Consider the following 144,179-nt stretch of genomic DNA (forward strand, 5'->3'; position numbering starts at 1 on the left):
AACTAGTGCAAGTGCTACTCATCAAGGAGAGTAACTGGTTCACAATCTGTCTCTCAAAGATAAGACACAAAAAGGACACAGACCTCAGGAATGACTCCCAGTCTGTCACCCTAACCACAAGACCATTCTGATGAGGATATCTGTTTTTTCTTCATGTTGTTTGTCTAGAGAAGACTCTTTGCATGAGGAAATTAACTATTTAAAAAACTCTGTAAGCAGTACCCTGCACAGAATTAACTTCAAGTAGGTAATTTTGTACCACTATAATTAATAGTTTCCAGCTGATGGTGGGTTCTGACTCTGCAAGGGCACCGTCAAATTGCTGCAGTCACACTGAGCTCTGAGCCTGTTAGTGTTTAGCAGGATGGGAGCTTCTTCCCTTGAGTTTCTGCATTTCACTGTGGAAGGTGTAAGATTTTGTGTCTCTGCTAAAGGTTGCTCAACCTCTTCCTTTTCCCCAGAGCATTTGCTCTCTGGTTTGCAGTTTGACAGCTTTGACTGAGGTTAGAAGAGTTCATCTTGTTTACAGCTTCTCTGGATGGGAGTAATGCATGTGTATATTCATGTACCAGAGATGTAAAAGGTTTGTGTTTTGGGGATGGTTTGCTCACCCTCTCATTGAGACAAGTCTATCTGTTCACTGGCACAAGGCACTGGGAAAAGGAGTAATGGTATTTTTTATTTTTTAATCCATCATTACCACGAGACTGAGAGAAATCTCTTGACTTCTGTAACTCCAAAGGAGGGCAGGTGGGGAGTAGACAAGCACTCAGGCTCATTGCTGAACGGTCTCAGCTCAGTGAACATGCAATCACAGGCCTAATTGCAATCAAATAAGTAATCCAGGCCCCAATCCATAAACCACATAAGGGTATAATTAACATTAAACAAGTACCGAGTCCTGTTAGGTTTAATAGAAGATAAACGTGGACTAATGTTAAGCATACACTTACCTACCCAATCTCCACGTACTTCAGAGTAGCAGCCTTAAATCTCTCATGTGAAAAATGGGTTGCCTGGGTGTGGATTCTAGCAGATAGCAACCCCTGGGGTGTATAAGAAGTGTAGGTGTTTAACGTGCACAGTTGTAGGCAGAAATATGAAAAATTAAGAAAAGCAGCGTGCTTAAACCAGCCTAAATTCCCCTGGGGATGATGTGTCTGTGCATAAGGCACCCCATGGTTTATTCTGTCCTACATGAAGTGTGAAAGGGGCTTAGTGCCTTGTTTCTGCTTGTTGAAACAAGAACAGTCCTTGTGTGAAGATTGCTCTGTGGGGCAGGAGGTATTCACAGCACTAAGGGCTGGTGTGGCTGAAGCCCTGGGTGACCAAGGGGTAGCCCAAGGCCAGACTGGATGGGGTTTGGAGCAGCCTGGTCTAGGGCAAGGTGTCCCTGCCCATGTCAGGGGGTTGGAACTGGTTTTAAGGTCCCTCCTAGCCCCAACCATCCCATGACTCACAGAAGCAAGTAGGCAAGTCATGCCCACAGGTGCCCAGACCATCTGACCCAAAAACATCTTGAGAAGTCATTCAAAGAGGGGCAGGAGATCCTGTGTCCTTCAGCATTTCAATTGCTGGCTTTCAAAATTACCTATTAATGAAAAATCAAGGCAGAAATTAAGGGGGAAAAGCCAGGAAAAGTAGAATGTAAAAGAACAGCAACTTGCTATCAGTACAGTGGAGAAAACAGCAATATATGTTAACTACTGATTGCAGAAGACAGAAACTATCAAACTGCTCTGCACTGCCAGGGTAAGGACTGCAAAATTAAACATTAATGCTAAGCTGCTTAAGATGAATGCTGTGACTCCAGATTGTGTACATTAGAGAGGTTGACAGAAGACTAATTTCTAAAGGAGAAGATGTTTTAAAAATTAAGCACAGCCATCAATAAATCAGCCAAGCTTAAAATAAAAATAAGGGTTTGGATATATTCTGACATTTGAATATAATATAGCTGTAAGAATAAAGGTTCTAGAGAACCATGTTCTAAAGTAGTCGACTATTTCTTTCACTTAATATCTTTGTGCCAGAGATAGTGTTTAAAGAATTGTAACCAATGGTATAGTTCATGGATTTATATCAAAATTCATATGGTACTAATGCTACAGTAATAATTTCTCATGGAATATATATACCAGTGCTGATATTCAGAGTGCTTTACCAGCATTATTTAATGACAGGCACAATGGCTCTTTGAGGTACGTATTGTAGCAATGGAAAAGCTGAGGCATGGCAAGATATTCCTTAAAGCTATTTTGTGAATAAGCAGAAGGGTAAGAATTAGAATTTAAGAGGACTTAGTTCCTCAAAATGACTGGGGATCGTCTCTGCACAATGCTTTTCAAAAGTGATTAAATTCTTAAAATGCTTTCATTCCAAATGCAAATAACACACGTGGGCTCTAGCCCACTCTGATGTCTCTGGCCTCAACTGTTTCTTTTCACTGCTCAGGGCTAGATCCTCAAAGAAGCTTTGTAATCTGGCCCCTTTTACCCAAGTGCTTACATCAATAAGACTACACACGTACAAACTTTAAGTACCTGCACTAATGCCTCTGGGGATTAAAGCCACACAGTTCAGCACCTTAAAAGAGTGAGCTGCAAATTTTAGTTTTAGTGTCATATACTGCTTGAGACAATTAATTTTTAATAGAAAAGGCATTGGTTTGACACACTTCCTCCAGCACAAAAAAAAATTAAGTTCTCACTGGTCCTATACTTTTGCTTATGGTCTCACTCAGTGTCACCGAGCTCCTTTGTGTTGTTTGGGTAATCGCAGGTATTTTGGGACATCACCCAAACAAAAGATGTGTGAGCATCTTTCTCCAGCTGTGCTCAGCCAGGTCCTTGGGGACTGAGGAAATTCCTGAGGGCTCCTGTTGTTGGGCAGTTAGAACCAGGCTGATGAAACTGTTCACTCAAAGCCTTCAGGTGAATATTTGGGCTCTTAGAGTGACAAAAGAGGAAGGCTGGAGTGACAAGTTTTCAGGTACAGCACAGCTTCTCTCTCATCTTATTTATGGGCCTCAACCCCAGGCCACTCTTCACTGTAATAATGAAAAGCATGTCTATATATATATTAACAAAAAATGTCATTAACTTATCTGCTTCCACAAGTAAAATGGTTTTGTTTTTTTACACTTAGGCCACTAATGCATCAACTGAATATGTCTGTCAGCATTTCTTAAGCAGCTCTCAACCTGGTACCTAAGCAAACATATGGGTTCTAGCAGGCAGAGAGAGCTGCCTTGAAGGCACTCACTCCTGTGCCTTGAGTTTTAATTACAGCAAGCAGACATTATTTCTGATGTTTTGATTTAATTGTGGTTTTAATGATGAAATGTTGCATTTGGTTGTGATTTTCTTCTGTTTTCCTTCTGTCTGAAACTTTAACAGCACAGAAGTGTGCCTTTCTCTCTGACTTGCAACTTGAGCAATTAATTTCTTATTTCCTCTTTTGGGAAGATTTTTTTTCACAGCTTGTATCTTGCATTTGAGAAGACTTTACTTAAAAATTGAATAGTTTTAGGCTCCCACTGCAAGATGTCCCAAGAGTGACAGACCTGGCATACAAGATGACAGTAGCTGTCTTAAACTCTCCATGGAGATAAAAACTAAGAAAACACAGAGTCATTCTGTTCTTCAATCAGAGATGAAAAATGCTGTTCAACAGTACATGAATTTCAGCACTTCAGGGATGATTTTATTCACTGGCTCGTCTAGAGCATGATCAGCTGTGTTGAAATTTACAAGTTCCTTGTTTAATATTCAGCAATCTTGATATTCAGTAAATTCTAGTCTAATTTAGGGTTATTAGCATGGCTGCTTAGATCATGAGTTCAGTGCTCCAGCATTGATGGAGCTGGTGTTTGCAGTGATCCTTACAGTAATCACTAATATTTGATTTTTTAAAAAAATGAAATTTCTCTTTTGATCAGGGATTCACGCTGTTGTGAGGAGCTCTGTTTCCATGTTAAATGCAAAATGTTTGCCTTTGACCGGTGAGTAACTTTTTTTTCCTGTTTTGTTGTAAATTCTTTGTACTTGAAATGAATTCCAAATCAAAGCAAGAAAAGAAAATTCAGACGTTGAAGTGAAACAAAACAAGAATATTCAATTGGAAACCATCAAACTGCATTACTGCTGCATTTCAAGATACATTGATAATATTATTCCAATGTATTCTATTTTATTCATATTTCAATATTGCACTGAATTTCCTCCAAGCAGAACATGTTAGTTCTTTTACAGACCTCTCTGTGAGTCTGGTGGGGTGCTCTGTGTCTCGCCTGTTGCAATCTGGAGGACACTGATTAGCAATAATATTCTGAAGGTGGAAATTCCTCTGCTGGGGGCTTTGCCTGGCACTCATGACCTGCCATATGGCCACGTGTCCAGATGATCACCGTGCTGCTCGTGGATTTCAGGATATCAGTTCCTCAGTACAAAGAGCTTTTCCAGTGCAGGAATGTCAGCAGAAAAAGTGACCAGCAAGGCTGCCACTTTTCCTGTCCATTACAGTGAGCTGTGGCCCACATCTGCTTGTGGAGCGTGAGCTCTGTTGAGGGATTCTCTGGGATGTTCCCAGATGCAGGCACTAATTCAGTTAGGTATAGCTGAGCATACCTCTAGTTAACCTTCAAATTAATGGAAATATTTCCAGGCTGCCATGCCCTACTTGTGCCCTGAAAATGACAGGACAGGGTTTAGACACTCAGCTGCTCTCTGCCCATTTCCCTCATGAAAGGAAACCTGCCCACACACCTGGGAATGCAGTAAAAGAGAATCCCATTCTGTGGTTTGGATGATGAGGAAAGACAGGTCCTGGGCACAGCAGCACTTTCAGCTTCTTAAGGACCTTTTGCTGCTTCTGGGTTTCCAGGAGGCAATCCCAAAGCTCTCTGTGCTCCATAAAGGGATGATCTGCTGGGACCATCCTGAGAAAGCAGCATTTTATTTATCATCCAAGGGCAGGTCCAAAATACAGGCTCATGCTACACTCGAGTGCTAAGGACACCAGGAAACCTAGAGGTTGTCCCTTGTTTTCTTGGCTGTATCTGGTCAATCCTGCTATCTCAATCTGCTCAGGAGTGAGTGATGGTGCAGTGCCAGACATGAATCCAGCAAGTGAGATGTTGTCCCAGTGTGTCGCATTCTCTGTACAAGCCTCAGCCATCACCAAGCAGAAGCAGTTTCACAACATATGCAGAAGCAGAAGGACTTAGGAGGAGGGCACATAAGAATATTTCAAAGAACTTTTCATAATTTTCTTGTGTTTTTCTTTTCAGATCTAAATCTTTCTGTAGGATCCACAGCTGGCAGTGTTATTAGCCAAAGTCTGCAGCAGTAGCCACTTAAGCTACGAGGGTTTCTGAGGGCTGAATTTTTCTCAGCCTCCTCAATCCATCCTTGCAAATGTGCAAAAATGGGATTACTGGGAGGTTTTGTATGGATTGCTTTAGCTGGAATTCCAGAAGAGTTTTAGAGCTGCTAATCTAAGTTTGTCTCCGAAGGCTGATGACTCTTAAATCTATGTTGCAGATTTAAATACCTCACCCTTAATAGCCAGTGTTGGGGTTAGAAGTGCCACTTACCCTTTCCATCCCTTCTCTGCTCTCTGAGAAGGAAGATAAAATTACCAGGAGAGACAGATAAAGACGAGCAGAAGGGTTAGGAGGAAGGAGACAGACATTTTTCCTTGCTCAGCTCAGCTTGCACTCTAACAGGTATTTACAGTCTCTGGCTCGTGGTGCTTGTACTCAACTGTGTCAATCTGCTTCTATCCACAGGCTGACTGTAGCTAGGAGCAAGATAATTTATCTTTCTTGCTCTTACCCTTGTCTGTGTCCCCACACATTAAGGATGTTTCTCAGGCAGCACAAATATGTGTGAAATCTCTTGATTGCCTTTGCCCCTTGTGAAAAGACATTGTGTGCTCTGTCCTTGACCAGCTATTGTTATGCCTTCAGAGCTGGCTGATGGATTTGCAGAGCACAAGCACAAATTCTGATGGACTGGAAAAAATAAAAAGTATATAAATATATAAAATAATATATATGTTCTATAGTGGGAGGCACAGCTCCTGGTGACATTGCCTGCCAGAGAGCTGCCAGGGCTCCGTGAGCTGGCTTTTCATAGTTATGGGTTACATTCTAAACAACTGGTTCCAGCTGCTTATGGACTCTGTGCACCCCTCCTCTGTCTTTCTAAATTAGTGTTTGTGGGTGCTGCTGCTCCTTGCAAAGGTCACAGCTCTCAAAAGGATCAGCAGCATCATTGACACCATTACCCTTCCACAAGGTATTCCCAAATCTGCAAAACATACTGGCTCACAGTAATTTCTTCCTTGTCAGCTGCAAGGATAAAAATCTGTAAATCTGTGAATTTTTTTTTTCTTTTTTTTCTTCCTTTCAGTGTGCAGAACTTCTGTGAGCATTTTTCACAATAGCTAATTACTTCTTAGGAAAAGACTAAGACTCAGTAGAAGCTGGGGGAGAGACACAAATTATTATCAAGTGGTCATGTTCCTCATTCTCTATTTAATTCCTGATACAAATGGAGCCTTCCACAGATATTTTTCAGGCTAAAGAGAAATTTTTGGTGCTGGTAGACCTCACACAAAGCTGAATAATGCAGGTTCCAATTTTATATTCAACATCCCTCAAGTGATAAATATAACATCTTCCATTTTCAGTACCAGAAAAATATTTAGCTATTACAAAGGAACAATCTGTAAACAAAACTATGACTATAAACCACCTTTGGGAGACCAGGATATCATTCTGGAATTGCCTCAAAATATTTGTGTTTAAGATTACTGGGGTGCCCTTCTTTTCTCCCCTTCTTCTGGCCCACATACATAACCTGTGGGATTGGCAAAAAAAAGTCAGGTTTCTGATGCATCAGAAAAATTAACTGAAAATCAGAGTGAATCTATGATTATTTTAGCTCTCAAAAGCAGTTATTTAAAACAAAATGAGTCAAGTGCAACCAAAGCTAGGAGATAAAAAGGCTTTTGTTTTTCCTATACAATGTCAGTAGAATAACATCATTTTATATTAGGGGAACATTCATCTATCAGTGACTGGAGATTCAAAATCCAAGGTTTGATTAAATCAATCATTTTTATTTTGGGAATACATTACAATTACATTACAATACAGACATTAGTATGCTTTATGTCTGAAATCCTCATTTCTATCTTTTTCAAATGTATTGGGAAGAGTCTTATAGATTAAGTCCTAACATTGTCTTCAAGAAAATTGAGAGCTAATCTGTATTTTACAACTGTAATCAACAGATTTATAGAAATACAGGAGAAGTATTGGGAAGAAGCAAAGAAATACCTTTGCAGACGGATAAAATGTACAGGAAAATAATATTGAGGCTGAATAAATTCACCTCCTATTTCAAATGCTCGATACAAATATTAAACTTTAAATTAGGAGGAAGTCTTGTAAATTCTGTGCAGCCCCTTTGAACTTTGCAGACTTTTTGTCTGGCTCAGGATCTTCCTCAGGAGGCAATTTTGGAGGACAGCTGCTGACAAATGATGCTGTGAGCATTCCCAGCAAATAATCTTTGCAAATGTACAGCCAGAATCCAAATTAAAGATGAAAACAGGGCATAATTAATGCCAGAGCAAAAGCAACAGGAATATTTGGAATGCCTTTTTCAGTTAAGCAGGGAGATAATCAAATATAAGGTAGCTGAAGCCTAAGAAAAAGATCTAGGATGAGAAGATGTGTACTTGGCAATGTAAAAGAGGTAACAGGTATGTTGTAAGGTCAAAGAGAAAGAGCCAAATAGCTCAGGTCAGCTCTGGGACCTCCTTATCAGGGAAGTCAAGGCTCACAGCATGAAGGAAGTCTGTGAAATCTTCTTTTTGACTTTATTACCCATAGCTATGACCCTACAAGCACGTCCCCACCAGGTTGACTGCTTTCCTATAAGTCAATGAGAAGCTCATCTAAGTCCTGTGGTGCCTGTGATGCATCACTGTGCTGCTTCATCAGGGCTTGGTGGATAATTACTGCCTTCAGATGCCATGGAGACTGGGTCTGAGGTTGCTCTCAGGCCAGGAGATGATGTCAAGGCGGCAGAAGAGGGTCTGTAGCACTTGCTGGATTTGCAAACAGCTGGAACATGATCCTGCTGTGTCTGCCAGAGGTGTGTGCTCCAAAACACCCCTTTATTTAGGCTGTCATGAGAATTCTGTCATTTCCCTGTGGGAGATTACAAAATTGTATCAAACCCCTGACAGACCTCATTTATTGGTCTGGAGGATGTCAAAGCCCTTGAACAAACAGGACTATCTTGATGTAGGAGCAGTTTTCTTGTTCTTTACATGGGAGTGACATTCCATAACGCAGGGAACTGAATGTGAATCCAAATTCTCTATGAGTGAGTATATATAAATATACATACAACTTTTCCTCATCATAAATGGTAGAAGGTGAAGGACTACAGCTGGTGAGACATTCCAGTACTTTGTTTTCCCCAGACCAGACCTGAAGGAAGGGAGATTCTATTTACAAAGCAGCACCAAAGACAGTGAATCACAGATTTCCGCCCAAGCTTTTCGTGGTTTTGGAAAAAGTTTGGCAATGCTAAAAATATTTTAGCTTCAGTTTGTGGTTTGTTTGTTTATTTGTTTGTTTGTGTTTTCCCAATTTTTCTTGTAACCTAAAGGTTTTTTTTTTTTCCCTTGTTCAGAAATGTTCTGCTTCCCCATGACCTTATCAGGTGTCTGTCAAAAGCCTGTGTTGGTTTCAGATGTATGTGCAGCTCCTATTGAACTCAATGGCACTTCTTAACCACAGGTATTCAATTATCTGCTGCTAATGGCCCATCCATTCTGAAAACACCTATTGCTTTCTCTAAGTATTCTCTTAACTCATCCTAATATTGACCAGATTCCTCTGGAACAGGTATCTGCTGAGCAGTGTGTCAGGACATCACTTACCAGTGTAGCCTTTTCTTCACGGGATGCTCTCTAAGCCTTATTTCAACAACATTTTTCTCTATTCTACAGTGGTGATTCTGTCTGTGCATGAATTGTAGAAAAATGTGCAAAAATTGCACTTCAATGACAACCTTTAGAGAACAGTGTTAAAATTTAAAGTTTATCTGTGGGAAAAGCCAGGAAGGTTGTGGTGAACTCCAGCTTGTAAACAAAGTGCCACCAGCTCTTAAACAGAACAGACAGGATTTTAATATTTCACCCCAAAGGGTGCCAACACCTTGTAGGTAAAGGATTTTCTGCTACAGAAAAATTAAAAACAGAGCAAATGCGCCTGAGTCTGCAAACTTTTCTGTTCAGAAAGTCTAATCCTGCAGTGGTGGTGTGGGTCCAGCTAAAGAAAACCTGCTGGGTGTGGGACAATCCTGGCTCTACAAGGCAAGCCATGGTGTTTGCCCCAAGTCTTGCCTTTCCAGCAGCCCCTCCACGCGGGTACCTGCGGGCAGCATCCTCACACAGCACCAAAAGTTGAGTAAATTGGGTGTTCAGACCCCGCTGAGCGTTGCTGAAAGCTTCCTGACTCCCTGGAGGCAGCAGCTCAGCACGGACAGCACAGACTTCTCCTCCTCCTCCCAGCCCATGGAAAACTGAAGTCTCTCACATGTTCACCTTGACAGATCTGGGTTAGCAGCATCCCTGACAGCCCAGCTGTCTCGTGTCCCGACGTCTCCATTTGGACGCAGACAGCATATTTTAGGAGGGGCAGGAGGAAGAACAAGAACAGCTAATTTGCCCTTCTGAAGGAGCTGTGGTTTGATGAAATCCTGCCAGCCGAGCCGTGCCACGCTTTCCGCTGTGCCTTGTCACTGTCAGGCAGGTTCTCACTCCTGATCCGTGGCTGACAGTCTGAGGCGCAGAACAGGAGATGTCCCTTCTTCTCTGTTTACCAGCTTCATGTACTTGCTAATTACTTCACAAGATAGTTAAATTTTATTTTGCAAACCATGTTATGCCAGGTATTGTTTTTGCCTTTGCTCCTGGTAAATGTAGTGTGTTGTTTTCTCTAGCACATCACGATGAGAGTAGTCTTGGTTCTGGCTGTTATTTATTTATCAGTTCAATGACTGCACTGTGCTAAGGCAAATACAAGGTATTGTCTTTGGCTATAGGGGACAACATTGCATTTAGATGCTTTTATTTACTGATTGATCCTTATTAATATAAATTTCTAAGTTTTAGTCAGGTCATTTTCACATTCATTAAAGATGCATGGTTAAAAAAACCAAATTGCACGTGGTACTTCAAACCAGAGCTTTTCTAATTTACGTTTCTTTTCTGAGATACAAGGCAGACAAAAGTTTTTATGGAATATTTGTTCATCCTGGGGACATTAAGCAGGCTTAGACTTTAGGTCACTGTACCTCTGTGGCACACGAAGGTCTCCTGAGCAAGTACAACTTCTACTGCGAGCAATGAGCTGTGTTAATGTAAATTAAATCTAATTTTGGCCCGCACAAGGTTTCCATAGTCAGATTAACCAGGGCTGTGAAAATCTCCATCTTTGGCACTGCTGGCACAATTCCAGGGCATTACACTCACACAGATATAGAAGTCCTTTCTCACACAGTAGCACTTCCCACACAGGAATAAGCTCTTCCAGAACATGTATGTGGCAGCTTCTGTTTGTTTGCTCTTTCCCCACACTTGTTTTACTTCCCTTTGAGAAGGTGTGACAGAGACACGTGAAACCTGCTGGGGAGAGGGGAGACTGGCTTGTGTCTGCAGGGGTGGGCACTGGGAAGATTTAGGAAGTGATGAGGGTGAATTTTGGGTTGAAACCATGGGCACTGAGGATTGATATAGATGTATCTTTAGCTTAACCTCCATGGAAATATTGCATACCCTTTTTCTTTTTTTTTTTTCCCTCTCTAATTGCTGTAATATATGGAAGTGAGTAAGTCTCCTTTGTTATTCTAGCATGAAGTATATTTCACATAAATCATTGTGTCCCCGTGGCCCACTGAAGTCCCTATGCTAATTTGAATTAATCACTCTGTTCTGGGCAGGTATCTCATGGCAGAGTCTTTCATTATCCCTATAATTTATTTTGTTTTGTTGTTGTTTGGGTTTTTTTTTTCTTTTTTCTTTTTTCTTTTTAAATAGATTGGAGATGCCAACCAGAAGCTGGGGGTAAACAGGCAGCCATAGAGCACACAGGCATTAGTCTCACAGCTCTGCTTATAAATTGCTAAATAACCATCTCATCCAAGTGAGATGGTGCACAGGTGTTTGGGCTCAAACAAGGGGATGAATTTCTATCTGCTATTCCAGCAGGATGCTCCAGCTTTGCACCCATTGGAGGAATGGCAATGGGTTGAAATAAAGAAGTTATTTATATTTTTGACAGCACTGGAGTAACTTATGGGGGAGACAAAATGGCTGAGCTCACAGGCGTTGTCTGGTGAGAAAGAATGATGGCACAAACTCTCCACTGGTGGCTGAAAATAGGTCTACAAAGGTCTGTTTGCTTAAAAGACAAACAGACCTTGAGCTGAGCTCACCTGTGCTTTGTAGCAGTGAAACGCTGACCTAAGGCTTTGCCTCACATAAAGCAAGGAGTTGCTCTCTCCCTCTGAAAATGGGATCCTGGCTGTGTTAACAGGAAACTCTGGTGTTTAAAGGTCCCAGATGGGTGTAACCAGGTGAGAAACTCATCAGCCTTCACTGATCTATGGGTTGCAAGGTAGAAAAGCCTGGTGGGAACATCAACTCAGCTCTTCAAGGAGCTGCCATAGGTCTTGTGGTTGCTCCCACTCTCTGGGGTGACTCCAGGTGGAAATAGAGACTGGCTCTGTTGCAAGTCAAACCACTCTGTGCCCAGGTGGGCCAGGAGGAAGGACAGCTTCTGCCTGTCCTCCAGAACTCTGCCAAGCATCTTCGAAGCTCCAGTGGCAATCACACTGAACACCTTGATGTTCCAGAAGTATTCAATGTGTTGGGAAACCAACAGACCTTTCCAGTCATACTGCAAAGCACTCCTTGATGTCTGCTCTGAAAAGCTTTCCTAGCACAACTGGGGCTATTTTGCTTTGTAAATTAACTGGCATAATGCTGAGTGAGACTGAAGCAGCTCCCAGTGCATCTTTTGTACCTCTTCATTCCCTTAACCAAAGGAAAGGGGTCTCTCCCGTGAGGTGTTTTATTTGTAGAATGATGCAGCTGACAACTTGCAGGAAGGTTTAGGCCACTGTGCTGAGTGTGGGACCTGGAGAGGGGAAATGAGCAGGAGCAGCTGGGAAAACAGGAGGTAGCCCCTTATCTGTGAGGGAACAAGGCAAACACATGGCAAATGAGGGGATTTCATGGGTATATTTAAATTCATGCTCTGGAAAAGGAGGAAATCAGATGTCACATATCTGGAAATGAGTGTCCACATGGATATTTTTGTACAGCATTTAAATTTGGTGAATCACACAGCTAATGACTGCGTGGGATATTTCTGAAGGCCTGTGCTTTTCCAAAATTTTACAGGAACAAATAGTTATGGTGAATTAACGCCTGCTAATTATTGCATGGGAGGAAGCAGCCTGTCAGGGAAGCAAGGGGATTCTCATGCATTTCCTCATCTCTCCTTGCAGAGATGGAACTTAACTGGGACTAAGGACACTTGGTGTGCATCGCTGAGGCAGAATGTGAGCTGCAGAAATCAGGGCTGAATAAAGTTGGTTTTGAGGATTTGGCCCTCAACTTGTCATGCTCTTCACCCTTTGCACCACCACTCTTAAACCACATTATATAAAACTGTAAAGAGGGTCTTTGGAGAACTGGATGAACTTTGTGTTATCTAAACCTTGCTCAGAAAGGTCTGGCAGTTGTGATGAGGCAGGCAACTTTTTAAAGACTTTCAGGTGCCAAACTTCACGCTTTCCACCATGATCTCTTCACAAAGGTTTGTTAAATAAGGCACTGCACTTTCACTGCCTTTGTTGTTCTGACACTTCTGAGTAATTCAGATTGAGTTTCAGTCTACTGGACTTACCGATTTGCATTTCAAAGCCCCAGAAAGTGAGCTGCAGAGCCAGTCATTTCTTGAGTTTGGGGCTTAAAAAAAATACCTAAAAACTTTTGCAATTGTTATCTGAAATGCTGACTCATCAGTTGTGTCACATTTTTATTTTTTTTAACCTGCCTCAGTGGCTAATTAAGGATTTCCAAAATGAAACACAGACGGTGAGAAATGGAGAAGAGCAAGGAGAATTTGGCTGACAGGAGATTAGCAAAGAACAGAGTTGGATCTAAAAGAAACATTATCCTCTGTGCATCCCTGAAATGAGCTGCAGGGGTGTACCTGCTGGCTGGGACCACTGATGAGTGCACAGGATTTATAATAAACTGCAAGGTCTAGTGTATCTTTCATGAGCTGACTGAATGCTTTCTTGGTCTCAAGTGAAGATGACACACAGCTAATACCCTGCTAACCTGTATCCTTCCTTGGAGCTGCAGATAAGCTGCCAGGACATGATGAAGGGCTACAAAAAAAAGCCCAGTTAAGCCTGTGTTCCAGTAGCAACAAAGAAAAATGAGGGCAAAAAAACTAAAAGAACTGTTAATTTATTTCTTTTTATTTATTTATTTTTATTTTTTAAAAAATTTGCAGAACTGAACACTGAACATGGGTTCATTTGGGTCTCTGCTCCCACATCTGCCTCTTGGAATGTACTGGCTTTATGGGAATTCCCATAATTGTAGGGATTCTAATTGCCTCTGAATTTCTTAATGACTAAATAGTAAAGACACTCTGATTTTTGCATTTTATGATTTCAAATACCTTCACTGACAAAAAAAAATCAACCATATTTGAATTTGTCAGTGTAGAAATCTAAATGTGCCTGGCTGTTGGATCTCAGTGCGGTGTTAAACCCCCATTAATTTATTCACATTATCATTGCTACAGAGGGATGAGGATTTTATTAGTTCACCACAATTTTGGTGTCATTAGAGAAAAAGATTGAGCCTGGAATAAAAGGCTAAGGAACAGAATTACACAGATGTTCTTGTTCACTCTGTTAAAACATTGACAAGGGTGTTTCTCAGCTATCTTCTGATCATTTGGAACATCCCCAGATTATTCCAATACTAACTTAAAAATTAATATTTACAAATAAAAGATATATAAATGGTTATCACAGCTGCTTGTCCAGACATTTAGAAATTCCAGTGTGGAACTAATACACACCTCCCCCCCATTTTTTTCTAATTATCTTGTGTACTACAGGAATTAAAAAATTTGCAAATAATTTTCAGAAAATCAAAGGCTGTCTAATCTTAGCAATGGAACACAAAATTATAGCACTCAGAACAAAAGCTCTTTTCATGATCTTCAGAATATGAGGTTATTTACTTTTGAAAAATAATGTTTACTAAAATTCACATTATACAACTTGCCTATCAGTGGAAGTTGTTCTTTCTAGTTGAACTATACTTTTTTCTAATCTCTTTTTGGCATGCAAATTCAAAATAACAAATGTCCCAAGAACATTCACTTTATATTAAGCTGAATATTTTACTTTCATGTTTTTAATACATTTGCTTGGAGGCTTTTAGTTTTGTTTTTTTCTTTTTATTTACTTTTAAGTTTTTAAAATCCTTTGTTACAGTACAATGCTTAAAAAGATATTGCAAACTAGAGAGATGAAAATAGTTAAAATACTCGCTTTTCCTTATTTCAAGCTTAAAACAAATGTTAAGTTATTGATAATAAAAATACTCATTTGAATATATGTTTGCATTTTTGATATTAGAAGACAATATAAAGTATGTTAAAGTACCAATGATCTGGGAAAAAAACCTGGACACATATTTATGTATGAATTTTCCTAAACCATAATCAACATCTTCCTTTTCTTTTTTTTTTTTTGTTTGTTTTGGGGTTTTGATGTTTCTTTTGCCACCTCTCTGGCATCTGATAATGAGTGTGCAGACCCAGCACTCTGAGCCTGACAACTGGGAATGGATTGAGATATTCCAAGGGAGGAGACAGGCACAAAACTGCTGGGGCACTGTTTAAAGTTTAATTAAAGAAGGAAATCTGAACCAGTGATACAACTTTAAAGTGGTTTTTAGAGTTCACTAACTCAGGAAGTTTAACTAAATCCCTGCAGAAGGCAAGATAATCCAGCAATCAGGAACAAGACTTCTCTTCTTGAACATTAAAGAAACTGAGATGGTGACTTAGGTTAAAAACATCACTATTTGAGTAAAAAAAGGCTGTATATGAGAAAAAAATATTCCTCTATGGCTCTGAACATCATACATTTATTTACAATATGTCATTTTTATTTCACAGTCTTATGTCCTTTATGATCTCACAGTCTTATGTACTAAGCAGGAGCAGGAGCAATCTGAAGAGGAATCAAAGACAGGTGGTGGTAAAATCATTAATATTTAAGGTTTGAGAGGTCTGGCTGGGAAGTTTATTGTAACTAAAAGAACATTGGTGCTACTAAAATCTGATTATTTCTGGCTCCCAGTTCTGAGCTCAACCACACAGGCTCTGCCACTCCACCAGGAGCCACCTCTCTGTGTCATCACAGTTCTGTCTGGTTCCTTCTCAGATTACAAAATATTTAAGGACTCTGGTTTTATTAACATTGAAATTATTGTTTTTCTTCTCCTCTTTCTGGCTTGTTTCCTGAAACAACAATAGAGTGTATTTCAAGTTCCATTGATGTCTTCCACTTCCCATGAATTACCTGGAAAAAAGCAGTTTAATTATTTGTCTGCACATTTCTTGTCTAAAGGATGCAAATTTTTACCCAGAGTCTCACCAGTTCAGGAAATCCTTTCCAGGGCACACCAAGCACAAGTCACAGAACACAACTGATTTTCCACAGCAACTTTTATTTGGTTATTTAACTTCTGGAATACTTAAAAAAAAAACCCCACCCTTTTTCAGTTCCAATTTTTTTTTTATTTTTAAGGGAAAAAAACCTTCCCATTATGTTGATGTAGGAAAGATGAGTATTATGAAGAAAGTATTCATGAATTTGTTTAATGGTCTTGCTGCTCCAGCTTCTGGATTAGGTTGTTCTCATGGTGGGATTAAGAGACATCCACAGAAATAAAGGGCAGGAGCACCTGATGAATATTAACAGAACACAGCTGCAGGTATAAGCAATGATTAACCTGCCTGCTTTACCTATGCCAGAGCCCCAGAAAGCTCAGCTTACTGCTCCTGCCATCCAGGTGTCAAGGTTTATGCAGTATAAATTACCAATGAAATCGTAGTCAGACTGCATAAAATACAGCATCAAATGCAACACAGTCAGAGTGCTTGCAGTGCCATGTGAGGGATGGCAGGGATTATTTATTTATGAGTATCAATCATTAACCATTTTTTTTTTTAACTAGAGGTTAAATAAAAATTTGGAGGATGGAAATTTTGGTTTATCTGTAGCTCGAGTTCTTTTAAAGGAACTTTTTCCTTGGTCAAATCTATCTTTTCTATTTTTTTCTTTCATCAATTTAATTTTGTAATTTATTTGAGACAAAATAACTAATTTTTTGCTAACACAATTAATTTTTTAGTGATCCATAGACACAATTTTTTTTCTGCATGGGACGAGTGGCCTCTCTGTTTTATACACTGCATTAATAACTTTAGCAAAAATTTTTATTTACACTTACAATGGTTCTCTGAGCTAAATTAGAATTTTACACATTTTCTCAAAGAAACAAGGAGCTGAAAAAAGACTATTTTGTGAAATTATCTGAAAATATCCCCAGTGCCACTGAGAATTTGGCTTTGAGTTTTTGAAACCCTGATTTGCCAAGGGAGTTTTGATATGGAATTCAATCCTACTGCACATACTGCCCTGCAAAGGGATAAGAGAGCTGGGGTTGCTCAGCCTTCAGAAGGCTCCAGGAAGATCTCAGAGCCCCTTCCAGGGCCTAAAGGGGTTCCAAGAGAGCTGGAGAGGGATTCTGGACAAGGGTCTGGAGGACAGGACAATGGGAATGGCTTCCCACTGCCCTAGGGCAGGGCTGGATGGGATATTGGGAAGGAATTGTTCCTTGTGAGGTGCTGAGGACCTGGCATGGGGTGCCCAGAGAAGCTGTGGCTGCCCCATCATTGGAAGTGTCCAAGGCCAGGTTGGACAGGGTTCTGAGCACCCTGGGATGGTGGAAGATGTCCCTGGGGATGGGATGGGATTGGGATGGGATGGGATTGGGATGGGATGCGATGGGATGGGATGCGATGGGATGGGATGCGATGGGATGGGATGCGATGGGATTGGGATGGGATTGGGATGGGATGCTCTTTAAGATCCCCTCTGAGCCACCCCACTGTGTGATATACACCAGGACACAGAGTGATAACCCACAGGGCCGATCTGCGTGGGGATGCTGTAAGGGAATGAGCAGAGAGGTGAACACAAAGAGCCTTTTCCCTCACAGGGTGCTGAACTGCCCCAGCCCACCCTGCAGAGCAGAGCTGGGGGTGCCTTGCTGCAGTTTTGGGTCCTGCACTCCTGCCCCCAGCCCCTCGTCCACGGTAACCATGGAAAAGCAGCCGCCTCTCCTGTGTGGGGAGCCAGGAAAAGTTGCAGCTGCACTTAAAATTCATAACAGAGCTTGTTCTGTGCTGACCTCCCCGTGTAGACAAGCCCTTTATGAGATCATCTGCAGTTTTGATGATAATGGAGGCTTTATTTTCTTCTATTAGGCCTTGGGGTGCAAGAGCTATTGTAAATCCTCTTGTACTTGTGCATGCTATTGCTCCTTATTTCCCTCCTAATTCACAATTCCTATCCCCTGGACCAAAATACTGATGTAAATAAGCTTTTTATTTTCATTTTTCAAAGTTATAGCTCTTCAGAGTATGAGGCAAAAAAATCTACACATTTTCTTTTTTTTTGGGAAAAGCGTTTTTTTGCGAGGAGAGGAGCTTTACATAAGAAAGGTCAAATGCTCCCTCTCACATTTGATTCATTTAATAGCAGGATGCTCTTTCTGGCCATCTGCTTATTGTTGAATTAATTGTCAATTAATTGTCTCTTAATTGAAGCATTTGTTTCCAATTTTCAATGATTAGCAGGGTATTAAACAAGAGAGGTCAACACAATTTAGGAGAATGTTTTAAATTTTGCATATAGAAGCTGGGAATTGTAGCTTTCATTAAACATCACTCTGGTATAATTTGTGTCATTAAAAGTGGCAATTTCAGCCAATTACCACAGCTGTTTTGAGTTTACTTGCTTGAACGATTCCTGATTCCAGGAGTCAAGAAACGCTGAACTCTCACTATTCTTGCTGCTGCTACGTCTGTTTAAAAATATAATTAGTCATCTAAAGAATCATTCAGAAAGTTGTTCTTTTTTTTTACTGGAAAATATAACTCTTTATTAATAAAAACCACACAGGTACCTGTTTATAAAGGCACAGACTAAACCCTAATTAAGTGGGTTTTAAGCTAAACCAGGCTAAAAGTGAAAGGCTGATGGTGGTGGAAGCAAGAGCCAAGCCCTGATTGCATCGAGGGTGGTGAAAAGGTTCCTTATGTCTTAAGGTGATCTGTGGGGTCCAAAAGTCAGCCCAGAGAGACAGGAGGGGTGATATGGGGTGTAATTACAGATTATGGGGTGTAATTACAGATGATGGGGTGCAATTACAGATGATGGGAACACAGAGCAGCTGAGCCCCGAAGTGTGTGTGGGACCACCAGGGCTGGGCTCTGCACCAGGCTCAGACTCCCCTGCAGCCTCTCAGGGCTGGGGCCTGGCTGTGACTGATGAATATTGCCCAAAATGAGGTCAATTAAACCCATGGCAGCTCAGGGCTGCCCATAGCCATCACTTTAAAGTTTTGCTTCTGTTTTACATTCCATTAAGTAATTTAAATGCTTAGATTGAATAAGGCCTTGGTCCCCTAATGCATCTGCTTTAATAAATGGTAATACAAGCTTAGGAAGATATGTTTTTTTCTGAAATAAAACAAACTATTGTGTTTTATTCCCTCAGATACTAAAGAAAAAAAGTCATGCTTTAGTTTAATTAAATCTATAACTTTATTAATCAGAGATTCAGCAGGTTCTGGGGAGAATCTTTTCTTTCACAAGTGGGATTTGATATTCATGGGTTTTTGTACTGAGAAATTTTAGATAAGAATTTGGCAAATTTAGATCTAGGAAAGCAGGGTCTGTTCCCTCTAATTCAATGTTGCTTTATTAACACTGCCTTCACCCCAGATTTCAGGATGCCTACCAGGAGGGATCTGTTTTCCCAGTATCAATGCTTAGACAGAGGCAGCTGTTTACGTGCACTGATACAACCATTCTTTTCTTTTGACCACATTATCCCCACTCTCTAATCACAGAGAAAGATCTTCCAAGGGCTGAGCTAACAGGGTTTAGGAGATCAGAAATATCAGTGCCTGAGTAGATAACACTGATTACTTGAAGAATACAGCATGCTCTGTCTTATTTGATAGAGGAGAAATGAAATTTGATTTTGATGTTTGCATGCACTCGAGCTGTACGAGGTTTGATGCACATCCATCTGTCACTGTGTGAGGAGAATTTACAAACTCTGCCCTTGCCTGGCCCAGCCTTGCTAGTCTCTTCTCAAAGTATAAAATGTTATATTCAGGATAAACAATATAAATGTATGGGATAAATAAGGCAGAAAGAAATGTAAAGTGGTTTTTGATGCTGCCTCTTCTCTGAACTCTGCCAGTTCCTGGGACAAGCTGGAAAAGGCAGCTCTGGGGCAGGTGGTAGGATAACTACAGTGGAAAAAAGGTCCACGTACTTAGGTCTGGGAACTTCGGGTTGAATCCTGAGGAAATGAGTCCAAAACAATGGTAATAACATGGGGATGGACTATTTCTCTCAGTTTGTCAGTGAAATGCCACTACTGTGTGTGGTAAGGGTAGAGAGAAGGATGCTCAGGGAGAGTGGAGGTCTGAGTCAGAGCCTGAACGGGATCACAACTCCTACTCACAGCAATTAGCTCACTGTATGCATCCAGGGAAGAGCAAAGTGATTAAGCCTGTTACAAAACCCCAAATTCCAGGCATGTCCTGTAAACCAGGAGCAGAGATAAATCTGCTCTTTACCCACGTTTAGCATGAACCACGGAATCCAACAACTCTTTCCTGACTAAGCCCATGCTTAACAGCTGGGAACCTGTTCTCACTGGGTCACGCCTGCTGGCTGCTAATGATTTATTTGTGATTTACATAAGCATGAGAGGAAAATATGGCCTGATTGCTCTCACTGAGTACTGCTGAGGAGGTGAGTGCAGTAAAGATAATTTAGTGGTTCTACACCAAGGTCTTAAAAAAAAAAAAAGTTGTATTTAATGGAAATTTCACAAATTCAGCAGGACTAAAGCACTGAAGTAGAGGACATTTATTTTTAAGCAAAATGCTTTCTGGAGGTCCTCACCAAATCCTGTGAGAGAATAATCCTGCAGAGAAAGAGGAACACTTAAAACAAAATTTAAAAGGAATAGGAACATGCAGCTGAAAAATAAGCATTATTTTAACTGGAAAAGAATACATTTTCTATTTGGTTGAACATCTATGTGTTCATCTATATATATATTTATTTAACAGAAAAATAATTTTATATAATATGTGCCAAAGTTCAGGAAAAGCTTTCCACTACAGAAAGTTTGGTTAATTGAATTGCTTAATATCCTAATTATCAATCTTATATATTTGTCTCTGGAATAATTTCTCCCTGAATCCTTTAACAGCTTAGAACAACATTTTTTCCTAATGGTTTCCAAGTGTCATTTTGTTACATTTCAGAATTAGACTGGGGTCAATCTTTAACCCCAAAATCTGACATTCTCCCCAAAACATTTGCTTCACTCTCAATATTAGTTCAGATGAGATAGGTGTGACTCCAAGCATTTCATTGACTACAAAAATTTATAGATTCACCATGAAAAAAATCCAGAGAACTGTTTTGCACCCCATGTACTAAAACCCAAACTGTTGTTTACATCAAGTCACTGAAGGATGAAAATGAGATGAACTTCAGCAATTTTATTTTTTTTTTTTTTTTAATTTTTGCATCATAATGTGGTCTAGTAGCCTGAGATGCTCTTGTGTCAGTAGAAAAGGAAAGCTGTGTCACCAGGAAAGCTCCAAAGGACTACTGTCAGACAATTTCATTAACTCTCCATTATTGCAAACTCATCTCTGCCCAAATTACTCTTATATTTTCCTCAAAATGATATCAATAATTTTCATCTTATTACTGGAGCTTCACCCTGAAGACAGTTTCTAACCAAGACAATTCCTGCAGGTACCCTAAATATTCTAAATGCTTTAAAATATCATTGTTTTCCTTTAAAACTTTTCAGGCAAGGTTATTAATAAAGTCCTTATAGACTTTGATTAATGAATCTCCACCACTCATTCCCTTATGTCAAGCAAATTTCTGAAGCCTAGCATTTTCTCCTCTCAATTTTGCAATACCTAATCTTTCAGAAAATCAATGCACACGGCTGTTAGTTTAATGTTGCCTCTTCCCGACATCCCTTTGAATTGGCAAACTGTTCAGCAAGACACAGAGACACAGAAGTGGGGTAATTCACTTTAAATGTTTAGGACCTCATTGCATTTCTTGGTAAATTGAACACAAAAAAAATGTGAGTTTTACCCTGGATGATATTAAATGGGTGTTTTGTTCCTGCTGTGAGTAAAACTCTTGCAGAAGAGAAATATGTGGGTCGCTCTGCCACAGTGTAAAAATTGTCTGGCTTGTGTAACAAAAGGCTTTATTTGTTTCAAAGCCATTGAGGATAAAAATAGTTTTAAATTATTGTTCAGTAAAGTTCTGGTTTATAAAATCAGAAAAGTGTCAGCTGCAGACCACTGGATGTAACAGGTGAGTTGCTCTTCAGACATGTCAGTGATATTGGGGCTGTGTTGTCATAAAGTTTGAGTGACAAAATAGTGGTGGCTCCCTGCTGACAACTTTGAAATGTCCTTGAAATTTATAAACCTTATCAATGGCAAATTCCTATTAAAAAAATGTCAAACTGGGAGGCATTCTGTAAGAAATCTCATTTTGAGAAAGAAATTGATATTCATCACAATTAAAAGTTAATTCTGGGATTGCTGAAAACAATCCTGGCTTCACTGCCTTGGGTATGTGCAAAAAAGTCCAATTATAGTTAATATCTTCAAACTCAGAGTCAGTACTGACACTTTTCAAGGAGGGTCTTCCTGGTTTGGAATCAGTTGTGAGCCTGATCAAAGCAGAGCAAGAAATAAAAAATAACCAAGAGGGATCATAAAAGTGAGATGAATAGCTATACACATAGAGATTAAAAGATCCACTGGCTTCATTTAATAACAGAAACAAATTAAAGTATTTTTGAGATGTTTACATTGATTTTAGTGCCACAGCTCCATATGTATTCATAGAGCATTTATTAGATACAAAACAACTTTATTGGCTAAGCAGTATTTTAATTGGGCAGGTAAACACTTCAGAATTTAGAAATGCTAAGTGTGTAATTGTCTGTAATTTTATTTTTGTCCTTTACATATCTGTTCTATAATAGCTCACTCAGGTGTTGCTGTGGGGCAGCAGCAGTGGTCAGAGTGCTTAAATTTCAAATTTGAGGCTTTTTCTTAATTCTGCCATCTCAAGTGGTGGTGATAAGACTTTTTTAGAAGTGCTCTCATGTTGATTTTTCAGCTTTCAGCTTTTGGGTTCCTCCTGTTGAGGACATGCTCAGTCTTGGGAAGGAGGTAGAAGCATCATGCAGCTCCTCTGTGGATGCTCAGGTTCTGCTCTGGGAAGAAAACCAAATTAGGTGAAGTTGTCATGGTTTTCATCCTTTTTAACATGTTTTCTTGAAGAGTTGTAAGCCCAGTAAAGCTGCTGTGAGCCAGCTGCTCTTCTCACAGCTTGAGTGAGATCCAGAGAATCACAGATTCTTGTAGGTTGGAAAAGTCCCTTAAGATTATTGAGTCCAACCATTTCCCAGCAGTGCCAAGGCCAGCACTGCCCCATGTCCCCAAGTGCCACATGCACATGGCTTTTAAACCCCTCCAGGGGTGGGGACTCACCCACTGTCCTGGGCAGCTGGGCCAGGGATTGGCAACTCCTTTGGTGAAGAAATTGTTCCTAAAATCCAACCTAAACTTTCCTTGGCACAACTTGAGGTTTAGATGGATAATCTTAGATGGATCTGGGGATAACACTGGAGTTGTAGCATGATTCCCCACAACAGCTCACCTTGGAAAGGGAGCAGAGGTGTGTGGGACTTCACCCCACAGCTCTTTAAATGTTCTGACTCTCTGGTGGAGCAGTGCTGTCACTGTGACTTGTGGTTCAGCTGCAGGCTGTGTTATATGTGCTGGCTAGCTACAAAGATTACATGATCTGCCTAATATGTACAGAAATTCTAATCTTTTCAGAGAAGAAATTCAGTTGCAAGCCTCTAATTCCCAAGTACTCGCTTACATCATGATTGGGGATTAACAAAAATTATAAATATACGTATTTCTGGTATTTTATTTAGCTAGTAAGAAATTTTATTGTAGTTACCAGTGCCACAGCAATAAAAGCACTGCATTATAAAATAACTCACCATGAGGAAAAACCACCTATGAAATAAAGGCCCCATAACAGCACAGCTCCTTCTGTCTGTCCTGAGTTGGATTTCACTTAGATAACACAGAAGGCTCTGATTTAAATGCATGATTATTGTGTTTCTTTAATCTTATTATAAAGTTTAAGGAAAAAATACTGGGAAATACATTTGGATAGAGCCAAAGAAGACCAAACCTGAGAAATAGATTCTTTTGTAGCTCTTGAGATTGATTTGAAATTGTGCTAAAGGCAGCACCTCCATTCCCTTCATTCAGAACTGAAGGCCCCTGTTTCCATCACAGACTTACCTCAGCAGTGACTGAATTTTTCAATTCAAAGCCAGAGAAGGTAACAGGGAGGAGGAGGAGGCTGAGATTTTTAGTGAAATCTTTTTTATCTCTACTGAGCACCAGGCAAAGACATTTGCTGGAAGGATTCAGAGACTCTGAAAGGAGCATGGTTATTAGAGCTGTTCAGTATCTGCTTTTGAAACTCCACAGAAAGTTTCCTGTGAGAAGAGTGTGAGTCTCTCACCATCCAGTCCAAGGAGAAGTGGAGAATCCAATGACAAACAGGTTCTTTTAAGGTCATGTTAATGCTCATTCTGTGGGATGGTCGTAATAGGCATCTATGGATATACCAAATTTGGAAACTTGCAGCAAAATATTCTCCTGTCAGCAGAGTTGTTTTTTTTTTGTTTTTTGTTTTTTTTTTAAGTTGGAACAGGAAATATTTAAAACCTTGCAGCTTTACTTAACAAATTTTAAAGAATGAATCTTAAAATGCTTGAAAATATTTAAGGGTAAAATAAAGAATTTCTCGCTGCAGTAAATAATAGGGAATTTCCTCTGGGGCTGCCTGGCAGCTGGGGCAGCTGTTTTCTGGTTTTTTGGTTAATGCCAAGCCAGTGAGTTCCCTTGTGTCAGTAAGATGAGGTCAGGGAAATGTGGCTGGGGGCTCCATCCAGCAATCTGTGTTATCCCTTGCCCAGCTGGCTGGAGCTTGGGAATGTTTTCTGCCTCTTTTGAGTGTGATTAAACCCAGATTTCTCAGTGCCAGTCAATGTGCCCTTAATTTCACACACAGAGAGCAATGTAAAACACAGAAAACCCTTCATGTACCAGCAGAAGACCCAGATGCAGAAGTAGCATTAAATATTTTGGATTTTTTCACTTTGTCTCCTGCAAGTTTCACAGCTCCCAGAACGTGGTTGCTGAGGTTCAGCCCGTTGCATTGGTGCTGTGAATAAAGAAATCTGAGTTATTTGCTCTGAGTGTGGCTGTATGAATCCCAGAGATGAGCTGGAGCTGTGGGTTGCCCTCTGCATCATGGTTTTGCCTGATTTTTATGGATCAGTGGTTTAGTGATGATATTATATAAAGAAGGACTGACCTAGCCCTGCAATTTTGTAAAGAAATGTAAATACAAGTGGCTATGGACAAAAAGTGATATAAAAAGAGATTTATCTCACCAGCTAGTAAAGAAAAGACATAGTTACTGTGATCTTTGATTTCAGTGCTATTTGCAAGACTCACTTTTGGAAACACATGTTGGAGGAATGAGAGAATAAGTGAGCTTAAAAGGCACATCAGATGGTAGTAAATGCCATGCAGTATTTTGTCAAATAATTTGTGGTTTATTTTTCCTGTATTGCTTTCTCTCACTACACACTAAAAAGTCTCTGATATTTTTTGGGTCAGGGAAAGCACAACAGCATTTCTGGGACTCTCAGAAGTTCTGTGCACTCTGGGATTGTTTTATAAAACAAAGTGTGATATAAGTGACCCATAAACACCCAGTTAAAATCAGTGAGAGCATCGTATCTCACCTTTCTCCCACCTGTTGGATGTTTTCTTTTGTGCCCTGATACCACCAGGCAAGCCCATATAGCCCCTATTTTATACCTTTGCAATTAATGCCTTTTGGTCACTGAAATCACCTCAGCAGAGTATGCAACTTCTGAGGAAAAATAAATAGCATTTTTGCTTCATCTTAAAAAAACCTCTCAGCACGAGTCTCTGGTAGATCTAGTTCTTCTTCCTCTTCAATAACAAACCCCAAAGTACCACGTGAATAAAGTGCCTTGCAGATCTATTGCTGTTATTCCTGCAGGGTAGGTGATTGTAATCTTTTAGAGTAAATTCCAAAAAAAAATGAACTGCTCCAATAAATTTGGTGTTTTACAATGAACACACTCAACATGTTCATCTTTTATATGGTCATTGTCTAGAAGAATCCATGGTGGGTAGTTAAGACACCCCTGTAAGGCACTAGAGCAACATGCTTTCTATTTCAAATTAGGACAGCCAAGCAGTTTTATTCTTTAAGGCTGCTGTAAACCTTTAAAAAAATTTTAAAAAAATAATCTAAATTAAAAATATTAAATGGTCAAGTTACATAAAGGTGGGTTTCATTAAAATCTTACTGGAAGGTGATTCTGTTTTTTAACTCTTAGTGTATTTCTGAAGGTGTGGCATAAATCTGGGGAATTTCTGCTGGCACTGAGCAAGCCTTGCACATTTATTGCTTAATTGAAGATAATTGGCCTGGCTGTAGAAGTGTACACCTGGCCATTCCAAGATCATGACATCTAAAGGTTAAGTATCACTTCCAGTAAAATCCTCTCAGGGAATTCAGAAGTTGCAAAGCAAAGTTTGGTAAGATATCCAATTTTCTTGCTGACTGTGATTTTTCTGTTTTTTAATTTAAGGTTAATACAGCATTTGAATTTATTTATAACATATCTGCCCTGACCAAAAATTATTATTAAAGCACTTAATGTCGCTTTAATAACTACACTCATTTTGAGCTATTTTTTTTTTTCTGAATGGCTTGTGAATTGTTAAAGTTATCTCAGTGTAACATAATTATTTGAAATAGAATAGGACAATAAAGATATTCTTCCATTAAAACAGAAATGATAGGAAAAAATTATAATATTTCCATCAGCAAATTAATCTGATTATTGGACAAAGCAAATTGTGAAATAGATACTATTCAAAACCACTGTACTAAGAAATTCATATATATTTATTATTGCCACCTCAAAACTATGTACCATAATTTTATGGCAATACAGATATGATATAATTTATTTTGTGTGCTGCTGTAATAAACACTGTGACCGAGTTAACTCTCAGCTGGCACTAGATTGAGCTTGATTCCTAAACTGTATCAAAAAAATAAACATTGCATCTTCCAGCTGTAGGTTTGCCATGGGGACACATCAGATTTTCTACTTCTCCCTGTACCTCCTAGAGATGAAATATATTAACTTGTATCACAGTTCCATTAGAAAGCAAGATTTTTGGGTGTTTATGGCTAAGCTGTAAAGCTTGTTTCTGAGTGAAATGCAGAGATTTCCATCTTCTCTAACAAGTTTGTCTCTCCCATTTTCAGACAGAACCAATTTGTTTTATGATATTGTGTGGTTTTGCGCTGCAGTTAATGGGTGCAAACACACCATGAAAGATTGCAGGGGTCCTTGTGTAATATGGGCATCTCTGTTACCTCAGGTGAGGGTAAATCAGGCAATTTCTGGTTTGCAATTAGATTGAAAAGTCCAAGTTAGCACTGAATCTGTCATCCCTTCAGCCCTCTTCTATCTGTGCAAACATCCCACAGAAACCAGCAGTCTGACTTTTGAGTGACCTTCTGGACAGCTGGATAATGAGCTGGATAAAAGTTAAGGTAGATTAAATAAAAAAATAAAAGAAAAAGTAGAAAATTAATTTTTAAACAACGTGATTATCGGGGTTGGCAGGAGAGAGGTGCTGGAAGTATGTGGCCAACACAAGAGGAGGCTTTAACCTTCATAAAAATGTGTGTTCAGTTTTATTTCTTTGCCATAGTAAGGCCAAAAGTTTCATTTCAAGGGAAATAGGAAAGGATTTTCATTCTTTTCCCAGTGGCATGTACTGTTCATCTTCAGTTTTCATCATTTTACAAAATGCCAGGGATCATTTATAGGCACATGAATAATTATAAAATGTTCATATGTAGGTATGTGTGTTCTCTGCTAATCACATTTGTCCTTCTTCACTCAGGGGAGAGGATTAGAGAATGTCATTTTCACAACACACTGCTAATTGCTCCAGCACCTCATAGCAGACTTTTAAAACCAAACCCTTCCTCATTACTGAGTTGGTATCAAAATATTGATATTTAAATAAAAAATTCCATGTGTGTGTGCATATATGTGACTGTTTCCATCAGAGATATTTTCCCAGAATTTAATTTCCTTACTTATTAGTGGGATTTTAACTCAGAATTTATTATCCTATGGACCCCATGACTCAATTTCTGTGTGCATGGGGGTGACTTGTGTTTCCTGATGGGAACCTGCCCCTTTTCAGGGTAATATCTCCTGCATGAGCAGGGAAAGCTGGGTTTGTAGCTGTGCTGAGTGCTGAGCAGCCACTCCACCCTCAGCACAATCAGCAACAGTCTCACTGCAGCTCTCAGTGGTTTCTGACTGATTTCATGAGTAGTGCTTGCTGTGGCACTGAGGTTTTTCAGCTCAACATACATATATCTATATATTTTTTTATTATTATTATTTTTTCCCCATAAAAATAACCTTCTGGAAGAGGTAGGGTATTACTCCAGCAGTGAAATCCCTAAGACTTACACTGGGAAGACACAAAATAGGTTTTATTGGTGGTATTTATAGATTTTTTGCACTAGAGGAAGTGTAGAAAAAGCCTGTGGTGAGGTTGAGTTTGGCTGGCAGGACTGGCTCTTACCTGGCAGATGCTGCATCTTAGCTCTGCTCTGAGAGGCTTGAAAATAGCAATACTTATGTGTGATACAGAACAAGATGAGGTATTGATTAATAACAGGGATAACCTGCAGGGATGTGTTTTTCCAATCACCCCTGAGACATCAAAATTATGGTGCTGTCTTTAGTAAAGCTGCAATAAACTCTGTTTTCAGGCTTTTCTAAGGGGGTGCAGAGGAGCATCTGAAGGCATTTTTGGGTTAAGCCTGATATACTGTAGACATTCCTCAACATGTATGCAGCCAGTTTTCAAATAGCTCAACTGCTGTTTTTGGTATTTTTGTTAGTTTGGTTTTGTTTTCTTATTTTTTTCCTCTTTTTTTTTTTTTTTTTCTTTTATTTTTCCTTAAATGGGAAATGCATTGAGAATTGCACCAGCCAGGTATTTTATTTTAAAAGGTAGGTTAATACATATATCAGAGTGGAAAAACTTGAAGTCCTGACCAGAGCTTCAGTGCCTTTTATGAAAGCAATCTTTATCTTTTATTTTTGGTTGAAGCCTATAGAGGTTTATTGGAGATAAATATGGGATTATATGGGAGTTGTTGGGATCCTTTAGGATCTGAACTTCCAAAATAAAAAGATGCACCCTGCTGCAAAAATTTTATCTTAAACTTAGTTCTACAACTGAATGTGAAGTCATTGCCTCATTTTTTCAACACTTAATGGGAGAAGGATGGTGGAGAGCTCACAGACAGGTAAAGCTGGTGGAAACACACACATGGATGATCCCTCTGTGCTAAGCTGTTGGAAACTCTTTCCTCCAAGGTCAAGTGAAACTTTCTTCCTGCCAGAGATGTGCAGCCTGTGTGCATATGTCAGTAAACCATTTTTATGGGCTCTGTCTCTCAACATCTCTGGCTGGTATAAACTTCTGCAGCTTATGCCAGAATGAAGCACATTTTGCCTTTACTTCATTAAAGTAAGATTGCAGAATAACCTTTCTGAGGCAAAAAATAGAAGGGCGATGAAAAGGGCTTTTGTTTTTTCATGTTTTAGCAAAGATTTTCTTCTTGTGCAAAAAGATGTGACTGCACAGAGAGCAGCATCTTCATTGGAGCTGGATTGGAGGGACCTGGCTGAGGGAACTGGGGAAGGGGCTCAGCCTGGAGAAAAGGAGACTCAGGGGGAATTTCTGGCTCTGCACAACTCCCTGACAGGAGGGGACAGCTTAGGGAGGCTCTGCTCCCAGGGAACAGGGACGGGAGGAGAGGAAATGGCCTCGAGTTGCACCAGGGAAGATTTATATTGGATTTTAGGGAACATTTCTTCCCTGACAGGTCTATCAAATACTGGGACAGGCTGCTGAGGGCAGTGCTAAAGTCACCCTCCCTGGAGGTGTTTAAGATGTGTGGTTGTGGCACTTGGGGACATGGGTTAATGGCACTGCTGGGGCAACTGTTGGACTCAATGATCTTGAGGTGTTTCAACCTAAATGATTCAGCAATTCTAAAAACCTAGTTTGAATGACTATGAACATGCCTGGGGTCATCTGGTCAACAAAGCCTTGCAAGGAAAGAAGGTCATCCTGGAGAAGAAAGTCTGTGTCCAAGTTCAGGATACACCTTACTAAGGAATAATGACAAAAATAGTTTTATTGTGGCTGGAGTATGGGGTTGGCCAAGAGGAAAAAGTGTTTGTGTGTAAAAAATTATCTCATAAAGGGAACAGCTTGGGGCTCCAGCCTGCATCTACATCTGTGTCTGGCTGTCACTAAAGAATAACTGCTGGGGCATCGTGCTGGGACACTCTTCCTGAGAAGATCCATGAGCAGGAACCAGGTGGGCACAGCTCCTGGGCCAGCTGGTGCTGTGCTCACCAAGCATTTATCTCCCTCTCAGGAGACGAATGGTGAGCGTGGCAAGCACAGGCTGACCAGTGTGTTCCCCAGCAGATGGAATTCCCTCTGAGCCCTGGAGAGTGCTCCTGGGGATAGGAGCTTTTAGGGATGTTTTAGCAGGGACCTGCTCTGCTCCAGCTCTTCTATGGAGGAGAAGCAGTTATTGTCCCTCCTGAGCCACACTGAACACCTCCCTGAACTGCAGAGTGGTCTCAGCAAAGTTCTCTTTGAGTCCTGTTAGCCCCAAATCCCTGTGTGCAGAAGGCCTTTCCTGCTCCCCAGGTCTATCTCCTCCCAGCTCTCAGCTGTCAGGTTATACAAATGCCTGTGCTGGTCTGGTCAGTGGTGACCACCAGCCTGGGGAAGGTAAATCTGAACCAAAATCCAGCAGTTTCACAGCTCCTTTTTGGAAGGTTGCCTCTGTCAGGGAGCACACCCAGCATTTCTGCCCACCAGCTGCTGTAGCCACCCTTGCTGGGCCTGCTCCTGATGCTGCCTCCCACTCCAGCTCTTGGATGTGCTCAGTTCTTTGAGGATCTAAAACTCAGCCATCTACAAATTCAATCTAAATCTAACATCAAACCCTTGGATCCTGCCCCAGGTCTCTACAATGCATAGGATACTCCCATCTTTTCCTTTATTACTATTTGTAGTAAAATTATTTTTCCAGGTATGTGGACATCCAAATAGTTAACCCAAAAGATTTAGCATACAAAAATCATCAGTTGTGCATCTTCAATGTAATCTCCTGAGTTAAGCAATTTCACTGTTACCTATTTTTTTAAAATATTTGGTATTTTAGGTTTAAAACCGTGTTAAAATTGAATGTTCAAAACCTAGCAGCCTTCAAAAAGCCCCTGTCTTTTCTTTCTTTTTTCTTTTTTTTTTCTTTTTTTATGCAGAAGAAAATACAAGGAACTCTGGCAAATAATTAAACATTCTAATTTGAGATAATCTTTGATTAATGAAGAAGCTGCTTTCAAATGCTCTTCTCCAGCTCTAATAATTGATCTCTAATTGTCCCATCTAAAGGTTATATATTGCCTTTCCTCCTGCTTGTGTCCTCCTAATGCCTTATAACTCTGATCAAGCTATTAGCAATGTTCATTAATTCCTCTGGAAAATGTTGTGAACTTTCCAAAATGAAAAAATAAAAAAATAAAAAATGGTTCTTTCTAAAACCAAGTTTAGTTTTGTACCAGTTTTGAGACTCTTGAGAAAACCACAGCAAATGATGTCACAAAGATGACGTGTAATTTTTCAGTTTTAAATCATTTAAGAATTTCCATCTGAACTATTTGAGGATGTTGGACAGAGGAGGTGTAGGAGGAGAATCTAATTAAGAATAACAGAAATAATAATTTTTGTTCTCTTTCTGCACGCAGACAGGTGGTGGATTTGCAATAAACACCTTTATGCAAAAATCAGAAAACTGTGGAATTTAGGATCTGGTGAAGTGTTTGTGATGGTAGGAAAACTCTGGGTTGTTACAAAGGAATTTTACTTGGATCTCTAACAAGCTGGGACATTTATTCCATTGTTTACCTGAGAGATGAGGTTTTCATAAATTGTTAATTGATTTCTGGAATAAACTGCACTTTAATCTTATTCTAGTTTAGTTAGACAAACTCTTTTAACCTGTTTCTTAACAGAGTTCCTTTTGGAAAGACAAATAAATATGGCTAAACTTCTTTGTTATTTCTACTAGATATTGGGTTAGGTTCCCTAAATGTTTGTGTGTGTCTGGTGCTTGACCACAGCAGGACAGCACCAAAGGTTTGTGATTATCAAGCACATTTTCTTCATAGTGTGATATCAAATGCACATAAGGTACTTGCATGAGCACAGGTTTTCACAAATATGTCTAATTAATGCAATTTGAAAATGTTGTTGCTTTCTTTGCTCCTGAAATTTTCAGTCTAATTTCATTGAAAAGTGAAATACTTATTCATGTGCTGCTTTCCCCAATTTTGGCTTAATTGTTTCCAGTCTGTACAGCCTGGCTGTCTGGAGATGTTTATTACCAAGGAAATGTATTCTGCAAGGAGAGAGCCTGGCTAAATTGCTGGAAAGAAAAATTCTACAGTCTGACCTTATCAAGGCAGGATCCAGAAGGTTCTTATTTTTCATTTTGACTGCAGGCCGTTAGTGAGGCAAGAAACAATCCAAAGAAGTTAACTAAAGCCTCTCACAACAGTCAGTGGTTCTGGGGAAAGGGAGAAAAAAAGAAGGGAAAAAAACCCCCAAAAACACTGTCAAACACTTATAATCCATTCTGCAGGATAGCTGAAAAAGCATTACATATCCTGGAATGATACAAAGATATTTTCTTCTGGCTTTGGAAAACACAAATCTCTTCCAAGCAAATGCAAAGGTATTTAGGGAATCTTTTAATACACTTTAAGTATATGATAACACAAAATGAGAGTGCAGCATCGAAGTGTTCAATAATCTATTTTGAGTGATCTTTAGCGACTCTCCTAAGCATTTATAGCTTGCTAGAGGGAAATGCATTTTTCAAAGATCATGAGCAGTCCCTATGGAGACCTGTAACCTTCCTGAGAGCAATTCACCACATCCTGATGGGTCTGATCACAGCAGAGGGAGACAGTCAGGGAAAGAAAACGCTCTGGGAATGCTGATGGAGCCCTGGGCCTGCTGAGTCACAGCCTGGAACCAGGGAGAGAGCAAACAAAGGGTTATTTGGGGATTATAAATATCGATATGGAGTTAAGCATTGGCTAAAGCTTCGTTTAGACCTTGGCCGGTTTGTGGTCTGATTTGCTGTCTAATCAGTTTATTAGTGAATCAATAAAAAGTCAGAGCTCAGGGAGGGCTGGGAGGTTCGACTGGGGCTGGGGAAAGGAGTGGAGAGTGTGTGGACAGCAAAAACCTCCTCAGAGCAGCCCCAGAACCGGTGTTTGCTCTTCTGGACAGAGTTTGGTACCGCTGGTTCCCTGCTGGCTTTGTGAGCCAAACACGAGGTTTGTCCTCCCCTACAGCCCCTTGTAGGAGCCGTGCTGTGCTACAGCTTGTTGCTTTTCTCGTGTGGAAAGCACTAGAATGTTTGCCAGGATTCTCAGCTTTGCCCAGGAGATTGCTGCTGTTAAACCCACGCGGAGAGGAAGGTGCAGGATGAGTTCCTTGGCACAGGATGTGTGGGACTGTATCCCCTTCCTGAGCAGTGCTGGCCTCCCTCGGGTGGCACAGGTCACTTTGTCACCATCCTTTATGTGCTGTCTGTTTCTCTGCCCATTCCAGGCCATCCAGAACAGTAACATGCTATTTAAATCAGAGCCCAGCCTTGTAATTCCAGCTTTTGGAGGGTCCAGATCCACATGATGCTTCATTAACCTGTACTGTGCTATGTGTGGCCTTTGGGTTTTATTTTATTTTACTTTATTTAATTTTATTTTATTTAATTTTATTTTATTTTATTTTATTTTATTTTATTTCTTTATTTTAATTTTAATTTTTAATTTTTAATTTTAATCTCTATTTAAATGTTATTTATTAATTTTAATTTTAATTTTATTCTAATTTTTATTTTAATTTTATTTTCTTTTTCTTTTTCTTTATTTATTAAATTTTATTTATATATTTATTTATTTATATTTTATTCATTTCATTCCATTTCACTTTTCATACAGCCCACATGTAGTAGAAGCTCAGCTTGTTATTTTCTGTCCTGCCTTTTCTTCATTCTGCCTTCCCTGAGCCTTGTTCCAGGTGATAACTGCTGCAAAGATCTTAAAAACAAGAGTGAGAAGTGCGAAGTGCATTCACTTTTATGGAGCTGCAAACAAGGGGAAGGAGGGAAAAGGCACCAGGGTCGTTTGTCTGCCTCAGTTCATGTCCTCAGCTATTTGTCAGCCTGCAGTGGTGTGAAGAGCACCATAAAAGACGTGCCGCACAACATTTAGGAAAAAGGAAAGTTCTGGTGTTGTGGGAAGCCTCTGAGTGTTGTTATCCGCTCGGAGCTGGGGTCTGATTTCCCCTTTTGGAGAAGCTCTGTGGCCACGGGCAGGACATGTGCCAGCAGCAGATGGAGAAGTGGCTGCTGCCCTGTGAGGTCTGGACACTGCTGCTCACCTGGGGCAGGGTAGAAAGAGCCTACACCTGATACAGAAACACCTCGGAAAACGCCTTGCAGAAAGAGCAGTTCGGAGGTTTGCTGGAAATCCACCCCAAGGTGCTCAGGTTGATTTGTAGGGTTTTACAACTAATAGCAAATAGCTACCATGAGAAAAGGGAGTACCATGAGAAAAGGGGGTGCCATGAGAAAAGGGGGTGCCATGAGAAAAGGGGGTGCCATGAGAAATGGGGCTCCCCATTTGTCTTTCAGTCTCCCAAATGCACCCTTGGCCATCACACCACTGCTCCCCCAGGAAGGAACAGGCCTGTGCCCCCTCCTGTCCCTGCCTTTGGTAAAAACCTCTCAAAATGTCCTTGCTTGTCCTTGTACAGAGCAAACATTGAGAACAAATATTTGACCAGAGGTGGGGGGAAATCTCTTATTCTTCGCAAAACATTAAGATCAACAACAGTGATAACCCATTCTTTATAGCAAGAGGCTTTTAAAAAAACAATGTGTGTTTGCATCCAGCCTGGAAATGCAGGTGAGGGCACCCGAGGTACAGTCAGCTTTTATTAGTAGCAGCTAACTTGGAGAGACACAAGGAAATTTCATCTATTCAAAATGTGTTCTCCCGCTGTTGCAGCTACCATGGAGTTATCAGAGCCATGGGGAGTTACTGCTCTTGTTCCCTTTACGTGGAAATCACTTGACTCTCATTCCCTTATTGTCCCTCTCTGGGTATTACTATTATCAGTGCAGCAGTGCAATAGTTCTCCATAAATGTTACTGCAGAAAAGTAAATAATTTCATATTCCTGTGATTATTTTTGATTTTTTTTTTCATAGAGGCACTACTTCGAGAAGAGTTTTTAAAGGACAAATATTATGTTTAATGACTCAGAAAGAAATGAAAATGATTACTGATACAGAGCCTGAAGAAAAACAATATTAGGAGCAGGTCACATAACAGGAAAAACCCATATCTATGTAGATAAGATGTGCCTAGCAGTCTGACTGAGAAGAAAATAGGGAAAATCCATTCAGACGAGAAGGAAGGTTTTAGCAGCTCATTTGGGTACTCAAAGGGCAATTAATTATTTAACAGGAGCTACTAATGGCTGCTTCATAAATAAAAAAAATAAACACTGGATCATCATTATAGGGAGTTAAGTCTGTATAAAGTAAAGTTTAGCGGGCTGAGTGAGGGTTTTTCAGTCTTAATCAGAAGACCAAAAGTTAAATTCAGACAGCCAGAGCAATCCACTCCTGCAGAAAGGCCAAATAGACATGTTCCCTTCAAATAACTTCAGAAGGAAAAAGCTGGGGTCAGGGGGGAGGGAGGAGGACCAGCTGAGTGAGGGCAGGTGTAGGGCATCCTCAGCACACAGGCTTTAAATGTGACCTGAGGTAACAGAGGAGTTTTCGGGCAGAGCAGGGGGTGTTGACGGAGTGGAGGGAAAACAAAAGTGATAAGAAAGTTGTAATAGCAAGCTCAGCAGGGAGGAGACCAAAGGTTTTATGCTGTTGTTTACTGAGCGATTGCTGCGAAGCCTGAGGTGAAATGCACCGTGCCATCACAAGGTGCAGATGGCATGCTTTAAAAAATAGCTGTGGGGCTTGCCTTGTAAATACAGGAATCCTGTTTTTTCTAAGGATCTGTGCCTGAGCAGAGCTCTGAGCTGCAGGTGCAGTGTGTGCTGCTTGGACACATCACTGCTTTGCTGCTCCTTTCCTGACTGTATGAACCAGAGTTTTCCTGCCTGGGGGTCTTCCAGGCCTGACTGGGGGTAAGACCTGCCTATTGCTGTTAAAGAGAATCCTCCTTTGTTTGCTGGATCATTTTATCCTCCTGACAGCAAGAAGGCTCAGGGCTAGCAGTGCCAAGGCAAGCTTTCATGACCTGATGGACCCAGCGTCCTGCATCCCATCTGGCATGGGCTGAGTTTGCTTCAGGGTGCCCTTGGTTATTTGTTGTTGTCACACGCCTTCAGAAGAAGGCATATGTTTTGTCAAATTAATTTGTTACATCTTTTACCAGCGTTCCTGTGGAAAAGCTCACACGGTTCCTTCCAGCCAAGGGACGAGGCTCCCGTGGCTGGGGCTGGAGCGGTCTCTGGGCAGTGATGGATGGCAGATGGGCACAGCAGAGAGCTGGGGCAGGCTGAGATGGAGCAGTATCAGCACACCTGAGGATGTGGTTCCATGTGCTTCCAAGGCAAGGAAGGTGCTGCTGTGACAAATGTGTTCTCCTGCCCACCCCTCAGTCCCTTCTCTGCCCCACAGCCCTTAGTTACAGACACACAGAGCTCCTTTTACTCCTCTTTTGCCCACTCTAAACTGTCTGTCAGAGCTCCCTGCCTTCCCATCACGCTCCTAGCAGCTCCTTTGAGGGGGTGAGGGCTGAGCTGCCCTCGGTTTCATTCTCTGCCACACAGACCTGTGCCCTCTGGGACTTTGGCCATCTCCTGTGGCCTCACTCCCTTGTACATTACAGCAGCTCCTTCTCCTCTTCCTGTCCTCTGGCTGCTTCACAGCAACACAGAAAGAAAAAAAAATAAATAAAAAAATAGGCAAACAAATGAAAAAACCCCAAAAAAACCCCAAAAAACAAACCCAGACCATTTTACCTGTTCTGCAGCTAAAAATAATGTATCCAGGCTATATGTTTTTTGATATCTGAGCCTTGAATTTAGGGATAAATGATTTTGTCTCTGTTTTCCTTTCATTCCAGCAGAAGGGTTGAGAAGAATAGCTGGGAAGAAGGGGTCAATATTCCAATTCTCATAAAAGTCTGCAAACATATGGCCTTTGCCAGCACAGCTGCTTTCCTGCCACCATCGACAATCAAGGTTAAAATGCACGATGCTCATTCAAAGGGAAATGCAGTGGGAAAATTTTCACTCCACTGTTTGTGTAGTTTTATTTCCAAAGGCAAATTGAAAAGTTGCAGTGTATTTAAGCTTGGTTTGACCTAAATGACCAACCAAACAAGAAATAAATACCCTTTTGGGCTGAGTTTGACTTTGGGTCCCTTTTGCTTCAACAGCTGAAGTACCCCAATCTCCTGCTTCTTTTTCAGACCAGATTCCTGGTAGGATAAAGTTTCTTGAGCAGCAGTCCCATTGTCTTGCTGGTGGAATAAACAAACTGAGTTAGTGGGAAGCCCCAGAAAAAGTCATTTGACAGTGCAAAAGAGGGCAATGATGCTGCAGGAACTGATGGATAGAGGTCATCTCTATTTTGGGTCAATATTAAGTGCTCTGTGTGGTTGTTTTGTTGAGCTTTTTTCTAGCAAAGAAGATGAAATGTTACAGTTCAAGAGTGTCACATCTATTGGTGCTTACTGAAAATGGAAATCCAGACAATAAACAAGCATTACTGCAGGGGTCTGGGCACAGAGAACTCCAGGATGGAGATGCATCTCTGAATTACATTGTTAGTCCACAACTCTGACCCTCCTGCCCCTATATCTCTCCTCACTGTTCCATTATATATTTTTGTGGTTTTTCTTTTTTTTAAATTATTTTTATTTTGGATCCTCTTCTGAAGCTTCACAGAGGCTGGATGGAAACATTTTATCTTGTTCCATATTGTGTGTTCTAGCTGTGTGTAGGAATGGGTGTCACTCAAGCTTGAATGGAGGGGATTGAGCAAACACGTGGCTGGTTTGAGATGATATTTATAGAGAGCAAAGGGAGAGATCAACTCTGTTCGTTCCTAATTTCACCTTTAATTCTTATGTTTTCTACCCTGGCAAGTCTGCATTGTCTGTAAATTCCCACCACTCCCTCTGCCATGTGCAAACACTACTGGCTTCTTGCTGCCCTGCTATCGATTGTCTCCTTCATGAAACTGAAAGAGTTTGGTCTAAAACCACTTTCATTACAACCCTGTCTATTTTCCCATGCCCATCTGGAAGAGGAGTGCTTTCTTAATTTAATCAGAGCTTTCAATTTTGCCATGGTGGCAAAGGAAAAGATAATAATAGGAGAAATAATTATGTATACACCTGGTTTTTGGTTAACTCGGAGATTATGTGGCTGGTGGGGTCAGAGTCTGGGGAAGCAGGCACGTGACTGTGGCTGTTTCTTCATGCAACAACGAGTATTTGCTCAGGAGTTTCATCACCCCCTCCCAGGAATGGCTGCCGACCACAGGGTAACGTGGTTTCACCATAGAGGAGAAAAGATGAGTTTTCTATGTAAAATTACTTTTAGCACCATAGCGCTTCTTGACATGAAGGTCAATAAGTGCCTAAATTACTCAAAGTAACTGAGTTTATTATAATTCCTCTCTGTCACATTCCCTTGCTGCAGCTGTGACACTGTGCTGTATAACTTATTTAATTATACAGTGGTGGTTGCTGCTGCGTGTCTGTTGTTGGGGATGTTATGAATATTTAGATTTTTCTTTCTCTCCGGTTCCGTAATTTAAACAAATTCACTGAAGTGTATTTAACCTGAAGTAATCTAGGCTGCATGCTGCTTTGGGCTGTGCTGTTTTAAAAACTTCCTTCTGCAAAATCCTACTCGAGCAAAGCAATTTATTTGGTGTAAAGATGGGAAGAGAATCAGTCCTTAGACGCCGAGCAGTTCTGGAGTTCCTCTTTTGTTTGTTTTCTAAACCAACCCCAATTACGGTGCTATTGGTGCTTTCAGTGGGTGTATTTTGACAGCCTGGACCTGCGCTGAGAACTTCCCCACTCCCACATGGGCACACCCCCAGTTTCACTTCCCAAAGGGTGCATTTGGACAGCAGCCTCCACATCTCAAAGGTCTGTGGGCTGAGCTGTGTTTATCATCCTGGGCATCAGCTATTGGAGGGCAGAAAGTGCAGGACAGGCTGATCCCACAAAGCCTTTCCCCCTGAGAGTATTGATACAGCCTAAAGTAGGGATTCACTGGGTGCCTGTCAGCACTGTGCTGGGTAGGAGGACTGTGAGTAACACCTTGGAATATTTAAAGAAAATATTTAGGGGGAGGGTTAAGGGAACTTTCCTTTTTTTTTTTAAATTTTTTTATTTTTTTTTATTATTTTTACAAAGATATCAAGACAGAGGGGAGATCCATAAAGATATAAGAGTATCTAAACCAGGACAAATTATCATTCTTATAATTAAGCCTAATGGACCTTCTTGAGGAGGTTTGATATGATGACTTGCTAATATTCACCTTTTTTTTTTTTTTTTTTTTTTATTTAGTCAGTAAATTATGCATAAAGGACAAAACTGAAATAATCACCCAGACATTCGCATCACTTGTGCCTGACAAATTCTCATCCATTGTCTTTCATAGTTTTAAAATGGGAAACAAGTAGTAGAGGCCAATGTTTGATAGGGGCTGATAAATTATGGAAAAATGACTGTTTTTCTTAATTTAAGTTGCATGTCATCTTTTTTAATATGAAGGATTGCCTACAGTGATAGTTGAGCTTTTTACACTGAATCAGGGTGTAGTACAAGCAAGTTCTGTGGAAGGACAAAAGAGCAGAGAAAGAAGAAAAAAGTAAAAATATACTGACTTCATGTCATCTGTTAAGTCAAAAACTGTAATAAAGTTTCAAGGAAAGAAAGAAGAAAACCTGGTCTAGTGGAAAGCGTCTCTGCCCATGGCAGTGATCGGAACAAAGTGGTCTTTAAAATGCTTTCCAACCCAAACCATTCTGGGATTATATGAATACACCTGAATGCATTTTTTTTAGAGTAGGTGGTAAAGACAGATTGTTTCTCTTAAAATATTCTTTTTTTTTCCTAAGTTGTATGAAGAAAAAAAAAAAAATTCTGGTAAAGAGCTATGTTTATCAAAATGGGAAATGCGTTTTCCACTGATGGGTCTGAATGTTAGTTTGAAGAGGTTACTGAGTATCGTTTTCAGTTCTAAGGAGATAAAGTGCACTTATACAAATGTGTTTGCTCTATATGTAGAAAACAACAAAAGAGTCATGAATTATTGTAAAATAGTTGCACAGGACTCTATTCTGAAAAGAAATTAAAAAAAAAAATACAATAATGCCAGTCAGAATTAAGAGGGATGGGAAAAGCCAACTCCTCTCTATGAAGCCTAATTCCCACTCAAAGGACAAAAGTACTTTCTTATGCTGGTCTCAGAATTGGATCTCTGGGATTTCATTCCACAACAGGATTTTGATTGATTTTTAGTAGTTTTATCTTATTTCATAATGTTTGTATTAAATCAGATAGCCCATAGCACTTAATCTTTTTTAACTTCTAGATCTTTGTATTTAATGTTTTCTTTGCTGTCAAAATCTGGTATCAATAAGAATCACAATAAATGTAAGTCATTGATCAGATGCAGCAATGACAGGGACCCAGAAACCTGATCCAGGAATTGCTGTCTGTAATAGAGACACCTATTGACTCCAGTGAGCTTTGGGTCAGTTCTCAAATGGAAACAAAACCCATCTGTGCTTGCCAGCTGGGTCAGTGCATGACCTGGGATATGATGGCCATTAATCCACTGTAATAACTGGGTGTCCTTGCTAAAAAATGGTGCCTGGTGAGATAAATAATGGGAAGCTGTGCTGTGTTTGTGTGGTGCAGAGCAGGGAATCCACAGGCTGGATGAGAAGGATGTGGTTAAAATACCAGCTAGTCCTTCGAGCACCCTTATCATCCACCTCCTGACCACAAGTTTCAGGGCAGTTACCTCAGAGGTCCCAGGAGATGAACGCTGGAGGCTCCTGAACCCCCTTCAGGCTGTTTTCAGAAGAGGATAGAGGTGATGGAAACACTAAAGCTCCATGATCCCCTTCCTAGGGATCACGGGGGCTGAGCATTACTGAATGAATATTCTTAACTCAAGATTCGTCAGTTTAGAGAGCTGAAGAGGCTCCTTACCTCCAGGAGATATGTCACCAGGGAGTAAAATAAAATAAAATAAAATAAATCCAGGCATTAACCTGAGTGGGAAGGAGATTTTACAGAAAATTCTGCACTGGCAATTCTTTTACCTAGAAGCAGAAAGTCAGGAAGACATGGTTTTTAACCCCTCATCTAAGGTTTTTTTTTTTTACATAATTTTCATTAAGTACTCATTATTAAAAATAGAGGGTTCTATCTTTATTATGTGTGTGCTGGATGTGCTTTGGTAATGGGATCAGGACATCCATGCTGGGGCTGTACATCAAATAAACAAACTTTGGAAACAAAACCTAGTTCTGCTTTCCAAGTGCTGATCCAAATATTGCTTGGAAATAAGCTCTCGTTTACTGGTTAATGCTGTAATTTGGAGAAGTGAAATTTAAGTTACTTTACAGTATCTGTAGATTACAATGAGGTGACTGTATTAGTGATGGCCATGGTGTCTGTGACCGTAACTTGCTGTTCTTGGTGTTCACAACACCTGGAGGTAATGAAGACCCCTAAGCCATCCTCTCTGCTGTCTCCAAAGCAGGTGCAGAAGGTTTTTTCTGAGCTGCAGAAAGGCACATCTGTGACTGACACCCCAGCAGGGAACAGAGGCCTTGGATCTGCTGCTCAGCTGTGGAGGAACAGAGGATCAGTTCCTTGGGGCACAGGGAGCCTGGCCACACCTTCCTCAGGGCTTTCGGTGGGCTGGCAGCCCTTTGGCAGTCGGGGAATGTTGACCCCAATCAATTTTGTCACTTGAACATCACACCCGGCTCCCAGTCTGGGTGGAACCCTCTGCCTCCTCGAAACCTTGAAGAGCACTTTGAAAACCAACATGCCAATAGCTTTTTTTTTTTTTCCCAAATATTTTTGCCCTTTTATTTTCCTTTTTACCACCTAAAGGATGATTGGGGTGAATGAGTGGGAATGATAAATTTGGCGACAATGAGGAGGTGTGAACAACCTGTGTGGAGACAGCATAAAAATAGGACGTCTCCAATAACTCCCAGGGGAGGGTGAACATTAGCTAAATGAAAACTGTTTTTTTAAAGAACACTGCTGGTATTTTATTTATTTATTTTTTTTTTAACTCTGCATGCTGGTGGGAAAGGAAATATTTTAACTGTGTAGGTTATCAGGTCTGGGGGGGCAAAAAAGATTATGTTCTCATCATAAACCAAATGACAGGAGATTAAAGCAGGTAAGTAGCATCGTGCTGGCCATTTGGCCAGAGTATAAAGAGGTTTGGGTTAATTGGCACTAAGGAGGCTCTGCTGTTTGGGGGTTTATATTTAAATACAAACTGTTGTCCTTCCCATATGTGTTGACAAAGCTCTTCTCAATAGTCATCTGTTGTTCTATCCACAGCTTGTTTCTGATAGCTATATGTAGGATGTTTTGGCCTTAAGAAATGAGAGCTTGTGGAAGATATGTGCTTAAAGAGTTTTCTTTCTCAAACAGAGAGAAAAAGCGATATTCTCTAGTGGCTCTGTGTTCCTTGTTATGTGCTAATCCATCCTATTTCAGCCTATCCCCTCGAGTGTTCCTTTGCATCAAGACTCTTGGGGATGTTAAAAAGGCAGAGAATGCCGTGTGGTGTAACTCCACATTTCCCTAAACTGGGGCAGCCACCGAGCATCTCACTGAGCCTCCTGTGTGCCACAACACCCAGCAGGCAAGCCTTGCCCTAAAGAGCAGAGTATGTGCTGCAAACCTTCTCTGCCAACTGCACAAGTGTCTGGAACAAGTGTGTCTGGATCACAGTGGTGTCTCTGAGAATCACACTAACAGGACTGTTTTCATATCGAGATCAACGAGCTTGTAAATGTTGCAGTTAGTTTTGGGCGTTCTCTTAGAATTAATGGTCTGTCATATTTCTGATTTCACTTGGGCTTTTCTCCTTTCCCAGGGGAAACAGATCTAAACCAGCAGGATGTTTGGTATAGCTGAAAGGAAATATTAATTCAAGTCCCTGGTGTTGAAAGCTTTGTTTGCCTGCCACCTGCATCCTGCCTGCTCTGCCCTTGCACATGAGCATGGCCATATACAAACACCCCCTCCAATTTCTAAGGCAAAAAATTGCACAGCCTGGAAACAACTTCAGTGTATCTGTGCACCTGCTATTCTTAGGAGCTCAGACTGCAGAAACAATGATGCTGCCTCTGGCTTTGACGTCTCCAGACTGTGAGTGACACTCCAGCATTTGGAGCTTCTGTCAGTCTGGTGGGAGAACTTAGAAGAGGCTGATAAAGCTTAAAAAAAGAAGAGCTTTGTATCTATGGAAGGGAAAGAAAAAAGCCTTTTGGGGGTTACAGCAATATGTTGCCTTGGAAATATTTGATCATTCTATTCAGACACTTCACTTTTTAAAAGCTTTAAGTCAAGTAAGTTTGGGTCTTGAATGATGCAGCTTTAGTGGCTGCTTATCTGCCACTCGAGACTATGCAAACTGCAGAAGCTAAACTGGCATTTCTGATTTTCAGGTGAAATTGAATGACCTGAAAATGGATCCATCTTCTCCTGTGCTCCCAGCAAGCATTTTGGAACAAACTGCCTTGCAGCTCGGATGCAGTCCCACGGACAAAAAACTTGCTTTCCACTTAGATGAAAAAGATGAGTTAAAGCATCTTCGGGAATGTTTCTGTATCCCCAAAGTCAAGGATCTGCCTCCAAGTGAGAGTTATAATTGCTGTGAGGGAGAGGGAGGGGAAAAGGGCTGGGCTTCTGTATGTGTTTATCACAAGTCTTTGGAAATCATGGTCATTTATGAGATAATTGAGCAATTGTAGTCATATCTGAGCACAGAATGTCCCTGATGTTGTTAAATCAATCCATCAGTTTATTCTAGCACCAAAAGCTCTATGTTCTCCTTGCCATCCTGAATCAGATGTGAGGATACAGTACTTATGTGGTGCTTATGCTGTCAGTCAGCAGCTTTGAACAATGTAGTGACTGATTGAAAATTACAGGCAGGAGCTTTTCTCTGTAATGGCTCGAAACAGCAGCGTGGCTTGGGTAGTTCAGAGCAGTTGCTTCCTTGGTGTGATCCAGTTTGGTATTATCTCTTTGGTTACAATTATTTTAGTTAATGAAAGAGACAGGATATATATATTATGTGAACATTTATGTCTTTTTGCTGGTGGTGGAGCTATTTTCTCACCGAGGCCAAATGGAAGACTGTGCCTCAGAACAAACAATTGATCTGAGCAAATAATTCATAATGAAGCCTTTTATTTGAAGATGTTTTCCACTTTCCTCATGAATTGCCTAAAAACAGAGAGCACCTGGCTTCAGTGAAGTTATGTAAAATTGTTCTGGACATTTTTCTCCTTCTTTCCTGTTCCTCAGGTTGTTCTGAGGAGCCATGTCTGGGCATAAGGAAGGCTTGGTGTGGGGGCAAGAGGGGTGGAAAGTGGGGTGGCAGGCTGAGAGTGAAACATTTGCTTTGGCTTCACACTCCCAGACCACCAAAACTAAAACCCAACTCCAACTTTTTTTTTTGTACCTGCAATAGGCACCGTGTTTAGCCAAATTCATGCAGGGAAACCTGGTGGGAGCAGCCACCCATGGAGGCAGCAAGGTCCTGATCTCTTCTCCTGCTTCCCAAGTCCTGTCTGGGTTTATTTCTGTCTCAGTTAGGTGGAGAGCAAAAGCTGTGCTCTTTCATGCCCTGGTCACTGCATGCTGAACACTGGAGAAATGACGTATTATTTCCTTAGATGGTGAACACATACTGCATAGTCACTCTCCTTTCGTGCCCTGGAAAAGGGTACCTATTGAAAATGAAAGGAAAAAATATGATAGGACTTCCTTGCTTTTTTTAAAAATTATTTTTATTTTTTTTTATTTATTTATTTATTTATTTTTATTTTCTAATAAATGCAGACAGAATTTTCCGCAGATTTCCTTTTTTTCCCGAAAGGAACAATACTGATGGTAAATGAGAAATTACAGGTGCATTCACCAAAGTGCGTCCAGTAAGGGACTATGATAGAAAATGGTGTCAATAATCTGAATTCCTGGAGAGTTTTGAAACTCTCTCAGTCTTCAGTATCTTCCTGCTGAGCAATGATGAGTGTTGGGAATGTACTGCTCCTGCCCTTGGAACACAGGGATGATAAATCTGAGTTCTCTATGTTCTGATGGCATTGGTTTATCTTTCCCTACATTTAAATCCTTGAGTTCTGTTGTTTCTGTTATTCAGAGCAGGATGGACACAACCGGACACTTTGCAAATATTTAAACTTTGTTCTTCCTCCATGTCTCTAATTTTCCTTTTTCATTTTTTTTACCCTGGCTGCTTCAGAGAGTTTCCTGAACCCCCTCTGTTTGTTTGGATATTTGACTATTCTGTACTCAAAGCTCCTCCAGCTGCCACCACGGTGCTGCCAGATGTGCCACCAGAGCTGGAAAGACGCTGGAACACAATTCCCATGGCAGTGGTGCTGCTGGAATTCAGCACAAGTAAGAGTAGCTGGATGTTTGACTGCAGAATGTCAAATGTCTCTCCAGGATATCAAAGGTCACTTCCCAGTGTAGTGCTGCAGCAGCTTCAGACTAAGGAGTCTTTGGAGAAGTAGAAGAGGTTTAGATACCCATGTGACTGTTTTGGTTTCTTCCAACATCCGTTGTTGTTTGGTTTTAAATTCCCACAATATTTAGGCCCAAAGACTAATGAGGTTTTCCCCTGTAGTTACAATAATATTCGGTTCCAAGACTGTAGATAGATATATTTTAGTAAAGATAAACAATGTACAAAGTTGAAAAGCACAGAGAACCCATCATTCTGCTGTTCCTAAACTGAGGAGGTTTTTCCTCTCCCTTTTTTTTCTCCTGTCCTTCTTTTCTGTGCTTCAGCTGTCATCAGGAACAGCTTCCCTGCTGAAGAACAGCAGGGGTGTAAATATATATATATATTTACATTGTGTGACTATACCATAGAGACAGCTCTGCCATGACATTTATCTGCGCCCAGGAGCGGATGCCAGATAACACATTCCTGAAGATAAATGTCATTACAGATATTAGCCATCAAATATTCTTTATATATTTACATAAAGCATTACAATGAGGCTTTGAAATGAAACCTTACAAGAAGCAGATGAGAACATCCATAGGAGACAACAGTAAGATGACGTACAGGAAAATATTTAGGAAGTCATTATAATAGTTTAATTTAGTTATCAAGTTATAAACTGTCAGGGCTGTTTATTTGCTGTATCAATCAAGAGGAAACCAGTAGCAGCCTAAATCTCTGCAAATATCTGAGGTTTTGTGTGCAAGCATGAGGAACGAGGCTCAGGTGAGCAAATGAGAAGATGACAGGGGAAGATTTAGGGAAATGTTTGGATCCTGTTGCTCTTCTCCGAGCTGACAACGAAGTCTCTTTAGGGCTCTCTCTCTTTGTGCAGAGCAGGGAGGAGGCAGGAATGCCTGGATTGCAGCTGGGCACCAAATCACCCATCTGATTAAAGCTATGGCTTGTGCTTTGTCACCTTGTAAAGGAGTAGAGCATCATTTGGGTTTCTTGGGAATAAAAAGATGCCCTGGAGTGAAAGCACTGAGCTGTGTTTCCCAGAAGGAATGGCTGAAGGTAGTGGTTAATCATAAAAACCTGGCTTTTTTGGGCTGGTGAGGGGGCACAGGCAGGTGTGAGAGAGGAGATCTTTTATCCTTTAACTAAAGACAGAGCTCAGATAAGTATAAACAGATTTAGTCCTTCCTTTCTGATTAATAAACCCATTACATTTTCCCCTTTTGTTCAGACTGAATATTTCTGATAATACACTTGCTTTTCCTTTTAGGTTTAAAAGGTATAGAAGTGCATTTTTAATGTAGATAAATGGGCATAATTAGTATGCAAAATATTATATGTGATTGGATTTGACCAGTTTTCAGAAATCTGAGTAGGTGTGTGAATATATAATATATTTAATTAATCTTAATATAAATGTGGTTTTTTGATCCAGGCTACTCTAAGAACACGTTTCAATAATTATTTATTTTTTTCTTTACCTTTATTTTCTCATTTGTGTTTATTTCCTGCTAGAATATTTCAATATATTTTTCAAATCAACCACAGCTCCTCTATAAATTAAAAGGGCCAATACCACGATAAATAAATGAAATTTGGGGAAACACAAGTGGTAGGCATAGGAAAAAAAATGTATTACTCTTAAGAATATCACATTGAATGTGGAGTTGTTGGAACACACAGGGGTGCTGATCAGGAAAAATTACAAAGATGGTGAAAAAAACCAAGCAGCATTGGTCCAAAATGAATCTTTTTGTGGTGTCAGAGAGGGGGAAATAAAGAGATTTATGTCAAAAGGAAAAAAGTTCATCCAGATATCCAGTTGATAACACATCAAGAAAAGAATATCTGAAGGAACAGGTATAAACATATTAAAACACACTTTATCAAAAAGGCATTTCCCCATCCCTCCAATAGTGAACATGAGGTGTTTTACTTTAGAAGGGACTGCAGTGTAAGAAAAGCTGATTTGCTCATAATTCCTCACCTGTTTTACTGCTTGGTGAGAATTAGTGAGATGGAGCTCCAAATCCTTGAGCAAGGACCCTTCTCTGATCCCAGTGGGACAGTGTTATTGTGTTTCTTGGTCAGAAAAGAAACACAATAATGTTAATAGAATCAGTTTGGGGGCATGGATGATATTTATGCCTCTCTGTTTCCATTCATATTACAATGGAGATGAAAAACAGACGTAGTATCTGCAGAACAGATTAGGCTGAGATTACTCCCTGATTTATGCTTTTTAAAAGCCTCTAGAACTTTAATTAAGAAATTACCCAAGTTGTCTATACTCCTGAAAAATGTGTTTCTGGGGAAGTTCAATGAAATTGGTAACTGCTAGTGCAAAAGGTAGTAAGAAACTTTTTCCAGAACTTTCACAGGCTGAATTGTAATCTTATGGTTCATTTTTATTGTGTATCTTAACATGCTCATTCAGATCTTTATTCTGAGGGATAGCAATTATATTTACCAAGATTATATGTGATATTAGCTTTTAGGGGTATGGTAAGTATAGGTATAGACGAATGCAAATTACCACTTCTAGAAGGTCACCATCACTTGTCCCTGCAAGAATCTCTAACATGAGAAATAACAGAAGAAGGCTGTGTTTGGATTGATGGATGATGACACAGGGTAATTAAATTGTTCAGAACCTCACTAGGGCTATTATTTATAAACTTCTACCGCCTTGCTTTTCTCCTAATCATTGAAAGGATTTGTCAACATAGATTTCCTCCTCCTCAGATGATGATGACATGAAGTGCAGCCCACAGTATTTGCTGACAAGAACTTTTGAGACTGCTTTAAAATATTCTCCTCAACAGTTACATTTTTCTAAATAGAGATTAAATCATTCAGGGAGAAATTATGTGGAGGACACAGATTTACCTAGTCCTAACTTTTATTAGACTTCATGACTCAGAGTAGGCATGTATTGGTGATGGAAGAAAAGCCTGATTGGGAAAATGCTCCCTGTTTACTCACTGCTGGTTACAGACCTGATAAAATCAGCTGCTTCTCACACATCCCCTGAGAGCTGGGGATTTAGTGGTGCCTGAACTCGCATCAGCTCCAAAAGCTGTAGGAGGAAAAGGTGAATAATTGCTTGCAAATTGCCTGCTGTCCTCCTTAGATCCTTTCCAGGGTTACCTGAAGTTGTGGGACAGAGGTCAGGGTGTGACACCTCTGTTCACACATGGGGACCAGATGTCCCAGGGGATGGGGGATGTCCAGAGCTCTGGGAGTGTTTGGGTGGGCATGCACACGTGCTGAGCCTCCTGTGCTCAGCCCCACATGCATTTTGTTCCTCTGGTTATCCTCCACAGCTGACCTGACCCTGGTGAATGGAGAGGAGAGCTGCCTGTACTTCGCTGGGAATTCTCTTGGGCTCCAGCCAAGAAAAGTTAAAACCTACTTGGATGAGGAGCTGGACAAGTGGGCTCGAACGTGAGTACCCTGCAGGGAGTGCCTGGTGCTGAGCTGTGCTTCAGAGGAGCGCTTGATTTTGGGATCTTCCTTGCAACTGCTTGAACAGCAGAATATTGCGTTAAAAGCACTGCAGCCCAGGAGTAAAACATGTTCAGTGTCTCCCCAGTGCTCCTTTTATCTCTTTTAGAGGCAGGAGCAGTAGGACAGGTAAATAACCCTTTCAGCTGTGGTGTTAAGTAAGCACACAAACCTACTCGGTTACTGCTGCTTGCTGGTGAATGTGGTGGGGTTCCAGGCCCTGTGTTTTTCTAATTAATGATTTTAATTGCAGGGTGTGATTCACCCTGCAGGCCTTGCAACAAGCAGCTCCCCTTGAAACAGCACCAAATGCAGGTGATGCTGCTGCCCATGCTGGCAGGTTTTTGGCTCCTCTTAAACCAGGTCTCTGCTTGACAAGTTTATTTTATTTGGAAAGAAACATTCCTGTCTTCTCAGTATCACCTCAGCAAGGAGCTGAGAGTGAATTGCAACAAGCTTTGCTGAATCAAGCTGATGTAAAAGAGACAGGATAAAAGAAGGACACATTGCAGGAAAGGGACACTGTCGTCACAATAAATGGGGAACTTTTTAATATACATGGGGAAAAGAAAAAGCTTTTTTTGCTCTTTATTTTGGTTTTTTTAATATTATGTTCTGTTTCCATTAAGAGTTTGTGCTTTGAGATCTCCAGCACCTGCCTGAGCAGCTGGAGCAGGGATGAGTAAGGAAAATGATGAATAAAAAACAGGGAACTGAAGGTAGGAAAGGAAAATAACATCCAGATGAGTGAGTGAGCTGGGCGAGAGATGAACTCTTTTATAGGGTGCGGGATATGAGTGGAACAGATGTGATTTCATGGTGAGAGAGCAGAGGAAATATGGAGAGGCAGAAGAGGAAAAATGAATTCTGCTAAGTGGGCAGCCTTGTTTCAGCAGGAACGGTCGAGATGGAAGCTTCTCAATGCAAATGTGAGAAATCTGTAGCTGCTCTTCCACTTGTAAATGTATGAATGCTGGGAGCCCATCAATTTGGTTATTGATTCCTATTTTTCCACCTGTATCCTTATAGGTGAGAAGGCTGAGAATGAGTGGGAATGAGTGGAACTTTGGGAAGAGCTCGTTCCTCCTGGTTATTCAGTCAGCACAGCAATGCAGTTTCTCCAGTTGTTTGAAAAAATTGCAGCCCCGTCCATTTCTGTGCTGTTATCCCACTTTGTCAGACAAGCAGCTGAGCCCCTTCAAAAAGCAGACAACATTCTTAGAGTGATGCACTGGGACTGCAAAAGTATTTCAGCTCCTCCACTGTATCTTTTCACTGCCTCACTTCTATTCTTGTGTTTGTCTTTGCTGCAGTGAAGGATGAGTTTTTCCTCAGTTACTGTAAAAACCTGGAAGAAAAAGGTAGGCAGTGTGTTCCCTCAGATCAAAAGTGCCTTCAGGAACTGTATCTAGGGGGAAATATGGCTGAGCATTGATTTCAAGCCACTGCAAAAGAGGGAGCAGAACTAGAAAGGCTGTTTGCCAAAAACACAGCTTGGCCTCAAAAGCCTTATCCAGAATAAATCAGAAAGTTTAAAAACAAATTAAACCCAAAACAAAACCAAAGAACCAGCTAAGCCAAATCCCTCAGATTAAGAAAAACAAAGAAACAGAATAAAATCCTGAACCTAAAGCAGCTGAGACAGCCAGGGTAGGATCAAGCTAATTTTGAGGAGAACAGTGTATGATTAGAGATGGTGGTGAATGGAATTCAGAGGAAGAGGTGGCTGAAGATACAGAAATGAATACTGTCATTCCAGTCACCAAGGACAGCTTAGCAAAACCCAGTCTAAGGTGGTAGCTGTTCCCAGCTGAAGGCTGTTCAATGGCATCCCAGGCAGTGTGGGGTGTAGTGGCTCTGGCTTAGATAAATAAATAGCAAGAATCTAAGAAATGGCATGCAAATTAGGTACATCCATCAAGTCAGCAGTGGTATAGATTCTGGCTTTCTTATAAATTGGTTTATTGCATTTTCTGCTTGTTGTGTCTTGGGACCCATCTCAAAGAGCTGTGAGTCTATTTAAATGGCTTTCACTGCTTGTAGTTAAGAATGAAAAGGAAGATTACCCAGTGCTGGTCAAAGGCAGGGAAGCTGTAGCTTTATCTCCAAGTAGTGGTGGCAACTCATCAGGCAAACAGCTGGGAGAAAAGCCTGGAAAAGCCTCTTGTGTTTCCTCTTAATGCTTAGTTCCTTTCCCCCACCTCCACTTTAACTGGTGGGTTACAGCTCTCGTCCTACATCTGCCTCCTACATACCTTCTCTGGTTTTGTGTTCCTCCTCTCCACATCCCTCTGCCTCTGTTCCTTATGCTAATGTAGCAAGATTACAAATCCAAGCCACTGGCATTCTTAGGATGGATTTAAAAACAGCCTTTGAGACTTTGTCTTTCAGTTATGATTTCAGCTAAAACCAAGATTTATTGAATGAGGGGAAAAAAGGCATGAAGAGTTGTTCCCTCATGTTTAAGCTAGAGTAGCCAATAACCCAATGTTTTAAAAGTGCAAACTTCAGGGGACTTTTTTGGTTGGAGGAAGGCCAAGAGGTGCTTTGCAATGCCTTGTTTTCCCCTTTGTCCTGCCAGAACCGGTTAAGTAATTAAAACATTTTATAGAATCATTACTGTGTGTGAGCATATGTCTCTCTCGTCTGAGTAACTCATTAAAGTGGAACAATTAAAACAGAAGGGAGCCTGCTGTAGCCAGTTGTGCTCATGTGAAGGGCTGGCAGGGCGACTGGGGAGCGGGGAACCTGCTGCACTCAAGTCTTGAGGACTGGAGCTGTTGGGCAAAATTAAGACTGAAAGGAAAAATGATTGTTCTCTGTGGATGTATCAGTGTAGGGGAGGGAAGGAACCACTTATGTGAAAAGTATGTTGGCACAGTAAATATAAACAAGGAGTTAATAAACTGAGGCTAGAAATAAAACATACATACATACATACATACATATATATATATATATACACACACACTTCTAAGCATTGAAGCAGCCTGGTGACATGGACATAGATGAACAACCTCCTAGCTTGAGGAAGGTTTTAGAATGTAAAGCCTGCAGTAGCAAATGCCATTTTCAGCCAGTCAGAAGGTATCTTTGGTTCTGTGTGCTGAGCTAGTCCTGCAAGATCTGAGAACCCTGCAAAGAGCTTGGCCAAGCCATGCCTGACAGCCCCACCTCTCCTGCCCTGCTCTCAGCACTCTGCCTTTCAGCAAGATGTGGGGTACAGCTACAAACCCCTGTTCTAATGCCATGGGTTTTTTACTTGTGTCTCTAATCTGCTGGTCCATACAGTTCTTTTTCTTTTGATATGTCTTCATTATTTTTGGCTGTTTCTTTGCTTGAAACCATGGTCCAACTTAAGAGTCTGTACTGGCTCATTACATACCTTGCATCACTTTTGGCAAAGGAGCAAGAAGGAAATTTGCACTTGAACAAGATTTGGATGAATGCAGAAGATTCCTGAAGATGGCAATTAATTTAAATTCCTTTTCTCACCGCCTTTGAAACCCTGGGATCATCTCAGAAAATGTGTTTCTAGCTCCCCTAGCAAGCTTTAAATCAACCAGACCTCAGCGAATAAAACATGGCATTGTGATTCCCTGCCAAATTGAAAATAAAATGGTAACCGACTGAAAATTAATTTGCACAATGAGAAACTCTCATAGAAGTTGAAGAAATATCTGTTTGTCTGATGCTCTGTGATTTGATGGGTGAAGTTTTTTTATTCATTAATTTGGATACCTCAGTTTAAATCTCTTCTGCTACCTAGGGTGCAGTGGGGGGAGAAAGGGATGCAGGCTCTGCATGGATGAGGGGAATGCCAGGAGCACTGCACTTGTGTCCTTAAAGATTATTACCCCCAGTGCCTCCCAGAGCTGAGAGAAGGGTGGCATAATATACAGAGATATAAATTCTCTGAGGCAGAGCATAGAATTTTACAACCTAAGTGTAATAGGATGTATTGTGCCATCAGCAAAGTCTACAGAGTTTCATGTGATTAAAATAAAAAAAAAAAAGGATCCAAGAATATGCTTTTAACTACCATTTTAGAGGCAATAATTTTTTGTCTCTTGGCATTTATATTGGCCATCAAGAGGGAGGTAAGCTGTGCCATAATAATAATAATAAGAATAATAATAAATGCTGCCTCTCACTTCTTTCAATATGGTTAAATGCCCATGTTTTTCTCTGAAAATAAAACATTCTCATGACCAAAATCTCAGAACTGTTTTCATGATAACTTGGAAATTTATTCTGAAATTTTGATAGTCCTGTGTGCTGCTAGAGAGAACTTTCATTAGTAAATTCCCATCAGGATGACACTAATGGCTATAAAATCAGGGAAAGCTAATGAAAGAGAATCCCATAAGTAGTTAGGACTTATTTTTCCCATCTTACTATGTTTGCCATCCTCTTTCAGAAATACAGATTCCCTCAGGCTGGGAGCCACTGAAAATCTTTGGGGGTTTTATTTTAGCAGTCTGTATTATCCTAAAGTCCCTTGATCACTGTATTACAGTTAAGAATAAAACAGGAAATTACCAATAAATGTCTTGCTGTTTGTGAAACACATCCCCCTGTCCTCAGGGAATGCAGCTGCATTGTGGGCTGATAGAAGGGAGGCAATTTTAGCACTAATCCTGCCCCTCACAGCATTTTCTCCCGTCCCCACCCACTGCCTTTATTCCTCATCTATGAAATGCTCTTGTAAATGAGGGTTATTTCACACTGCCTGCTCTCTGCTGTGAGGGCTCATCAGAGAGCAATTCTAAAATGGAGGAAAGCAGTCAGCTGCTGTACCAGGACCTTATCCAAACTGAGGAGCAGGGGATTGCCTGTGTGGGATTGGACCTGTTGAGCGTGGGGATGTTATTTTTTTTCTGTAAGAGATGTTCAGTTGTACCTGTGCACTCCTCCAGCTGTTAACCTAATCTAGCCCAAAATTAAATGGTGTTTTGCAAGGATAAGAGGCTTGAAATGGTTAATACTGTGCTTTTCAAAGTGGTTTTACATTTACTGTGGTTAATCTGTGTTTTTTAAATGCAGCAGCTCTCCTATTCTTTAGGATTGTAGTTCTTTTTTGGAGATATCCCTAAGAGCTGTGAATTAGACCCAGGCCAATCCAAAAGGGTCTGACAGTAAAATGCCCAGGTAATTTTTGTGGGAGACAGAATGAAACTCTACCTGAGAAGGGAAAGTATGAGGTAGATAAGGACAAACAATCTTTTAAATCACCTTGAGGATGGGGCAATGTCTCGTGCACCTTCCATTCTCAAGTCTTAGTCTGTGATCTTGACTGAATGTTGTGGGCCAGTTCTTCTTTAAAAGATTTATTACATTTTTTTCCCTTTTTTTTCTCACATCAAAACTTTTAGGGTATCTTTTGCTCTCCCCAGATTCTCACTAGCTCTGTCCTAATTTTGAAACAGCTTTATACTCAGCCCCATGCAGCCTGGTGTTTCCAACTCCACAAGTACCCCGTGGTGCTCAGCAAATATGAAAATCATCCAGTGTGAGATGGGAGCCCAGAGCAATGTTTCCCTGGATTAGCACCATTATTACTTTTCTCAGTCTGCCTCCATTTGCATTTAAATCTGTGCTCTACACCCTGCATGTTTAAGAAACTAGGCAACTTTTTATTTATATATGCACGGTAGCTACCTTAGAAGTTTTCTTCTCTGTCATAATTGAAGGAAAATTTAGTTCAGAGCCCTCAATCCAGGACTGAATTTATATATCTGTCACTCCAGAGTAGCAGCACACTGGAGTTTAAGGTGACCATATGATCCCCTGCAGTCAGGAGCAGTTTGCAATATAAAGTTTTAAAACACCCTTTGTCAGCCCAAAAAAGCTTTATGCACACTGAGATCTAGAACAATTTTTCAGGGAGAAGAGAAGCAATAAAAATTAGCAAGCAGCTCTGTTGATACAGAGAAGCACCTGCCCCTGCACGAAGTACCCTCTGCTTTATGCAGAAGGGTGAGCTCAGACAGGAGATGCAGGAGGATGAAAATTGTTACTGACAAGAAATATTCCTGTCTGGGAGCAAGGCAGTATCTCAGTCTGTCATCCAGTGCACCATCAGAGGTTCTGCTCAGCCAGAAGTGCAGGCTGGGGAGGTCTGTGGGGCGATCTCTGCTGTCAGTGCAGGGATGTGAGCCAGGGCTAGCAGGTGCCATCCACACTGGGATGCTCCATCCCAGCTTTTCTGTCCCCAGAGCCTTCCAGAACCCATGCAGTCACTTCCAGGGGGTTGTGAAAAAGCTATCATCTTTAATTCTCAGGATTTTCTATAGGAGTTTTGTGGGCCAAAATAAATAATTCTCAAGCACCTAACATCTTGTCAGAAACCAATAAATTGCCTTTGCTCTGAGGTTTAATGCTATGAGAAGAGTGTTGTGCTCAGCTTAGGCAAGTCTCATCTTCCTCATCTGTCCTCCAAATGTGGTGTCTCCAAATCAGGTATGAGTCTTAGGACTGATCCAAATAGGATACCACACATTTTCATCATTTTCCCATTCCTTTTCAGGGGTGTCCATGGCCATTTCAATGGCCAGCGCCCGTGGGCTTTGGCAGACGAGTGCATCCTGGACCTGATGGCTGAGCTGGTTGGTAGGTGTGACATGCAGGGGAAAACCTTTCTCCAGAAATAAAAACAAATTTAGTTTCTTTTAAGACTCAAAACCCTGAAACTCTGCAGGCAGAATTTAGTTCCTTTTATTTTTATGTTTGAAAGTAGGTTTTCTTGTGCAGGGACTAACATTTTATTTTAAGGCTGCAGGGATTTAGGGGATGAATGTGTGTGATAATGTATGACCATATGCATATCATGAAACTAATTGCAGCAGAGGGTTTCTTGGAGCATCATAAACCATTTGGACTAACACATGAAGCCCTTTTAAAGGGCACTTGGTATTACAGAATCTCAGTAACTTTTCCAGAAGTAAAATGATGAACTTTCCCTTTTGATAAATTATTTCTATCTAGACATTTTCTGCTTTTCCTCTTTTTCCTGCCACTAAATCCAGACTCATACTTGAGAGCTGCTTGTGCCAATGGAGCAGATAATTGGGGCAGGACCTGCTATTGATGAGTTCCCATTACCCTGGGTCTCCCTTGAGGAGCCTGCAGTGCTGCAGGACCTTGGCAAGAAGTGCTTCTGGTTATTCCAGAGATTGAGGAGCCCTGGAGACTCCTCCTGGTGAATTTGCCATGGAAGCAGCCGGCTGAGTGGGAATGCAAATTTCCTCTATCACTTCTCACTCTGTGTAGTTGAAATAATCTTTCACTGGGATTTCCTTCAGAGTTGCCTCTGAAGGGGGAAGAGAAATTATCTTGGCAGGGTCTTTTTCTTCCCAACCCTCCCAGCTGTTGTCAAGGCTAGGTGAGTTGATTTCGGGGAGATCTGGCCCCTATTTCAGTGTAGGTGTTGAAGGCTACTCTCAACATGACTGTCAGAACTGAATTATCAGGCATTAATTTGTGAAATCACTGAGGAAAAATATTACCCTTAAGTTGACCTACTGTATTCTAGATATTGTATTGTAATTTCTCCTCCAACTGCAGACAAGTGTTCAATGAGAAAATTATGGTTTTCCTCCTTCAAGACAATCAAATGGGGTTGGAACAATTGGGAGCAGATACATTAAGGAATGTTTCATGACAAGTTTATTTATAAACTTATAAATAAAATCCCTCTCTGAATTCTTTATGAAGTTTCCAAATAGCTAAAATAATGGGTGTTATTATTGGAGCAGAACAAATGCAATAAATTATTGTTGTAGTTGGTCTATCCATGATGTAAACACTGAGATAATATAAATATGAATGTGGCTACATTGGGCATCCCTGGGCTATGTAGAAAAATCCCATCTGCAGAATGATATAAAAATCCCAAAATGCAGATTGGGGGTTCTGATTTCGTAAGTTGCTGTTGTTGTACCTGGTGCTGCTCAGGAGGCTGAGAAGTTACTTGTCTTGTTTTCATTACATTCAAGGGCAAGCTCAGCACCCTCATCTGTTAAGCATCATAGGGCATAAAAATGTGGAAATATAAAGGGGTGGAGGATGCTGAAATACTGAAAACAGCTGATTTAGGGACGTGTCCAGTATGACCCATCTCCCCTGGCCAGTGGATAGTCTTGTTCTGGTTGGGTACAGCTAGGAACCTGTGGACAGGTGGGGAAAGCTGACTTGGAATTTTCATTTGGAAATCTTGAATTTAATTAACTAAGTGGGCAGTCAAGAATTTCTCTTATGCCATATTCCCAGGCACCCAAATTAGTAATCAAGGTAAGACAGCCGATGTTCTTCACACAACCAGGAGAGAGACAGCCAAGACTCCCCAAAGAACAGCTGGAAGTGTCTGAGTTATCACTTTTCCCTGCATCACCTCCCGTGGCTGTTTGCCTCTGCTTTGTTTGCAGCACGTGGAGCCCCGTGGCAGCTGAGCCCTGACCTCCTGTCGCTGCCAGGGTCCCTCTGGCCTCAGCTGGGTTAAGAGTCACTGCAGAGAGCACAGAATGAGCCGGGGACCCTTCTACCCTTAACCATCTGTCTTGTGCAGGCTGCCAGCTAAGCTCCTATATTAATATTAATTTAACTACAAGATGCGTTGTAGGTGCAAGGAGATGGAAATGAGAGCTTCACTTAAATTTTATCTTATTGCTCACCCAGCTCCTTGCTTTCCTTTTATTTGCCAAGCTCCATGTGACACCACTGCTTTTACATCACCATGGCTTATCCACAATGAACTTATTATAATTTTCTTCATGGTAAGCAAATATTCTAAAATTTTCAATAAAAATTATGACTGAAGTCACCCTAATGTTAACCTAATTTTTTGTTTGTAAAATTATTTCCTGGGAAGTGTTTCCTGTTGTTTTCCTCAAGGATAAAAGGCATAGTTTGGATTCTCTTCTCCAGAATTTTTTGGGCTTTGTTTGATTAAATTGTAAAATGTGGTATAGGCTCACGTCTGGCCCTCATATTTATGTGCAGGGTTTGGTTTAGAAAATACCCTCATGGGTTTTTTTTCAGGACACAGGTGAGTGATTCTTAGAATGCAGATGAATTAATATTTCCCAAATAATGGCAGTATCATAGTAAATTCCAATTCTTAAAACTGTAAGAAATAACGAAGAGGCTAAAAGGATAAATGTAGGGAAAAAAAAGCTATTTTAAAATGCTTTTTTCAATGTGGTATTCCACAGATTCATGAAATGGTTTAAGTTTGAAGGGATCTTAACATTCCAACCCTCACAATTTATGTTTAAATACCGTTTTCCAACAAAAAATAATATTATGCATGAGTACGTTACTGAATGAATTCTGCATTTACTTTCTGATTTACTTTAATGTAAGAACAATAACAGAATTTTTCTGTATTTTTTATTCAGTATTGAACATTTTATGGAGGAGGAGGTGGAGCAGGAATTGTCATTTCTCACCCTACGTGGTGGTAGCAAGTAAAACTCTTTGGTGAGATTTATTCAGGAATGGACCAAAGACTGTAAAACACCTTTGTCTGCTTAATGTTTTATAGTGCACGAACACCTTGCTTATTAAACGCAGTCACATTTTCTTGTTCATTGAAAGTTACAGTAGTAAATACGTTGTGAAATGAAGAGTCAAGGTCAGTGGAGGCCAAAGCTTTTTTTCTGCTCACACCAAGTGGCAGAAGGCAGTGAAGGCAATCTCTGCTTCTCCTACCAGACTTTATTAAAACATTACAACCTTGGCAGGATCACCTTCTGATGGAACAAGATTAACTGTGTGGCTGCTGCCGTACGATGGGCTCGGGCAGGTCTCTGTTGAGGGAAGACTGAACGCTGAGCAGATTTGGAGTGACTTTGAGTGATAAGGATTATTTGAAATAACCAAAATGTTTTTGAAATTGGGGCCCTTAGCCTTTTACCAATCATTTTACAAAATGCTTTTTACTTACTCCACCGAGGATCAGACTTCCCCAGCAGTCAGAGAGGAGAAGGATGGCAGTGTCTGCCTAACACAATCATAATTGTCTCTGAAGTTGTACTTTGCAAACGCTGCTTCCTTTTATTAAAGAGGAGATTTATCACGCAGAACATACAGGTTTTAGCCTGTCCTGGAGATATGGTACAAAGTTAGGAAATAAGGAAGGCAAACATAATTTTGTCTCCCGTGTGCCGGGTCTTTGAATATTGTAATAGGTTAATTGGATCACAGAAAGGTTGTTTTCTGAAATGCAGTGCAGGTTATAAAGGATAACAGTTTTCCAATGACATGGATGAGGTTTGTTTTGTGGGCATGAAATTCAATAATGGAAGGCTTTTAATAAATATATAATTTACGGAGGACCAAGACTTACATGACAAATGTAGTGTCATATTTAATTTGGGATGCTAGCATGCAGCTAAAAGTGATCTACAGATTAACCATTTGTTTTATACAGAATTGTACATCAGGCAGAGGATTTCTCATATAGACTTTGCTGTGAAAGCCACAGATATCGTGGAAAGAGCAGAGGGACAAATAAGAGCAATACCATTTCTTGATCCTGTCCCTTTTTTTAGCCTCAAGAGTTCCATAGAAATATTAAGACTGCAAATAATACTGTTTTGAGCTGCAATCACTCTCTCTAGCTGTCTCCTGGATCTGCAATAGAACAACTCCAAGGTGACCTCTTCCAGCAGCATGGAGCCTGCAGATGCAATGCTATCAGAGGGAAGAAAAGAAAGAAAAGGAGAGAAGTTTAAGTGAAGAAAAAAATCTTATTTTTCCTTATGAAGAACTAGTCCTTCATATATTTCTTTCCACAGACTTGATGATGTTCCTGGTGTCTGAAGGAGGAGGGAGCTTATTCATGACATTTCATTTTTGTTGTAGCTCATCCCTTGGACTGATCATTCCCAGTCACTGGCACCGGTTTTCCAAATCCTTCTGTCCAAAACCTGGAGATTTCAGCAACACATGGAAATGTCCTTGAACACCTCAATGAGAATGGTGCTCAGCTTTTCCTGTGCTGGCAGAAGCTGAGGCCTGCAGGGGAGGAATGCATGAATTAATTATAATTATAGATTTCCATGTTCTTTGGCTATATTTGCCTGTATTGGGTTGAACCCATAGTTATAATTTTTGGGTTTTTTTCCTACTCTGACAAAGCACTCACTCTATGAATTTAAACTCTTTAGGATACAGGGGCAGTGTCTCAGGTGTCCCCCAAGGCAGGGACAGGAGAAATTCAGCTTTCCTTTTCTTGTGGCTCCCCTTAACCTTTTATATCCCCAAACCATCATTTCCTTCCTCTTTATCGATTCCAAAAGTGGCTGTTGCCGTCCCTGCCTGCTTACACCTCTCTTCATCCCTCCCTCTCTGCACTCTCTCTCCACATTTGGTGAATCTGTGGCTGAGTGAGGATCAGGACAAGGTGCATGAGCACATCTCCCATCTGAAGACTCTCAAGATATTGATTTGTCTCATGGATGAATTTCTGCTTTTCAACAACAGACACCAAGCATACCAGAAGGAAACAGGAATTGATTTTCTCCATATCCTGGTGCCACCCTGCCCAATACACAATTCCCTGTCCTGCCTAAAACCTTTCACCAGGGCTTGACAAATGCCGGAGAATTTGTTACTAAATACTTGATAACAACAATTAGTTGTTACTAATTAGCTCTGCCTGTGATTAGCTGTAGTCCAAAGGCATCTGTTATTATCCTCATTGGAGCAATGTGGGCATGGCTTCTTGTGGAGCTGCTGCATTAATAATGGTCTAATATATCCAATAGGTCAATTTTGCTTATTTCATTTTTTAATTAGGGATGAGATTTATCTTGACATTACAGTAACCATTTGCAGCAGATGATTATCTCAATGTGTTTTCTCACTTGTGTTACATATGAACTTCAGACAAAAATAAGTCTTCAAGTCTTGCTTTACATACAGTCTTAGTGACCTCACTTGTCAGAGGTATTCAAGATAATAAATCCACTGGTAGTTTGCTGGGAAATGGAAATATTTCACTGTTGTTTTTTTTTTGTTTTCTGTGTCTGACCTGAAAAAATAAATATTTTCCTGCCAGTGCAGTGTACAAGAAACATGAAATCTTTTTATTTCACTCTGATGACACCTCAAATGTTTGTTCCCTTTCCGGCCTTTGGAGAGACATTGGATTCATGCTTTTGCTTTATCACCACCTTTCTGTATTTCTCTGAAATTTTAAAGAAAAACTCCAACCATTTTTCAAATGTTTTATCTTTCTATTATTTCAGGGGCCAAAAGACAAGAAATAGCTTTAATGAATGGGCTGACTGTTAACTTGCACCTTCAGATGGTATGTCTTTATGATGTATATTTGATCTTGTGTTGACAAGTATTTTTCCCCTTTCTTTGTGTGTGTGTAAGCAAAGTATTTTCTGAGGACCTCACAGAGACAGCACTGGGTGACAGATTAAGTTTTTAAGCCTTGGGAATTGTATCTTGAATAATGTATGTGCAAGACCTGGCCTGACTCAATAGTAAGGAGGAAAGCTGGACAGAGAAATATTTTCAAGGACTCTGTAGGGGAAGTTTGAGCTGTTCTCACATGTGTTGCATGTCAGCTGCCAGAGGAAATCTTGTTATTTAAGAAACATTTACAAGTAACTTCTCAAATTTCAATTCCACACCAAATTTCCAAGTTAAGGAAACAGGAGGGCTTGTAAGTCTTCCTAATCCTCCTGGCACGGTGGGCAGGAACTGAGAAGAAAGGACCACCCACCTGTAGGTGCTGAGATCAGGTCTTTGGTCAGGGTTGTTTTGGAGTAAGGGATGTCCCAGTAACTAAAATTTTAGGGCAGGGATGCAAATCTAATTCTTCTTCACTGCCTGTCACTCTTCAGCTGCTGCTTCTGATTGCTGGATGGGGCTGGGTGAAATCCCAGCTTCCCTGGCTGCAGTCAGAGCTTTGCCATTGATTCCTGTAAGTGCAAGTTTTCACTGCTGGGTTTTGGTGGCCTTTGTTATGGATATGTGAAATACAGTATTGTAACACTTTCCTACTTTGATAAATGTCATATGGACAAAGAAATATTTGTAGTTTCTGGGGGATTCTCTGTAGTCTACATGAAAGTAAAGCAGTCTTTATTAAGTTATGTGCTGGCAGCATCTTTCTCATCTCTGCTTAGATAAATTTCAATATTTCTATATTATTTTTCTCTTAACAGCTATCTTTCTTTAAGCCTACTCCAAGACGCTATAAAATTCTTCTAGAAGCAAGAGCCTTTCCTTCTGACCATGTAAGAAATTAATATTTCACCATATTTGTATTATTAATCATATTTTTCCAAAGAATATAAGTAGTATGATTTGAATATTTATTAGCTCATCTTGTCCAAGTAACATTACAATAAAAGAATCTGTCAGAAGCTTTTGAGCTCAGCATATTTTACAGATCGTAGCTTTATTCCTTTTGTTCAAATAAGAAGTGTTGCAGGAGGAAAAGAATGAATGGGTGCATTGATTTATTAGTCTTTTTAAAGACATTGAGCAAACTACTGGCCTAAATCAACTAAAGTTGTAAATGTTTTATTAATTCTTGTTTCTGTTTTACTTTATGAAACCAAATCAATACAAACTCACAACATTAACACTTATATATCCCCAGACAGAGATGGAAATGTTTGTTCTTAGCACTTTAGATTACTAGTTCAAACATCATTTGTCTGCTATAAAATAAGAGACAATAGCCCGTGCATCAGAGCTTTGAGCAAATTAATCTTTGGGTTTGTGGGCCACCGCTACTTTATCATCAGCACTTTAAACTCCTGGAAATTGATAACAAATTTGATCTCTAAGGTGCAATAAAAGTGACTCGAGCTACTAACAGGTTTATTTGTAATGAAGATGCTGGCACAGATGTATACACCTCAAATTGCTTTTATTCTAAGTAATGTTCAGATTAATCCCACATTTGTTCCACGTGCACTTGTACATTTACACTCCATCCTCTTAAATTTCTGTAGCACTTCAGTAATAATCTCTGCAACTGCCATCGCTTCAGTTCCTGTCGTGAAATTTTAAACTCTTTTATACTGTTATTTGATGATTTTTATTTCATCTCCAGGACCATTATTTATCGGTAAAATCGGCAGATAAGATTTTTAAAATAGCTTGAGAGTTTAAAGCTCTTATTTCCCTCCAGCTGTGCCGCAAATAGGAGATGTGAGAATGCCACAGGGCAGGACGCCTGTGCTGGCCAAACCTCATTTGTATTGGCAGCAGGGCATGAGGGTACCCAGGGCTCCTGGAGAAGGGATGCTCAGTCCTCCTTGGCTGCTCTCCCTGCAGGCTTGGCTTTCTGGCCTCTGGTGAAGTGCCTGCATCACATCTCAGCACAGAACCATGGAATGGTTTAGGTTGGAGAGGACATCAAGGTCACCATGCCATGGGCAGGGATGCCACCCCCTGGATTGCTCAGGGCCCCATCTCCACCCTCACTCTGCTCCGTGGATTTATCCTGTGGGATTCAGGCTTTGACTTTGTCCTTGCAGTCTCTCCTGATAATTAAATTCAGATCTTTTTCAGTCCAAAAGAAATCTGTAAGTTTCTCAGTGGAGTTGGATTATGCTTTCAAGCATTACTTTTAGTGAAAGGCAAGGCATCTGAACACCTTTCTCAAGCTCTGATGGGTTTGTCCTTCTTTTCCTTGTAGTTGTTCATCATGTATTTATGTTAATGTTGTCTGCATGGAATTCTCTTCCAGTATGCTGTGGAGTCCCAGCTCCGGCTGCATGGGCTGGATGTGGAGAAAAGCATGGTCCTGCTGCAGCCACGGCAGGTCAGTGAGGAATCTGGCACTTCTCCTGGCTGCCACCAAGGGCAGAAACACATTTCATGTATATATTCTCAAATGTTCCAGTGTAGGAGTTGTAATCTGTGTTTATTAAAACACAGATAAAATTTGTGACTCATAAACAGACGTGTTCAGCATATACTTTTGACATTAAACCCCATTTTATAATTGCTGATTCAATAGTCAGTTTTCCCAGAAGAACAACAACAACAAAAAAGCTATTTCCTCTACTTTTCCTGTTTCCAAAAAAAAAAAACCCAGCAGCCTCCTGAGTCACCTGCAAAATTCTCACTGAGAATGCCCAGTGCTCTCTGAATGTCCTGAGGTAAGAGATTGCCATAACATGAGCACCACTGTGTCTGCAGCTGAGGGAAAGGTCTGCTCTCAGTAATATGCAATTCAGATTAATTTGAAAGGCTGCCTCGCTTCACTTCTGCAGCATTAAGAACTTTGTCACCTAACTATAAACCGAGGGTGACCTTTTGCTTCTGAAATCTGAGTCATCTTGTGAGTAAAGAGCCCACTCCTGAACGCTTGATAGATTTGCAGAGATTGTTGAGATAATAACAGTGCCTTGCAATTCAACCATCTTGCCCGAGCTTTTTTCAGTAACAAGTCTAATTCAATTCTAGGTTTTCACTGCCTAATTGATCCCTAGGTGGTGGTATGTTTTACAAGATCCCTTGCTAGGAAGACAGGAGGAGGATGGGGCAGTAATTTTCCTGTAAAGAATCAAAAATTAGGTTGATTTTTTTTTTTTTTTTTGCCTTGTCGTTGAAATTCTTCTATATTTAATGACCACAGGTTTGGGGATTTTTGTGCTTTTGATGATGTGAGACATTGTTTTTGAAATATGAATATGGCAGGTTTATAATAGCTTCCTGTGGGATACCAAGTTTATCAGAAAAGTACAGAGTGAAACTGATAGACAACTTTCAAATCTTGTGGGTGTCACAAATTTCAGATGCCACTTAAAAATCTTTAGATATTCTGTCTGCACCAGGAATTTTTGACTGTAAATTATAACTGTCAGAAATATTTAAGAGTATGAAGCATGTTAGAGCATGAAGTGAAGAGACTTTTTATAGCAGGCACCTCCAAGATTCACTTGCTAATGATTATTTTTTTGAGCTTACTTGCTCACAGGCTACTTCATAGCACAACCTTTGTGTATCATACCAAGATCAGGGTTTGCTTTTGATCTCCTTATGCAAGCAGCCTGGCTCATGGTAAAATATAGAGTACAAAATAAAGAATGGCAATGTCATTACTGCCCGAGTTGATGTAAAATGTGTGCTTTGATTTAGGGGGAGGAAACCTTGAGGACTGAAGATATCCTGGCTGTAATTGAGAAGGAAGGGGACTCTATTGCTGTCATTCTGTTCTGTGGGGTGCAGTACTACACAGGACAGTTGTTTGACATCCCTAGAATAACAAAGGCTGGCCAAAAAAAGGTAAGACTGCTCCAGATGTGTCCTTTTCATACCAATTTTAGATCAGTTTTCTCTGTGAAATATTTTAACATTATTGTTCTGGGTTTTTTTTTGTGGAACAAAACACAGAAATTTGTAGGTCTCTGTAAAATGTAAAAGCACTCTGTGCCCAGACCCTTTGGGGACTGTGTGCTGCATGAAGAAATAGCCCTGTGGGAGCAGTCTTTCAGGCAGATGAATGTTAAACTATTTGGAAAAGGTAATTCATGACTATTAGCTTTGACATGGCTTTTCTTGAAGGGTAGAATACCAAGAGCCTCAGTGAAGGAGGAGGAGGAGGCAATCACAGCTCTAATCTGTCTTTGAAAGTTAGTTTGTGTAAGATTTCTGAGCTTTTTCGACAGACTCTCATGATTCCCCTCCTTTTCTGTAGCCCTGCTATGGCAGATTTTGCCCCCCTTGGGCAGGGAGGTGAGCTCCCCACGGAGCCAGCGCTGCTCAGGCTCCACTGATGAGTTTTCCAGAGACAGGCACAATGTGGATCACATCAACATCACAAGATGAGTGTATTTTAGTGATGACTCAGCCTTCAGAGCTTGCAGACAGCGTGTTCTGTGGACATAGCTGTAAAACTCTTTAACCATCTCAATTGCCTTAGGAATCCAGGGGAAAATAGTTTTTAATTAAGTTGTCTTATCAACAGGAGGTCACCAGACTTTCCATGGTGGCAGCCTTTTACTGGATGCACCTTATCTCATACAAGATTAAACCACTGAAGGGTAAACTTATTTAGTATCACTGGATTTTTGGCAAACCAGCTAACTGTTTATATTTAATGATTTAACTCCCTGGAGAGGTTCCTACCTCACAGCACACTATACATCTTCTGTAGCTGTAGGTTTGGCAGTGGAATTTTTCTGGACGTCAGGGTGTAAATTATGCTGATGGCAAGCGCTGGTAAAGTCCCCCCTGGGAGAGCAGAGCAGGTGTGAGAGCTGGTGCAGGGCCCGTGGGATATAAAACGGGAATGTTCTCACAGAGCAGCACCTGGTGTTAAAACCCAGTGTTAAAAACAGTACAAAACAAAACCAACTCTTGACATGGATGTAGAAAAGCAGGGTGAAAAGAAGTGTGGGGAGTCATCTGCAGGGGAAGCGAGTTTGTGTCGGAGCTCCAAAAGCAACACCGTCATGGTGCTTTCCTGGAGTGTCTGCCAGTACCTTGCTGACCACAAAAAATCACAATTCCACTGTGCTGGAATGTTAGAAAGGGAAGACAGGTTATTAACAGGATGATGCCACCCACTGCTCTACTCTCTCCCTCTCCTGGTGGCAGCAGAGCTTTCGTTCAGCTGCCAACACCTACATGTCCTCAGTGCTGCTTCCCAGAAAGCTGCTCCGTGATGTGCCTGAAAGGTGTCGGAGAAAGAGAGAGAAATCTTTCTTCCTTTCCATAAAGATGAACAACCTGGGAATAAACTATTGCTTTACCACCTCTCCAAAGATGCTCTCTGGACTGTGGGCTGCAGACTTGGAGATGTGGAAGAAATGCAGTTTCACTGATAGCTCTAAACTGCCCCAAAGCGGTATTCTGGGAGAGAATTGTCACTCACAGCTTAATACATAGAGGGAAAATGGATTTGATATTTATAAAATTTGAGGAGATAACCAGAACTTGGTGGAGAAAGAGTAAAATTCCTTCAAGGCACTGCAAGTAATAATAATATTAACTCAGGGGTATGGGCTTCCACAGGGATGCACACAAAACCACCACACACTTTACCCAGAGACTGTATCATGTTCCTGAAGAGCAGAGCAATTTGTGACAGCAATTCAGCACTCCAGCAGGAACAGGGAGATGTCAAAGGCCTGTTTCCATCTGAATGCCTGTTAGAAATGACATAATGTAGACATGAATCTCTTCTTCCACAGGTCTTTCAACAGAGAGAAAAAAACAAACATAAAACAAACAAACAAACCACCAAATTGAATTTCTAGTATCTTTGTGGTTCGACTGTGCAGGATTGAGATCCAGGTAGATTCATGAACTAAAATATCATTAGTATACTGAAAAAGCAAAATTAATTCAACCTGAAGAACTGTTTGAGTACCCTTAAGGCTTGAAAAGCATGAGCCAGCCGTGTTTTTATTTCCCTCCTGTCAGATACAGTCAGCTCAATGTCCTTACAGATTCTGCCCCTGGGTTAAGTGATGTTTATATGTTTATACAAACCCTCTATGTAACAAACTGTTACACCACACTTCAACATCTGTGGATGACAAATATTTACTTGAACAGCCACAAAATCGTTGATTCATGAAGAGTTTCAGTTGGTAAGAAGCATTTCTGTTCCCTGCTGCTTATCTTGGGCTTGGGGCTTCTGGTTATCAAAATGCCTGAAATGTGGGGTTTTCAAAAAAATTGGCTCCTCTTTTCCCAGTCCAGAGATGGGGTTAAGAGCTGCTGCTGGATTAGACAAAAACAAAAATAACTGCTGAAGCAGTCATTAACATCTATGAGTTTACTTGGACTTACAGACCATTTTTCCTTCAAGAGCTTCTGGACCTGATGAATCTAACATTGTCTTCTAGTCAACATATTTTCATAGGCTGAAAGTCCTTTTAAAAGCAGATAAGACTGAAAAGTCATGTTTGTAGCAAAAATGCAAGGTTCTCCTTCCCAGGGCTGAAGGGTGGTGAGTGACCCTGCACTCCTGAACAGAAATCAGGCTGGGGAGAGCTGACAAGCAAATGAGTCAGAAGGGGAAAATACAAGGTGAAAATGCCATTTGAGAAGAAGAGAGGGAAAAAAAAAATCACTTGTCAGGCAGTATGTCAGAGAGAAAGGTCCTACACAGATGGTCTTAATAATTCTTTTAATGTACAATTGAAATAAAGTCCCACAGCGTTGTGCCCTATCAGGGCTTGGCTAGGGATTTGAGCTGTGAGCTCTGGAGGCCTGGAAAATGTCCTAGGATTCTTGAGGTCAATCATTTATGAATTAAGTTACTGATTTCCTTTTACATTTTTTAAGCCAATTTCCTAAGTTCTCTGCGTACATTAAGATTCCTCCCAGAGTGAAAGCTCTGCACATAGACAGCTTCATTAAGTCATTAAATATTAAATGAACTAAATTAAGCTTGAAAAATTACCTCAGGCTATTTTTCCATCTAAGGTCTCTCAGATAAATCGAAATTACTACGTATTGTGCAAGAGACTCATCAGCAGGCTGAGCAGGATGTAAGAGTTTTCCTTCTTTCATACTTTCAAGCTTGCTCTAGAGGATGGAGGAGGCTGAGTTGTTTAATTCTTCTACAGGTGAAGAAACGGCTGACTTTTAGGAGATTCTACCTTTCAAATACAATTTTCATTTCATAAGTTATATTGTACTTTCCACTGACTCTGTGCCGTTATGTAAAATATTTTAATCTCTTGAGTCCCAGTAGGAAGAGCTTTAAGATCCTTCATCTTCATTTCTTTTCCTGTCTCTCCTTCTAAATGTCCCGGCTTTGCTGGCGTGAAGCTGTCATTTCTCTCCCTCTCTCCAAATGTCATTGTCCATGCTGAGTTGTTACCTGCTGGTTATCAGCAGCTACTCAGACACTTTGCAGAAATGACTTTTAGATGTTAGAATAAAACAGAAGAGGCAGGGGAGAGCACATGTCCTCTCCTTTGCCCAGAGCAGATGGAGAGCTCTGTTTTCCCCCCAGCCTGGGGAAGCGCCGTTCCCACGCAGTCCTGGTTCTGCGTGGCTTCTGCAGGGAGAGCTGCTTCAGTTTGTTTTACTTTTTCCATGCAATCTGTGTGGCTAAACATTTGCTGTTTGTGTGACTCAAGTGCCAGACACCTCCCTGGGAAAGCAAACCAGCAGAACCCATCCTGCAGATGACGACTCGAACAAACCGGTGCGAGTGGGCGTTTCTGAGACGATGCAGGAACCCTGCCAGCACCGAACCCGAATTTCCAGGCTGTGCCTCAATATTCTTAAACAGTGCCCAGTGGGATCTGCCAGCCAATCTCAAAGTGGTGGGGAGCAGCTAAAGGAGTTCAGGAGGATGACCTATGGGTTTTGTGTCAATGACCTTCTTTTTTGTGGGCTCTGAGCCTACTGTGGGTTTGAGCTGATCTACTGCAGCCACTGTCAGTGCCCAGGAGAGTTTGTCCATGTCAAGGTGACACGTGTGGATGTGGTTGTGGAGCCTCGTTACTGTGAGGGCATCCAACCTGCCACTGTCCAAGGTGTCTCCTCCTACCTCCCATCTACTGTATTTTCATAATTTGATATTGTGTGGTTGAACACAATTTTTTATAGAGTATAAGATGTACTGACAGGGAAAGGACAACTGGTTTTGACGCATGATTTATAGAATTAAATTTCTTGCATCTTTTTTCTTTATGAGCAACTTCCTTTTTTTAAATTTTTTTATTTGTTTCAATTTTGTTAATGCACAGCCAGACACATTCTGCAAGACTCTTGTTGTGTTATTCCTGGTTTCCACTGAAACCAGTGAATCTGTCATAGAATTGCTTCCAAAAGTTTGTGTGGGATGTATGTACCTGTTAAGGTTTAAATCCAGTCAACTGAGGTTTTGAAGCTAATGCCTTAAAACCCTACAAGAAACTTCTCATTCACTGGTGATTTGCTTTAGTTTGCTGTAGCTTATTTCTCTGATCCAAAGCCATTTTATCCCTGAATGAGAGAATTCCCATCGGAATTCAGTGTGCTCCAGCCTCTCTGCATTAGCTTCACCATTTCAGCTGATTTGTCTTAACTCAGTTCTGTGTGTCCCTGTGAAATCAAGCCACCATGGCTATTTATTGGGACTCCAGTTCCAACATTTAGATCATGCAAATGCTGTGGCAGTGAGTTTTCTTCCCATCGTTTTGGAGCAACTTTTCAAGCTGATAACTTCACAAACGTCTCCATTAGAATTAACGTGTCACGTCTTCCTAAAATGCTGCTCCATACAAATTGTTATCTAGTTTATACAGAAGATTTAATATACCAAAGTACTGCTTAAATAATTTAGCTAAGACTCCCTCCATGCAAGAAACAGCAGGCAATTCTTAAAAAAACCCCTTTGTTTTATTATTGGACGTTGATTTTTCTGAAGCCTGTGCTCTCACTCTTATTCCTACCCTGCTGCTTGCAAGCAAGCTGTTTGTGTTTTAAAAGAAGAATGCAAAGTAACGTTTCATTTGTAGTCCAGGCAGAAAAAGCAGTTTTATTTATCTGCTGTTAAAAAAATAGCAAAGCTTAGAATAACTTTTTAGTTTAAAGATGCTGCCATCCAGTGGTTATTTCATGTGTAAAACTCTTAGATCGAGAAATGTCTCAGTCCTTAGATGTTAGGTTCCCCCCCTGCCCTGAATTTTTTCCAGTGTCCTGTGCAAATTGTGATTATGGCAAATACAAGACTTTTCACAGAGAAATGACAGAGTCCTTCCTTTTAAGGACAAGTATAAAAATTAAATATCAAGGCATTGCATAAGCTGCTATCTCATCCATTTGGACTCCCAAAGAGCAAGGACCTCCTCTTTTAAATACCAGGGACACCTTGAGCATGAATATATGTTGGAATGTAATTGTTCATGGCATCATTATGACCATTAGTGCTTTGTCACTGCCTGGGGTTTGTTGTGCCCTGCAAGTGTTTGTATTTATACATTTGTTCTCAATACTCGTTTCAAGTGATTCCACTTCACTGCACTATCAAAACCTCAGCAATCTAAACCCCATCCAAGCATCCTTGAAGACAAATCACAGAACAGTTGGTGATCTCTATGTGTATCTGTGGCGTAGGAAACTTGTTTCTAGTAATGACTCAGAAGATATGAAACTTGATAGATTAATCATAAAGGGGTTTGGGTTGAAAGGGACCTTAAGGATCAGCTTTTTCCAGCCCCCTGCCATGAACAGGGACACCTTCCACTATCCCAGGTTGCTCCAAGCCTCATCCAACCTGGCCTTGGACACTTCCAGGGATCCAGGGGCAGCCACAGCTTCTATGGATAACTTGTTACAGTGTCTCACCACCCTCACAGAAAAATATTTCTTCCTAATATGTAACTTAAATCTCTCCTCTTTGAGTTTAAATCCATTCCCACTTATCCCATCACCCTCTGCTTCTGTAAAACGTCTCCAGGTAGCCTGCAAATACCGAGAGCAAGTTAAGCTCTGAAGTAGTTCTTTTAGAAATCATTTCACAGTGATGATTGTCTTAATAAGTAACTTAATAACAATCTCTTTCCTGCAGGGATGCTTTGTCGGATTTGACCTGGCTCATGCTGTTGGGAATGTAGAGCTTCATTTGCATGACTGGGGAGTAGATTTTGCCTGCTGGTGCTCCTACAAGGTAAAACAGATTCGTTGTTGGGGGCTGTTTTCCATAATGTCACTTATCTCATGGGTCAGCAAGCAGGTCAGGTGAATAACAGCTGCACCTGAACTGTTGAGCAAGACTTGGCTGAATCCTTGAATTTGCCACAACAAAGAGATGGACACTGATGGCGCCTTTGTTATGAGTTGTTCCAAAAAATTCTATTGGCAATGCTCCTTTGCAAGGTCTTGTGGATGTGAGATGGATACTGCTGGTGGTTAAACATCTGCCCTGTGGATATGGGATCAGGGGCTCTTCTCACACCAAGAAGGTCTCACAGCCATAATATTTTATGAAGTGGTCCCTAAATAAGAGAATATTCTTGACTAAACTTTAATAATTTCAGATCACAGAGCAAGGTATCTTTAGTTCCTTTGGCTCCTAGTGAGATTAAGACTCGACAGACACAGTCAGATGAATTGTTTGATGACTTTGCTATATGTATTATATTTCAGATGTACTTCAATTTTCTGGCCTGTTAGACTTCAAATACCGTATGTAAGCCAAGAGAGATACTTTTAAAACTAACCTGAAAAAATATATCTGCTTTTACCTTCATCAGCAGTTTATGACAAGTGCTAAGATCTCCCATCTAGAAACCACTAGAAATGTTAAAATTGGTTTGTTTTATAGATCAGGGTGAGGGAAGGAAAGTGATACTTTACAGATAATGAGCATAACATGTACATATTGATTTATTCTTTGCAGTATTTAAACTCTGGAGCAGGAGGCCTTGCTGGTGCCTTTATTCATGAAAAGCATTCCAAGAGTATTAAACCAGCGTAAGTATTTCTCTAATAATAAATTCCCAAATAAAAAGTGCTGTGGAATTTAAATAGGAAAGAACCTTCCTTTTGAATAGAGATCTGAAAGTGAAATTGTGTCAATTCCCAGACATAGAATGTGGGCATGTGCATCTATGGATATATCTATAGAAACAGAAAAAAATTCCTGTTTCAGGAAAAACTCATTGGGCTGATATTTGTTACTGATTTATTGCTTCAATGAAAAGGGGAGTAAACATTTAGACAATTTGGTTATCTGACTTTGTTACTTCAGATGGGTTGTTTTATGCTAACTTTAGTAAATTTTGAAATTGCTAAAGCACATGCTCACATCTAAAATCCATTTCCTCCTTTAAGTCTCCTATCAGTTCTTAAATAAATAGAACCATAAAAGAGAGTGTCGATAATACTAAGAATAAGCATCCTAAATCATGTCTATGACGGAGACTGCTTAATATAAAGAGAATATTTAACATCTTCCTTTAAAAATGAATTTTAAATAATCATTGAAGTCTTTAGTTGGTGACCAAAATCAAAGCCAGTTTCAACTCTGTTCCTAATAGCTCTTTAGTAGTGGCATGTTTTCATTAAAATTATATCCACTGGTAAAGCTAGGAATTATTACATGGAGATCTGTTCTGAAAGACTGTATAATCCATGGAAAGCTGAGCTATCAGCTGAGGTTAGCTGCATTAACCAAAATACCTGTTATTTAAGCTATTTTATGGCTATATTCTATGTATATTAAGAACAGTGGGATAAATACTTTTAATGCACTGACAAATGTAAACATTTCTGGCTGTAATGTTTTGAGAAATTGCTGGCAGTTCCTTTTATTTTAGCTTGAAGAACGCAAAATAAATCATGTTTCAGAGACAAATAATATTATAATAAGCAGCTTTGGTGCTCTATGTGCTGGTTTCAGACTGTCTAGACTCCCAGGAGATAACAAAATAACGCTGATAAGTTCTTCTCAGTCACCCATAACAGAAAACTCATTAGGATGACATATGGCCTGTTGTGAGCTGATTCCAACCTTATATGTGAACACAGGCAAAACACACTGGATATCTGGATATTACTTCTGGAAAGGCTTTTTTCTGCTCCCCTGTTGCCAGGTGCAGGCATTGCCCCATGGACACTCCTGGTTGTGCAGCTCCCATGGATCCTGGTTGTGGGAAACTGGGAAGGTGCTAAACAGTGGGAAAAAATGTGAAAGATTACAGAATAGCTATAGGTGGAATGAATAAAATGTCAAGGACTTTCAGTCTTTTTTCCCCTTTTTTCCATTTTGGAACTTTTCTGAGGGTACTAGCTTGCTGTTGTAGCTAAGAGTTTATATTAAGTTTTCCTGAACCAGTTCCTTCATACATAGTCATTAATTTGCGTGCTGAATCTGGATACTGAATATCTTAAATGAAATTACCTATATGGAATAAGCTTTTCCAGCCTGGGGACCAATTAAGGATATAATTCCAAACTTCCTGCATCGACCCTCTGCATTATTTAATCATAGTTATTTAATATTTCCCAAGATTTGATAATCACCCATCAAATTGTTTGTGGTTCCTATGGCCCGGTTACACTACTTTTCCTTCTTTCCCTCATCACCCAGCCATTTCAGGTCTCCAAATAAGGCACTGAGACAAAGGAGAATTTGTCTATGTCAAAGTGTTCAATTGTATAGCTGATTTAAATGCAGAGCAATTTGCTGTATGTTGTACAATCAAATAGAGTGGAATTTAACTGCTGGGAAGTTGCATGCTTTGCGCTGGAGCTGCAGAGGCTCTGGCTGTCATCTGAATCAAGGATGACACCCAGTGGCCACACAACTTCAGTCAAGAACAGAGCTACCAACCACTTGTTTCTCAGTCCACACATAAGCAGGGAATTAAATTCCAGCCCAGCTGACACCCTTTTGTCGTTTGAGCTATCTGAAATACTGTTTTAACTCATGGCCAGGTTTAGGTGAGTCATTTTTACCCACCTTTATAAATTTCTCTGATTTGTCTCATCCTTCAGATTTCCTGCAAGTTATTGACTAGGTAGTTATTTTTATATGGAAATAATCTACTGTGTCTTAATGGGAAAATTTATATTCTGCCTGTAATTAGAGAGGTGGAACATTTGCCTTTTGCTGTCTGAGGCTGGGGCAAAAAGGACATATTGAAAATAAAACAGCTTGGTCCAAAATTTCCCTTTTAAACTCCCCAAACCCATCTACTGCACATCACCAAAGGAATTTAGGTATTTTGGTTTAACTTTCCTTAACTTTGTGAATATGCTTTGTCTTATGGTCATTTTAAGAAACTGGCATCCCCTCCAGCAACGAAACATTTATTTGCTGCTTTCTTTTAAAATGCAACTTGGGATAGAATTGTCAAAGTATTTAAAGTATTTAATAGTATTTAATTTAATTGCCATCACTACATGAGGCCATGCCAGAACTCAAACCTCCACAGCCCAGACCTGATTTAATCAGTAATAGCTTGGCATGTCCCAGCAGACAAAAGGCAAACCAGTCCCACTCTTCTTCATGGAAGTGCAAGCTTCCCACAGGAGTCATAAAGTTGGTGATTCAGTATCGTGGGAAGGATTTATGCCTGAGGGCAGGGCTTTAGATCATCTTCAGATCAGATGGATCAGATGGAAGCTGGGGGTGCTACAGTCTCCTGTGTCCTGCTGCTGTTTTGTGCCATTGCAAACACCACCCTGCAGTCCTGCAAACACCTTGGCTTAGCTTGGGATGATTCTTTAATTCACTGCAGGGGCCATGGGTCTAAAAGTGACACGTTGTAACCAGCCCAATTAACATCTCTACCCAAGCATGTGGGGTAGTCCTTTGCTAGGCCCCATTTTTCTCCTTAGAGCAGTAAAACTGAATCAGTCTGACATATATGGGTCTGATCTACCCCCCTTCTCCCATGATCTCACCTCCTCTGAAGTCTCTCTTAATACTCAAATAGCTTTTTTAACACCTGCTCTATATATCACAATGCAATATATTCCTGGCTAATTGTGTGAGAGTGATTTCTTTATGGGAAGGTTTCAAATAAATAAAAAGGAGCTGGAGAGAGCAGAGCTGTGAAATACTACTGAAACCATCGGGTCAATGCAGCCTGAGCCTGTGCCACCAGGTTTCCATGTAAGTGTTGCAGAGGGGAGGTTTCCAACACACAGAGAGCACTGAAGTGACCTACTGATACTGAAATTTTGCTTGTCTGGCTCTTTGGGCTCCAGAAAAATTCACATTTTAACTTTTGATTTTTTTATTATTTTTTTTTCTTCCTCCCTAATTCGCCATTTATAAAAAGGATTACTTGAATTACCAAGCAATTTAGCTGTAATGAAATGTGAATATTTGTGAGCACCTGGGGGAGGAGATGCCTGAGTCAGGTGTTCCCAGCAGGGTGTTTGCAGCTGTGGATGGACAGCAGTCTCAGCCCTGCTGTCAGGTGGTGAAAGGGACAGGAGGAGACAAATTTGCAGAGCCCTGAGACAGTAAGCTAAGTAAAAGGAAGGCACAATTTAAACAGATGAAAGGGAAATAAGTGAATGTAAAGCAGTCAGGAAAATAATAGATATACCCTGGCAGAGGATTAAATTAAAACTCTACAGTGTTTAAGATGAAGGGATTTATCAAGACTTTAGCCCACACTAGCAGCAGGTAGTGTTTGAAAGTGAAAAGTTTCTGTGGTGTGAAGAAATGCTGCATGTGCAGGAAGCAGCTGATGTCCAAAGAATTTGTTGGATTTTACCATAGGATAAAAAAAAAAAAAGCTTAAAAGAGCAAGAAGCAAAAGGTAAAAATTTGAGGAACAAAAGGCATCTTCAGTCAATTTCTTCACAGACAGAGGTGAGATATCAGCTCTTTTTTTTAGACCACTTCCCCTTTTGGTATTTTGATACCAATGAAAATGCCAGAGCACAAATAGCTTCCTGCTACTACTTTATAGAGACCTGCAGAGGTTTTTTAGTGTGTGAGCTCTAACCCTGGTGTCAGATAAATAGAAATATGCTCCTCCAGCTCCTTATACTTTCCCCTTCCCATTTTTCCCAAGTGCTCTGGATCCCCATGCTGCTCTAGTGCAAACCTTCTCTCTCCAGTAACTGTTTTGCAAGAGGTTATTCTACACCTTCCAGGACTGGTAGTTCCTGCTGAGTTTTCATTGCTCATTTTCTTGATTTATGAGGAGATATCACATTAGTCTTTTTTTTTTAATTTTAATTAGAGTCACATAATCCCCAAAATAAAGAGCTGAATCTTCTGTAAAACTGCTGAAAATAATGTAACTTTGGAGGAACGTGAGTAGGAAGCAAAAGACAGTCATAAAAGGGTTTGGAAGGTTGTTTTATATCTACTGTAGTGGAAAGAGCTAAAGCTGATCTTGTTTAGAATATTTCTAGGAATCATAGGATTATAGAATGATTTTGGTTGGGAGGGACCTTAAAGCTCATCCCATTCCATCCCCTGCCATGGCAGGGACACCTTCCATTATCCCAGGTTGATCCAAGCCCTGTCCAACCTGGCCTTGAACACTTCCAGGGGTCCAGGGGGAGCCACAGCTTCTCCGGGCAACCTCTACCAGGACCTCACCACCCTTGCAGGGAGGAATTTCTTTACTCAGACTGAGTCTTCTACTCAGACTTTACTCAGATAGTAGGCTAAGATGGTCAATTTCTCACTGACTCCTTGAATTTGTCCCCTCTGAGCATCTCAACACCACTGGAAGCTTTATCAGAGCAGAGCACCTTGTCCTGGTCGAGGAGAGAATCTGGAGAAGCAACACAGAGGCTCGTGGGGAGGCTGTGCTGAGTGCAGCCAGGTGGGGAATTCAGTGGTGACAGATGGCAGTGAACATGCTGCTGTTTCCAGAAGGCTTCTCACTGGTCCTACTGGACTCAGACTGTGGGCTAATGTAAATAAACTACTCGTGCAGAGAACACGTGTCCCCTGAGCACTTGAGGTATCCTGTGCTAAGGTAGAAATGAACTGTTGCTTTGCCAAGGAGATGAGAGCAATTTAGCTCCTTGAGCTAATTTAGAAACCAAAAGTTAAAACCTCCCTTGGGAAGAGACTGTTTAGGAATAAAGCTATTGGCTAATTAGGCTTAATTGCATTGTCTTGGGACAAGTGATTTATTAGGCCAATCTAGACCCATGATGGGCCTGCAGGGGTGTGTTCTCGGATTCACCAACTGCATGGCAAATATCCAAGAGCATTTTTAAACTTTGGATTGAGACTCTGGGAGAAAAAAATGAGAGAGGTTAATGTGCACTCATATCATCTATTCCCATTCTTATTTCTTCATCTCCTTTTATGTAGCTCCCATGATTGTCTCCTTGTTCTCTGTCAAGCATTTTCTCTCTTTTCCTTCAAATCCTTCCTTGTAATTAAGCTGTATCTTCAAGCAATCTCACCTCTTTTCTCATTATAAATATCCTTCTTGTTCTTTCCTCCCTGAAGGTCTTCCCCTTTGTTTTGTCATCTTTGCCCTGGTTGGATTTTAAGGTGATTGTAAAGGTGTGTGAGCCCTGTATCACCTATGGGATTGCTGGGGTGAGTGTGGAAGGAATGTGCTGTTCTCATTTCCTGAGTGCACTCCCATGCATTTCTCCTCCTGGATCATGCTGTAGGGACATCACCTGATGTGCTGTGCCGTGCTCCTGTCCCACTCCCAGACTCGGGAATGTGAGGGAGGTGGCTCCATTCCTCCCACCTTTGCTTTCCCACCCGCTGCCTCGCCTTTCTCATGGTGTAAAACACAACTAGTGTAAAACTCCAACACATGAAAGGAACCAACTGGCTTAGCCTGATGGAAAGGTGAATGTAGCCTGGGGCCGATTCTTACATCCTGTTAACCAGCAAGGAAGGGATCCTGGGGCTCTCCTTGGAGTCTGGGTGGTTGCTGTGATTTTCCCTTGCTCTTCAAAGGCTGTGAGTTGTTATCTGCGTGCTCTCTGTGCCTCAGTTCTCCACTTACAGGCAGGTAGCTTTGAAAGCACTTTGCTGTGTCTTGATTTTTCCCCATAAGACAAACCTTCCTGAATGAAATGCTTCCTTCCTTTGCTGAAATGCAACACTTGTACTGGTGTTATGCACGTCTAAGAAAATTGAAAGAAAAACCTTCTTTGCCTGCTTTTTTAATAAGTCACAAAAAGGAGTTATTTCTCCTCTTGTCCATTCATCTATGTGTTTCCGTAGCCACCTCACAAAACCTTTCTATATTAGGGAGGAAAGAGTTTATTTTTAATGAAAAAACCTCTAGTAAATCTTCTGCTGTTTCCACTAAGAGCTCGCTTACCTCTGTGCAGAAATGTGCTGGAACTAATGCAATTTTGCATCTGGGATTTCCTACGAGATGTTGACTCACTTTCAGTGTTTGATCATTTTTCACTTGTTCTACTTCAGCAATTTTGGAACTTTCTATGGAGTTTTCCTCCTAAGATTCCCAGTTAGACCTCTAGTCTGCACATGCCCTTTAAAAATGAGATCTGCTCATGCTTTTGTATTGGTTCATTAGACCACAGTGGGAATTGTGTCTAATTTCTCTTCATAGAATGTGCTTTGAGGTCATGGTATGGCTTGAAATTGCTCTAAGCTGAAAGCACCAGCAAGACCCTTTATGCTTTTGTACCATTAATAGTCACCAGATTTCTCCCCATTTATGTCCCTTGACTACATTCCTGTAATTGCCAGCTATGGGTTCAAGATGGGGTTTTGTGCCTGGGATGTTTCCCAGAACTTTCATGTTCCTGACCTGGCTGAGCACCTCTCTCATCTCACAGACAGCTCATCTTGTGATTCATGCCTCAGCCAGCACCTGACTCAAACCATAAGCATTTTCAAAGGTCTTTGCTCAGGTTAAGGAAATAAATCAGTCTTGCTACTTTTGTCTAAGCTGGCATTCTGGGTTTGTGCATGGGGGGATTATGAAACAGTTTTTCATCTTTTTTTCTTCTTTGCTTGGTTTACCAATTGTGCCTATTTGTTCCCACATGTTTCTGGTCCTCATACTCCTTCTTTCTCCTGGCTGAAACTTTATCCAGCACTCAACCAAGATAAGGTCTCCCCGGGGCAGAAACCTTCATATTTTTCTTTGTCTGCCTTAATCAAATCTATTTTATCTTAAATTCCAGCAAAACACATTCACACCCTGCTGTCTTTCATTTTTTACCCATCTCCACGTGTCTCCATCAGGAGCTTCCTAGAGGCCCTCATGACATATATTGTCTGTTCTTGCCCACTCGCTGTAAACCACCCTTCCTCTCACTTCCCATTTGTGAAATACTTACTTTCACACCTCTTTGTTGCTGCTGGTAAATTTTTACTATCACAGTGACTACTCCCCATTTTTCCCTGGACTAATTTTCAGTGCTTGCTGCCTCTTGCTGCCTTCCACTGTGTGGAAACTGCAGGGCAGCTCCAGCTGCAGAGAGCTCACTCAAGTGACTGAAGAGGAGTTTCTAGTCAGGTGCTGGGAGAAACACAGAATCTTCCCTTTCCTTTTCCTTTCCCTAATTTCTCAGTCAGCATGACATCAATTCACCAATCTGATCACCCCAGTGAAACTGTTTTGGGAAAATGTTAGGCTCTTTCTGTTCCATGCCATGAAAAACAGCTGCTCAACGTGAAGAATTATTTATTATTTTCTTTAGCTGTCTACAGATTATTGAGCAAAAACAGAATAGTTTCCTACTGAAATCTAGTTTTTCAGCATCCTTCTGTTTTCACTGACAGTTTTTTGAGATGACTTTTGAGCAACCCATTGTGAGTTAGTGCCTGGAGATTTTGTCAGTGTGTGTTGAAGGTCAGAGCTGCAGGTACAGCTATTTTCTGACAGGAGAATAAGTCCATATAAATGTCCCTATTTGATGCTTCTCACCTGCTTCTGCAGTGAGAGGAACCTGGAGCTCCTGGAACCAATGTTGGACCTCATGTCAAACATGACATTCTTACATTGGACCTCATGTCAAATCTATTTTAGACCCCATAAGACCATTAATTTATGTGCTACTGAAAATTTGGGCAACCACAGCCCAATAAAGAAAAACCCCTAAATTACATTTTTCTTGCTTTCTAGAGGTGGATGAAATTTAGTCTTTTTGAAGAGAAACTCTTTAGAACAACTCTGAAAGATGTCCATTTCTGTTCTCCCTTAATTATTTCATGTCTTAGACTTCAGCTGAAAAGACTTCATCTGAATTCTCCTCCTTCTTAATAAATGTTTTGTAACAACTACTGGATTATGTGGCAAACTTGCTGGCTCTTGAAGCTATCAATTCAATTAGTTCTAGCCACTGCCATAAAAGAAGAAATCTCATCTAATGTGGATTGTTTCTTGTTTTAGGCAAAGAGCAGAGATGATAACACATTTTAGCTAATAAGGATTCTGGTATGATAAAGGTCTTGCATTAGTATTGTGATTGCTCTATTCAAAAACAACAAAGACCCAAGAAAGTGCAACTTCCCAGATATTAAATTTTTTATATTACATTTCAGTTGGATACATTTATTATTTAGAAATCTAACTAGATATCCTCCCCTGAAAGATTTATTCAAGGGATTGCAGAGACTGTATAGTTCAGTAAATGCATCATAGTAATCAAAACCACCCAAGTCTCCTTTAAGTCAGAATTCACATTTAAAAGTAGCTCTAGGAGGGATTGTTGCTTTCACTTGTTTAATTTAATCTATCTGAAGCAGCCTAGAAAAAAATTAAGGAATTCTTAAAGAATATAACATGCTCCTTTTTTTATCACCATAAAATAATTGAGAGCTATTCAGTACTTTATAAAAATCACTGAGAACTTTATTAATATCTCTATGAGTAAATTGGCTCCCTGCTTGATTTTTAATTTCTGGTGTTAGGCAGAATATTCAATTTCCCCTTACTAAATGTGTGAACATACTGTTGGCTGTATTCCCCCTTTTCATATATCTGATATTCGGCCAGTGAAAGTGTTATATGAGCACTTTGTGATAATAGTTGTTCGTAAGCTGATTTAACAGTTTTTAATTCAACTTCATTAGCCTTAGGGGGTTTGTTTTTTGTGAAATCTTCTCCTGGGATTTAATTTAGGCTCCCATTTTGTCTGCTGTTGGATCATACCTTTCTTTTGCCTGATCATGGTGAATGAAATTATTGTCCTTTATCTGGAGTGCCTCAGAGGTTTGGTGGGGAGCTCTGTGAGGCTCCAGAGGTCCCTGATTGGATTGGCAGCATTGCAGCCATTCCTCTTCCTCACACCCTGGCCACAGCAACTTGTTTCCTGCTACAAAAGTCAACTCAATCTCCCTTTGTTTTGACCTGGAGGGGTAATATGGATGGATGTGTTGAAATTGGTGTATTCCCACTTGTGCCCAGCCTAAAAGACTAACAAGGTAAAAATCAATCCAGGAAGAGTGTGTGCACCCTCTGTCTTCAAGCACCCACGAGCTGTAAATCACCTTGTACTCACTGACCAAACAGCCTGGGTTTTTCACCCAAGAGCCTCTCTAATTGTGGGAGCAGTTTTGCTAAACCTGGAAGAATAGGAAATCTCAGGGAGCAGAGAGCTGCCCAGCTAATTTTGGAAAGAGGGTGATTACTCAAGTCTAGAAGTTTCTTAATTCCATCCATTGCAGTTGCATAGTTAAATGTCATTGTATAAATTATGAGACTGTTTGTCAGGATTTGGGTCTTTGCTGTTAAAACTTGCTGCTAGGCAGAAAGTGAGTTTAGCTATTTTTTAACCAAGACAAGCCTCAAAATAGAGGAGAAAAATTGTCTCCCTTTAGATGGTACTGAAAATGCAAGCCTCTTAACAGAAGAAAAATGTCATGCTATTAGTCTCTAATACAATCACATTACTTTGGTCCTTTGACAAAGTAAAGCCTCATTGATATTAAATATGAAAAGTTACTACTTCCACAGTAGCAACTTTTCATAAGGAGTTTTGATTTTTTTCCACTGAGTTTTAAGAGACTGGCCCATTAATAATGTATGGCGCCGCTCACAAGTCACATATGCTTAATAATTAGGAAACATTTGTAATGAGTTGAAAAGGGTAAGGAAAGCAGCAGAGTGTGTGCAAGTCCTAAACTACAGAAGTCTGAGGCTAATAATTACCTGGGCTTCAAAAGCTTTTCAAATCCTAACAACAGATCCTACTTAAAATTAACAGGCACTGCACAGAAGAGAATAATGAAACAAGTCCAAGCTTACCATTTGGGATAAAGGACAGCTAAAAAGATATAAAGGAAGGAAAAAATAAAAAAAGGCTTTAAATATAGCTTCTGGCAATCTTGGCAAAGTTTTCTGAAGGAGACTGTGAGAGTTAGACTCGAAATATTGCTGAAGTCTAACAGGGGTAGCTGCTATAAGTCCCTTAATCCCCTGTGCAAATCCTTGCCCTTACAGATATATACTGTGGGGCCACTCCACACCTGACAGCTTCTCAGCATGGGAAGAATTTCACCTACACAAGGGGGTTAAAATCATTTAATTCTTGATGTCAGTGATGAAACTGGGACTCACTTTTCCACTATTCTTTTTTTTTTTTTGATTAAAGAGACCCCCTCATCATTTCAAACATTGTTAGAAATGTCTTTTCTCCCTTTCAGTGAGCTGTCAGCAGGGGAGCTCTGGGTTGGAGCAGGACCTTCCTGGGGTGCTCAGTATGGACAGGGTGGGGTGGAGTGGGATAATGTTTTCCATCCACTTGGGCTTGTTTTGTTTCAGCATAGCTGCAAAATAGAATGAGAATAAAGAAATAGAAATATTGATTTTTTTTTATTATTATTAATTTTTTTAGCCTTCTCAGTTAAGTGTTTTAGATCAAGAAAAATACTAGATTCTGAAATGAATAGAAACCTAACACTGGCAACAACTTTGAGAGTGAAGTGATAATTTGGGGAAAGGCTGACAGGAGGGGGAAAAAACAAGTGACATCAGCTTTACCTCCACATACCCTTTCCTTATCTGCATATTAAAAAATCCTATATAAAATGTTCCAAATAAATCTACCTCTTCATCCTTACATGGTCCTCATTGCTAAATATATTTTAATTTTATTTTAACAAATATATTCTCATCCCTCACTGCAGAGTTAAGGCAGTCCTGAGTCCAGTTCCTAGAGATGAGGGCTTGAGGCGTGGAGAGACCAAATGACTCATCAATGATCAGACAAGTCTGTGATAGCAAAGAAAATTGAAACTCCTTCTCAAACTCCAGCCAGTGAGCCAAAAATATGCCATGCAAAGCAGTGAGCAGGTTTTTCTGTTTTGTTAGTTGGTGTGTGTATGTGTCATTCTATTTATTCTGAGTTTTGGCATCGAGTCCTAAAAAGCATAACCATGCTCCTGTGCTTGCAAGAAAATTAATGCCATAGAAATTAAATTGAAACATATTAAAAATGCAATTAGAAAGCTGCAATAAAATTAATGCAGAGTAGAATGTAAAGAGTTGAGCCCAGCTGTTGAGCCTGGGGACCAGGTCTGTGCTCAGAGGTTGTGCAGAGTTGTTTGTAGATCTGGGTTAGAGTAATGTAGATTTGAGGGGGTGACAGAACTTCTATGAATTTGGTTTCTGGGACTGACCTTTGACTGAGTGCAGCAGCATTAGGAGATTCTTCTGCTCAGGACCTGAGTCCTGGGTACTTTTTTCTGTCTGTGTTGCATTACAAAGAGTCCACAAAACTGGAGCAAAGTATTTCAAAACATGGAATTAAACCTTCAGCTGGGCTGGAGATTCATACATGGATTTAAGGGATGTTTAGAAATGGTTTTGGGTTTGTGGGTTTTTTTGTTTGCTATTTGGTTTTGTTTTTTCCTTTTATTTTATCCTGACATTTGAAATATTGAAGCTGGACTTTGTGAACCACCAGTGATGTGGTTCCACCATGTTCTCCTGGGCTGGATGATGGTCCAGCATGGTCAGATGTGGATTGTTCCTAGCTCCAGTCTGGCTCCAGCCTCCAAGCTTTCTGTGTCCTTTTGCAGTTTAATTTCTAGCATCTCATGGGTGTTTCTGTCACACCCACATTTCCTGCTAAGAGAGTGATGTTTAAGCCACAACCTCTTTCCTCTAAATTTGTGTCACACTGCTCTTGTGCCTGCTGCTTGCCCATCTTCTCTCTTTGGGGTGTCTTGAGACATGGACGTGCTCCTCAGCCAGCCATGGACATGTAGGACTGCAAGAAACTGAATTTCATGATTATTTTTGGCCCTTTCATTCTTTTTCCTGCACAAGGGTGCCTTTGCAGACATGGCATAAGATCTGCCTGGCTCTGTGTAATGAACTTTGTGAGCAATGACAGGTCTCATTAACTCCTCAGAGCTGATTCTTTCTCATAGATGGAGCAGCAGCAGGAAAAAATCAAACAAATCTTTGCCAACACCTGGATGCTTTTGCAAAATTAAAGCAATGTGTGAATGAAGGGCTTAGCTGCCACCCAGAAGTTACATCAGCTCCTTTGTGGACACAGCCTGGCCCCAAACTGCCTGTTTATGATTTGGGTTAATCCATCCTTTCATAAACATAACATGCTCTGCTGGTATATGCTCCTAATAAAATCTAAATAATGACTATGAAATTTCCAGCTCGCTTTGTGACCTGATAAGGGAGAGGAGACAAACAGTTCTGTGCCCAGAGAAGCTGGAAGATGTAAAATCAAGAATTACAAACTTCACACTGTATTCCTGTAGCTTTTCAACTTGCCTTCCCCTGGATGTGACATGATTGTCTCACAAATTTTAATGGCAGGATACTTCCAACACATTGCCCTGGACTGTAAAAGCTGGGCCACATTAATGGTATTTCCCTCTTTTCTGTACCCACTCAAGAGTTTCTGTCTCTTTTTCTTGCTGCGAAGGGGAATGAGACCCGTGTTGCTCCAGGCTGTAAATTACAAATGAGTAGAATGATCATCTGTAACACCGAAACAAAGGTCAAAGGAATTTTTTCTTTTTTCTTTTTTCTTTTTTCTCTGCTCTTTAACTGGATCTTCTTTGATGTTTACACTGCACATACATCACGGTCATTATATCCCACACTCCTGCATCATTAATGCAACTACAAACGAGATGACTCAAGTTATGAACAACCAGTGCTTCAGTCTAATGCAGTCACATATAAAGGAGGAAAATGAGCTAAATAAAAATACTTATTGAAGGGATTGTTCCCTGGTGTAGATGTCCTTAAAGAGAGTTTGAATAAATAAGGGGGAGGATACTGTTCCTTTTTGCAGTCATTTTCCAGCCCAGCAAACCTTTGTTCACTGATTTGTAAAACAAGAGAATATTTTGGAGTAAGAAAAAAAAAAAAAAAAGGAATTTGAAAACCTTTCAGCAATATTTGATTATATTCTTGTTTCATGAAACTGAGCTAATGACAATTTGCTTTAAATTTTATGTGGCACATGTAAAAATTCTGTGCAAATATTGGAAGTGGCAGAATTCCCTTGGAAAGTCTCGGTGTTATCAGACTGTGAGGACATAGACAAGGTTGGATGGGTCCTTCACAACCTGGTCCAGTGGAAGGTGTCCCTGGCTGTGGCAGGGGTTGGAAAGAGATGCTCTTCAAGGTGCCTTCCACCCCAAACCATTCTGTGATGGCAATGGTTTGATTTGAGGCATAGAATGGAACAATCTATTTTAAAAGTTATTTTCCAACAGAAGTGGGCTTGTAAGAATATGCTCACCTTGCAGAAAAAGATAGAGCTAGTATGGCACTAATTTACTCTCATTTTTGGCATGATTTCTCAATGGATTTCAAATATGCTTTTGCTCCACGATGGAGATGTCCCCTGTGGAGGTGTTCCAGGAGCATCTCTGCTGAGCAGCCTCGGGAGGCTGCTGGGGATACCTGGGACTGACAGCAGGATGCTGCAACCAAAACCTATCCACCATTGAGATAACAATTTTGATTAGTGGTGTGCTAAAACAAGGGCTCAATTTGGATAAATTTGAATTTTTAATTTATAGAGGAACATTTGCTAAATTAGACCTTTATCTCCTTAGACATTGATTTTTAACACACTTCCCACAATGGGTTTTATCTGTCACAGGAAGCATGAAACTTGACAGTCCCACTGCTAACATGTTTAAGGGGTTTTTAATCACAAGCACATCATATATGGCTTTTCAGAGCCTTCCACTTTATGTATTTTGCCAAAAGCTCTGGGTTGGAATTCAGAATCAAGTTAGCTCTTGGTGCCTTTGTTCTTGAGGCAGGAACAGTTGAAATGGCGACTGCAGTTCAAAATGCTCACTTTGCATGCAGAGTAACAACTCTTTAATAAGAAATTTTACTGCAGTAAGTTAATGTGCAGTTTTATTGCCTATTATTTTTAGTGAGCTTTTATAAAGCGTTATGTTTGGGGTTTAACACCTTAGCTCTCTCCCATCACAACAGGTTGAAATTTGGCATAGCGGTGGCAACCTTCATTTCAAAATTTTCACAGAAAATTGTAAACAGCAAATCGCTATAATTTGTGAAGATTTTGTTAATTTCCACACTTTGAAGCCTGTCAACTTAAATGTCAAATAACGTGACATCCATATGGGCTATTAGATCAATGAGAGTGTAGGACCAGAGCTGCCTCGAAGTGCACATCCTGCAGTGACACCTCTGAAGTTCTAGAACAGCCAAAAGAGAAAAAAATAAAAACAGAGGAAAAGCAAATTGTCAGATTATGGTAGGAAAGGGCAAGACAGCTAAAACTGTCTTAAAAAAAAAATAATAAAATCCTTCATTCTGTCATTCTGGAAAAGTTTTGAAATTTCTCTTTCCAAGTTGCCTCCGTGGTGCTGCAGCTGAGATCTGGGTTGAAGCCAACCTCAGAATTAGCGAGTTTTGAGCATTCAAAATGCAACCAGAGATCTTTTCATCAGCCCTGATCTGGATAATGGTGTGATTGATCTGCATTTTGTCTTTGCTTTCTGGGTGTGGTCCAAGTGGAACATGGTATTGTTCTCACAGACTGTTAGTCCAGATGTTTTATTTCCCATGGATTTCTTTTCTGCTTAAAACTTTTGGAATTCATGTAATGTGTGTGCCATTGATATCAGTAGATTTTTGAAGGAACATACAATATTCAGGGTTTGCAGTGCACTGTTGTCTATATATTATAGAGTTCCTATAAAATAACTGAAATATCTTTTATGATTCAAAGCATCAGTAATGGAGTCACTCAGGCAGAGGCTCCATTGTACTTTATTTGGGGTGTATTCATTTTGGCAATGTAATATCTCATTTAAAATGGATGTATATTGCACTGTTAATTTTCATGGGCCTCAGAATAATAAAAACATCATGCAGCAATAAAGAAAAAAACATGCCTTTCCTGTAGACCCTCTGTTTAGATGCAGCTCACAGAAGTAAACATAAAACCTGTGTTGTTATACAGAAATATGAACTACTTTATTTTACACTCTGCAGTATTCATATAACAAGTTTCTAACTCAAATGTGGTCTTAATTCTGCAGAACTCAGCTCTTTTAGGCAAACTACAAAATGTTCCTTTAGGAATGGCCCATGACTTTCTTTTGCCTGTTTGTTTCCAGGAGGGCTGATCTGCTGTGACCTTTACTTAGAGATTTTTTTAATCATTGCAAGTTTTGCCAGGCCTCACTCCTAAAATTTTGCCCTCTGGCACAGGGAAAAGTGAACAAAGCCTTGGCAGAAATGGTGTCCAGTATGTCCAGATCTGGAGAGCTGAGAAGTTCAGGAAGGAACCTGTGATGGTGACTTCTTGATACTGTAAAAATACAGATACAGGGAAATCACAAGTTGGACTGGCATTGTTAGTCACTGATATCAGTGTGCTGAGTTTAGTGGAGAAGACAAGGGAGGTGGGGAAATATTCCCTGATTTTGCAATATTGGTTTTATCTGCAGAGCCCAGGCTGCAGGTGATCCAGTTCCTCCAGATGCTTTAGAAAACTGTTTATAGCAATGCCCTCAAACGTATTTTCCATTAAATAGGAGTTAATAATGTAGTGTCATTTTAATGCCCAAGGTCAGACATTTTTTGAATAACTGTATGGAGTTTTTTTCTTCAGGAGATGATCTTAAAAAAAAAGGAATATTGCATTAAGCTGGTTTGGGTTTTATTTTAAAGAAAGTTTTCTTTGAAGAATAAATTAAGTTCAGTAAATTAAAAGTGTATGCTGAATTCACACTGGTCTCACAATAAGGACAAGGCAATGCCCACACAATCTTCTTTTCAAGAAGATTCTTGAAAATCTGCTTCTTGTTCACCAAAAAGTCCTTTTCTTGGTGAAACTAAGTCGGATTTTATAACTCATTTTAGCTTTCAGTATTCATTAAACTAAGTTTAAGAGGAAGGGGAAAATGGTTTGAATTTAATGCCTTGGAACCAAGCAGTGGAAATATTTCTGTACTATTTTTGTTTTGTGAAGTGAATTCTGAGAAAATGGATATTTTAAAAATCAATAGTTAATTGAAAGATGTGGTGTGCTTTATACTTTGCTGTAAAAGAAATTCTCAAATGGTAATGTTAAGTTTTTAGTGCTCTTTATAGAATTTATTGCATTTTTATGTCATTGTTAGAGATAAAATGTATTATTAGAAATGTAGATGTTGCTTAATCTTATATAATTCTTAATACTTAAAGCTAAATTAAAAGGTATTAAGATTTCTATTAATTTATTTTCTTTAAAAAAATCTTAGGCTAATTGGCTGGTGGAGCCATGACTTCAAAACACGATTCCTTATGGAAAACAGTATGTATTCATACACTCTCAATTTTACTTTATTTGATTTATTTAGATGTATCCAGCTTCACTTTTGTAGCATTTGAGGAGAAAGGACAGAACTTTGCATTTCCTCATTTATGAAAAAGGCATTAGACTAAACTCATCCTAAATATGTGAGGCAGAGGAGTTAACAAAATAAATGTTAGAATAAATTTTTGTGTGGGCATGAGGGTTTGACTGTCTGCTCCTAGACATTTTGCTGAAATACCTTCAAAATGCAGATATAGAATATGGATGAAACTTTCAAAGTATCTCAGTGAATTAAATTCATAAGTCTCTGAGGAGCGAGGATCTGCTATCAGTCACTGGGGTAAAATCTTTCTTCAGGATTAGTTCCACTGGAATTAATGAGAAATTGTATAAATAAAGGTAAGGCGACCTGACATAAGTCATGAAGTCCCATTAATGTTTCAGCATCTCCAAATTTCCTGCACCAGGGAGGGATGAGTTGTAAGACAAACCTGCTCTGAAACAGCCAAGTGTTTATCGTCCCAACGAAAATGAGAACTCCTTTCCAAATCTGACAGCTAGACTGCTCAGCTCCAGTGTAAAATATGGCAGAGAGAATATCCTGAGGGAGCAGGATGAGAAAGGAGCTTTTTGGTTTGATTGGTTGTTTTGTTTTTAATATATTTTTAATTTTCTGTGGCAGTGCCTGTTGCTGTGGCTTTGGCTGGAGAGCACCTCTCTAATAGCCTCAGTCTGCTCTTTGTTTTCAGACCAAATACACGAGAGTGGCACTATGGAAAGCCAGCAGGAGACACAAATTGCCATGAAATACTGCTAGAAGAAGAAAAACGTTGTTTATTCATTTCCATGAGCAGTTTACAGGGGAGAAGTTGGGCATTATAAAATTAGCCAGTCTGCTGTGCGTGAAAAGCGTTTCCTCCGCCGCGTCCTCCCGCTCTGGTGCTGGAGCGTGAAATATGAATGGTGACACAGAACTTACAGCGAGGCTTTTGTAGATTTATTAAATAGATTTGGTGAAATTTCACAGCCCAAAGTCTAGGCAACTCCTCTCCGTGGCCTGAAGCTACACTTAGCTGCATATGCAGCCTCCCATGTCTCGTCAGCTCAATAAAGTTAAGGAACGTGATTCCTTGCTCCGCTGACTTGGAATTTCTCTGCCTCGTGCCAGCCTTAAAAGAGATTCAAGTGTAAAGGTGGTTTTAACACACACCATTTAAACAAATTAATTGCAGTTCTCTAGTTCCCATGAAGCTGCTAATGAGGTCTTCTGCTGGATAAAATTTGGCTTCTCTCGAAGTTGAAAGTATTAGCTGGGAATAGATTACTATTTCCTTTTAATGACCGATTCCTACGGGCCACATTAGGGAAATATTTTACTGTGTGAGGACAGACTTCAAGATAAGGTCCAATCCATTAAAATGAAGAAATCAAAAACACTAATATAAGTTATTCATTTTCCAGAATTACAACTAAGTGAAGGAATTAATGGATTCCGGTTATCAAATCCTCCAATTTTACTGGTCTGTGCTCTGCATGCTAGTTTAGAGGTAAGTAATTGCTTTACTTTGAGCCTGAATTTAAGAGTATAAAAGGGTCTAATGAATATTACGTGTATTATTGCTGCTCCCTTATAGAAAACTGTGAAATATTTGAAAATTGAGGGGGAGAAGCAATGAAAAGCAAAGAAAATAACCCCACACCCCTGAGAGACCAAGGCCTTTAATGAATATACTCATCTCCCTATGTCTCTCACAAACTCTGCTGGAGGACCTTGAGTTGGACCCAGAGTATTTGAGGTTTGCACCTCCAAATCTGAGCTCTAGAATTTTTTTCCTGCTTTTAGGAGCTTGGTACAAACTCCAAGCTCAGCATTGTTATCCCATAGAAGTATTCATGGCTCAAAATCATTGAATAATTAAAGTTAGAAGAGATGTCTGAGATCACCAAGTCCTACAGTGACTTGTCTCAGGGCTACTCATGGGAAGGATTATGCTCAGCATCTTCCTACAAAGGAATCATGTAAATCTGAAAAGTTGCATTCAGAGCTGCTGCTTCATTTATTCCACCAGCAAAGCAGAATTATATCATTTATGAAAGAAAATTAGGTGTCCTGGATCAACTGATCCAGTGGTTCAGGGAACCTGTTCTGCCTTTAGTTATAAACAGAGCAGACAAAAACAACCTTCAGATGTTTCCTAAAAGGGGAATTCATGAGTGTGGTATAGCTCCAAACTGTCTTTTCTTTCCTAGAATCATTAATTTTCTGGTGGTCAAAAGAGCAGAGCCCCACCTCTGACCTATCTCTGTATGAATCACTGACACTGTGGCTGTGGGAAGGGCAGTCCTGCCACATGGAGCTGATTCCTCCTCTGAAGAAATCCTCTGATCCACTTGGAGAGCACAGCCCATCCCTGTCTGAGGGCATGGAGCTGTTCCCCAAATACCTGTGTTTCATATCAAGATGTTCCAGCATTTCTCTTAAGGAAGGCTCTCCCCTGAAATCAGGACTTGGTCTCTGTGGCTCAAAGAGGTGGTGTTACTCAGATTTACCTGCTATATGCTGCTATAAAATCATCCTTAAGCTGGTTTTCAAGGTAGCCTTGGGCAGCAAGGTTTTGCCACCAGCATAAATGGCAGAAATTTATTTCTGGTTAACATTCTGTTAATTCTAGTGGAATGGCTGAGTTGATGCTGGAACAAAGAGCAGTGTCCACATCCCTTTTCTGTATTTACTGAAAAAACAACATCTTAAACAAACAAAATCAGAAAATTGCCAGTTATGATCTTTCCATCTTTCATGCAACGCTGAAGGACTGCAAAGGGCACAGCCATGCCTCTTGTTCCGCCTGACAATTTATATTTTTAGTCCTTAAACATCCAGTATATTGTTTTAAACTTTATGTGACCTTGGAGATAAGCTGAAAGCTATTCTGCCATGACCCAGATTGTCAGTGCTCGGGTTTGTGTGGGCTGGTGTCATTTAGCCCACTGCAGGGAGCCTGGAACAATGAGGGCTGAGCAGTTTCCATCGCCTCCCCTTTCCCTGCCCACATTACCTTTTGGCACAGCCAGGATTTCCCAGTGCTAATTGCTCTAATACAGTGGGAAACAAAATAGTTTTCATGTCTGGCAAGAGATGGCTAGTGAAATTGCACACCACCTTCACTGGGACACATTAAGCAGAAGGCAGTGTTTCCAATGGAAACAATGAAAACTGCAAGTGTTAATGGATGTTATTCCTCAATAATGCTTAAAGTGACTGTTATGGCACTAGCTGCTGCCTTTTATGGAAAAAAGGGGAGCGCTCTACAGACACATTTTAAAGACCTTTTTCAAAAAATTTCACCCAGGAGACCAAATATTCATTGCACAAAGCCTGTGGAAGCAGATTTTTGCATGCAGCCTAAGGAGATCCATCCCTCATACTCCTGGAAATCCTGGAGGAATAGGAGGCAGGTCTCTGTTTTCCCTCTAGTAATGCATTGAACTGTTCTGTGTCTGCTCTGCCTGCCTGCTGGAGAGGGAAACACCTCTACATTTTTGTTGACTTGTGCATCTGCTGACTGCTGGTGGTTCTGGTCCCTGTCACGTTTATTCCCTTGCAAAGTCTGTTTTAGAGCATCCACATTCTGTTTCACAAACACAAATGCAGAGGTTCATGGTTTTGTGCAGCATCTAGTGGCTGTGAAAGCATCAGGGAGTGAGGCTTGGGATGTTCTGCAAAACTACAATTTCCAGATGCTGCTGGAAAACGTACTTTGTTGTATTTTGAGCAGTATTTCTCAGGTACTTCTCTTAAAGCTTCTCCAAGTTATAAGTAATCCTAAAATCATTGCTTCTCTAGTGTAGAGGGTGAGCCTGGGGATTTAAAGCTGTAAAGTCAGCGCTAGTACACATTTTGTGCTTTCACAGACAAGAATTTCTACACCAGCCATGATGTTTCAGTCTTGGCCCTTGGATTTTGTTAGTAAAATCACTTAGTTTGGGAAAGACCTCCGAGATCATCCAACCATTAAACCAGCTCTGCCACATCCTGAAGTGACACACCTACGTGGTTATGAACACTTCCAGGGATAGTGATTCCTGCCATGGACAGCCTGTTCCAACACTTGACCACCTTTTTAGTCAAGCAATTCTTCCTAATATCCAAACTAAGCCTCTCCTGGTGCCACTTGAGGCTCTTCCCTCTTTTTCTATCAATTGTTTCCTGGGAGAGGAGGCCAAACCCCACCCGGCTACACGCTCCTTTCAGGGAGTTTAGAGGGTGAGAAGGTGTGTACTAAAGTTATATACAAGGGAAAACTTTCGTGTGATTCTGAGGTTCATGCAGCACTGTTGCACCTACAGAGGATTTATGGATCCTCTTTAGACATGCAGAGGAATGCTCTCTTAGAAAACTGGCTTTGTGTGCAAGTTATTTCTGCAGAAATAGAGATGTGCATGAAACTTTTAAACAGGAGGCACAAATATCTGTCATTATCTAAGGCATAACATTATCCTGTGTTTTCAAAAGCCCAATCCTGCCATGTGTATGTATTTCTCTGGTATTACTACTTGATTCCAGTGATAATGTTTAGAGAAATCTTTATTTCCTTTTCATTTTCTACAGCAACACATTCTCATCTTAATGATTTCAAATCATCACAGGTTTTCAATCAAACTACAATGAAAGCATTGAGGAGGAAATCCATTCTGCTCACTGGTTACCTGGAATACCTGATAAAGCATTACTACAGTGAGGATAAAACAAATCCAGAGAAGCCCTTTGTAAGAATAATCACACCATCTCACATTGAGGAGAGAGGATGCCAGCTCACTCTGTCGTTTTCCCTTCCAATCAAATCTGTGTTTAAAGAGCTGGAGAAGAGAGGAGTAGCTGTAAGTAAATCAAACTTCACCTTCTTAACAACTAACAAGCCATTAATTTGCTTTTATTAAAATGTAGTCTCATATAAAGCAAAAACCCACTAGGACTGATGACGGCTTCTTACAATTTCAATTTTCACTAGTGCAAGTAATCAAAATATAGAGTTATTTTATAAATTATTTGTTAGAGCCCGTATTGCCATTTCACTGTTGACTTATTTCCAGTAGTTCTGGAGTCACTGCTGAGGTTAGAGCTCTGTCATGGGTGCCTTAGGGTGGGAGGCACAGCGACAGGTTCAATTTACATGACCAGGAGCTCTGAACTTACATCAGTCCCCTTCTGATCCACAAATGGCCAAAAGTTTTGTGAGGCATTGAGATGGAGCCATGGAAATGCTGTCATTTCCTTGGAGATGTGTTTTAGCATTCAGAAAAAGAAGCCACTGAGCATCACTTCCTCGTAATGGCACAGTTACCATCGAGCACTTCTCCAAAAGAATAAAAGTGAAATTTAGGACCATACACTGGGTGATTTAGATGTGCTGGGAGGAGAGACTGATAGCATGATGCCATATAATTGAGATATCAGTTTTATTTCTGCTGGCTACCTGTCTCCCCAAAGAGCACATCCTTTAGGTTACGTACGCTGCTGCTTTGGTGCTGCCAGGGAATTCCAGGAACTCCTGCTTTTAAGAGGGCAAAGGGCCTCACACTGTTGGCTTGTCTTTTCAGTGCAGTGATATTTTTCAAATATAAGAGATTATTATATTCAGCAAAATGTTCAAAATCACAATGAGAGGAAGAAAAATACTGCAATGCATGTGCCATTACTTGTACCTTTAGAACGAGACACTCACATACTGGAATGGGGATTTTTTGTGCTTTATTTTTTGTCATCTCTGGGCCTCTTCAACTCAGGGTTGCTATAAAATTCACTAAGGTGAATTTTGGGGCTACAAAGCTGATTTGAAGCCCTCAATGATGCTGATAAAGTCCTGCCCATCCTGAGCTTTTCATCATTGTTTTAGGCAAAACTACTCTTACTAAATTTTTCACAGTCATTCTCCTCTCTGTAGCTCCTTGAGGATCCCAAAGGTTTTACACGTGCTTCCTTGTCAGTCCAGTCACTCTTCCTTAAAGACAAGTTGTGTCATTTAAAAATATAGCCTGACAGATAAACATGAAGTGACCTGAATTTACTGAATGTTCCCTCTCTGTTTTGCAGTGTGACATGCGAGAACCAAACGCTCTCCGCGTTGCCCCAGTTCCTCTCTACAATTCTTTCCGTGATGTGCACAGATTTATTGAAATCCTGGGATCTGCAATTACATCTTCAAAACAAACAGCAAATAATACTGTGCTATCTGGTTCTTATTGATGGCTCAGCTGTACCTTTTAATCTATTTCTGACCAAGATGCATTTATCCTGCTGAGTGATTCTTTGCTTCGAGTAGACCGAGCTATATCCCATGCAATTTGCAAAAAAATGACTGTGCTTGAATAGTTATTTACAACAGACATAGTTTTATTAAAGCTCATATTTCCACTCTGCTTTGACTTTGACTTCATGAATTAGTATGCTTTGTATATTTTAATGGGGCTCTTCTTAAACATTTTATGTAGTTTTATTACATTAGCCTTGAGAAGCATGGAAGAATTGCTATCAACTCGAACAGGGATGAAAAAAAATCCCTTCCTTATTACAAGAATTATGCATAATAAAATGTGGAAAATAGACAAATCACCAACTGTTAAAAGATACAGCCCAATTTACATTTTTAATTTAGTAATTCTATTTAAAGTACAGGGTATACTTGAAAAGTAAAAGTTGAACAATTACTTGTTTCAAAACTCCTGACTGCTGCACACCGAGTTTTTCAAAGGGCCCAATATTTTGAAATTCTGGTTTAATGAATGATTTAACTGAAGAATGAATTTACATTACATTTTTTGGTGTGATTCAGTTGGCCAAAACAAAACATTTTATCTTTCTAGGTAGTCCTGTTGGAGAGGAGGAGCTGCAGAAAGCTGAGAAGAGCTGTAGACCCATGTTAGGCAGCGTGAAGGGCTGTACGAGCACTCCCTGCAGCTTTAGTGAGGCTTAGTTGGGATTAGGCAAAATGAACCCTGAGCTCTTTGAGCAGCAGCAAAATATCTCATTGTTAGCTCACCGTGTGGCCCAAATTTTTACAGAGATTTGCACCAGGCAGGCAAGAGCAACGTAGAAAAACTGCTTACATTTCAGCAACTCTTTACCCAAAGTTGTTTTAAGGCATAAATAATACCTTGGCATAATTGGCAATTAAGCTCTAAAGTCTGTAGCTATTCACACAGCTTTTTCCAAGAATCAGCTGAAACTTCCTCTCTGATGATGTTCAATGTGTCTCATTTTTGGTATGAAACACTTAGAAAATTACATCCAGTGGTGCTTTGAATATGTGAAGGGAGCCTGTAATAAAGACAGGGACAAAGTGATGTGACAGGACAAGGGGGGATGGTTTAAACTGCAGGAGGGTGGATTTGGGTTAGATGTAAGAAAGCAGTTTTTAAAGGTGCTGAAACACTGGAACTGAGAGGGGGTGGATGAATCCCTGGGAATATTCAAGGCCAGGTTGGATGGAGCTCTGAGCAACCTGCTCAGGATAAAAGGTGCCACCCTTTAAAAGGTCCATTCCAACCCCAGCTACTCTGACTCTACGGTACTTTTTATTCTGCTTCAAGAGTGAGGAAGAATTTTGGGGGAGAGTGAGGTCTTCTCTAGTTTTGCTGAGTTATTTTTGCTGGTTGAAACTTTCACACCCTTAGAACACCTCCTGCTGCACAAAAGAGCATCTACCTGTTCTCTAAAATTCCCCAACTGTGTATGTTAAAATCCTTCCTGCAGCAATGCTGATTTTATTGGTTCAGAGCAAAGCTGAAAGAACTGCAAATACAGCATTTATTGGTATTTTTAGCACTTGTAAAGAGAAAGAAGAGCTTCTTTAACCAGAATATTGTTGGAAAGAATAGCACAGGAGTCTTAATCAGTTGGAAAGCTCTGTCTCACTCAAGAGGTTTTGATTACATTGACGTCACCTCTCCCCAGCTCAGCTGAGACTGATGGCTGTGTTGCAGGCCAGGTATCTGCATTTTTGTGGGTTTATTTTTATCCTTGCACCTGCAGCTCAGCTACTTTGTCTGTCAAGTGGCACAACCTTTGAAAAGGACCTTTTTCCATAAAGTGACAGTTGATGCAAAAAGCACAGAATATAAAAATGTGCAGGTCCACAGTGCTGGAAAGGGATTTAACTCCGTGTCAGTGCCTTTGCAGCACTTGTGTACAGGTGCCAACTGACTCTTACCCCTTCCCTATAGAGCTGGGCAAACTTAATATAAATTCAGATATCAATGTAGTTCATATTATAAAGCACCTTATTCTGACATCAGCTCAAACTCCAGAGGAGTAAGAATCTCAAAATCTCTTTCTAAATAGCTTCTAGACCTTAAGTTTTGGACAAGCTCTCTTGGCAGTTATGGGAGATAAACAGTGATTTTTGAGAAGTTTGAGATCTGCTTTTAATTAACACAAGTGAATTAATAATCTTTAATTAACAAGTGAAAAGAATCTTTTTGTCTCTGTTTGAGGAAAGTGAATCATGTAGTAGGTAAAGTTCTAAATATATGCAGTTCAGGTTTCAAGGAAAACAGATTAATAATAAATATTTGATTATATTTTGTCTTTTAGTATCATTTTAAGCTACAGGTACAAATATTGACTTTACAAGTATGTATTTGTGTTCTATTCGATGGATTTGATTAAATTCAGAGCATCAAGACTCACTTATTTCAATTATTTTGACTTACTCTCTCTTTTTAACCTGTGACCTGTGATAATAAAACTGAAAGTTCCTTGCACTTATAGACATATATAGCTATAAATTCAGAAAATTATTTCCAAAAAGTGAGGGAAACCTATATTGAAGTTTACTCATTTTAATGAAACAAAATTGCAGCATAAGTATCAGTTTCACAGGGTCTTTCCCTACTTGAAGTAAAAGTTTTGCAAGATGAATAATACTGGAAGTTAACATTAGGTGTCAGTATTTTACATATTATTTAGCAAAAGAATATCAAGGGAAAGAGCTTCTATGAGAAAAAAAAAATAAAAATTACAGTCTGCTTTTTCAAATGCTTTAAGTTATCACAGTTAGAGTGGTATCAGGAATAATTATGTGTGAAATAATTAATTGTATATACCCCGAATGCTTCTTGCTAGTTACATCTCTGATTTAAAATTCAATACTAAGTACCACTGCTTTCTAATTGTGATAGCATTTCATTCTTGGATTGTCTGAAGAAATTACATTTTTCAAATTGAACTGCAGGACATGAGGATCTGTAGATGACAGAAAATTGATAGCCAGGTAAAGTGAGAAAATATCTACAAAATGAAGCCATATGTGAGTATGTAGATCCCTTTTTCAGCACAACAAAATTTAAGAATGTGCAGAACCCTTAAGCTCACTGCAGCTGTTGAAAATACAAGGAGAAAATACTATAGTATCCATCCATTTTATTCAAAATGTTCAACATTTTTAACCCTGTTTTGCCATGGGAGCACCAAAAACAAGGCAAACTCTTTCTTCACAACAAGCAGAGGATGCCTTTGTCTTCCACAAGAACAACAAAACAAAAGAACTCTGAGTGAAGAAAAAGGCATGACATAATAATTTTTTCATCTGAGCTTGTGGCATTACTGAGAATATGAAGGATGTGGCTCATCTGAAGAGTTTAAACCCCAAAATGTCCTTGTCTGACAACAACAGAACCCACCTTGATTTTGTTTTACCCGCAAATTGTTTTACATTGATAGATTAAACGAGAAAGATGCAAGAAAGGATGGAAGATACTAAAACAAAATAATTAACTTTTTAACCTATGTTAGATATTCCCAAGAACTGGGTAGAAGTGGGAATTCCCTGTGAAATTCCAGCCCCTGGGGGAGAGATGGGCTTTGGTTGGGCTCACAAAGGTGAAAATAAACATTTTGGGCTAAATCCACAGAGGGGCCTGACATGATGTGTCGACATCAAAGCAGCCAATCAATATTTTATTTTAATACCTTTCCCTGAGTCACAGATTCATTGAGGTTATAAAAGATCTCCAAGATTGAGTCCAACCACTCACCCAGCACTGCCATGTTCGCTGTTACAATGAAGACATGGCTGAGGTAAATGTATTTTCTATACTCACCTATAAAACACACTTCAGAGGGAGCTGGCCTACCCAGAGAGCCCCAAAAACCTCTGCAGGTTCCCAGCTGAACCTCTGGGCACTCAAGCTGGTGCAAATCTATTTCTGAAAAGCTCCTCACTCTCTGAGACCAGCTGAGAGACAGTTTTGCATAGTAAGCTTAAAGTTTTGTCAATATTTGTGAAATATATTTAGACAGCTTATTCAGAAATGAGTAAGTTATAGATCAGTAATTCATACTTTTTATATCCCAAGTTTTTATTACCTAAACTTACTCTTCTAAGCATCGTTTTATGTTTCTAGTTAAATATAAGTGAGAATTGATTGGGGTATTTCTCAATGGAATTCTATCTTTATTTCATCATAATTGCTTCATATTTGAATAATGACAGATGAACTACTTCATTCAATTGCAGTTTTAAGGCTTTGAAGTCACAATAGCAGCAAAGGATTTAAATCCTGAAACCATTATTATGGCAGAGAAGACATCAGGGAAAAGGAAAACTTATGGTAGTGTAATTTTCTAGATGGAAAAATTCTTCTGCGGTTGCACTTTTTTTCTTTTTATTATTTTTTTTCTCTGGACATTTTATTAATGTTAAAAGAACCCTGGAAGAAGAGATTGGAAATGCTGAATGAGAGTTCTGCTGTAAGTAAACTTCTGTAGTTATTTGGCTTTGGAGCTGGGTATAAACCTTTTAAAATTCTGGGCAGCTGCAATACTGTATTTCACCAATAAAGAGTTCATTAGATCTTTTTTCTCTCTGACATTTTACATCTAGTCCTGAGTACATGTTAATACTCCAAGGTATGAATTTCAAAGTTCCCTTTATCTTTGTGTACAGTTTTAAGCAATTAATCAAATGATAAAATATAGCTTTAAAATTAGAAACGAATTGTGAATTTAAAGTATAAGTTCAAAAAGTTCCTACATTATAATTTGGGGGGGGGGATGGGCCCTCATCAACTGAACTTAATTCTGGTGGTTTTCTTTTTTTTTTTTTTTACCTTACATTTTATTGAAGAATTTTGAAGCAATCCTGAAATTGTTAAAACATGACCAAGTGGTCTACCCAGGATAGTTCCTTCTCCTCAGAGGCTACATCAAAGTGGCAGAGACATAGAAAAATCATTATTCAATATGTTCAAAATGATTCCCACGTGGGGGAAGATTTACACAGGCTTCTGAAGTGAGCATGGGGGCAAACAGCACCGAGACCCCTTCGTCTGAAATAAAAGTGAGTGGCAGTTGTATCATCCCCGTACAAGAACATGAAGATAAGCCTGAAGTGTAGGGGGGTGGGGATTGCAACATAATTTTGGCAGCAGGGGCCAAATCCAACCTGTTGTGTTCAACCTGCAACTTTTCTGCTCCAAGGACCCTCAGTTTGGAAAGCCTGGGGTGGGGTGGCTGTTCCAAATTGTGAGTGGACATCTGCAAAGTTCCCATTGATACCTGAGCACAAGGTGCTAAGAACTGGGAGCTTCTAAATGTCATTACTGAATCTCAACAGAACCATACTTGTCTTTTTTTTTCTGCATGTATTTTCTGTTTTATTCACTGAGGTGTGTCAAGCACACAACACCCTGTTTCCTTTTAATGAGTGCCTTATTTTGATTTTAACCTGGGAGATGAAAGGCAGTATTCAGAAATACTCAATCTTCAGACAAGACATGGAAGCAGTTCTGTCATCTTAGCTGAAAGTTTGTGCCAAATGCTCAGATGTTGTTTTGTGTGATATCTAATTTAAACCACTGTGGCCAGGAGACAGCAGATGCTGCCAATTCTGCCTTTCTTATGTGGAAAACACCTCACACCTGGGTAACTTGTGTGGACCTTCCTTTTTAAGGATGCTTCTGGACTTTTCTTCACTGCTCCTACTTAAAGAGAAAAAATGTGAAGGTCTCATTTAGAGGAATGGTGAGTGAAAGAACATATTCACCTGCTCCTGAGTAATTGACCCTGAAATTGTGAGGTTTTTTTCCTTATTTTTAAACTGATGTGAAAATCCCACTTATTATAGAATCATGGAATCATTTATGCTGGAAAAGACTTTGAGGTCACTGACTCCAGCCTTGGGCCTGGTGCTGCCAAGTCCACCACTAAACTATTTCCCTGATTTTTGTTTGACTTCTAATTCCAATATAGTACAGTGCCAGATTAATTTAATGAATTTATAAACCTCATAATATTTAAGTTTCATTTGATTTTGAAAGAACTTGGATTAGGAAAGATAAATTTCTTCTACATTAATATAGCAGGGACAAGTACACTGAATTTTGAGAAGTTACTCAGCTTTTCAAATTTAACTACTAAATGAAAGATTCTGCATGTCTCTGTATCAGATATGGAGGAAGGATAAAGTTATGTGTCACTTTTTGGAAATCCTAAATTCTGTGGAAGATGATGTAGCATATGACTGCTTGATTTTCATTAGTATTCTTATCTTATTTAAAGTTTCTCTTTTTAACTAGATATTAAAGCTGAAGTGATAAAATACCAGAAGTATGAATCACCAAAGTTCTATGTTGAAGTCTGTTCTCCTGACATTTTTCTGAATGAATATTGAAATGCTTCTCAACAAAAGATCTTGAAATTGCTCTATCAGTAATCAGACCCAGACTTGACTTGAAAAATATTCTTTTAATATTTTGTTATGAAAAGCATGCTCTTAATTTTAATGATGATCATTAAAACAAATGTCTTGGAAGGCTACTATTTTCAATTCAGTCTCCTTAAAAGCATATGAAAGACCTGATGATATACATAGTAAGTACATCCTGAAAAAATATTAGAAAAACATACTAAATTAATGTATATGATACACATGTACATATATGTATATGTGTGCTCCTCTCCAGAGAATCAAAGGGTTTGGGTCTGTCTTTATTTTTTTTAATTTTTTTTTCACATTTATGGGATGTGTAAGAATTGGTTTAATTTGATGAAATCAAACATTCGATGAAAACAAAGGCGTTAGCTCTGAAATAAGACATCAGCTTTGCTGGGCTATAGATCCTTTGAACTTGGATGACATTGTCTCTGAGGACAAGATGTTTGATGAATTTTAGACTTTAAAGCCTTTGGTAGGAAAAATTAGTCCAGAATCTGTTCCTGCAGGATGGGGGGAAAAAAAAAATAAAAATCATTCTTCAAAAGATCAGGAAAAAAATTATGTCATTTTCTATTTCCCTTAAGTACCTTTTCTTCAGATGCTTATATTGGAAAAGGCTCAACAGCCATGAATTTAGGGGCTTATGCTCCAAGTGATCAGGGCATTTATGTCCTCTTTGCACAGAATATTGAAGAGAAACAAAACAAAAAAAAACCTCTTAGAATTTAAGGATAAAGGGCTCTGTGGGTAAGATGGTCTTACAAAACATCACTGACTAATTTTAATCTATTAATTTAATATAATGAACATAATGATTTGTGTAAAATTACTTTACCCCCGTTATATGCCAAATCTGTCAGGAACAGCTGCTTTGCATTCAATATATCATAATGACATATACTGTGGAGTTATAATATTTAAATTTCTTTTCATTAAGGCCCTATTTTAGATTTGCAAGCTTATGCACAAGGGGAGAAGGGCTGGTGCCTCCATCGACTGTCGCTGTTAAAGGTTATCTAAAAGAACTCTTGGCTCTGTGAAGAAATGAGTAATGAGTGCAAGTGGGTTTTGCAGACCCTGTTACAAGGCAAGAATAAACCAGGATTAAAAAGCCTCGTGGAGAGTGTTTTTCCCAACAGGCCTAATGTTTAATGGTTTTTTACTCAGAAGAATTAGGAGGGTCACGGTAACTGGAGCTTGAAATAAAGGTGAATTGATAACACAGGTGGGGAGGTGGACTGAAGGGTTTGTAATTAATTAAGCCTTTATAAAAACCCAGAGGCTGCAGCAGAGACTCCTCTCCCTCTTTCCTACATCCCAAATACTCCTAAAATTATTACCTGGCCCTAAATACCACTTTCTTTTGGAACTGCTGATGATACTCTTTGTCCTGTCACAGGGCTTGCCTGGACTTATGGAAATAATGGATCTGGATGAACATTTCTCACAGCTCAGAAGGTCCAATTCTGGCTGAGAAGAAATTAGCATTGCAAACACCCCCCCACACACATCATGGAAGAGTGGAGATGTTGTAAAACATGGCTCCAGGCTCCTTCTGCTGTAGCCTGAAGGTGATTATTCCATGAGAACTTACAGAGGTAGCTGCAGCACTAGTGCTGTGTACCTGCTCTAGGAGAGTCTCCATTAATCTTGGCAGATTAATAAAATAAAAAAGGGCCCAAAAAAGCAATATTACAGGCGTGGACCAGAGCAAAGAGGACAGCGTGGCCTTGAGAAACAAGGGAAAAGGAAGTCTCTGACTTCAGAGACCACAGACTATAGAATTAAAAGGAACTGAAAAACTGGAACAAGCTCAAGAGCTATAGAATGAGGGCTATCAGTTTTCTATTTTTGTCTGCTTGGAGCAAGCTGAAATTCATTGTATTTCTATGGACATGTTGAAGTGCTCTGAGTAAGGACTTCATGACTTTTTCTAGGTGGCTTCTGTGACTAATTCTTCCAAGAAGTGCAAACAGCCAAACACATTTAATACTCAGCCTGGTGGCTACAAGTTGCACTGAAGATGTCATTCTTATTTTCTTTTTTCTTTTCTTTTTTTTCTTTTTCCTTCCTCAGATTGGGGTACCTCCATTCACCAATAACCTGACTTCCTGACATCTCCCAGATCCTCTGAGAATACAGCAATTACCTGCCAGAACAGGGGAGCTGAGGAAAAGGGCAAAGCAGTACAGCCATGCACACAAACTAGAATTATCTGTGTATTACACGAGCAAATAAAATCACAGGGAGGGATTGGAACTGACATACGGAACTAATTAATTCAACTAACTGCTTCAAGTCTTTGATAAACTGATTTATTTGATGTTTCCCAGTCCATTCCAAGCAGCACAGTCTCCCCTGAAAACTTCTGGACACAAGAGAGAACATTCATCTGTCTGCAGAGGAGTTTGCCATCCTGCAGCTGACTCTCCCTTGCATTTGTTGCCTTCTTTTTTCTGGCACCAGTGCCTGGACAGTTCTGATGTGCTCTGGGATGGCAGCATGGGAGGCAGCAGGGTGAGAGCAGAGCTGCCACTCGGATAAATCCTCTGCTAGGAAGAGACAAGAAAAGAGTTCAGCAGTTCTGATTTCTGCTAGATTTGATGGGGACACATTGCTATTGTGAATAGCTTGTTTGTTTATGTTTATGCTCGCTTATGTTTTTGTTTATTTATTTATTTGTGAATGGGGGCTTTGGTACCGTAGAAATGAGACTGGTTTTCCTCAAAGACTGAAACAGAAGGAGAAAATACCTCAGAATATCTTCTCTTTCTTCTCTGTTCATCCTCAGCATGGGATTTTACCGGATTTGGGACCTTTTCCACTAGAAACTATTCACGAAGCAGCTGAAACTCTTTTAACAGAGGTAGAAACAACACAAAAATAAAGTTTTTTTGCTAAGGACTGCCATATTCCTTCCAGACTCTTCCTTCACCGTGAAAACATTGACTCTTTTTGTAGCTCTGATCATGGGCTCATAGATCAAGATATTGTCTCCCAGTGTGCACAACTCTGTTCTTTTAAGGTTCCTTATTGTGTGATGTAAAGCCACCTTTTTGGCAGTTTGGTATTGTAGTACTTTTAGCACTCCAGAAAATACATTTACACTGCATTTCAAGCTTGCATGTAACTAAATCCTGTCAAGGAAAGTCTTTACATAATGCATCAACATATGCTGGGGTTTTGTCTCTTTTTTTAGTACAGTATGGCTATACAATGGATTGGAGTGGCTTTTCTAAGTTATTAAATATAGCCCTAGGCAAGGCTGGCTTTTAAAATAAATGGCAAGATCTCTAAAAACACCTGGGAAAGAGAAAGAAAAAGACTAGTTTGAGTTTTTATAGAACTTTCTTACCCAGTAGTTTTTGTTAACTTTAGTGTCCTACTTTTTTTTCTTTAACAATGAAATATAGCAGTAACTAAGCTTGAAAAACAATGAGGTTAAACCAAAAAATATATGCCATTTTCTTAGCTATGAATATTCCTAAATCCAAACTTAATTTTAAGGCAAAATGAAGTTTATTAGGAAGTAAATGTTCAGAGAGTTCTATGCGAAACTCCTCTGCTGCTTTCCACAGTATATCTCTTATCAAAACTTCAGTGGCTCAGCTATTAAGTGATTTAATGCAAGATCATTTTTCTCCCAAAATGAGAATGTTCTGGGTTTTAGACCTCAAGTCACAGCACATATGTTCCTTCCACAGAGCCAACATTAAAGTGCTGGAGAATCTCTAAAGATCTATTTCCTACCACCTGTGACCATTTTGTTAAAACGCCTCTTTCACTTTGAAGACTGCGCTAAGTAAAATGGATTGTTTGGGGGGAAAAGTCAGCCCAGAGTAAAAGGTTTTGGAAGATGGCACCAGAATGTTTATAATGCACGTTGTGCTTGAGAGAGTTGTGTGAATTTAACCATTGTTGTATATTTACAGTGACATTTACACTCAGGCTCCTGCATAATGAGCATTTATAGCCCAAGCAGGTGATATTAGAGGCCGTGAGTTGTTGGAGCTGTTACATGACCACAAGCACAGCCTTCTTGACATATCAGAATGTGCTTCCAGAAACATTTTTGCTGGGATTAAATATTCAAGGCCCTTGTAGCAAAAAAAAAAATAAAAATAAGCGGCTGTTGAACGGACATCAGCCTATTGAGCAAACGATTGCTATGAGCAAGTGTATGAATTACTGGACATGCAGAAAAAAATATTTTTTCTTCCTTTGAAATGTTCTAAAATTATGAAAAATAACATTCCTCTGGTGAAAGATGTGGGGAAAAAAAATCATTATGTTTTAACTGTCCAAGGCCAGGATGAACGGGGCTTGGAGCAGTCTGGTTAAATGGAAGGTGTCACAGCCCATGGCAAGAGGATGGAACTGGATGATCTTTAAGGTCCCCTCCAAACCAAGCCATTCCATGGTTCCATGGCACTTTAGCCATTTTTACATGAAAAGTTATGGATACACAATTGTCCTTCCGGGCCTGTGCCTGTGTGAGTCAGGTTTGTATTGTCTGTTGTGGCTTGATTTAACCATGAGTTAGTTTTGCTACTGGGTGTCTGCTCTACAAGGCAGACACCAGGCTGCCAGCCAGTCATCACAACAGGGAGTAAAGGCTGAACTAGGCAAAAACAACTAAAAATCAAGTTTTCTTTCTCCCTCAGGAGACTTCTGGTCCAGAATAAGTCTCAGAATTGCTGTTTATGCACATTGATACCTCTTGAATTTATTATAGCAGAGTTGGTAACATTTGCTGGGCATTCAGTGCCTTCAGTCAACAGTGATTTTTTAAAACTGCTTTTTTAGCTTTAATTCTCCGAGGTATGAGATGAGGCAATCTGGATGTTCACCAGCTTGGTGACACATCTCATAGGCAATGACGCCATCAGCCACTAAAACAGGGACAAGAAATCAGCGCCTCAGAAATGACGCTCCATCTTTAACTTGCACAGCAAACACAAGGGCCAACCTATTGCACAGCAATCTGCTCCAGGTAGTGTCTATGCAGCTTCTGTTTCCTGCTTAGTTTTACTCAGATTAAATGAGCCCTCAGAGTTTGTTAAACTGGATTTTTTTTTTGCTTTTTTTTTTTTTTTTTCACATCTAAAGTATTTTCAGCCTTTCAGAGATCACACAGGAAGCTTGTGCTGCATAAGTTTGAGCTGTATGCAAAGCTGCCATCCTTTTATAGAATTTTGTCACTGCTGACATACTGTCAAATGGATGTGAAGGAGCTCAGACGCAGTCTGCAGCTCGAGTGAAATGTTAGGTGTGCAGTGAAAGATGTTCTCATCAAAAATGTCATGTCCCCAGCAATCTAGGATTTGGCCCAGGTAACATAGGCGACTTCTGCTGCACCATTTTACAGGTTTGATGATGGCTTTTCATATTTTTGTGGTTAGGTTCTCTTGTCCACATTGCTCACAAATACTTTGTGACTGTAAAAATGCTTCCAATGATTTTATTTGATGAAAATCTTGAGATTTGTGCAGCTACAATAGATTTTTCAATTAAAATTTATTTCATATGGCAAAATTAGTTGGCTTTTAAAATAGTTCAATATACTGTTTAAAATATACTTCTTTTAAAAGAGTTAGCAGTTAATTAGTGCTGCTGCAGGCCCTGAAGCACTAGAAAAGGTTAGTTTACAGAAAATTACTGTATTGCTCTCTCAGCTCCTCAAACCTGGGAGAAACCCCTCATCACAACTCATAGACATCATTCACTTTTTTATTTCAAACGTCCAGCTTTAAAATACATCCCTGAAATTCAGGGCTTACAAAAGAATGATAGTTTAGAGCAGCTGCTGTGCTGTTCAGCTCCCTCTCCTGCTTGTCCCCGTGTGCTGCCTCTCAGCACACATAGGAAGCACTTGGAAACAAGGAGAATTTTGGTTCTGATTTTATGTGGCCTTTGGCATAATTAAATCTTTGCCCATGAAATGGATTTTGTAGAAGCTGCTAAAAAATTATTATTAATAACAATAAAAGGATCACTCTGTAGCCTAAGAGCTCTGCCATTCCTTCAGCAGGGCTGTGTCCCCCTGTTTTGTTGCTGGACTTTTGAGAGTTTCCTGAGTCCCTGAAGGTGTTGCTTTCCCACTGTTTCAGTAAGTGAAGGATAGACTAAGTCTCCTCTACAGGAACTTTATTGCATCCTTTTTCTTGCTGCAATAGGAAATGACCTGCCTGCAAATCAGTCTTTTCCTTGCAGCCTTGTGAAATAAGTCACAGTTTCCTTGTAGGCCTTCCCAAGCTCCAGTCCAGGCCTGACCAGCCCCACCCCTCATTTCCTGTCTCCATTTGGATGGTTTTGCTCTCTCCATTATCTCAGTTTCCCTCTTTTACAGCCATGGGTGTTCTGTGGGATCCAGGGCACCCAATGATTTTGTTGCTGGACCTCTCTACAGATGGGGCAGAGCTTCTTGAGGAGCTCCCCCTGCCAACAGAGCTCATTTTACCTCACTCTCAGGACAAAACCCTAAATATCAGGTCATATGGCAGGTGTTTGGTGTTTTTGAGGTGGGAGAAAATAATCCCTTTTTCTGCCAAAGCGTTACCAGAGAGCTCTTCAGCCTGACCCACACTGTGACCGTCCCCACAGCACCACAGCCCTGTCCTGCACGGGAACCCCCACTGCTCCAGTTTGTAATTTGACCTAGAAATACCAGAAAAATATTGTTGTTGCTTTCTAAAAAAACAAAAACAAAAACAAAAACAAACCAAAAAACAAAAAGAAAAAATAAGAAAGCCACGTGGCAGATGCTGATGAAGGCATTTACGAAGAAGAGGCTTTTCCAGAGCCCCAAAGGCCCAGAGCTGTGCCTGAATCTGGTGGTTCTTTGGGTTCCCCCTGCCTGGGAGGGACCATTGCAGTGTGGGATGCTGTGGGAAGTGACGCAGGGCAGCAGCTGTGTGTGCCCTGCTTCTCCAAGGGCTGCTTTGTGGAGAAGTCTTTAAGGCAGAAAATCAAAGAAACAGAAGTGTTTGCCTGTCTAACCTCTACCAGGCAATAGTACGAGCTTGTCCTTAGCAGCAAACTCTCTGATTGTCCAGAACTTGCTACCTGATTAATCTGAATAGCAGAACAGTAAGTGTCCTGCTTACTAAAGCTATATTTCAAAATAGCAAAGCAGATTTGTTGCAAGCCGTTTATTTCAGTACTCAAAGGGTTTCATTGAAGGTAAGAAAAGGGAAGTCGTCTTAAGGCTTAGAATCATAATTCCTTTCAGCATTTCCTTTTAAACCTCATCTTTACCTTTTGCAAAAGCTAGCCCTCCTTGTTTGCTGCAATTTTCACAAAGAAGCTGCTTTCATGCTTTAAAATCTCTTTTTTTCCTTCAGTCCAGAGTTTTACACCAGCCTCTAGATGTAAGTCTCTGACTGGTGAGATGGCTCACTTCTGCTCTTGCAGGAAGTGGTTTTATTTTACTTTTTTCCCTGCTTTCTTTTGCTCTGTGTGAGCTGTTGGACTAACTCAAATGCTGTCTCTAGACATGTGACCTTGATCTTTTCCGTTCTTTTGAAATAGTTTAAACTGTTGCTCGTTGATGGCGGCTTGAGATGAGATGACAACGTCCCTGAGGCTGCAGGTAAGGAGCCTCTGGCCCATCTCAGTGCAGCTTGGGAAACCTGTTGCTAAAAGTTTTTAAAATAATCATGGCTATGAGCATTTTGTAAGCATTCAAATCAGGTTGCTTTAATTGCACAATTGCTTTATTTCTGTAGGCCTTGGTGAATTTGGAAGCAATGAGAAAAGTGTGGAGGATAGAGATGTGATGTTTTAAATAAGTGCTTGGAATTTAACAAACCTGTTGTATTCTATGTGTCAGACCTTGTCTAGTACCCCAAACCATAATTCCCTCTCATACCCCAGCTGGAACCAGCTAGTTCTCCCCGAAAAACAGTAGAAAAATTTGTGGCACTGGCTGGGAAATGAGATTAGATACCTTTTCCCAGCATTTTCCCTTCCTGAGTGCAGTTTAGCACTGTTTGATTAACTGGCTCCTGGGCTGGTCACCATGAGAGATGCGATTAGCAGCTATGGATACTGTAAAAGTCAGTAGCTTTAGCTTGTTCTTTATTTTTTTTTGTTAGCTAGTTGTTTTACTGTTCCTAGAGTCTGAACATGTTAGTAGAGGGATTTCTTGCCCTACTCAATGCCAAGAAGTTTGATACCACTCTATTATTCATCAGTTATACTGGTAGGAAAAGAACATGGGGCAAAAAGGACATTTCACATCCTTGGTTTATCTGTGGATGTTTATCTGGCAGTCAATGGTGATCCTCATGGAGCTCCTCAGTGGAGATGCCATGGCTGTGTGTTTCCTGCATGGGCTGTTTAAACCCAGACTAATTCATCTTCTGCTTCAGAGCTGGCCAGAAAAGGGTTGCATGTCCTGAGCCCCCACCTCAAAGTTTTCCCTCAGAAAATACACTTTTGCATTGCTGTTGGTGGGCAAAGAACTTTTTGGCCTGCACAGCTTTGCAAAGAAATTGTAATTCAGGAAGATGCTCAAATAACACAATAAAGCACTTTGATTATGGGCCACATAAAGGAGAGACAGAATTAGCAAGGCTTGTTTTATGCTGAAGATTTTTTATCCCAGTAACGTAGCTTGCTGCAAACTTTGTGACTTATGCTCCTGTTTGTAGTTGATTGCCTTCTCTAACAGGCAACTTGGGTTTCTTTTGGAAATATGGGTCAGAGTTGAAAGATATCACACGTGGCTTAGAGCACATTTTGGGATCATGCATGCTAATTGGAGACAGATTTTAGTATAGTGTTGTAAGATCACATTTCATATTTTCTGTACTTTTTGGAGGAAAAAAAAGCTGTCCTGCCTGCATACACAAATCAGCACAGACAGGGAAATTGTATAAAAAGAACATGTTCTCTTCCTGGGCTGTGTTTGTCGTGATTTTTATGTTTCTGCCGCAGAATCTTAGAGTAATTTAAAATGCATTTTCCAAAGAGCTGTGAGATTTGGTGAAGTAGTTTGAATTCTCAGAGTTTTATGTCTTTATTTTCTCCTTTTCTCTGCAACTTACCCCTTTGTGTCCAAAGCAAATTCATTTTAAAGAAGCATGTCTTGTTCAGTTTACCTCTCCATCCAATTACATCTGTGGTATACATTTGTTCAGTTTCTTTTCCAAATAGAGTGAACAGCAGAAGCACTCTGTATTTTAAAGCTCCTGCTATACACTGTTATTGAATTGCAAAAAAAAAAATAAAAATAATTAAAATTTGGTTTTTTTGACAGCATTTGTTGTAGAAACTTCTTTTTGCTTTGACACAAAGATATCCTGGTTTGGAAGAGTTGCTCCATCTTATTCCAGCCAAGCTTGAGTGCATGACACTCCTGTTAGTCCCTGTCAGCAGGGCTCTGTATCCTTGGGTATGTTCCTCCCTACCTGGAGTGAAACAGGAAACAGAAACTAAAATGGTGACAAAGGCATGTTTGAATTTTAATCCTGGTATTTGGGTAACAAAACTCTACAACCTCCAGCATGGTGCTGGAGCATTCCAGCAGCTCTGGTTTGGGTTTCTCTATCTGTGTCTGGTCCCAGAAATTATTATTTGCAGCAATGAGCTTCAGGACAAGGTTTAAAAAGCGGCATCCCATGCAGTGGGATGGATTTCCCTTGGTGATCTCCAGTGCTGCAGTGAGAATGGCTTTGGTGTGCTGCCCAAAGACTTCAGCTTGGGTTTCTGATATTAGCCTTTGAGCCATGACAACTGCTGCATTATGGCGTGTTTTACTGAATTACATCAAAGATAGTGGGTTATAGGCAGAGTTTTATGGGGTTTTTTTATGCTCACTATGTGTAATTTTGATACTTGCTTGTTTTTCTTGATTTTTTTTTTATTAGATACTTCTGTGCTGTATAAGATCAATCACTGTGAGTTGTTAACCATTTAAGGAGCTGGTAAAGCCTGCATGTGGCTAAAAACCATCTCTTGTTGTTGAAGAAGTCTGTCAGTACTTAAGTGTAACTTAACTTTTAACCTGAAATGTGGCTGTTGTACAGAATGTGTCCTAACCATCTATTAGTGCAGTTTGAGCTTATCTCTTTTGAAAACAAAATAAAGCATCACCTGAGCTCTAGCCAAGGTCTCTACATTCCACTTAGCTCCTAAGAGGTCCATATGAATGCATGAAATCTTTTTCTCAGCGACACAAAGGCAGAAAGTGGTGCTGATGGATGTTGTTATATGCAGATGGTTTTCCTGATTTCATATTTTGGTCGTATTAGTCTTGAAGAAAGCAGATTGAAAACAATTTTGGCCCAGATTTTTTATGATAATTCAAGTGTCATTCAGAGCACCACAGCAGATTTTCCCACCTGGTTACACAACCTGCATAAAACTGTCCCTTTTCCGTCCTGTGGTGGCTTCCAAACACTTTTGTCACCATCAAACTGGTGAGGGTCAGGGCAGGCTGAATGCCTCGTTGCCTTCAGCATTTGGGAACCTGGGCTGGGTGAGAAGGTTTTGGTGTTGCCTGCTCTGAAACCTTCTCCTAAGGTGAGTCTGCTTCAACCAGTGGTCTCAGTGAATCTGAATTTTGCTGTCCTACCAGCCCCTGAAGGACAGAGATGGTTGATTCCTTGCTGTGCTGGATGTTAAGACCGTGCCTTCACGCACTCAGCATGCCTCTGTCAGTCTTGCCTGCTTTGAGAAATACTATAAAAAGGTTGTTTTGGAGACTCACTACAAAACAAGCACTGCTAGCTCCTCATTTACACTGGGACTTCCTCAACACAGAGCTATTTTTTACTTAAAGAGTGAGACTTCTTGTCACAGTCTTGCATCATCTTTGTCACAACTTGAAGCTCCCTGGGTTGCAAACTTCCAGGCTGGCTGAGACAGGAGCAAAAAGAAAGCACTTGGATTTTCATTAAGAAGGTTAGGAAATAATGTTCTGGACACAGATGTTTAGATGTTACAAACTGACAATGGGGCAAATCTAGCCCGTGCAAGAGCTGTCAGTGGAAGCAGCCAGGCCATGCAGAAGAAGATTTTCAGGGATTTATTGGTTCATATTAAAGTAATCTGGAATTGTTGACAGCTGACACTTGTAAAATAAATCCTGTTTGAAGAAACTAGGAACAAAAATTCATATAAGCTTAAAAAAATTCACGTTTTTCTCTTAATTTGTCTACATTTTTTCTCAGCTTACTAATGAGAAAGAAATGTTTTGAGAATTAAGTAGGAAAGGTGAAAGAGGTTTAAATAGGTATTCGTATATTCCAAATTATCTGCTAAGCTACTCTGTGTATGTGCAAGTTGCATTAACTCAAGGAGTGCTCAGATATTTACTGAAGCATTTTTTTAATAAATTAACTGAGTTTGATGGTGCTATGGCTGGTGGTAGGTTGTTTAAGATCCATGTAACTCTTCCTGTCATTTGAGATTTACAGATATTAAACCATTCACTTCCAGTTAAGCTGGGTATTGTGGGTTTCTACTGTGGTTTTCATGAACATTTCTTCCAAACCTTGTGCCTGATACACTAGGAAGGCACAGTCCTTGAACAGATGAACTTAAAGGGAGTTATGATTCCTTCTGCAAAGCCTCCATCAGTTTTCCTGATGGATGCAACCTGCATCCAAACCTGCAACCTGATAAGAGGAAAGGGGGAGATGAGGAGAAAGGAAAACAGAAGTGAACATGGCTTAGAGCTGAAGAGACGTGTCAAATATGTGCTCGTTCTTTGTTTTGGATTTCTTTTCTGCCACACCCTGAGCAAAACCATTGCTGTATTTGGTGCTGAATCAGATACCACCTACTGAAAGTGCTCTTGGGCAGGACACAGCCCTTGGCACCTGAACTTGTTTATTCGCTACTCAGGATGTTACAAATTCTCTTCCTTTTGGGTGAGGAAGGAAATGACAGAGATACTTTGTGAAAGCAGTTGAAGCTCGGAGTTGTGTCTCTCAGAGGGTTCTGTCACCTCCATGGCTGGTGGGTCTGTCCCCAGCCTGTTGGGTGTCAGGAGCTCTCAGCTTTGGTGTCACTGTGCAGCTGGGGCTGGAGCCAAACCCACACACACCCAATGGCCACACCACGGACACCCACAGCAAACACCAGCAGAAGCCTCCCTGGGCTCTCAAAATTGCATTTCTAGCAAAAAGTTTTGTTGTGAATTAATTGATATTTTATACCTGGAGGGTGTCACATCAGACTTTCCATCTCAGAGCTCTGGCACATGCTGCCATTTGTGTGTCAGGCTGAGTAGTGCTGAGGTTTGATCCAGAGAGATTAATGTTTCCATTATCAGCAGTACATTGCATTCTTGGTTAATTCATTAGAAAAAACAACACCCAACAAAGTATAGTAATGAGTAATCAAATTCTTGTGATGATTTTTAGATTTAGGATTAACCCATTTAGCATTAATCCATCTGCTCTTTGAGCTCCAAAGAAGGCAGAAACAGCCCAAGCAAAAGCATGTCAGCTCCTCCTCCTTCATTAATCCTAAACCCTGGAAAAGGCAAGGAGTGCCCAAAGTTTTAGCAGAAGCTTAGAGGAAGTGGTGTCTTCAACCCATTCTTGAATTTCCTTTGGGCAGTCCAGCACTAGCTCCTGCTTGAGTAGGATGCAGTCACAGACACCTGAGTCATTCAGAATTGCTGCACAGAATTTGAAAACTTCCTTTTGAGCTTTCATTTTCTTCTGAAGTTTGTAAAAAGTCTTTTGTAAAACCTATCTTAGAGTGGAGGTATCTGAAAAGGGGGAATCTATTAAGATGTGGAGTGAAAATTGTATAGAATAGAAGAATGAAAGAAGTTAAATGAAGATATTACTCACCAGAGTTGTACCCTGCACCAAGATTCAGGTATTTAGGGAACAATCTTGTTGCAGTCTAAGGACATTTTAACTCAGAACTGCACAGGTTTATTTGAGCTGAGTGCAGCCATTTCATCCTAAAAGGGTTTTGAGGATGCTACCTCATAGACCCAGTGGGAAATGTAATAGTCATTAAGTATTTTTGCCCTGAACAGTGCTGGGGGCAGATGAATGGCTGTGATTGTTTCACTATGAGTGTTGGTGCTCGCAGGCAGCTCTGGCTCTGCCACATTCTGTGTGCTGTTGGTGTTGATTTTGGCTTTGTGCAGCACATCTGTGGTGGGACACAGGTGGCTGTGGCCTCCTGGCCTGCAGAAAACGTGTACAAGGTTTCCTGGAATCACCCTGAACCACCTTAGTGAGATAAAGTTTTCTGGTTCCTTGGTAAAAAATTTCATCTGCAGCAAAAAAATATAAATATAATTAACAGAGCCTATTGCCTCATCAAAGAAATCATGTCAGGGGAGTTGGAAACAGATGATCTTTAAGGTCCTTTGCAACCCAAACCATTATATGAGTGTATGAAATTAACTTTTTGACAGCACAGCACCCTTGGTATTTCCCCTGTGCAGACATCTTAGCTGCACAATGTGGTATCAGATGTTATCACAGAGAACAAGAGCCTTTGTTTTCTCTCCTCTTTGCCCCAGCAGCCTCGTGGGGCAGGCACTGCTGCTGCCTGGTGCTCTGTGGCAGCGGTGGCTGGAGAAGAAAGCGAACTGGAGGCCCCATGAAATGCAGAAGAGGGGCTTGCTCAAAGCAAACCGCAAAGAATTTCCCCTTCTGGTTCCTGCTACAGCTCAAAAGTTTTCTCCTAAAACTGTAGGTGCCATCTCTGCTGCATTTCACAGCAGCGTCTCTTGGAAGTGCAGCACCAGGAGCTCCGCAAGGGAAAGTGGAGATGGAGTGTGGGAACAGATTAAAAGTGTCTGGAGGATTTTTTCCTCCCTCAGATGGGAAGTGGGAGCAGTGAGAAGAAGCAGGGGAACAGCTGCAGGATCACAGCACAAAAACTGCTGCAGATATAGATGATGGGAGATGGAGAGAGGGTGGGAGGGACTGTTTCATGTGCACAGCACGGGAAGTCAAACTTCATCCGGGGGAGTGGGAGGGAGGGCATCTCTCTGTCCAGATCAAGGACAAAATCTCCTCTTCCTAGAGTTACTGAGGCAGGCAGGGTCAGCAAGAAAAAAAAAGTGTCACTGTAAGTTTCAAATAAAAAGAGAAATAAGTTTATTATAAATTCATTTTATTCTTTAATTTATTTTTAAAGTCTGAAAAGATTTAAAGCTTTGGTATTCAATAATCTCAGTATCTCAGTTTGACAGATGTCTTCTGTGGGATGATGGGTATATGGAACTGCAAAAAGGATAAAGACACAGCAAATGTGCATTGAAACTACTAAACTGAGGAGCTCTGAGATACTCCAAGAGGTTAAAGCTACTGGTGCTACTTCACCAAAGGCTTTACAGAACTCAAAAAGGCATTTTTTCTGGTGAAGGGGATGGTGCTGCTGCAGGAACTGAGGCCTGGAAGGCAAAGTGAGGCAAGCCCTGTTCAGTAGTTTATGACGTGTTCAGTAATTCATGACGTGTTCAACAGTGCCCAGCTGATTTAGAGGTAGGATGAGGTAAAACTTGTGTGTAGTTTTACTCAGTGATGGATGTGAAATGTTTCCTCCCAATGAATCATCCCATGGAGCTGTGGGGAGGGCACAAGCAGGCTGCCACACCCTGCCCAGGCAGGCCTTGTGACAGTCCCGTCCCTGGCAAGTAAAGCCCAAAACTTCTGGTGGCAAAACTCTGAAATTTAGAATTTCCAGGAAGTTTGTTTCTTTGGCTATTTGCAGTGAGCTTTCAGGTGTTTAAAAAATATTTTTCTAATACATCAGTTTGTCTTGTGGTACAAACTCTTCTACTTCTCCAGAGAGTTTGGGCTGTTCCAAAATTACCATCGCCACATGTCTGGTTCAGGTAAGCATGGAAAGCTTGGATGAATATCCAAATCTCTGTGAGGAGAAGTTCTGCAAAATTGAGCTGGAAGTATTTCAAGCAGCCTTACTTTGAAATTTCTGTCACTTCTGCTTCTGCTTGTATCTGTAAATACTGCAAGAATAACCTTTCCCATAGTATCTCATCACTTCAGATCTGGCAACATTAAAAGTAACAACACTTTTCTGAACATTTAGGCTATAGGAACAGATTTCTTTCAAGCACCGGGGAAAATTTGTGATTCTTATGTGATCTTCCTAGAGAAAACATTGAATTTTTTTTCTTCTTCTTTTTTTTTTTTTTTTTAATTCTGAATTTTAGACAGCTTTAAACTAAAAAGTTACTACGAAACAAGCAACATTAAAAGTAACAACACTTTTCTGAACATTTAGGCTATAGGAACAGATTTCTTTCAAGCACCGGGGAAAATTTGTGATTCTTATGTGATCNTTTTTTTTTTTTTTTTTTTAATTCTGAATTAGACAGCTTTAAACTAAAAAGTTACTACGAAACAAGCACCAGGTGCAGGTGTGAAATGGGTTTAGACTGGTCAGTCTAGAGGTGTGTGAAAAGCCATGGTTCTACTCAGCACTTACCTGCAGTAAATAAACCTTAAGAAAAAAGGAAGGAGGTAGAAGGAAATTTTCTTTTCCTTATGAGTAGGGCAGATCAGGAATAACCAAGCACTTATTAGGTCATATTTAGTGTTAAACCAATAAAATGAATGAATTATAAATTATAAAAATAAATTAATTATAAAGCATGGATTTCATGCTGCTGTAAATTACTTAATGCCATTGGTCTAATGTCCAGATTGTTCTAGTCCTGCTGCTCAGGGCCACAGGAAGCACTAGAAGTGCTGTGTACAGGATGATACTCACAGATGGTTTTCAATTCTGCCTCTATATAATCAATATTCTCCATCAGAAGGATTGTAGTCTAGCTTGCACAGCACAGAAAATAGAGGCAGGTGTCGTGGATCAGAAGCAATCCAGAAAGAAATGAAAGGTGCTGCCAGCAGGAAGACCTAGAAGTAGCATTTTTTTCCCCCCAGGCATGTTCTTTTACATATTCAACTGAATTTCTACTATGGACAACTGTTCCCAGAACATATGCAGGCCAAACTGTACACAAAGGATACAGGATACTTTTGGCTTTGAGTTCCACTGGAAGCTGAGATATTGAATTGACATGGGAATGGTGAAAATAGACTCCATTATGCTATCCCATATGATATATTGGGACAGAAGAACTTTTGAAACAACTGCTACCTTTTCTGAGACCTTCCCATGTAACATAATTAGGAAACTAAGCAATGCAAGAGGAGGCATGACCATATGAAGTCAAATTTCTTTTACCCTGTTACATGTGGTATTTTTTTGTTTTCAGTAATATCCCAGTGGTATTTCCAAGCAGGTTTCATTTGTGCAGGGAGGACCTGCAGACAACAAGGTCATGGAGCATTACAGGATCAGAGTTGGTGGATCTGGAGTCATAAAATGTGGATGTGAGGAGTTTGTCATTGTACCCACAAAACTTTGGAACAGTAACTCTCCCCTTCTCCTCTCTTTCTAATTCTCAGAACATTTCCAAGCAGACAGGAAAGCATTTCCAGAGGGAGCAGGTCTCTGCCCTGTAGAGACCAAGCAGATTTTCCCTGTTTTCCTGTCATCTGCCCTGCTCTTTTTAAGGCTTTATCTATGCAGAAAAAGGAACAGACTCTGGGGTTGTCATCGTGTATGAAATTCCAGAATAACACAAAGGAGGACTTTAGACCCCTTTTAAATCCTCATTCATAACCACTGTCAGTCCAGAAGAGGCACATAAATTTTCTCTCTTTATGTTTCTCTTCATCCAGTCCTGGAGACAAATCAAGCAAAAATTTATAAAGGTTAATTTTTCCACTGAATATACTTGGATAAGATATTTTGCTGCCATTTGCTAGAAAGTGGGACTTGATTTAAGCCTTTTGTTATTTTATTTTATCCTTATAATTTTTGTGGTTTTTTGGATATTAAGCTAGTACATGAGTTTTCTGTTTTGAGAATTACATAGTTGCTAACCAAATGTTGTTGTAAAATATAACCCTCTCTTAATATAAGAGAATAGATCAAAGAGGTTGAAATTATCATCATATCAGGGATCAGGTTAAAATCTCACTGATAACAGGTTTTTCAGCCTAAAGTCTTGCTTAATGCTTTATTGTTGTATTGAGATACTACCTAGAAGGTCTGATAAGGACATTGAGAGGACAAGAGGAAATGGCTTCAAGTTGTGTCAGGGGAGGTTTATATTGGATTTTAGGGAAAATTCCTTCACTGAAAGGAAGCTTTGGAACGGGCTGCTTAGGAAAGTGGTGGAATGATAGTCTCCAGAAGTGTTCAAAAACATGTAGATGTGATGCTTAGGGACATGGTTTAGTGATGGACCTGTCAACAGATGATGTTAAAGGTATTTTCCAAGCTCAATTATTCTCTGATTCTATGATTTGGGTCAAGCTGTGTTGAGAGATTTGCCTTTAGGTGCATCCTTCATAGAGAGACTGAATGATTTACCTCAAAGCATAAAATATTGTGAATAATGGTTTGGGCAGCTTATGCCCCACATGGTAACAGAGAAATTCTGGACAGTGAAATATAGCTCCAAACAAAGCATAAAAGATTATTTGCTCATCTCTTTGACCACAGCTGAGAGATGGGTAACTGTACATATAAATTGGAGTGGGCCAGTTCTGCTTTTATTTGCAGAAAGTCCACAAGTACTGGACTAGAAAAGAGTAATTGCAAAGTAATTACAAAGTAATTACAGCTTTCATGTTGCTTGTGTGTTGTCTGTTCTGAGACACCACCAAAAGTCTCATATGGCTGCAACAGGTTAAAAAATTAAAGCAGGATGTGATAATTAATGCTGATGAACATGGTTTTTGTAGGACTTAGGGTGCATCAACTTAGAGATGAGATTGCAATTTTGGGTGATAAGGGAAACTGAGCTGCTGAGTTTAGGACATTTAACATTTTACAGCATGTTGAACCCAACACTAAATTCTGGTTGGTTTATTGTAGGTCTGATATAAACAGACAAAAGTGGGGTAAAGAGCTGGGCAGTGGTGATGTTGTGTCATTCCTGACCTCTTGCTTTGATTAAAGGTAGGAGTGATGAAATTAGTCCTGGTTCCTAAATACCTGATATTTTTTTGCAAATGAAAAGGCATAGGAAGGTCAGATGTGTTTGGTATTTTCAGTCCAATGGATTTCTCTGTTTTCTAGTACTCAGATAAACTGGCTTCAGGACACTCCTGGGCACTGGCCCAGGACACTGTATCCCTCAGCAGCCTTTCCTGTTTGTGTCCCTGCCCTGGGCACAGGGGTGTGATGTGTCAGCTCTGAGAGCAGCGTGGTGGGGATGCCTGAAATAAAATAGACACAGCAAAGTGCAGATAGCAATAATTTTAAAAAAAGCCAACCATCTATGGAACAATTTAGTGGTTATCCTCTCTCTTTACAGGTAGGTTTTTTTTTTCATTTGTGCACCTTTATTTTCCATCACTGTGTTTGTGTTTAAGCACTTGCTGTCCCGAGCAGTGCAGAGATATCCGTGCCACAGGCCAAGGGCAAAACCTCACAGCAGCAGTATTTACATAGGTGTGTTGATTTTGGTGATAAACACTTTTACAGACACAGTGACACATTCTCCTGAACAGTTCATCTCCTCAACTCCCCTCTTGTCTGCCATTCTCTTGTTTGTTTTTTTGTTTTCAGTTGTTAACTGCAACTTCCATTTTTATGGTTTTGCGGGCTCACAGGTCTGGTGTGACGGTGAACCTGGTGCTGATTTTTATCCTTCTGTGATATTGCTGCATTGGGTTTTGTGGATGCTCTTCAAGTACTGTGTGTTCTTGAGCAAAATACTTAAATTAGTCAATGCAACAAGATGCACTTCAATTTTGCAGTGTTTGCACTCTGCTGTGTCGAGGACCTTCATGTTAATTATGTGTCTGACGTGACAGTGGTGCAAGTCATAAGCAGAAAATATGGTAGAAAGGAAAAGCTTATTTAGAAATACTGAAAAATATATTATTTTGAAGTCAGAATCCTGAATAACATATTTGAGAGGTTATATTAATTAGGAGCTTTTTTTTCCTTTTCTGGGGAAAAATACATGTTACAACAGTTTAATTGTAGAAACCTAGAATGATGTGTGTTGGAAGGGATTTTAAAAACCATCTTGTTCCAACTCCCTGCCACGGGCAGGGACACCTTCCACTATCCCAGGTTCTTCCAAGCCTCATCCAACCTGGCCTTGGACACTTCCAGGGATCCAGGGGCAGCCACAGCTTCTCTGCTACAAGATGTTGATGAATTATCATTTGCATTCTGTCTTCTACTGTATGTAGCTGTAGGAAATGCTGGCATAGCTCAAGCCAAAATCAGTAAATACTGCTATCTTCTTGTTTCTTGAAGAATTAATTCTCTGCTTTGTAGAAAATCTTCATTCTGACTTTGCCAGTACTGCACCAAAACTCAGGAAATAAAGTTTTTGGCTAATACCAATCAGTCCACTTGTTACAGGGTCACTTTTTGGACAAAGCAGCATGAATAAAATGGATTAAAATACTGATAAATTCAATATGAAACTCATTCTAGGTCCATGACGTGCTGTAGGAGGGTAATACTTACAGACTGTCATTCTGAGACAGAGACCACAGTTCAGCTATAAAAGATGTAATAATAGTAGGGATAGGAACAATGCAATATCTTCATTTTTTAAAAAAAGCTAAAAAGTGTATTTCTGCTTTTTTGACAGAAACTCTAAATAGCAACAGAAGTGTTTGCTTTTGTTTTGTTTCTTTTCTCATCTACTTTCTCTTCTCAAAGAGACAGAAAACAATTTTTTCCCACCAAACAAAAATAATTGACATATTTTCACTGTTATCAAACGTCATGATTCTGTGGAAGCTCTATTTTTAAATGAAACATCACAGAAAATCTTCTGGTGAATAATTTTGGCAATTCCCAACACTTTGTGGGGAAGGAGGAGATCTGATCTTCCCCATTTCCTGCACAATTCTCTAAACCTGGGCCAGATTCTCAGAAGTGGGACGGCTTTGCTGTGTCTATGGATTTGCATCCGCAGTCACCTTTTTGTTTTTCACCTCTGCAACACTCATTATTTCCACACCACGTGTTTGAAAGTCAGCTGTACATTTAGAAATTGGGGTTCTAGGCTCCTTAGGCACTGTCAAATGCCACTTGAATGTCTATCAGCCAGCTCTTCCCTGTAGTTGATGCCTGAGCTCTGGTTTAACTCAGTCTGTTTCACTACAAGGTTGGTGTGTTACTTGCTGGAGCATTCCAAACACATGGACCTATTTATAGGAAAAGTCACTGCAAGAGCTTTGACCCACTGAGGCTGCAAATTTTATTAAAGGATGGACCCCATTTTCCTTCAAAGAAGGCTTCTGACCTCCTGAAGTATCTTTGAAAGTGACTGGTTGTGTAGGACTGAATTGGTTTTGCTGCCACAGTCAGAAAAGGTGATTTTGTTCCTTCAGTTCAGTGGTGTTTCTTGCAACATAAGTAAGTGATTCACCCTCTCTTCAGAAATTAAATTTCTCCTTTCTCATACCTACTGTAACCTCTTTTCTCCACTCTATGAATCAGTTTTCTCTTCTTGCATCATCCATCCATCCTCATGTCAAGGATTTTTGTTGCCCCTGACTATTCCTCACCCTTTTCCAACCTGCCCCTTCTGTTCCACAGTTCCCCAAAACAGATTTCCAAGAGGAATTTTGGGGGTCTTCCCTTGTTTCCCTTCTCTTAGGTTAATGTCTCAAAGTCCTGCCCCCTCTACTCCAGGAGCAGTCTAAACAACAGGGTGGAGAGGAGGGGAAATTCTGTCTTGGTTTAATGCCTTTCTCTAGCAAATCAACCATAGGAGGTTTCAAAACTAAAATTTATATCCAGATGCTAACTGTTTGCCAAAAGGCAAATTAGCTAATTATATAATGGACATGGAGTGCCACACAAGCAGTTGCACGGGGCTTGGCAGCTCTGCCTTCCAAAGGAAGCGAAACAAATTCCCCTGCAAAACCAGCCCAAACTTGGCCCTGATGCTTCTAATAACAATTTGGAAGCACCAACTCATAAATGCAGAAGATAGGATCCTTTTTATGTTTTCTGACAATATTTTATCTGTTTCCTGATGGTCTTTCCCTCTGTTATTTAAAAAAAAAAAAAAAAAAAAAAAAAAAAGTTATAATAAAAATAAGCAAACAAACAAACAATAGAGGAAGGGCAGAGTGTGAGAATTACCAAATCCTCCTTGCAAATGCAAATGTCGTGCTGTTGCGTTTGTGGAGCTCATATTCAGGGTGCCATCTACTGGCATGTAGGGCTGGTAACGCTGTCAGGAGTCTGAATGGAGCTTGGACAGCAAAGGATTCCTACCTGAAAATCCTAAGGACACAACTTTTGCACCTTTCCTCCATATTATGCCAGACCTCCTTCATATTCTGCAGGATCTCACTGTGTGTTACACCAAGACAAATCTGATGGTGGAAATGTTCCATTTTGGGTTTTGTTGTTGTTTGCTTTTATAGTAGTTCCTGTAATTTTGGTATCTTGGAAAGCCTCCTTGTAATACTCTGATGTATGCAAATTAGCTCAGATTTTCAGGAAAATTAACCAAGGTTCAATGAGATCAGAATCAGAAGTTACAGAAGTCTTTGCAGCCTTGCCATTTACTGCCTGTGTTCCTACTTGTGATCCAGGGCATGACTTTGTCACACTATTAAACTTTTTTATGTCACGTCATGTACTGACAACACCAGACAGAGACTACCTAATTAAAACTCACAATGCTCCCAAGAAGGGATATGTCAGAGTTTTATAGGTGGGAGATTTCAGAAGAAAATCTGAGTGATGTGCTCCAGCCAAACATTGGATCTGTGACAGAGCCAGTGCTGCTCTCGTCTCTCGAGTCTGATCCGCTCTCCAGCCTGGAGCCTACTGAAAATCTGTTGAGAAGCAATTTTGATTTGATACCAACATGAAATACAAAATGATTTGACTCTCCAAGTTTAGGAGGAGGAAAAAAATAATTTCCTGCTTGGAACTGCTGCAGTCCTTACTGCCAAAATGGCAAAGTGTCCCTGTGACATGGATTTGGGTGCTGGCTGCTCTGAAGGGTGGTGAGAAGTGTCTTGGGGAGGGAGAACACACAGTGCTGCCCACCGAAGATCCATGCAAAGAGTTTTCTCAAGTACAATACACCAGCTCTGCAGCAGTCATAGGCAGGCATGCTCTTAAATAACACAAAGCAGCTTTAATCTCATTTCTGTAACCTGAAGTTCAACTACTGTGGGGGTCCTTGAGTAATTGAGTCAATGCAGGGAGCAGCCAATGGGCACAAGCTTTGTTTTTGGTATGATTAAATTCAGTGTTTCTATCATGGCATGTTCTGTTGTGTGAGTAATGGGCTAATATTAAAACCCTTCCTTCTTTCTCTTGTCGAGTACTGCCATGAATGCATATAAATTCCTCTGAAGGTGCCAGGGGGGTTGGAAATATGTGATCTTTATGGTCTTTTCCAATCCCCAAAATAGTCTGTGGTTCCATGAAAAGCCTTCTGGACATGGTCTGGGGCAGCCAATTCTAGGTGGTCCAGCTTGAGCAGATGACCTAGCAAGGTCTCTTCCACCCTCAGCCATTCTGACTGCATGACCTGTTGTTATCATCCTCTACATTTAGGGCAGGTTCCTGTGAGGAATGGTTTTATCAGTGCCAAGGGAGGCTGAAGCTGTGGGAGCTGTGTCCTCCCACCTGCCCAGGCTGTGATCCTGCCCAGAGATGTGCAGCAGAGCTCCCCATCTCCCTCTCCCACCTTCACACCAGGACGATGTGTTCTCTGCTCTGATGTCTTCATAGTAATGGGCTTTATTGAAATCAAGGAATTTAATCTTTCAGAGCCTTCAGAAGTTGTGGGGATGTTGCTAGAAATAGCCGTGCTCTCCAACCCGTTTGGAAAACGCTGATTTCTCAGCAGTTTATACTATAACTGCACTTAAATGGATTTCCATTTCCCTGGCTCCATAGTTGGGAAACCAGCTATTTCAGCTTGTGTAGTATCTCTTCCTTACACATTTTCTCATGTGGTTACACAGCAATATAAAGAGCCAGTTTTCTTGTGGCTCTCAGTAGATTGCTGCACCCACGAGCTACATGTAGTAGTACGAGGGTGAGCAAGGGGGGAGGAAAACAGAGCAAGTGCTGTACATCACTGTCTTGATGTTTTCCACAGGGAATATAAAGCAACTTTTGCCTGCAAAAAATGTTTTGGGACTTTGAATAGCTAGAAGAGAGTTTGTTGAGTTGTTCTAACACCAAAATGGGAGGCTGAGCAGCAGCATTGTGATCACTCTAGGTCCACTCCCCATCCAAGAGCTTGAGAGCTCAGCAATTTCTCAATTTCAGGTTTTAAAAATGGACAGAGAAACAAAAATCTCATCCGTGCTGCTGGTAGAATTGTGAAAATGAAGGGCTATTTATCAGCTCTGGGTTTGGCTGTAGGACAGGGTTAGCAGGGTTGCAGTGTGGCCCTGAGATGCACTTGTAGCTCGCCCGTGTGGGACTGTGGAGGTAAGATATGTTAATTGGCTTCACAGCGTGTCCTTTCCCTTTGCAAGATTTAAAATGTGTCGTGTGAGCAGGGCCAAAGACAAAGTGGAGTGGCTGCCAGCTGGACGTGGCAGAGGCTTGCAGGGAGATTACACCATGGAGGAGAATGGCTTTTGAGATAAGGATAATCTTTTACATAAACTAACTCTTCCAAGGCAGTTTGGATGGGTGAGTGATAAGGACAATAATAAAACTACAGGCTGACACAGCTGATAGTTATCCTGGTGTTCAAAGATGATCAAGATCTTGCCAGCAAGATAACTCAGCTTCTTCTTCTGACTGCAGTGACACAGACCTGGCATTGATATGTTTTTTGTATGAGGAGTCCCTAGATTAATGCTCTTATTTCACATTCTTCAGGTCAACCCAGCAACCATGGAAAGGTCTTCAACTTCTGATACGGCCTCTGAAAAGCCTAATCCTTCCCACCATAGCACAGGGGCTGTTCAAATGAGGATCAAAAATTCCAACAGTCACCACGACAGGCTGAGCCAAAGCAAATCTATGATTCTCTCTGAGAATGTGAAAGTCGCCGAGCCCGTAAGTAAAACACTCCTAATATTTTCTGAGTCTTACAATTTTTTAAAATCTATGTAATTTTATGCATTTTTAGACACTGGTTCCTTTATCATCCTTTGAAAGGAGGCATTTAAGGTCATTAATGAATTGGAATAACAATTTTCCTTCATGAAATTTGGCTTTGGTGACCATGATCATAACACTTACTCAACATTTCAACTCTCAGTTGTAACAACACCTATGTAAAGCACAGGTAAGTAGACAATAGCACTTCCCATTTCAGGTACATGTCTCAGTTTCTTAAAAAGCAAACTTCAAAAGCAGACAGAAGAAAACAAATGGAAATTTCCAAATCAGCAAATAAAGAACAACTTTGTAACAAAAATCAGTCATGCTGTAAGACTGAATGAATCGTACAAAGACACTGAACTTATGCTATTATTTCAACAGTTAGCAGAGTCAAAGGAGTTGAGCCATTTTTTTATCCATTAGCATTTTTTTTTAATTAAATAGTTAGTGATGAACTCTATTGCCAGTTGTATTCCTGCCCCTGTACTCCTTGTGAGCTACTAAACAAACTGATTGGTATGAGTCTCCCCTGGTTAATTTTCTTCCATAATGGTGGCAACTTGCAGCTGAGGCCATATGATGTTACAAAATTATTTATGCAATGTTAGCCCCACTTTTTGGACTCCAGATCCATTTTGTTCTCAGAGAATGCAAATGAGGGAGAAAACTCTGTTAGCTGGGGACAGAGTCCCAGATCTCAGTCACTTCTCACAACCATGCCAACCATTATTTTTTTGCCTTTGATGTAATGGATCCCTATGAAATATTCAGCTTTTTGACAAAGTTATTGAATGGAGGAAAGCCACAAGACCTTCAGTATTCCCTTTCCTTTTTACTCAAAATTAAACCTCAAAATTTAGACTTTTTTAGAAATATGTTATCCTAGTGATCTCTGGTGTAACTTAACTAATTTCACCTTATATTTCTAGAGTGAAAAATCTGTTTAGATATTAGCAGCTGTTAAGATACTCATTTACCATTTATTTAAATTATATTCTTTGCCTCAGAATTTGTTTCCCCTTTTTATTTGACTTGCAGTGTTCCTCCACCAAAAGCTTGGAACCCTGCTTATAATAATTTACTGGGAATACTGTAATATAATACCAGGAAGAACTGTACCTTTGAAAAAGTTTAAAAGTTAAGTATATTTAATGGTGCCTAACATTTTATTGGCTGTGTTTAACAAAAGGCACTAGGCTGCAGTTGTTTTTGACAAGCATGAAAACATCACAGCATGAGACTGCAAAAGGAATTATGTAGAGAAATTACAAGTGATCCATCTCTCAATGAATTATCCACCTCAATAGCCTGCAGAACTCAGCTACCAATTAACACCTACTTTATTACATGTTGGGATGTACTTAATAACTTTCATGTGTTTATGCACTATTACCTTGACTGATGCCTCTTGTACAATTAGGCATAATTGGCATATCAATATGCAAAAGTTAAAAGGATTAACCCTCTTAAAACTAATGAGCATTTCTGTATCCAGCTGCTAAATGAGACAAAATTAGCATTTTTCACTTTTGGGCAGGATTTTATCATGCAGTTTCTCATTGTTGATATTACCTTGTTACATAACTTTAGTTTGGGGGATAGTATGCTGGACTGTTACAGAGCAAGGGCTCTGAAAAGTTAAATTAGACATAAATATTCACTGCTGTATCCCAACAACCACACCAGGTGCAATATATGTTCATTGGCTGGGAGCTGGAAAGTTGCTTTGTGTTACATTTGTTTAGTAGCTAATTACATAAAAGCGGAATTTTACCGAGTATATGTCATTTTACCAAGCAAACTTGGCTCCGACATAATAGATTGAAAGCTTGCCATGCTACTAATTTCCTTTCTGTTTCAATTCTTTTCATCTCTTTTTGCCATGCAGAATTTTCTGACTAGATATTGACAGGCTGAAAGTGTTTGGGCGTATTTACTTAAATAAGCCTCTTAAAGTTGTTTGCTGACGCCCAAAGTAAAAGCAGAATTCCTAAGGATCCAAATGCTTTCAACTGTGGGCTTTAAATGCAGCGAGTTAAAGGAGCAGTGAAATACCAGTTGTGTGTATCAGCAGTGTGCTGACATATCTGGGTATGTGCCCTGTGAAAGATTTGGGGGAAAATACTGCAGGGGAGAATCCTCCATCCTTCCAAGTGTCTTGAAAAAGAAGGGTCCAGCTGATACACACATATATGTGTGTATGTATGTATATGAATTTAATAACATTGTTTTAAAAATCAAGACATTCCTCACATTGCACTTTTCTACACAGTCTTCACTTTTGCATTTAAAGGCACACAGATCCCTGCTAAAAGACACATATTACCAGAATATTAATCAAAGCTAATTATTTTGTGCTTGAAGAGAAAAAGGATTTATCCTCATCCTCCTGCTTGGAAATTTTCTGTTTTCACAGTCTGCCTCTATTTAGATGATGGATATAATCCATGAGGCATCCATTGATTATGTTTATTTTCTATTTTACATTGACTGAATATTTTTGTCCTATTATTGGAGAGATTTTTCTCTTGAAAAACTCAAAGCAGCCAAATAAAGGATTCCATACTTTTGCTGTCCATGTTTGGGGTGTGCAATATACTCCCTTTTATTAGTAAATGGGTCAAATTCTTTTTATTCAAATTATGCAAAACCTACCCACTTTAGAGGATTAAGGCGATCAGCCTTTGGCACATTTTGAACAATCAGTAAAAATATAGATTTCTAAAACTTATTTTGGGAAAGAGGAAATGCCCACTCTGGACAATGAAGGACTTAAACCACAGGCACAAAGGTAGAAAGATGAGTGGTGATTTATAAAGGAAGAAAATGCCTAATTTTCTCTGAGGGATTTGCTGTATTCTGAAGCATGTGCTGTGGTGCTTGTGAACACACCTGGGGCTACACTTTTGAAGGTGAACAGATTATTTTCTGCAGTGTGACAGGGAAGGATGTGCATCATACATCAGTAGGGCCATATGCAAGTGTGCATTTTATAGTGGTGCAGATGCAAATGTGGGAGGCAGGAGCTAAACACGCAAGAGATTATTGGGGGTTTATGTTATTTATTTCAATGGAAATGCCTGAGCGTTGTGCAAAGGTTGAAATTGATATTAATGAAGAGTCTAAAGAGCACAAATCATGAAGCTGGACACAGACTGTGGCAAGTGAGGGCTCTTTCTGGGCTTAATGGTAGTGTCTGAACTAGCAATGTAAATGAATATTTGCTATTTTCATCTGTTAAACCCCAGGGAAGTGCACTTTGCTTCATTCAGAACAACTTCAAACAATGAAATGTATTTTTTATTGGTGTCTATATTAAGAATTAGAACCTATTTAGACATTCCAAAATGTTAATATATTAGAGCTTTCTCTGATTAGGTTAAACAAACTGGTAGGTTTATTTATCTCCCTAATACATTATCAGAGAAATGGGAAGCAATCTTCTTTTGTTTCTTACTCCTGTGATCGTAGAACACTTGCCAAAGTTATGGCTAGCCAAAAAGACAGAAATAAATTTGCTAAAAATATAAACCTTCTGTTTAGCAGAGTTTTTGAGCCATATTTTGTAATTGCAGGGCTTCTACATGTTTACTTCAAATCAAGCTTATAGTCAAGTTTGAGGCTTTGTTTGTATAGATTGTCCTGAAGTAGATCCTGATATTTAATTAAAATGACACTAAATCACATTGAATTGATAAGACTTGGCATCTCAAACAAAGGTAATTGCCCGTATTGGTTTTGTACAAAAATAGAGCTGCTTGGAAAATGTGCAGCCAACACAGACTGTCAACTCCATTTATAGATCAATATGTGAAAACCATTGATCAGGCAGGCATGTGTAACAGTAACACTTTGCATTTATTTGTTGTTTTTATACCACGTTAAGGCTTACAGGATTATCGGCTTCCAAAATATTTTGACTTCCTCGTAAATATGTTATCTGTTTAATGTTAATTACAAGACAGTCTCTAGCCCTCTTTTAGAGTATTTTCAGTTTCATTGCTATGGGTAGTTTTAGCTCAAAAAGGGATTATTTCAATCTCTGCAAGATCATCAGAGCTTGTTTTATAGTGTAGTTTATTTAGGGAAAGTTTTTGAGGACAGCTCTTTTTTTTTCTTCTCACAGTTTACTTTTTTTCTTGGAGGAAAAGTATATCTTGACAAAATATTTCTAAAAGCAGAAAACCTTCTCCTGATGTAGTTTTGAAAAATATTCTCTTTACTGTGATCTAATAGAGACTGCCCAGGCTTTATTCCCTGCAAACTTCATCATCATACACTGGTGTGCTACAGATGCAGGCACGTTTGTCTCTATAAAGGAAAAGTGCTGTGTTCCCTTCCAGGTGTACACAAATCATGTAATAGTACTGGGACAGATATAAAAAAATATATGAGCTTCCCATGACAAGAGTGGGAATTGTTAATAAATGCAAGCTTACACCTTGTTTGCTCCGAGTATTTCAGGGTAGCTATGAAAGCAGTGGGTCCACAAACATAGTCCAGTTTCACTTCTTGAACATGAATATTGCTAAAAGAAAACAAATATGTTTAGTAACCTTAGTCATTCTCCTTTGCAGGGCAGGAAAATGAGGAATGAAGTGTGTCATATGTCCCCTTGCTGTATTCAGAGTGGTTTTGTGCTTTGGAGATGTAGATCTGCTCTCTGCTGAGTGCTGTGCCTACAGACTGTCTCCTTCAGCCCTTGGCTCCTGTTTTTCATCCATTTCAGTGCCTGTATCCCTCTCTCCCTACCTGAGGAGCTGCTCTGGCCCCGGGGCTCAGGCCCTCAGCCTGCACAGATGTGCCCCTATGTGCTCATGTATGCTCTCCATACCATAAACTCCTCTGACTTAAAGGCTGAAAGTAGAATATTAATTCATGAGCTAATTTCAGTACGAGATTTTTCTCAGGTTTGCCTCCCAACCTTTTTACAGGACCAGTATTTTGTGTGCAGGTGTGTTTTTAGGTTTGAAACAAGTCTTTTGATTTTGTGAATAATAGTTTTTTTTTCATTTCTGTTTTCTCAAATATGCCCTGTGAGAATTTTTACGTTTATATTTACATCATAGCACTTCAGCTGAAATAATCCTGGCTAAAAAAGAAGTTAAATTTATTGTTCAACTCCCCATTTATTTCTCCTCCCCACAGTTTCACTGTAGCATTTCAGCTGTGTAGCTTGATAGGCAGCATCATAATGAGATCATAGAAAAAGGAAATAACCAGCACCTATTTCTTCTTGAAAGCAAGGATAAATTCATTTCAGCTCTATTAAGGGAGTGGTGAATGTAAATGGTTTGGCTTCCTTGTTAAGCCAAACCGAAGTTCAGACGAGATATTATATGAGTCAGAATTGCTGATTTTGACTTTTACTCAGTGTGACAGAAGGGTAGGAAAAAAGGTTCTAAAACTCCATTTTTCCCCCCCCTTCTTTTTTTTTTTTTTCAATCTTACATTATCTCACGCTGTGAAAATCTTTACTCTATTTACCAAGCACAAATTAGTCTTGCCAAAGGTTCTGAAAGTTTGCTACTTCAGCTTAGATCCTAAAACTTCAAAGAGAGCTGCAACTCCACAAATTAGTGTATGTGCTCTGCCATGGCTATTTTCACTTGAACTTAGCTAAATTCGTTTATAATTTAGTGCTGATTGAACGCTGCCATAAACGTACACAAGACACATTTTTTAAAGTTAGTCCTCTGATTACTAATTTGAATAAAAAACTCTAACCTTGTTAGCATCTGGACTTATTTTCATAATAACAACCCCTTCAGAACCTACAAAGTAATGAATAATTGACAACAAATGAAATGTTTTGATAGTTGTCGGCACAAAGCATGTTTAATGTTTTGTGTTGCTTCCTAGCTAATTATGTAGATGACACATTTGTCAGACCTTGACTGCCATTAGAAACGTGTTTCCAGAGGGGAGAAAAACAGGCTATTCATAGAGTAATTAACTAGAATGCTCAATGACCTGTGAGAGATTCAAATGGCTGCCAGTTCAGACATTGTTTTGTTACAGAAGCAGAGGGGTAATTAAAATTCCAAATTACAGTGCTATGATGAAGCATTTGTTTGTTGACAGTATACTCTTACTCTAGTTTGTTAATTCTTTTTTAAATTGCTTCTAATCCATTTTATAGCTTTAGGAGTTCCGTCTTTGAATTTACTGACAACTAATATTATGGGAAATTGTTCTTCGGCGGAGCTCGGCGGGGTTGGCAGTTCGGTGGGAGCACAAGGTGGGTGGGATGGAATCGCGGCTCTCCCCCTAAACCCACACACCATGTGCTGTCACCGAGACGCGGCTAACGCGGCGCATCTTGTGAAATGATATGTTCATAATTCTGCGTTAGGGAAGATGTCTGCTTAGGGGAGGAAATGGTTCAGATAAAGTAATAATAATCAGACAAATTGAGGGAAGGTGTCCTAGAACGTTAGGGGAAGAGCGGTGATGTGGCCGGGGCCGGGGTGACCGTGGGTTAGGTGAAGCACTTTGGGAAGCCGAGGTCTGCTCGGTGACGGAGATTTGGAGGACAATCGTCTGCTTAAAGAAATCAAGCACAAAATATGAGGGATGGGGTGTTTCATAAGAGTCGACCGTATCTTTGCCAGTGCCCTTTGCAGGCAGTAATGGACCTGACAGGGTAAGCTGTCTTTTCTCCTCCAAATGGGGACTCTTTGCAAGTCCAAAGTGTTAAAGTTCTCTAAACAATGAATTAAATGCAAGCCCGAGTGAAATATTTATTTACTTTGCCAAAAGTGAGACTCTGGTTTTGTTAAGGAGATGTGACAGAAGTAACATGGTGTTTGATGCAGGAGAGCTGACAGCGGCATGGAGTGAGCGCTGATTATCCCGAAGACACTGTCAGCCGGGATTGATTTCCACTTTCTCCGTTTATGTAACGGTTCCTGTAATACAGCTGACCCCAAATCACGTTACCTTGTCATTTCTCTGCATGGATCAAGAAGAGATGAGCTGAAAATAGCTAGGCACTGACCTTGAACTTGGCGGAGAAGTGAGAAGTGACAGCGGGGGATGCTCGGCGGGCGGCTGCTCTGCGGCCGCGGCAGCACCAGGGGGCAGAGCAGCACCAGGGATTGCAGCTGGAGCAGCTGATCCCACCGACCCACAGCCCTGTGCCAAACTCCTTTCCTCCCCCCCTTTTCCTTCCCCTTTTTGTTCTTTTTTTTTTTTTTTTTTTGTGGTTTTTTTCCTTTAAAAATTGGGGAGATGCTCACTAGAAGAGCAGCTGGCTCTAAAACACTGGAGTTCCCATCATCCAACGCTTGAAAATGGAATTATTTGAAAGGATGATCAATATTAAAATATCTCCTAACTGAGTGCACTGTTAAGAAGTTTTGCATCCTCTTTATGAATACCCCTCCCGTTGTTTTCCTAACACCCAGTGAAAAAATGTAGCATGTGCTTTATCATTAATAGAGTTTTCTGCAATTTGGGTGGTTTATGAGAAGATAAATGCATTCCTCAAAGTCTACGAATCCCTTTGAGTTTCATAGAAAGCTTGGTGTAGATACATATATAAAATATTTTTGAGCTGATAGGACATCTAAAAAACGGTAAAAATTTTAAAGAGGTTTATTTTTCTTTTCAGATGAGACACTTCTCTCAGTTGCAATGTATATCTTGAGGGGGAAAAATGAAAACTTGCTTATGAAAACATTATTTAATTTACCATCTAAAACCCATGCTTGACTTCTTTTGTTCTACATTTTCTTTTAATCTCTTAAGAGCCCTTTTAGTGCCTGATGCTGGCAGGAGATGTGGAGACGTGAGATGGCATTGCTGGTTCTTCTGAAGGATCTGGGGATTTGGGGTGTCACTGCTCGGGGCAGGACCTGAACTCACCCTTTAAGATATTTGGCCAGAGCTCCCACTCTCATTTGTTAACACAGAGACACTGATAGGAAAATAGAGAAACACTCAAAAAAATACTTTCTAAGGTAGTGTTGGTAGTTCTTCGCAGAATACAGGGAAAGACAAGGTGTAAATAGGAGTTTCTTAATTAATAATTATTGATTTTGTTGTCATCTATAGAAGAGCAGTGGAAATTCATGCTAAGACCAGTTTTTCTACATATCATATAAAATGTGATATCTTGTTTAAGAGCAGAGAACAGGCACAGACTGAGGTCATTTCTCACTGATAACAGGCTGTGGAACCAACAGGGGGAACTTAGAAAGAGTAAAAGACACTCCTCTTCATTCTTTCTATCAGAAACGTGTGAAAATGGTGAAATGAGGTGAATTCTAAGACTTGTAAATGTTTCTCTCCTTCATTTTATCTTGTTCAAACCCAAAGAACCATCATGGAGTTGAATCAGGAATTTGTAGCTCAAAACTCTGCAGTGTAGCCTTTGAGCTGTCCTGGTAAGACAATGGAGCAGGACTTTACATCCAAGAAAACTTGGACATAAGGTTTGAATCAACCAGAACCCTTCAAATAATATTATTTTCTCTACCTTAACATCTGATTCAAATGGCAATAATACCAGTGCTTTTGTATTACCATCATTTCAGAGTCCATACATATATCCTTGTGGTTTTTACCAGTAAGAAAAAATTATTTCATTGGATCTCTGCTGATTCTACTCCTCAGCCTTCTAACTTTTGACTGTTTTATCCTGTAAGAAGTGGCATCCAAATACACAGACACATTAATGACACTGAAGTTGCCATCATGATGCTAAACAAACCAACACATTATGAAGTTGCATCTTTTTGATTCAGGAGTGAGATAGCAGCATGCTGTGACGTTAACAAGATAATTTTATATGCATACTCTTTCACTTGGCTTCCAAGATAGCCTTCAGTTGTATTTATTTATTGCAACCAAGTGGAGAAGGAGCTGGACTGGAATTTGTCATGTTTCCATGGTCCCAGCTTGGACATTTGCCTGCCAAAGGGATTTTTTAGTCCTTTTTTCTGTTTCTCCACCTGTAAAGTGGGACTGTGGAGAATATATATTTCTTTTCCACACATTAAAGAGGTTGCCTCAAAGCTGGTTCAACTGTTATGTTTCAATCATGCTCTTTATATAGATAATTCCATTCTCATCATATTAACTCTATTAATTAAAACAGAATTATTCCACAATTATGCTAGTGTAACTGAGAGGAGAACTTGGCCCCAGGTCCTGTACATTTTCCTTATCTGTATTCTCTGCACTTAACTGTTTCACTATTTTTCATCCAAAAAAGCCTTATTTTGGCTTCATCATTAATCAGTTCTCTTCCCTTGATTCTATACCCCTGTGCTTTCAGCAGCGTTGGGTTTCTCTGAGGGCCTTTGTGTTCTGTGCTGTATATTTCAAAAAGTATGCTTAAAAAGTGTTGTTTAAAGGAGTCTCTCTGGAAATCTGTGTCAGTGCACACCATGACAGGGAACATAAGCTGTGGAATTATATTCCTTTTACACTATCTTTATTAAATACTGTGTTACAGCTGAATTGTGGCATCTAAGACATTTCCTTTCAAAAATGCCGTCAGATTTGAAATATGTAGGTACTGAAACTGAGATTATATCAAACTTCCCATGGCTAGTCTTGGGCACCTGACCTGCATAGCTTCCCACAGGGGAAAAGTAAGCTCCATTTCTTTAAATTTCCAATGAGAAGGGACATGTGTCTCCTTGCATTGAGCTACATGATATCACATCATGTGGCACCGAGTGACCCAATGCAACGTGACAGGAGAGGTAAAGGACCAGGGTTTTTTCCTTTTTGTTTGTTTTATTACTGCAGTGAAATATTCGCAGTACCAATGAGATGAAATGGGCATCAAATTATTTTGTGCATGCCCTAAATACATGTGCTATTGCACTGTGTATGCACAGGCTTAATAAATGTTGTTTAATGCGCTGAGAAGGGGTTTTAAAACAGACAAGAGTGTCCTTGTTAGGCAATGTGCCTATTCTTAGACAAATAGTTGACAGCAGAATTCTCCTGCCCTAAATCAGATCAAATTTCCTCTGAAGCCAACCTTTCTTTTTTTTTTTTTTTTTTTTTTTTTTTTTTTCTTTCTTTCAGGATCTGATCCTGTCATGTTAACATGGTAATATTTTATTTTCTGTTTGATTTCCTGTTTGGTGATAGCCTCAGTGCAAATAGGTCTTTATCATCCATGATTTTGTAGTTATGGGTGTGCCTGCACAGACACACAGCCATGGCACAGCTGGATTGAAACCTCCCCCTTCCAAGGGCCCAGAACCCAACATCTTGAGAGGAAGAAGGAGCTTCATTTCTCAATATGCAGCCTATGGAAAAAAAAACAAAAACCCTTTTTTTTTTTACTTACATGTCATAGACCAATGCAACTAAGTTATGTTTGTTATTTTAGAACAGTACAGAATATGCCTAAACTTTAGAAGCAGTTACACCTTTCTTTTTGTGGTTATTGACTCTCTGAGCTGCCACATACTCTGCCAGTGGCAGTAAAATGTGGCATTGAAGACCACAGCCAAAACCCAAGTAGAGTAAAAAATGTGCTTTCCTTTCTAATCTCTGAATCTTCCTCCAGTTTTGGAAACAAATTTGAAAGACTGTGAAATCCCCATCCTATTTTCCCTTACTTCTCTCTCCTGCCCCAGAGCTCTGTAAGAAAGATTGTTCTCCTGGATATTTCATCCATGGCCAGGACTGGAAGTGCTGCAGCTGTGATAAGAGAATCTGTTCTCATGACATCTCTAGCCCCAAGGCAGGTAGAAAACCCAGACAAGCATCCAAACTTTTGTTTGTTTACTTGGACCAAACCTGGATTTTGGACCAACTGAGCTTCCCATCAGTGATTCTGTCAACCTTAAGAGCTCATTCTTCTTGATTGTGGTCCTGAAGTCAGACTCTTACTTTATAACCTCATTACACAAAACCCCCCAATGTTTAAAAATTAAAATGCCAGGTGCCAACTCTTTCCAGTAGTTGGCTACTTTAACTTTGAGCTTTCCATTTTTTATCAGCAAATGATAAACTGAAAATTCAGTGTTCCCAGTTTAGATCTTTCTCAAAATTAAAGTGTAAATCTAAAGTAACCACCTGTAAGCACTAAAACCTGAAGACATTTGGACACAAGATAAACAAATTGTTTAAAGAACTGCCAATTGATTGCATCAGGTTTTAAGAATAACTTAGCAGGGAAGATCCAAAATTTGTGTTTTAACATTTTTGGGCCTGATTTTCTTTTCTTGTTTTTTTTTGGGTTTGTTTGTTTGGTTTTTTTTCTCCCCTTTGGAGATGGGGAGAGTTCCATATTTTGCTTTTTAAATTTTATTTTAATCAAGAAATTAGAAAGCTGGGAAAAGAAATAACATGGTTGTAGATAAACTGTTACAGAAGTGTAAGGTTAACACCACCATGCAAATCTGAAAAACCTGGGAAAGGTTGGGGCAAAGGGGCTCATTGTGAAAAGCATGGAGCAAGTAGGGATCAGAGGGATTTGGAGACAGGTGGGTGGGAGGAAATGGGGTTGGATAGGTAAATTTTCTGGGTGGAGTTGTGAATTGTGGCTGGAGGAAGGGTTGTGCTTCTGGTCTCTAGTGCTGGTGCTTTGGTGGCAGCCAGAGATAAAGCTCCTCATCAGTTTTGGGGTTTAGCTGACTGCACATCCAGGTAGGTTTGTTTTTCTGTGTATGGTGGGTGGCTTGCAGAGAATCTTTAGTTGCACTGAATTTGGCTAAAATTCCCAGTCCTCCAGTTTTGTGGGTCATATTTGTGTTGGTATAAACAAGAGAGACATCCTAGTGCACTCTGAGCACATGAACCACTAGTTCCTTAAAAATGTCCATCCTTTCCCAGAATCTTTTTTGGTTTATTTATTTCACTTTCTTCATGTAAATTCTTTCATGTTTTTATGGCAGATGAGCCTGATTACATGAAAGTTTACCTTTCAAATACTTCCCATTTATCACACAGTTTTCTCACCTAGAAAATCCCAATGCAGCCACTGCTAATGTTTGATAAGATTTGTACCTGGTAGATTCTAAATTACATTAATGCATAAAGCCTGCAATGCTAGGCTCCCTATTGTTACAGTTATTAAAGCTGTAACTGAAATGATATCTTTCATATTGATCTTCAGCTAGCAGCTCTTATCCAGAAGCTTTGTTTCACATTAAAGACACTAATGATTGTCTCCACAAAATGAGCAGCTTAATAGTTAGAGAAAGTTAAATGGAAAAAACCCAACTTTGATAGCCACCTTTGATAGCTCTTTGCTCCAACATCTCTCATGGCCACAAAGTGCAAGCCAAGCATTAATAGACCTTTTAATAAAATGACTTGAAAGGAATCAATGGTATTTTTCACAAAGTCTAATTTCCAGCAAGTTATTTAAATGTTTGTATTCCTTCTGGACAGATCATGTCCTTCTGTAGCTGCCAGTTTTTCCTGGAATTTCTCAGGCTGTCGTCCTAGGGTTTTTAATTTTTATTTTGAGGGGGTCTGGTTTTGATTTACTGCTTTACTGAAATTTTGTGAAAAATGGAATAAATAGAAGCCTTGTGCTCTTCCAAGGCTGGCAAAATTTCCTATAGACATACAGCCAACAGCCAAGTGTTTGTGGGGTGGAGGGTGAAGTCTAGTTAGAAATGAAACAAGAGCCTTTTTGGGTAGACTCGGGTACCTTGGTTCCTTCACAGCCTGTAAGAACTCCACTTGTTTCCTCACCTTCAGGTGAAAATGGTGTCTCCTGGCAGCTGAAATTGTGATAAATGTAACTGCAGGACAGGAGGCTCTGGCTGGAGTTTGTGGGTGAAGAGAACAGAAGCACGAAACCAGGGAATGGTTTGGGTTGGAAGGGACAGGAATCTCAACCAGGGAATGGTTTGGGTTGGAAGGGACAGGAATCTCATCCAGTTCCATGTCATGGGCAGGGACACCTTCCACCAGACCAAATTGCTCAGAGCTCCATCCAACCTGGTCTTGGATACTCCCTGGGAAGGACAGCCCCATATTATTGCACTTACTCTACTCCTTTTTCTCTCTTTTTTTCTTTCTTTTTTTCTTTTTTTCCCTGGGATTTTTGTGTAGCTTTTCTGTTAGTTTTTAGTTCACTTGTTTGTTTTGGCTTAGGGTGAGGAGCAGCTGCTGGATCTTTTCTTGTTTTCAGCTAGGAAATTATTTTCCCCCATTTTTGGATGTGGCAGACAGAGTGGAAACTAGGTGTTTTCCATGAGACTATGCAGTGTGAGCAGAGAAATACATGTGAAATTTTTATATTCTCTAAGCTCATTTATTCTACTTGACATATGACAGATATCTATTTAAAGACTGATATTCAAGTGAAGGACATTTTTTTTCTTTTTTTTTTTGATGACCAGAAGCAAACACACAAATTGTTCTATTTGTGATGAAAAAGAGGTTGATATTTATTATTTTACATAAAGAGAGTCATGGTGTGCTGACAAGGTAGAAGGTAAGGGATCAAATTAATTTGTATTACTATAAAATGCAGTTCAGCTGAGATCACACCCTCTGTTTTCACTGGGGGATGGATTTTCCCTGATGAGCTCTAGTCAATCCACAGTAATGATTAAGTCAAATATCCCCTATGTTAAAAGTTCATGTATGAAATCATGGGGATGAAAAGAGAGAAGGAAAGGGAATAATATCAACTAAAAAATACCCAAAAAACAACAGAAGAGTACACTATGAAGATTCCACAGCTACAAAATATTTCCCTCTTCTCTTAATTTCTCATGAGGAGTCAACCCTTATTTCTGCTGCTTTTTTTTTGTCCAGGCTCCACTGGAAAAGCCTGGATTAAACTAATGCAGGGACATGTTTTGGCCGCTTATTATTTATTACAATTTTAGTTCCAGGTTTCAAAAACAATTAGGGAAACTGCTTAATAGGAAAATGACTCTAATTACTTGTTAATTGAGGTTATCTGCTTCACATTATTCAAAACGTAAATTGTGTTGACACTTGTACCCAGATATGATTACTTAATAAACAGACTGAAAATGCATCATGAATGAATTTACCCCCCCACCCAAAAAAAAAAGACATTTTATTTTTTGACTCTAGTTTTCTCATCTGAAAGATATTAAAAAGTGTGTATACAGTTTGCAGTAAGCTCAGTTATAGCATGTTAGTACAAAAAATAAATTATACGTTTCAAGCAGTGAAAAGATGAAGGACTGAAATTGAAAAGCGAAAAGGTTTATTAAGCTTGCACATAATGTATTCAGGTAAGGTTTGCACACAATAAGAAATGGGGTTACATGAAGTATGGTGCTACTTCTTGAATTAATAATTTAGCTGATAAATTGAGTATGTGCATCCAAAAAAACACCAGTGTTAATATTCGACATACTAGCATTTATGTTTGTGTTTGATTTTGGAAACTGACAGAAAGAAAAGTGTTATTTTTTAAAAAATAACTTATTTCTGGATGAGAGATACAGGTTTCTAAAGAATACTATATTTTCTAGAGCAAGATAATTCTACAATTTAAGAATTAAACTGTATCATCCTGTTTTTCCTTTGAACTATTGTGCCCTAGGACTTCTATATTTTGCAGAAAAGTGCAATCTCTATTTTTTAAAAAGTCTTAGGCCATGAATTAGATTTCACAGTTGTTAAATGTCTAATGATATCCAAGACCTTGATTCCATACAGTGGACTTTGCCAGCCATGTCCCTGTGGGTAGGATCAACCATTTTTAAAGTACTGGGTTTTGGGGCTTGTGTGGTTCATTTTGATTTTTATGATGTGGGTAGCAAACATAATTTTCCTGAAACCCAAAATGTTTATTACTAAAAAAAAAAATAAATAAAAAATCAGTGAGAAAAGTTGAAAGGCAACACTTTTGTTTTATAGACGTGACTAGCGAACCTGTTGAGAGATTTTGTGTGTTTTTCAACTTGAAATTTCCCTGTTTGAAATGAGAGAAAGACCTCAGTTCATGCAGAGGAGCCCTGATTCCAGCCTAAGGGTCTGTCACACTTGGGACTATTTATTGCAGAGGCATTTTTGGAAACATGAACCTCAGGAAACCATGGTGGTCAGGAAAGGAAAGAGGGACCCCAGGAAAATGGTGGAGAGTGGAAATAAATTAATTTTTCAAATTAAAGGGCCTGATCGCACATTTACAAGATTATTTAGTTTTAATATGCAAGCATAACTCTTCCACTTGGAAATTTTGGACTTGTATTTTCCTTAGCTAAATACCTTTTTGAGGCATTTTCTGTAGAAATACTATTAATCCCTTCTCCTTCATATTTTGCTAAGAAATGATGGGAAGTTGCAAAGCCCACACGGATGAAAGTTTCAGAGCTGCGTTTGTGCCCATTAATTTTCCCTTCTATGATATTTTCCCACTTTCACTCTGTTTGACATTGAGCCTGAGCTTTGTTCCCGACTCGTAGCCTATGGCAGTGGAACGGGGAGATGAGACATCACGGAGATGTAGAGCACACATAAAAAGAGAAGATGTGTAAAAACTGAAATGACATGGCAGCTGAAGCAGCTTGTTGCTCAGCTTGGTTGCATGTTTGAGTGGAGGAAGCGAGGTAAATTGTGATATGTAAGAGAATAACACTCGACAGGGTGTATGGTTGTAAGGTATATGGATGCTCAATCATGTGGTGAGGCAGAAGGCTGAAGGACAAGCGCCTTCAGTATCGGCACAGTCTGTAGATATCCGTGTGACCTACAAAACAGGGGGTGTTAGGCTTGCAAAAACATCACTTGCAAAGCAGATCCAAACCACTTCACGAAAATTCCATCTACGCCGTTTGACTACCTCCTAATCTGTCAATAATTATTAAAATAATGGTGTTTAGGGGGGGCAGAAAAATCACTGTCACACTTTTCTGTGTTCATTCCCCCCATAAGTGATGAACTCTCACAGTAGTCTACACGCAAACAACCACTTTCACTTCCCACTGGTTGTACTTATTAACCTATTAGAGATACATGTGCCTTTATGCTAATTTAGCTGAACATTTGCAACCACCACCCTATCTGTGCCTGAATGGCTTTGTGTAATGGATCTGATGATCTTCAAATCTGGAGTAGGATTTATTTAGGTCAGACTCCATTTGCAGTGTTTTGGATATTTGAGCTGGGAAGCGAATGGCCCTTTGTATACTGACAGTAGAACGTTTTAAGATGAATTTTGATACTTTTAGAGCCACATGGAAAATAGTTTGTGAACTCATTTCTATGGCAATGTGTAATAAGTGATTGAAGGAATTATAATTTAGGTGGATTTATCTTCCCTTATGCTCCACTGTAACACACACACACATGATTAAACCTGCAAGGTGTTTAGAAAATCAGCTTGTGACAGTACACCAGCCTGCCTCTGCCTTCCTGGTTGTATGTGCACCTGTATAAACGAGGGAAAATATCCCATTTTTCATTTGGCAACTTTCCTCACAGGTAAAGAGGTGATTGTAGAAAATGCAGGGTACTACAAAATCAACTTCATTATTTTAGCACATGGAAGCTGTAGAGTCCAGATAGTTTTGTTCTATCCATAAGGTGTTCTGTGCAAACAGCAGTTTATAAATCTGCAGTCACTGAATCCAGGCAGTGACAAACTGGGCTATATTGGCTAATTGACTGGTTTTTGTAATGGCACTTGTTACAGGCAAAGACAGGTCCTTTACACAGTGAAAAGCAGCTAAATGATAAAATGTGTATTTTATAATTTATAAATTTATATAAAAATATATATGTATATATTTATTTATATAAATAATTTATAAAACCTTCCCTACAACCAGCTCCACCCCAGGTATTGCACCCTGAGGGGAATCCTGCAAGCCCTGCAGTGATAGACAAAACAGATGTACTCCCTGTGTCCTGAAGGTTTCCAAATTCTTTAAGTTCTAAACTCTTACATAGGAGCTCTGTGCACAGGAATAATGTCAATAAACTTGCTTTATTTCTATTTTTAAGAGCTTAATTCTGTGCTGTTACAGGCTCACTGTTAAGATGATGAGGCTTATAGCAGCGCTGCAGAAAAAAACAGAATGATGAATGAATATTTGTGGGGTTTTGTGTTTGTGGTTTGTTTTGTGTTTTCCTATAATCACATGGCTTGATTATGAGAAACTGATGATGAACTTTCTATGCTATAAAGTCTAGACTAGAAGTCAAGGAAAATATTGAAAGTTAATTTCGGAAGAAATTAGCAATATCTGGCAAAATTTTAGGAAACTGAAATAATTGTCTTACTAGAACCTTACAGAGTTTTCTGAGTTGGTCCAAGCCTGTTCATTTAAATTATAAATATTTGGTTGTCACAGAAATTACAAAATTTTAAAAAGGGACAATCGTTATGCCAGTATTCAGAAAGGCAAAATGGCATGACTTGGGAAATTTTATACTCAAATCATCCTAGAAGAGTATTGGGTCAATTAATGGAAAAGTGTTCCAGGGCTCAATGAAAAAAATAGGAATATCATTGATGTCAATCATCATAACTGAACAAACAATAAATATTAAAAAATGCAACTAAATGGATTATTTTTTGATGTAAGTCTGGTTGGAAAAGGTTCCATACTTGTGAAGTGTAGTGAAAGTTTTTAAAGCACTCAACTTAATAGTACGTGACATTCTGATTAAATATTAGTTATATGCTGTATCAGTGAAGCACACATTAAATGGATTAAGAACTGATTAATTTACACGTTTTGGAAAGTAGTCCCTGGGGAATCATCATCAACTGGGTGAATTTTTAGAGTTGTTCTCCAGGGACTAGTATTAAGCTTGACACTAATCACTCTTTTTATCCATGATACAGAAGTACATAGAACAGTTCTAATAACGTTTGAAAATAAAGCAAAGATTGATGGGCTGGCAAATAGGTCTGGGTAAAGGCACTTGTGGAGAGTGATCTGGATAGCTTAATGGCTGAAAGTGCATTTTAATTTATCCAAATGTATGTATATATGGGAAACATCCAGAGTTAGGAACTGTGCTCTGGGATTTTGTTGTAAAATGCAGCTTTTGTGGCTGTTTTGGGGTCAAGAAGTTTGAGATGAGCACTGTGAGTGGTAAT

The 144,179-nt window shown here is 39.9% G+C and overlaps 2 protein-coding genes and 3 long non-coding RNA genes across 10 annotated transcripts in view; all 5 read left to right on the plus strand.

Annotated features, from left to right (window-relative positions):
* Window positions 1–33,046: 33,046 nt before the first annotated feature.
* On the plus strand, window positions 33,047–37,302 carry LOC117244694. Its single transcript, XR_004498236.1, has 3 exons — window positions 33,047–33,188; window positions 36,320–36,505; window positions 37,016–37,302. It is a non-coding gene; the product is annotated as an uncharacterized LOC117244694 (long non-coding RNA).
* Window positions 37,303–38,420: 1,118 nt separating this feature from the next.
* On the plus strand, window positions 38,421–95,762 carry KYNU (kynureninase). Of its 4 annotated transcripts, none has more exons than XM_015635468.2 (14): window positions 38,421–38,439; window positions 43,633–43,822; window positions 49,010–49,130; window positions 55,720–55,802; window positions 61,445–61,506; window positions 62,378–62,449; window positions 63,916–63,990; window positions 65,313–65,459; window positions 71,695–71,793; window positions 72,526–72,599; window positions 89,278–89,330; window positions 90,795–90,880; window positions 93,981–94,211; window positions 95,425–95,762. In XM_015635468.2, the coding sequence occupies exons 1-14, from the start codon at window positions 38,422–38,424 to the stop codon at window positions 95,575–95,577; spliced, it is 1,464 nt and encodes a 487-aa protein (XP_015490954.2). In that variant the 5' UTR covers window position 38,421; the 3' UTR covers window positions 95,578–95,762. The 4 variants fall into 4 exon arrangements, with proteins under 4 accessions (XP_015490954.2, XP_015490956.1, XP_015490955.1 ...); XM_015635470.3 differs by lacking the exon at window positions 38,421–38,439 and adding an exon at window positions 39,039–39,055; XM_015635469.3 differs by lacking the exon at window positions 38,421–38,439 and adding an exon at window positions 39,113–39,218.
* Window positions 49,137–53,739, plus strand: LOC117244696. Its single transcript, XR_004498238.1, has 2 exons — window positions 49,137–50,119; window positions 50,220–53,739. It is a non-coding gene; the product is annotated as an uncharacterized LOC117244696 (long non-coding RNA).
* A 5,603-nt stretch (window positions 95,763–101,365) lies between the features above and the next one.
* LOC117244695 lies at window positions 101,366–104,954 on the plus strand. Its single transcript, XR_004498237.1, has 2 exons — window positions 101,366–103,617; window positions 104,123–104,954. It is a non-coding gene; the product is annotated as an uncharacterized LOC117244695 (long non-coding RNA).
* Window positions 104,955–109,026: 4,072 nt separating this feature from the next.
* ARHGAP15 (Rho GTPase activating protein 15) overlaps window positions 109,027–144,179 on the plus strand; it is a 322,532-nt gene continuing 287,379 nt past the window's right edge. Inside the window, exons 1-3 of one of the 3 annotated variants that reach the window (XM_015635331.3) lie at window positions 109,027–109,228; window positions 109,577–109,637; window positions 125,924–126,103. In XM_015635331.3, coding sequence (XP_015490817.1) covers window positions 109,614–109,637; window positions 125,924–126,103 — 204 coding nt within the window. In that variant the 5' untranslated portion in view covers window positions 109,027–109,228; window positions 109,577–109,613. Of the gene's footprint in view, window positions 109,229–109,342; window positions 109,417–109,509; window positions 109,638–125,923; window positions 126,104–144,179 lie in introns of those variants that run through there. The other 2 variants (XM_015635332.3, XM_015635330.3) reach the window with 2 other exon arrangements.

Source organism: Parus major, chromosome 7, assembly GCF_001522545.3.
Source record: "Parus major isolate Abel chromosome 7, Parus_major1.1, whole genome shotgun sequence".
Taxonomy (NCBI): domain Eukaryota; kingdom Metazoa; phylum Chordata; class Aves; order Passeriformes; family Paridae; genus Parus; species Parus major.

Bases quoted from the DNA above. Each gene is read 5' to 3' on its own strand.
- KYNU (XM_015635468.2), top strand. The intron at 63,991-65,312 runs GTCAGTGAGGAA...GCTTTGATTTAG, and splicing joins TCCTGCTGCAGCCACGGCAG to GGGGAGGAAACCTTGAGGAC. The intron at 90,881-93,980 runs GTAAGTAATTGC...AAATCATCACAG, and splicing joins CTCTGCATGCTAGTTTAGAG to GTTTTCAATCAAACTACAAT.